The sequence below is a fragment of the Cnephaeus nilssonii genome, assembly GCF_951640355.1.
Source record: "Cnephaeus nilssonii genome assembly, chromosome: 5".
Taxonomy (NCBI): domain Eukaryota; kingdom Metazoa; phylum Chordata; class Mammalia; order Chiroptera; family Vespertilionidae; genus Cnephaeus; species Cnephaeus nilssonii.
Window position 1 is genome coordinate 24,298,264 of NC_137076.1, and position 127,661 is coordinate 24,425,924.

At 43.3% G+C, this 127,661-nt stretch overlaps 3 protein-coding genes and 1 pseudogene across 4 annotated transcripts; 1 reads left to right on the forward strand and 3 right to left on the reverse strand.

Annotated features, from left to right (window-relative positions):
- Positions 1 to 18,842: 18,842 nt before the first annotated feature.
- Positions 18,843 to 21,596, forward strand: LOC307100549 (heterogeneous nuclear ribonucleoprotein K-like; annotated as a pseudogene). Its single transcript has 3 exons — positions 18,843 to 18,986; positions 19,032 to 19,385; positions 20,695 to 21,596. The product of its transcript is annotated as a heterogeneous nuclear ribonucleoprotein K-like (transcript).
- An 8,898-nt stretch (positions 21,597 to 30,494) lies between these two features.
- LOC307099603 (uncharacterized protein) lies at positions 30,495 to 47,078 on the reverse strand. Its single transcript, XM_079771365.1, has 4 exons — positions 46,956 to 47,078; positions 39,195 to 39,321; positions 38,706 to 38,778; positions 30,495 to 37,867 (listed from the first exon to the last, which is right to left on the reverse strand). Exons 1-4 carry the CDS (start codon positions 46,956 to 46,958, stop codon positions 35,701 to 35,703), a joined length of 2,370 nt encoding a protein of 789 aa, XP_079627491.1. The 5' UTR covers positions 46,959 to 47,078; the 3' UTR covers positions 30,495 to 35,700.
- Positions 47,079 to 54,930: 7,852 nt separating this feature from the next.
- On the reverse strand, positions 54,931 to 78,515 carry LOC307099623 (uncharacterized protein). The gene is made up of 4 exons (XM_079771403.1): positions 78,408 to 78,515; positions 67,381 to 67,507; positions 66,902 to 66,974; positions 54,931 to 63,874 (listed from the first exon to the last, which is right to left on the reverse strand). Exons 1-4 carry the CDS (start codon positions 78,408 to 78,410, stop codon positions 61,645 to 61,647), a joined length of 2,433 nt encoding a protein of 810 aa, XP_079627529.1. The 5' UTR covers positions 78,411 to 78,515; the 3' UTR covers positions 54,931 to 61,644.
- Positions 78,516 to 91,957: 13,442 nt separating this feature from the next.
- On the reverse strand, positions 91,958 to 111,344 carry LOC307099626 (uncharacterized protein). Its single transcript, XM_079771406.1, has 4 exons — positions 111,243 to 111,344; positions 96,980 to 97,106; positions 96,035 to 96,107; positions 91,958 to 95,202 (listed from the first exon to the last, which is right to left on the reverse strand). Exons 1-4 carry the CDS (start codon positions 111,243 to 111,245, stop codon positions 93,564 to 93,566), a joined length of 1,842 nt encoding a protein of 613 aa, XP_079627532.1. The 5' UTR covers positions 111,246 to 111,344; the 3' UTR covers positions 91,958 to 93,563.
- Between the last annotated feature and the right edge of the window lie 16,317 nt (positions 111,345 to 127,661).

The window sequence follows — 127,661 nt, forward strand, 5'->3', positions numbered from 1 at the left end:
CAGAAGAGAAGATCCAAGTGGGTTACATGAAATCCATTGGTGATACATTCGGTGGTAAGAGCAGGTGGTTCCTGTAGTCTCCATCATGGCAAACACACGGGCCAGAATAGACTTAGTGTTGCTGCATCCACCTGCACCATGGAAACCATGAGGTCTCAAGACTCACCCTACGAGATGATCTTTTCATCAAAGAGCTCCACTGAGAAGGCACAAGGAGTTCCTTGTATGTATAGAGAGATTTTCCCTGTAGCCTTGGCATATGGCCCTAATGGAACGAGTCACACATGGTTCAAGCAGCTGCTCTGTGGGAGGGTCACTGAGAAGATGCCACAGCTGGTCAACCAATGAGCTATAACTGGGCAATCCTGGCTCATGGGTCAACGCTCAACCCCTAAGCCATGCTGGTTGGGCACATTTTTCTATTTTATTTTATTTTAATTGCTTTAAATTAAAATGTAACATGCCGCATGCAGTTAATAGCTACTGTATTGGATAATACAATGCTAGAGTCTTATCACATTTACTCTTATCACATCTATTTTTCTTCTGAGAGAAGGCTATGTATGAACAGTCAGTACCTGGGACTGAGGGCAAAGAGAAGGATGAACTGAAATGAGGAACTAAATTGCAGAAAAGATAGAGATTATGCTGGAGGCAAAGGAGAAAATTTCAGTTTTACCTTAGGATGGTTCTTCCTGTATATATCCTTTTCTAGCCACATTGTAGCCTCTTAATTCTCCACCGTTGCAGGAGATCCTGTTTAGGGCTACTGTTAAATCAGTGCATTAGTTGAGCAAACAATCTACCCTTTGCAAAGGACAGTGTGTAGTGACCCACCGTGAAGAACATGCTGCTAAACTGCTTCCTCTTGTGATTCAGGTCACCTATTTTTTCCCTAGGAGTTCATTCCTGTTTGTTTGATTGTAGCTTGTTACTGCTTTTGTCATTGTTACCCTTGATAAAGAACTTCATTAAACTTTTCAGTTTTTCTCAGTGTTTTTCCTGCCTCAGCACACCTGAGTGAAATACAAACACCCCTCATCCGAGTGGCTGACTAGGACATGGATTCTCAGGAATGCACAGTGGGAAGGGATGTGGGAGGAGAGAGAGAGAAAGAGAAGCAAGTGCAGGCTAAAAGGCCTTACAGGTGTGTCTGCTCATGTGCAGGTAAAGGCGGTACACACCCTCCAAGTTCTTTCTCATTTTGAAACCCTCTTAGTGGATTTTCTATACATTTGTTCCAGAGTCTTCCACTACAATTTTGTTCAAAGAAACTCAATTTGCAAGTAAATGATGGACCAGGAGGTAGAGTGCACTGTAGTAGGATATTATTATAACGTTTTTAGATTCTGCTTTGATGTTGTCACAGTCTTTTGTTGAAATTGCATCTATTTTGTTCAGGAGGGGAATGAGACAAGCCCCTTGTGCAGAATGAGCTGAAATTGTTTCTCAAGTTGTTCTGGAGATCATGTTCGAAATGAAGGTTTGGAGCTCTGTGTGCTCATTGTAACTGCTATGGGTATCTTGATAGAGTGACGAATGTCTTCTTCCATTTTGCTGTCCTTCCAAGATTATTGTGGAACCATGATTATTGAAGGAGAGGAAGCTCCAGTTGCCTACACGTTGGATGATACCAAACCCGATGGTAGCTATGCTGCCATAATGGGATAAGGCACAGTTATGGTGGTATGAATGCTATTTGATGCTGACAATGTATTCCCATACTACTGATAATATGTCCCAAACTTTTAAAAATAAATTTTTTACCCAATAGCACTATTCTCCCAATCCAGCAGCAGAAAAATTCTTTCAAAATAGGTTCTAAAAATATATAAAAGATCAATGAAACCAAAAGCTAGTTCCTTGAAAAAAAAGCACAGAATTAATAAAACTGTAACTAGAGTCATAAAAAAGGATAGTACCCAAATACATAAAATCAGAAATGAAAGAAGATAAATGACAATGACACCACAGAAATACAAAAAATATATATATAGAAAATACTATGAATAACGATATGCCAACAAATTTGCAAATCTAGAAAAAAAGGATAGCCCTGGTTGGTTTGGCTCAATGGATAGTAGGGGGCATGCAGAAATCCGCCGATCAGTGATTCCCTCTCATCATTGATGTTTCTACCTCTCTCTCCCTCTCCCTTCCTCTCTGAAATCAATAAAAATATATTACCAATAAATAAATAAATTTTTAAAAAAAGAAAAAAAAAGGATGAATTCCCAGAAACATACAATTTTCCAAGACTGAGTAAAAAGAAACAGCAAATCTGAATAGACATATAATTGCTAATAAAATTGAATCCAGCCGAAACCAGTTTGGCTCAGTGGATAGAGTGTCGGTAGGGGGTGTGCAGGAGGCAGCTGGTCGATGTTTCTCTCTCATCGATGTTTCTAGCTCTCTATCCCTCTCCCTTCCTCTCTGTAAAAAATCAATAAAATATATTTTTAAAAATTGAATCTGTAATCAAAACCTCCCAACAAACAAAAGCCCTGGACTGAATAGCTTCACAGGTAAATCTCACCAAGTTTGAAAAAAGAATTAACACCTATCCTTCTCAAACTATTCCATAAAATTCAAGAGAAGGAATGGCTGTCAGACTCTATTTATGAGGCCGGCATTACCCTGATTGCAAAATAGACAGGCCAATATCTTTGATGAACATACATGCAAAAATCCTCAACAAAATATTAGCAAACCAATCCAGCAATAAATTAACAAGATCATATGCCATGATCAAGTGGGATTTATTCCCCAGATGCAAGGTAGCTTCAACATTCTCAAACCTGATACACCACATGAACAGCAATAACAAATCATATAATCATACAAATGAATACAAAAAAGGCATTTCACAAAATTCAGCATTCATTTATGAATGAAATTAACAGCAAAGTGGGGTTAGAAGGAATGTACCGGAACCTAATAGGAGCCATATATACTAATAACAAACCCACAAACACAAAAATAAATTAATTAATAAAATTATTTTTTTTTTTTAAAAAAAGGGCCAGTTTCTGGCTGTGCCTTCATCTCATGGAGCCTGGAACCTGGGCTTCCTGGGTGCAGCTGGGGATGAAGGGCGGTGGGGGTTTGGGGTTGGGGATTTGGCAGGTGAGGCCATAGGGTGGGACAGGCTCCAGGAGCAGGTCTGGAACATCTAAGTGCCTCTTACCTTTGCCCCCGAGGCCAGAAACTGCCCCACCCCTGCTGGAGCCAGTGGTTAAGGGACCTGGTGGGGGAGGTCTAGGGCCCCTGAAAACTCTGACCAAAGAGGGGCGGCAAGAAAGGCCTTGGTCCCCACAAACTGCCCAAAGTCAAGCAGTTGTTTTCTTCTTCTTTGAAAAGTTGGATGATGGTTTCAAAGCTTCTTGGACCTAGCCTGTGCCTGTCGTAGCCAGAAAAGCACTCAGTCACTGCAGTGTGTTTACTGAACACTACTTGCTGGAGAAGGAAGAGCCCGCTCCTTAGAGGAGCCTGATGGCTCTTACCAGTCTGGCCAACCTCCATATCCATCGCCCACATGAGAGAGGAGCACTTGCTGCAACCTCTGCAGCCCTGAGAGATGCCTTCTTAGTGCAGTGGTTGTGCTCTAGCCTCTGGAACCAAAGGACCTGTCTGAATTCCAGCTCTGCCCCTGGCTGGGTGATGAGGTGGCTCTGAGACTGCACCTCACGACCCGCACAACAAGGAGCTTAATTGACCCAGGAGCCCAGCTGCGTGCTCTGAAGTGCAGCCCTGCACCTGTGCCAAGGCCTTGCTGCTTTCACAGCTCAGCGGCCAAACATGACCGAGATGCTAAGGTAGGCCTGTTTCTGGGGACACCATGTTAGGGTTGCCGCAGGAGGACACACGAGGCCAAAGTGGTAAGGGATTATACATTTATAAGGTCATCTGGAGACCAGATGGGCTGAGCCCCCAAATGACGCCAGCCCCCTTGGACAGGGAGTCAGAGGTTTTTAAAGGACTCTAGGCGGGCTTTTTCTGGGTGGAGAATTCTCTGTGCAGGTTCGGATTCTGGGAAACTCCAGACGGGAGAGATAATGGTCTTAGCAAGTGGAATGTGGTCTAAGTGAGTGGAATGTCCATTGTGAAGTGGCCTAAAGGAGTCTAAGTTGCCTAACTAGGGGAGAGGATATCAATTCAATTATTTGATCAGACCTAACATTCCAGCCTTCTTTGTTTTATGGAATAGGGAGAAAGGTCCTATCTTTCATATTGACTTCCTGCTAAGGGGGGACGTGGAGATCACAGGAGAATGGACTTTGATAGTCCTGGACATGGAGCAACATGATTTCCCTGAGAGACTGGTTGGTGTAGGCTCTAAAACAGTCCTGTTAAATGACTTGGGAGGTAAAAGCTGGTCCTGGGGTTGCCACAGCCTCACTTGTCTGGTTTTGCTGCTTTTCTGGGCCTGGAGCTGAAATACAACTGAGGCCTAAATGTTATCTTTAGGGAGGGAGAGCTCAGGGGTCTAAGTTGCCTGACCAGTAATATGAAAGGAGAGGATAGGTTAGCCTGGGGGCAAGGTTCTTGTTTTCCCAGTTTTGCCCCTTGCTGTGCATCCACAGCTTTCTGGTAGCTCCTGAGACAGGATTTCAAAATAGGTAGAGCAGTGGTTAAGTTCCCTATGGCAGTTCCAGCCCCTGCTGTGATGCCAAGGGTTAGGAGGAGAGGGATTAACTGGGATGCCCTTTTGTGTAGGATATGATGGGCTACAGACTGATTATTGGGAGCCACATCCACATTGGGTGAGAGATAGAGGAGAGTACAGGTTCCTGTCCAGTTGATCAGGAGGCAGATGTGTGTGTGTGTTTTCCCCACAGAGGAAGAAAAATCCCTGATCATGGAGACAAGCTGAAAGGTATAGAGAGAGGATATGAGGTTCCTTTTCTGGGTTCCGCACTCCAAGCTGAGAGGGTAGTCACCATGGCATTACTAATAAGGGGTGACAGGTGAGTGGTTGAGAGTCTATTGGAAAGTGTCAGGAATGCTAGAATGGGCTGTTATCCAAGGGAACAGGGAAAGGGAAGGAAAGGAGCAGTTAGAAGCCTGGGCCTGGATGGTTGGATAAGAAGTAAAACAGTCCGGGTGTAGGAAATAACCATTGGCTTCCGGGGAGACCTGGTAGTCAACCCACTGGGACCAATGGCCATTTGGTAGTTCTAGGTTAGCTGTCGTGTTGCAAGCTGATGATGGGAGATGGCCTATTGTTATACTGCCCTGTGACCTTGTAAAGCATATAGGGGCTTGGGCGATTAGTGGGGTATGTGGTATGATAGGACCTGTGACTGAGAGGGAGGAAGGAGCTACCTTAGTAAGAGATAGAATATAAGTACGGGAAAGAAGGGAGGCCTGATTTGCCTGGGCTGTAGGATAATTACCTAGAAGGATGCCTGCCTTTTTGAGAAATATAGTTTCCTTTTCCTTCTTAGAAGCTAGAGTGATTTTTGGCTGATTCCATCTCTTGATTGGGATAGGGGTGGTGGTATACACTGAAGAGGAGAGGGAAAGGCAGAACCAGTAATCCCTGGCAAAGGTTGGATTGGTCTGGTTTAGGAGGGAATGGGTAAGTGTTCGTTCGAGATGAGTAGAGGTGAGAAATTTCCTTATGGGAGTAGGAGAGGAGAGTTGGAATAGGATGAGAAGGAGAGCTTAGTCATTAAAACTGAGCCTCTGTCTGGCACCCCAAAATGCCTTCCAAATTCATATTTCTTCTCTAGTCTTATCCATATATGCACAGCCGCTTCTCCAGATTCCTGAACCCTAGTAGATGCAAGAAAGACCCCAGCAACAAATTGACTGGAACCTGTAAGACTAGGGGCTGCATGTAGCCATTTTGCCCACCTGGCCCTTTACAGCATATGCGCCAAGAACTTTGTAATGTCTGGGAAACTTCTCCTATTCCCATTGTCCTCTGACCTTGCTTCCCCGTGGTCCATGACGAGGGCCAATCGAGATGACTAAGTATAGTGCATCGGCCTAAGGAGCTATGAATCCGGTGAATCTTTTCCCTTGGATTTCTATCTTGAGGAGGGGCCGTTCTCTTGGGACTGATTCCAATAAACCCCTAGCTCTCCAATACTGCCAACTCCTCCCTGCCCCGCCCCCCCGCCCCCCCGCCCCCCCCCACCCCCCCCACCCCCCCCCCCCCCCCCCCCGCCGCCCCGCACCAGATTTCTCTCCTTCCCTAGAGCATTTTGGACCCAACAGGGTAGTAACAACAGTTGCACAATCTTAGTTTGCAAGGGGAAAATATGCAACCCCTTGCATGTCATGAGCACCTGGATTTCTCCCTGGTAATCACTATCAACAACTCTGGTATTACAGTGACTCCTTTTGAGTTAAGGCTGGGTAACCCCAAAATAATGCCTACTATGCCCAGTGGCAGTGGCCCCCAAGTCCTCATAGGGACCCTTTTAAGGTCGTCCCTTTCTTTAGAATCAATTCTGTTGGAGTAAGTCCAGTCCTGTGTTCCCAGTGGTAGCTGCTCAGAGGGAGTAGACAGTGGATTTCCCATCTGCCCTAGGAAGGCCATCTGTGCCCCGGTTTGTTGTGGGGCCTGGCACTGGCCCCTCTGGGCGTTCCCCTGCAGTGGTGGTAGAGAATTGCCATATTTGCCAAATTTTGATTTGCATTGGTTGGCCCAATGACGCCCCTTATGGCAAAGGAGACAAGTAGATGGGGCTGAGAATTCTCAGAACAGGGGGTTGCTATTTTAGCTTGGCAATCCTTTTTAAAATGTCCCACTTTTCCACATTGATTGCATTTGGAATCTGTTTTGCTCTTATCCCCTGTCTGGAGAGCCATGGCCAACATTTGAGTCCGGTGGCTTTCCGTTCCTACTAGCTGACAAGCCCTGGTAAATCCCCCCACCGTGGTGGCCTTTCCCCTGATGGGCTGCATAGCCTTTTGACAATCAACGTGGGCGTTCTCATATGCCAGTTGTCACAAGAGAATATCTGCAGCCCGACTATGACTGATCAGCCGGTGAATGGATTGGGTAAGGTGATTTACAAAAGCAACATAAGATTCCTGGGGCCCCTGGTGTACATTAACAAAAGAGTCTTGCTGAATTCCGCCTTCCGGAATACACTCCAGGCCCGCTGTGCACAAAGAAAGGCTTAGGTAAACACTTGAGGGTGCAGATTCAATTGCTGTTGTACATTAACATGTGGTCCCCACTCCTGCAGCATTGGGGCCATAACGTGACCAGCACCTGCCAGATTGCTTTGGTTAGACTGCTGTTCACAGATCTCATTATATTCTGCTCTCCATAATAAATATTTTCTGGTATCTAAAGTCGTTTTAGCCAAAATCTGTCAGTCCCAAGGTGTCATATGGTAATTTTCAGACAAGGCATTAAGGAGTCCTTTTGTAAACGGACTGTTAGCCCCATATTCTCTAATACTTTTCCTTATTTCTTTAAAGGTATTAAAGGGGAGTGGCTCATGAATCCTATTACCTTGCTGATCTTGTATAACTGGGCAAGTCAAAAGCTCTCCTAACATAGCTTGCCTGACACAGGATCCCATAACTGAGGATCTAGTTGATGAGCCTTCCCAGGCCTGAGGCAGAGGATCAGGAAAGGGCCCTAGGTATTTATTACAGGCTCTGCAGGCTCTACTTCAGGAGAAGCGGGGGTGGGGGGCTGTAAATCCTCCTGGCGTTCTGTAGGCTTTTGATCCTCAATATGAAGTGGGCATAGTGCAGCTCGAACAAGATCCCACATAGGTAATGATGACAAGGGCACTCCTTTTCCTGGGGCCTGATTTTTCTTTAAATTCCTACCTATTTGGTCCTAGAGATCAAGGTCTACTGTGCCAGCATCTGGAAACCAAGGCTTATAATTATAACAGTCTGCAAAAGGCCCTTTCACTGCTCTTCTGTAACCGAGGCACCATTTGCTTTTAATAACTGATTAAATAACAAAGAAATCTGTTACTCGGTGGACAGCTGCTGTCCTATTGTGAAACCTTAGCTGGAAAACATACCCTGGAACTTGGAAATCCCAAGTGGACTCCAAGTGACTTATGCGCAGTTACTCTTCGTTTTCTTCCTCTTCCTTTTCGAGGTTTCCACCGGGACTCCTTACATTCCTTGGTCCTCACATGGGGCACCACATTGCCGGGGCTCAGCAGCAGACCCTGAATTACAGATGAATGATTACTCTGGCTCAGGATTGCTGTGAAAGAGAGGGCTCAGGGCCTGCCAGGCTAAAGGAACCAGACACCTGCCTCTTCAGGCTTTTATCATAACAGCAGTTTGAGATAAAGTTTATCTGTTAGTTACAGTCAGTAGGGTAAGTAATCTTGGGAGGACACATGGCTCCAGTGACCTTTAAGCAAGGGCACCTAAAGATTAAGCATAGAGATTCCAGTAAAACACCCAGAGGCTCAGACTTGTTTGGAAAAGTCCAGGCAGGCTCTGCCTTTTTGGCATGATCCCCCCCACCTTTCAGAGATTCCTTCTTACAGACTTGCCAACCAAGTCCCATGATTCCCCACAGGAATCTACTGCAGGTGACGGAGGAGATGTGTAAGGGGGTGAAGGGTGGTGATCTGCTGGGTAAAAAGCAGATTCAGAAATAGAAGTGTTAGGGGTATGATGTTTTGTGTGAGGGTGAAGAATCTGATGGGTAGAGCAGGACTGACAGAGAGGGTGGAGACTGGAGGTGAAAAGGCCTGGATGTAGGGAATCTCTGACCATTTTCAATTGCGGTGACAGCAATTATATGAATTGTGCAATGTGTTAAAATTGAAAGGGATGTCCCACTGTTTTGATTTCTATTTCCTTGACTAATGATGTCCAGCATTTTTTCATATGCTCTTGACCATTTGCATATCTTCTTTGGCAAAATGTGTACACAGATACTTTACCATATTTAGATTGATTTATTTCACTTTTAAGAATTAGGTTGTCCCCTAGCTGGTTTGGCTTAGTGGAGAGTGTCAGCCTGAGGAGTGAAGCATCCTGGGTTTGATTCCAATGAGGGAACATGCCCAAGTTGCAGGCTAGAGCCCCAGTATGGGGCATGCATAATGATTCTCTCATCATTGATGTTTCTATCTCTCTCTCCCTCTCCCTTCCTCTCTGAAATCAATTATATATATATATATATATATATATATATATATATATATATATATATATATTTATATTTATATACAATCTCTTGAGCAAAATATGTTAAAAAATTAGGTTGTAAGAGGTCTTTAGATATTTCAGATACAAGTTCTTTATCAGATATAGGATTTGCAAAACTTTCTTTCACTCTGTGGATTGTGTTTTCACTCTATTTCCCTAAGAATTTTACTTTAATTGTGGTAAAATACACAGAGTAAAATGTACACTTTCACCATTTTAAGTGTGTAATCAGGAGTGTAAAATGCATGGACATTGTGAAACTAATCTTCTGAACTGTTTTCATCTTGCAAAATGTAACTCTTTACTTCTTAGATGACAATACTTTCTTCTCCCTTTACTCCAGCCCCTGGCAACAAGCATTCTACTTTTGGTGAATTCCACTACTCTAGGTACCTCAGACAAGTGTAATCACAGTGTGTGATCTTTTGAGACAGGCTGAATTCACTTAGCCATGCCCTCAGGGATCATCTGTGTTGAAGCATGTCAGATTTGCTTTCTTTTCAAGCTGAATAATACTCCTGGTGTGTGTATCCATTTTTTAATGCATTCAACTGTTGATGAGAGGTTATTTACTTCTACCTTTTGGCTGTTGTGAATAATGCTAATATGAACATGAGTGAACATGTATCTGTTTAAGTCCCTGCTTTCTATTCTACTTCTAGTCTGAGTAGAACAGCTCATCAGTTTGTAATTTTTAAGTAATTACTATGTTGTTTTCATACCATGACAAAATACCACATCCCCAGGAGTAGCACACCAGGTTCCGAAGAGTGTGATGGTGTCCTTCCAACCATAACTCATTAATTTGATGAATTTCATAACCTGTTTCCCCCTCACTAAATGATCCTTGAAAAGGGGGGCAGCCTAGGGTGACTTTGGAGAACCAATAAAACAGGAGAAGCTGTTGCAAGACCATGGGAGGAGGTATAGCTCATTTCTGACTCCTCAAGTACAGGGGGCGTGGCTCCAACAAGGGCACAGGGCATCACCTCCTGCACCTGTGCACTCCAGGGAAGGGGGAAATCACTAGCATTTTGAGCCCCTTAGTGAGGTGTGGTGCTGCACTGCATTCTGGGAGACAAGTGAGGTGAGACTGACCCCAGGGGTGCTGAGATGTCATTTGCCACAGGCCATGGAGATGAAATTGTGGAGCGTTATTCCACAGGAGTAGGCTCCAGCTTTGGTGGGTGGGCTGCACACTGTGGAGGCAGATCTGAGGTGAGGAGGCCGGGTGAGGCAGCACATGCACTTCTGAGAACACAGGGGAGTGTGCACAGGGACGCAGAGAAGGCTCTTTAGTGACCCGTAGGCTGCTGGGGGACTCCTAGAGGCTAGGAAAAGGCAGGGCATCCCCTTTGACATTGTTGGTGGATTGGAGACTGTTGTGAAATGTGCTTCCTGGCATAAGGGGGTGTTCATGGCAGAGGGGCGTGTTCTTCATGACATGGGCTCTGGGTTCTGTCCCTGCTTCACCTCAGAGTCACCTGGGGCTACATTTTGCCAATGCTGGTTATCTTCCCAAACACTTAGGAAGAAGGAATATGAACATTAAACTACAGGGACCACTTGTGATTATTTTGACGTTAGATTTGGCTATTTCCACCTAACTGATCCCATAGCAGGAAATTGACAAAGTGGGACAGGTGTTGCAGTTAAACATGTTTCCCAGAGAGCAGGCACAGAGTCGGCTTGAGATGGGAAATGTAAGGATTGGAAGTCTTGAGGCCTGTGGAGACCTGCCCTGGGAAGACATGAGGCTGATGCCCAAGGATTAGGTTAGGACATTCCCAGGCTACCTCCCTTGTGCAGACCAGTTAGATTCCCCATTTCAAATCATAGTATTTCCTGAATAGGACTGGAGAACCCTGGCGTCACCTCAAAGGTGGGGGCCAGGAGCCCTATCCCTGTCTCAGCAGGTGTGTGAATGAGGGCAGAGGCTGCCTGAAAGGGTGTTTCCTAAAGTCAAACTCAGTATCAAGAACGTCCTGTTGTGGCCTGTGTTCTTCTCCAGACCTCTCAGTTCTTTACCAGAAGGACGCCAAGGTGGTGGAAGGAGGTGTTACACATGCAGAACAAGTTTACCATTTTTGTTGTTTCATATTGTTTTTAATATTCACACATACTGTTTCAAGAGCAGTTATGAGTTTTCATGAATGCAGTTACACCACCATCAAGATGGATAACACTCCATCTACCCAAAGGAACACAGTCCTCCAACTCTGGACAGAACTTTGGGCTGTTTATCTATTGTTTAAATCCACACTCTAGCAGATCCACAGTCTTTAAATATTACATGGGAGGAAAGATGATCAATGATGACACCCCATTTACTGAGGCTCCTACCCTCCATAATGAAGATATATAATCTACCCCCATTCCCAATTATCTCACCTGTCAGTGTTTGTGTACTTTCAACTTTTTTCCTTTTCTTTTTAAAGTATATTTTTTTTGTTTCTTGAGATGGACAATAAGACAGAAACATCAATGAGAATGAACATACATCAGGTGCCTCCAGCACACGCCTCACTGGGGATCGAGCCCCCAACCTGGGCATGTGCCCTGACCATCAATCAAACCATGTCCTCCTGGTTCTTGGGCTGGTGCTCAACTACAGAGCCACACTCACCTGGCAACAACTTCATGTTCTAAGACAGTAAAGCTTTTTTATTTAACCATTATCTCCTTTCCCACAAAAACATAAGCACCAGAAAAGCAAGAAATTTTCCTTTTATGCCTGTATATCATGACTTGGACAGGTGTGCTAAATTGGGCATGTTTTCCATATAAATTGCCTGGCACATGCAGCAAGTTGACATTATCATCATGATCATACTTCCACCGTGGCCAGGAAATTCAGTTGATTAGAGCGTTGTCTCAATATGCCAAGCTTGTGGGTTCATTCATAGGTCACACACAAGAATCAACCAATGATTGCATAAATAACTGGAACAACAGATTGATGTTTCTCTTTCTCTCTCTCAATTCAACTTTTTTTAAAAAAGATGGGGGACAAAAAAAAAAAGTCAAATTCTGTCATCAAGAACACCTTCTTGGAAGAGAGATCCTAATTTTGTTTTCTTGCTACGTTTGTGTTCTTTGACAATATTCCTAAATTTATAAACCTCAGTTGAGTCATAAAGGAGTTAAGTTATAGATCTTATTAAGAAGTATGTGCTTTTATATTAATACTAGGGGCCTGTTGCAGGAAGATTCCTGCAAGAACAGGGCTTCTGCAGGGCGGGCGGGATGGGCGGGGCAGGCGGCGGCCCCGCCTGCCCCGCCCCGCCCCACCCACCACTGCTGCTGCTACCACCACTGCTGAGGCCGCCATGGCCGCATGCGCCGCAGCCACTGCTGTGTGCCCTGCCCGCTGCTGCTGCTGCCACCGCCACCACCACTACCGCCGCGCACACTGCCCGCCCTGCCCCGCCGGTGCAGCTCACGCAGCCGCCTTGCTTTCCGCTTTCTTCAGTCTTCACTCCTCCCTCCCTTAGCATATGCAAATTAACTGCCATCTTTGTTGGGTTAATTTGCATACTCGCTCTGATTGGTTGTGGGCGTAGTGAAGGTATGGTCAATTAGCATTTTTCTCTTTTATTAGTGTAGATTAGTGTAGATACTAAAGGCCCGGTGCATGAAATTCATGCATGGGGGGGGGATCCCCTCAGCCCAGCCTGCACCCTCTCCAATCCGGGACCCCTCGGGGGATGTCTGGCTGCCAGTTTAGGCCTGATCCCCAGGAGTCGGATATTCCTCTCACAATCCGGGATCACTGGCTCCTTACTACTCACCTGCTTGCCTGCCTAATTGCCCCTAACTGCCCCCTTGCCAGCCTGGTCGCCACTTACTGCCCCCTCACCAGCCTGGTCGCCCCACAGAGCCTGCTGCTCAGTTGTTTAGTCGCCCCTCACTTACCCCCCTGCCAGCCTGGTCACCCCATGCAGTCTGATGCTTGGTCATTTGGTTGCCCCTCACTAACCCTCCTGCTGGTCTGGTCACCCCACACAGCCTGTTCAGTTGTCCATTTGGTTGCGATGGTTGCTTAGGCTTTTATATTATATAGATAGATATGTAATATATATACTTATCTGAGCTATCAGTAGGACATCTCCTAGGGACTCCAGGTCTGTGAGAGGGCACAGGCTGGACTGAGGGACCCCTCCCACCAGTGCATGAATTTTCATTCACTGTCCCTCTAGTCCTATATAATAAAGAGGTGATATGCAAATTGACCATCACTCCAACACACAAGATTGCTGCCTCCATGTGATCAAAGATGGCCACCCCCATGTGGACACAAGATGGCCGCCACAGATGGCCTGCAGGGGAGGGCAGTTAGGGACAATCGGGCCAGCAGGGGATCAGTTAGGCGTCGATCAGGCTGGCAAGGGAGTGGGTAGGGGGTGATCAGGCTGGCAGGCAGAAGCGGTTAGGGGTAATTAGGCAGGCAGGCAGGCGAGCGGTTGGGAGCCAGCAGTCCTGGATTGTGAGAGGGATCCCAGCTTGGAGAGGGTGCAGGGGCTGGTAAAGTGTTACAGGAATGTATAGCCATTATGTTATACACCTGATATTAATATGAGATAAATATGATATTAAATTTCAGCTACAATTTAATAAAAAGAAAGAAAATGTAATGCTTTATTCCTAAAAATGATTACCACCATACCCTTTGCTAGTGGAAAGCCTGGGCTTGATGTTGATAAAAATGCCATTTCTGTGAAGTGCAATAAAGAGAAGTAAAATAAAATGAGGTGTGCCTGTACTTCTAATGGCCTGGAGGACTTTTGGATGATATGGCCCCATAGACTTTTCATTTTTGGTGATGGAATCAGAAGGAAAAACTTCCAGTTCTTCACCATGTTTTTATGCACTGAAACCTCATGCAGATGTGACCCTCCGTCCAAGGCAGTGCTGTAAATGGGAGGTAAAAGAAAGGAAATGAAAGATACTTTTTTTCTCATGAGCAATTGATGATTTTAAACTAACATATATGTTTTATATTATATATATTTTTATTGATAGAGAAAGGGAGAGGGAGAGAGAGAAACATCAGTATACATACAGAGTGAGACAGAGAAACATCAATGTTAGAGAGAAACATTTATCAGCTGCTTCCTGTACATGCCCCAACCAGGGATCAAATCCACAACTTGGGTGGGTATGTGCTGTGACCAGGAATTGAACCCATTGTATTTCGTGTACGGGAGGATGCTCCAACCACCTGAGCCACACCAGCCAGGGCTAAACTAATATATATTTTTTTATTTGTATAGCATTTTTGTTCTTTCCCAACAACCCTGTACCCTGCCATTAAAGAAAAATAAGATATAATGTGATCACTGTAAAAGTGTGTGAATGATTTCCATGTGCTTATGATGCATTTAACTTATGAGAAAGTAGGAAGAGAGTATATTTCTGATTATCTATTATAGAATAAATGTTTGGAAATGACAGAGTCATACATAAACTTTCTATACATGAAGTATAGATGTCCAGGGCTGTCTGTCTCACGCATCCTGCTATACACACATGTTGGATGCTTTAGGACTCAGTGGCCTTTGAAGATGTGGCTGTGACTTACACCCTGGAGGAATGGGCTTTACTGAAACCTTCACAGAAGGAACTCTACAGAGATGTGATTTAGGAAACATTTAGGAACCAGATCTTAGTAGATAAGGATGATAACCAACCTTCAACTTGTCGATTAGGGGACAGGTGTTGCTAGCTTGTCAACATTGTTCTAACATGAATAATTTGGAAGGGAGGCCATTGTTAAATAAACTGGGCATTGTGACAACCACTCATGACCCTATAATCTGATGATTTTTTAATACTTTTTACAACTTTGGATTAGTTTTTGTTGGTCTGCATTTTAGGGGAAAAATGGGGAAATCCTGACATTGGAGATCAGTATAAAAGCCAAGGGAGAAAACTCAGGTGAGTCACTCTCACAATGGAAAGCACAGGCTTACGTGGGACTCTTGGGATGCAACAAAAATTTAAAAAGCAGCAACAGCCCTCGCCGGTGTTGCTCAGTGGATAGAATGTCGGTCTGCGGACTAAAGGGTCCCAGGTTCGATTCTGGCCAAGGGCACATGCCCGGGTTGCAGGCTCGATTCTCCCCAGTGTGGGGTGTGCAGGAGGCAGCCAACCAATGATTCTCTATCATCATTGATGTTTTCATCTCTCTCCCCCTCTCCCTTCCTCTTTGAAATCAATAAAAAAAAAATTAAAAAAATAAAAATAAAAAGCAGCAACAAAACATACCCCTTCTTTAAATGTATTACTTCTCAAAACATTTTTACCAAATTACTTCTATATAAAATATAGACGTTCAGTGTTTGCAAACAGGAGAAATAAACCTTATATGTAAATGTTGCCGTACTGATAAAAACAAGGTTGAAGTTATTTACAGAACATTCAATATGTTCAATTTCAAACAATTTAGACACCACAAAAAAACTTATTTTTGGTATAAACCATAAAAATGTAGTTTGACTATTTTACTAATAAATGCAAAATGGTTAATAAATCATTCATGTGCATCTTGATTTTTGCAGATGTCATACGATGGACAAAATCTGTGGAAGGAGAGAGGGTAGTCAATGTGGAGAAAACTTCAGCCTTATACCAAATCTCAGTCTGAACAAGAAGACTCATTTTGGAATACAACCATGGGAACCGGGTGTGTGGGAAAGTCTTCATGCAGCACTCATCTCGTAACTGGCACATCAGATGTCATAGTGGACACAAGTCATCTGGGTATCTGACCAATGAAGACAGGCCATATAAATGTAAGATCTGTGGGAAAGCCTTCAGATATTCAACTTCACTTCACATACATGAAAGAACTCACATTGGACAGAAACCCTATCATTGTAAACAATGTGGAAAAGCCTATAGATACCATGAAACTCTGAAAACACAAGAGCGAACTCACACCTGTGAGAAACCCTATGAATGTCAACAATGTGGTAAAGCATTCAGTTCGCACAGTCATCTTCGAAGACATAAGAGACATCACACAGGAGAGAAACTCCCACCAAAAACTGAAATAAATGTAAGTCACATGAGAAAGCTTAATGAAAATTAAGTATGTATAAAGTTCCTGAAAACTTTTTTTAAGTATATTTTATTGATCTTTTAAATATATTTTATTGATTTTTAAAATATATTTTATATATTTTATTGAGAGGAAGGGAGAGGGATAGAGGGTTAGAAACATTGATGAGAGAGAAACATTGATCAGCTGCCTCCTGCACACTCCCCACTGGGGATGTGCCCGCAACCAAGGTACATGCCCTTGACCGGAATTGAACCTGGGACCCTTGAGTCCACAGGCCGACGCTCCATCCACTGAGCTAAACAGGCCAGGGCTCCTGAAAACTTTTGATATGAGAGTGTTGTTACTAAAGTTTATCAAGGCCATTTCTGAAAGTATATTATCAAAAATGTCTATTTCTACCAATTACTTTCAAAAAGGAAGATTGAGGTAAGATCAGTTTGAGTCATCCTTCAACAATAATACAAACGTTTAATAGGCAGTGATATTTGTAACATGGTTAAATTTTCCTTTCTATTTTGAAGCCTGTTGGATCCAGGGGTGAATTAAAGTATATTTATAATATGCAAATAGGTTTAACTTTTTGATAATGCTTTCTTTGTGTTATGGAGCCATTGAAAAATACAGTGTGGTGTTAGTTAGAATTTTCCTACAGGTCTTGTGACAGTTCCAGAATATCTTATTGTATATGTTTTGTTTTTCTCTCTAATGAAGCTCTTTTTTAGAGTGAGAGGTATAAGAGACTTTTCCAATTTTCCATTACTATTAAACACCTGGAATAAATTTTCATGTATGGCAAGTTTATAAAAATGGTGCTAAAGAATATAGTTTTATGTACATTTTTATATTTGTGCCTTCCCATTTTGTCTTTTCTTATAACTGTATTTGGTGAATAGACTTTGACTTAGGAAGAGAGACCTGTCATAGAATAAAACTAGAGTTGGAGCTGTCCACCTTATGGGTCATGTTAGGAACCAGGTTTCCCAGCCCTCACCCCCTTTATGGTTCCATGGTAGAGGTCACAAATAGCCTGACTTGAAAGGTGGAAGAAAAGAAGGCATCAGGCAGATTTTGGAGCCAACATACAGGGCGAGAGAGAGATAAATACAAGATTTGCACTAACTCCCAGCCTGGCCGATGTGGCTCAGTGGTTGAGCGTCGACCTATGAACCAGGAGGTCATGCTTCTATTCCTGGCCAGAGCACATGCCTGGATTGTGGGCTCAATTGCCAATGGGGGCCTGCAGGAGGGGACCGCCCAATGATGTTTCTATATCTTCCCCTACTCTCCTCTCTGAAATAAAAAATATATTTTTTAAAAGACCCATTGGTTTGTATTTTTCTGTAAGCCCCCATGTATCCACTAGGAAACTGATTCACACTTTCCTGTGTGGGAATATTCTCTGATTCCCCTCTTCTCTAGATTGTAAGTCTAAAAGGTCTAATATGTGTAAGAAACAGCTTAGTGTGTTAGTATGTATTCCTGATTCTCTATGACATCTGCATTGCTGCATTCTAAATTAATGATATGGTTGTTTTCTTCTTACCTGCATTGTATACTGGCCTCCTTGACCTGGTCCTTTCATGTGAGAATCAGCACCTTCCTCATGTCAGAAAAACTGAGAGTCCCCTGCGACTTGTAGCTGGATGTAATCCCTCAGCATGTTTGCAGTGATGTCTGATTGTATGATTAAATGTATGTGCATTTGTCTATCAAAGGATCGCTTCTACCATTTTATAAAAATATTTTATTAACTTTTACTAAGTCATCTAATACTAATTTTTTTCACATACTGACAATTGTGGATTTTCAGATAAACATTGTTTTCTATATTTCATCATACATTATGAATCAATATTATGTACATATAAGTTTAGATCTTTTTCCTGCAGCCAATTTATATATTTTTATTTGTTTATAGTTACTTTTTGGGGGGTCATGAAACTCATTTATTTATTTTTAATACCAGAAACCCCAATCATGGTTTTTGTCAGTGTCCTGCTGCTGGTGACCTGCAGGATGGCACCTGTAGTCCCAATAGAGAGGTATAATGAATTCTAATAAGAATGACCACAGCCCTGGCCGGGTAGCTCAGTTGGTTAGAGCATTGTCCTGATATACCAGGTTTGCGGGTGTGATTCTCAGTCAGAGCACATACGAGATTCGACCAATGAGTGCATAAATAAGTGGAACAACAAATGTTTTCTCTCCCTCTCTCTAAAAGCTATATATAAAAGCTTAAGTCACCATTATGACAGAACGACCAGAATGACTGGTCGGCCAGTCGCTAAGATTTGCACTGACCACCAAAGGGCAGACGCTCAACGCAGAAGCTGCCTCCTGGTGGTCAGTGCGCTCCCACAGCCAACCTCCTGCGGCCGGCCAATCTCCTACAGTCCAGGCCGGCAACCTCCCGCGGGCCCTCCCCCTGGCTGGCCAGCAACCTCCTGCGGTCCTTCTCTCCCCCCCCCCCCCCCCGCTCCCCCACGAGCCCTGATAGCCGGCCAGGCCCCAGAAACCTACCCCTGCACGAATTCGTGTACCAGGCCTCTAGTAAAAAAATAATAAAAACCAATGACCACAAAACTTAATGTATTATGAGTATAACAATAATGGAAAAATGATTGGAAAAGGAGGCAAGAATATCACAGCTCTCTGAACAGACTACAATGCCAGTGTTTCAGTCCCAGAAAGCAGTGACCCCAAACACATACTAAAACAATTGGAGAAATTCTAAAGAAAATCATCCCGGCCTTGGAAAAGGGCCTGCAGTTGCTATGACCCACTGCAACCAGATAGCTCCCACTAGAATCTGATGCTGTGGAATTCTTAAACTACCAGCACTATCAAGGAAGCAACTCTGACTGTGACTTGAGACTGTTGATTCATCAGAGTCTGGCAAGAGGACTTATTGGGGTTAAAGGGGCTAAAATCAAAGAACTTTGGGAGAACACTCAGAGAACAATGAAGCTTTTTCAGGAATGCTGAAATAATTCCATTAACAGAGTCATTCTTATTGAAGGAAAAACTGATAGATAATCCTTGATCTTGTATCAGAATCTCCCATCAAAAGACATGCACAGCCTTATGATGCCAATTTTTATAATGAAACCTATGATTATGGTGGCTCTACAATGGTGTTTGATGATCGCTTGTTCATCCTGTGGGATTTCCATGCAGGGAAGAGGCGTTTTTGTTGTTGTTGTTTTGACTCCATCTTCTTTTATTTATTTACTAGAGATCCGGTGCATGAAAATTCATGCACTCAGGGGGTTCCTCAGCCTGGCCTGAACCCTCTCACAGTCTGGGACCCCTCAGGGGATGTCCACCTGCCAGCTTAGGCCCACTCCCCGGGGGATAGGGCCTAAGCTGGCAGTCAGGATTCCTTGGGGGATGTCCGACTGCGGGCCTAAGCCACAGTCAGATATCCTAAGCCACAGTCAGATATCTTTAGCACTGCCATGGAGGTGGGAGAGGCTCCTGCCACTGCCACTGAGCTCGCAGCAATCAGCCCAGCTTGAGCATCTGCCCCTGGTGGTCAGTGAGTTGTCTGCCCCCTGGTGGTCAGTGAGCATCATAGCGACTGGCCGTTCCTAGTTGTTCCACCTTTGGGGCCAATTTGCATATTACCCTTTTATTATATAGGATTTTTTGAATAATTCTTTATTGTTGAAAGTATCACATATGTCCCCTTTTCTCCCCCTTTGGTCCTCTCCAGCCTGTCCTCACCCCAGGCCCTCACTGCCCCATTGTCTATGTCCATGGATCATGCACATATGCAAACAAGGTCTTTGGTTGATTACCACCCTCCCCCTACCTTCTCTCTGATATTCTATACTCTATTCCATGCTTCCAAGTTCTGGATCCACTCCATCAGTTTGTTAACTTAGATTCCACATATGAGTGAGATCATGTGATACTTATCTATCACTGACTGACTTATTTCACTTAGCAAGATACTCTCCAGGCCCCTCCATGCTGTCTCAAAGGATAAGATATTCTCCTTTTTTACGGCTGCATAGTGTTCTATGATATAAATGTACCACAGCTTTCTTATCCACTCATCTACTGATGGGTACTTGGGCTGTTTCCAGATCTTAGCTATTATAAATTGTGCTGCTATGAACATAGGGGTGCATTCATTTTTTCTGATTGATGTTATGGGTGTCTTAGGATATATTCCTAGAAGCGGGATTACTGGGTTGAATGGCAGGTCCATATTTAATTTTTGAGGAAATTCCATACTGTTTTCCATAATGGTTGCACCAGCCTGCATTCCCACCAGCAGTGTACTAGGGTTCCCTTTTCTCCACATCCTCGCCAGCACTTGTCATTTGTTGATTTGTTGATGGTACCCATTATGACAGGTGTAGCTAAATGACCTCATTGTCATTTTAATTTGCATCTCTGATGATCAGTGACTTTGAGCATTTTTTTCCTGTCTCTTGGCCATCTGTATGTCAACTTCGGAGAAGTAAAAGAGGTGGTTTTGACAGAATGCCTCCCGGTTCAGATAGGCATCCAATGCCTCCATCTAGAAGAGATTATGATATGAGCCCTCGTGACAACTTCCTCCCCCTCCTCCTGGCCAAGGTGGTGGGCCTCGGAGCAGAGCATGGAACCTTCCTCTTCCTCCGTCACCTCCTAGAGGAGGAGGTCTAATGGCCTCTGACAGAAGAGGGAGACCTGGACACTGTGATGGCATGGTTGGTTTCGGTGCCAATGAAACTTGGGACTCTGCAGTAGATACATGGAGCCCTTCAGAATGGCAGATGGCAGGAACCACAGGGTGGCTCTGGATATGATTAGTCCTATGCAGGGGGTCGTGGCTCCTTTGGTGATCTTGGTGGGCCTATTATTACTACACAGCCACTATTCCCAAAGATTTGGGTGGATCCTTGGGAAAGGTGGTCAGAGGGTTAAACAAATTCATCATGAGTCAGAAGCTTTGATCAAAATCTGCGGGGGCCTGATGCGGCGGGGGCCAGACATGGCGGGGATCTCCCTTTTCCGCGTCCTGCGCGGAAAGAGAGATGAACGAACCGGTTCTAAATGGAGGCGGCCAGGGATTGAGAAAATAATAGAAATAAAGAAAACAAGACGCAGAAATAGATTCATGAAGCTGGGAGCCTGGGTGGACCTTTCTGTGCCTGGCTGAGGCCACAGAACCGACCCAGACTGCAAAGCTGAGGCTTTATTTATAATCAGGGACAAACAAGGCAATTGACAATGTTCTTGTAAGTTTCACTTTTTTGGCAGCACTTGCTGCCCCTCCCACAGCCCACTAGCTACCCAGGAAAGATCTAGGGATCAGTTACAGGATCAAGCTTAATTATGCTTAGAGGACTGTGCCCTTCCAAGCTTGGGACTTGTTTGTGACTTTGCCAGCAGGTCAGTCCGAGGCTTAACCCTATAACCGCTTCCTACAAAAATCGATGAACCTTGGCCCTGGCAGTTAGCGTAGTTGGTTAGAGCACCATCCCAATACATCAAGGTTGTGGGTTCAAACCCTGGTCAGGGCACATACAAGAATCAACCAATGAATGCATAAATAAGTGGAACAACAAATCAATTTTTATTTCTATAAATCAATAAAATTCTTCAAAATTGATGAGCCTTTAGAAGGGTTTGGAAATTAGATTATTTCCATTACAGAAACACAAGATACAGAACGCACAGTGTTTGCTGGAAAAAAAATCCAAAAAACATGTAAAGCAGTGTACTGGAAAATTTTTCTAAGACTAGTGAAAAACTGAAGGAGATTTGCTTTTTTAAAATCTGCTTCTTTTAAAAATGCCAACAATCCTCTGCTTCGTAGGTGTTCTGCATTTGAGGTCTAGTGAAATCTTTGCTGTTCATCACATGTCATGTTTTATTTCCTTACAAACAGGGTGAGGGGCATGCGAAAACTAATGCTGAAATATTAAAACAGCAGCAGAATGAGTGAATTTTATTTTTTGTCCATTGTTTGTGGTTAAAAAGGAACCCCCCCCAACCCCAACCCTGTAGTTGTTGTGAACACTTTTCTTTATGATCACTGTGTCATTTGGGGGTGGGGGTAAAAGCAGCTGTCGTCAATATGTCCCTGAAATCTATTCCAGAGCCCTATGCAGAATATAATGCTCTTTGGAAAGAAAAATTTTATGATTTAAAAAATAAATTTAGCGATCCTAGAAAAAAAACAACAAGGCACTTCTTACAGGTATAGAGAAGGTGTTTGAAGAAATAATGGTAGAAAACTTCCCTAATCTGGTAAAGGAAAAAGTCACATAAGTTCAGGAGGCACAGAGAACCCAAAACAAGAAGAGCCCAAACAGACCCATGCCCAGACACATGATAATAAAATGCCAAAAATTAAAGACAAAGAAAGAATCTTAAAGGCAGCAAGAGAAAAGTAAACTGTTACCTATAAAGGAGTTCCCATAAGACTGACACCTGATTTCTCATCAGAAACTCACAGGCCAGAAGGGAATGGCATGAAGTACTCAAGGTAATGGAAAGCCAGGATCTGAGACCAAGATTACTATATCCAACAAAGCTATCATTCAAAATAGACGGTCAAATAAAGAGCTTCCCAGACCAAAATAAAAAGGCTAAAGGTGTGAATCACCACCAAGCCAGCATTACAAGAAATGCTAAAGGGATTGCTGAGAAGAAAAACCTAGGCAAACAGAATTAAAATGGCTATAAATAAGTACCTAATAATAACTCTAAATGTAAATGGATTAAATGTTCCAATCAAAAGGTGTAGGGTAGCTGAATGGATACAAAAACATGACCCAACTATATGCTGTCTACAAGAGACCCACCTCAGAACAAAAGACACATACAGGATGAGAGGGAAGGGGTGGAAAAAAGTTTTCATGCAAATGAAAAAGAAAAAAAAAAGCTGGGGTAGCAATACTCATATCTGACAAAATAGACTTTAAAATGAAGGCCATCACAGGAGACAACAAAGGTCACTATATATCCTAAAGGTATCGATCCAACAAGAGGATATAACCCTGGTAAACATTTATGCACCCAATATAGCTGCACCTAAATATATAAAAGAAACTTGTAGAGGACTTTAACGGAGAGATTGACAAAAACACAGCCATACTAGGGGACTTTAATACCCCTCTGACCTTCCTGTACAGATCTCCATACAAAATCTTAACAAGGGAACAGAGACTCTAAAGGACACACTGGATCGGATGGATTTGGTAGACATTTATGGAACATTTCAGCCCAATGCAGCAGAATATACATTCTTCTCAAGTGCACATGGATCATTTACAAAAGTATGGAGTTTCCTAAAAAAATTAAAAATGGAACTCTCATTTGACCCAATAATCTCACTTCTAGGAATACTAGTATATTCCAAGAAATCAGAAACACCAATCAGAAAGGATATATGCACCCCTATGTTCATAGCAGCACAATTTACAATAGCTAAAGTTGGAAACAGCCTAAGTGCCCATCAGCAGATGAGTGGATTAGAAAACTGTGGTACATCTACACAACACAATGGAATACTACACTGCAGTAAAAAAAGAAGGAACTCTTTATCATTTGCAACAGCATAGATGGACCTGAAGAGCATCATGCTAAGCGAAATAAGCCAGTCAGAGGAAGATAAATATCACATCTCACTCATTTGTGGAATATAATGAACATCATAAACTGATGAACAAAAATAGAGCCAGAGGAAAATAATATTTTAGAATATAATAGAAGTAATCTTGTTATTTGCAGATTTTTAATATTTCCTACAACTCTTATGATATCATACTATGTTAGTACAGTTTTGGTAATATTATTATACTTAAAATCCTTCTATTCTTGAAATATTAATGTTTGTTGCATGTAATATTATTATATGTAAGATCATTTTTCTTGAATATTTGGTGTTTGTTTCATGTAACATTATCATATTTAAAATAGTTTTTCTTGAGATATTAATGTTTATTGCATGTAACAGTATTTTATTTAAGATAGTTTTTCTTGAGATATTAAGGTTTGTTGCATGTAACATTATTATATTTAAAATCGTTTTTCTTAAAATAGAAAAAAATTGAAAAAATAAAAGAGGAAAAAAAACTAACATCACAGACTGGCATTGCTCAGTGGTTAGAGCTTTGTCCCATGACCCGAAGGGGCTCAGGTTTGATTTTCAGTCAAGGGAGTATACATGGATTGCAGGTTGCATACCTGTGCAGGAGGAAACCAATCAATGTGTCTCTCTCATTCACATTGATGTTTCTCTCTCTCCTTCCCTCTCTTCCACTCTGTAAAAAACAATGGAAAAAAACTGGATTAATAAAACAAAAAAAATCAATAAACTTATTCTCAGGTGATAATTAAAATAACAATGATATTTTTAGAAGAAAAGAAAAAAAATTTATTTGAGACAAATTGAAGACATGCCTGAAAATAAGTTCCCAATGGATTGAGAAAATGGTCCAGAGATGGGCAGTTTTGCAGTTGTTTCTTTTTATGCATTTTGAATAAAAGGGAACATAAAGATTATATGAAATCCATTGCTGGTAGGAGGTTAAGAAGGTTGGAAAAAGCAATATAGGGATATCTCTGATTGATTCAAATGTTAACATTTATAGATAATAGGGATGGTATACAGGCAACAAAATCACGTGCTCATTCTGAGGGGTCTGGAATCTCAAAGGTGTATTAAAGCTCTTTCATGCCCTAGCTTGTCTGGCACTGGCCTGTGAACTGAAGTGTCCTCAGTTTGATTCCAATCAAGGATCACATGCCAGGGTGAGGGCTCAATCCCCAGTGCAGGAGGCAGCCAATCTACCTCATCATTGATGTTTCTGTCTCTCCCTCTCTGAAATCAATGAATATCTATCTATCTATCTATCTATCTATCTATCTATCTATCTATCTATCTATACACATATCACATATATACATATATATTTTAATGTGTTAACCTAGATGCATTAGAATATGGGACAGGGCATACTTTAGGCAAAGATAAACCTTTTATTAAGGAAGATATAGGCCTGAGGTGTGACCATGCACTATGACATGCCCAGTTAGGAATTTATGATCAGATCACGTGAGCTTACATCCAGTCACTGAGCTTCTCAGATTTACTACATAGCCCTTTTGAATTTACACACATCACCTGTTAATTTAACTGGGGGGGGGGGGGGGGGGTCCTAATGAGAGCTTAGTCCCTTTTCAATTACTGGTTTCCCCTCAGAATATGGTTCCTACTTTCCTGTATTGTTTCATGGCTTATATTTTTGTTGCAAAGTAGACATTTAAGGTAATATAAAATGTAGTGATTCTAAGTACTGGTCACCTATCTTCTGGAGATTTTTATTATTTGCTTAATCATTTGTTCGGTGGCTGCCTGGATTACCTTAGTAAGTCTATTTCCTCCACACACACCAAAACTTCAAGGGACAGTGGTATTTGCAGGGCTCTCTTCCTCTTTCTTGGACCATACCTAGTAGTTAAACTCCACTAATGGAACCTGGGACCCTTCAGTCTCCAGGCAAACACTCTATCCACTGAGCTACACCGGCCAGGGAATGTTGTTTTATATTGTTTTTAGTATTTATACATACTGTTTCAAGAGTGGTTATGAGTTTCCACAAATGCAGTTACACCACCATCAAGACAGAAGACATTCCATCAACCCAAAGGAATAGAATCATGGTGCCTATTTATACTGAATCTACCTTTAAAGACAGGTCTGTTCTTCTACCTTTACCTTTCTCAGAATGTCATCAAGGTGGATTACCATTTTGAATTTTTAGTCCTGTTTAGAAATTGTGACACCACATTTGTAATAGTACATAATTATATAAGCCTAGCAGGTTCTTCTGTGGTTAAAGTTTTTAACATTCCACAGTAGAGGAATGACTTTAAAATGGAGAGATTCCTTTATTATAAGTTATGTAAATTTGGGTAAGATTGCTGCTTAATGTTCTTCATTTACAAGATGAGAGCAATGAGGGGGCAAGAGATCACACCAGATAACAGGAATTATAAAATCACATCAGCTCTACACACTAAGAAAACATAAATTAGCATTGAAAAAGCAAAGGGGCCAAGTCTGGATGTCCATGGGTCTTCAATGAAATAGAAGCCATCACTTTGCACCCCATGTTTCATCTCCTGGGGGTGGAAACATGGAAATGGTCCCTGCAAACAGCAAAAAAATAGCATGGAAGGCTTGGTGCCTTCCCCGGATACAAAAAACTTCCAGCTACTCCTCTTATCAAAGGCACAGAAAAGGTCCCAGTTTCATGATATCAAATCTACCTGCTTTGCTGATACTGTCGTTTTGCAGTTCACCTCAATTTTTTCTTAGATAATCATCCTCTAAACGGCAATAACTTTCTGCCATCTTAACCAGGAACCCACCTTGGACTTGCACAGGAATCACTCTACTCACAGAAAACCCATGATGGGCTACAACCGTGCAGATGACCAGAACTTTCTTCAACATAAAGTAACTCAAAGGTTTCGTAAGGTACACAAATTGCTCACTCAGTTTGAATACAGCAAAATGATATGCCATTTCAAGTGAATTTCAAATTATTTCCATTGCTATTAAATAGAAAATCAGTACCAAAAAGTATTATGTCCTAAAGCAGTGAGAAGTCCCTCATGTCACATACCCATGTCCACATTCTTAATCAAAGAGCACATGCTCAGAAACTTACAACCATATCCTTACCTTTATGGAAAACCATTGCTGTCAATCCCAGGAAGACAGAACTTTGGGTAATGTTATCCATTGTTTAAATCCACATTCAAGCAGATCCATGACTATTTAAGACTAGAGGCCTGTTGCACGATATTCATGCAAGAATAGGCCTTCCTTCCCCTGGCTTAACTCCCAGCCACCCGGGAGCCAGCAAGTCCTCGCTCCCAGCTGAAGCACTGCTCCTATAGCTCCCTCCACTGCTCCCTCCCCTTCATAGCAGGTGTCCCGCCCCTCCCAGCTGCTTCATGCCTGCATTTGCAGATTAACCATCTTTGTCAGGTTAATTTGCATACTCACTCCTGATTGGCTTTCAGTGTCGCAGAGGTACGGTCAATTTACACGTTTGTCTATTATTAGGTAAGATGTTTTAGGTGGAGGAAAAATGACCTAAGATGATTTCCCCATTCACTGAGGCCCATACCCCCTGTAATGAATATATATAATCCACCCAGTTCCCGATTATCTTGCCTGTCCATGTTTCCTTACCTTCAACACTTTTATTTTGTTAGAATCGAAAGCTTTCTCATTGAACCATCACTCTTTTCCCACAAAAACATAATCACCAGGAGTGCAAGGACTTTTTTATTTCATGCCTATATATCACAGCCTAGAGTGTCTTGGATAGGGACCAAGTCTGGATTTCTTTGGATCTTCAATGAAATAAAAGACAGCACCTTTTATCCCATATTTCATAACATCTCTTGTGCTAAATTGGGTATGTTTTCCATTTAAACTACCTGGCCTGAGTAGGACGTTGTAAATTAACATTAAGATCATACTATTGCCCTGGTCAGGTAGGTCAGTTGGTTAGAGTGCCATCCCCAAAAGCCAAGGTTGCAGGTTCAGTCCTGGCCCAGGGCACACACAAGAATCAACCAATGAATGCATAAATAAGTGGAATAACTCACTGGTTTTTCTCTCTTCCTCTCTCATTTTTTTTTATTTTGTTTTCCCTCACCTGAGGATATTTTTATCTCTAATTTTCAGACAAATTGGAAGGAACGGAGGTTAAAGTGTGTGAGAGAAACATCAATGTGAGAGAAATATCAATTAGTAGCCTCTTGCACTTGCCCCACCAGGGGTCAGGGATGTAACCTGCAACCAAGATATGTGCCCTTGACCAGGAATTTACTGCAAACATTCACTCCTCAGGCCAACACTCTAAACATTGACGCAAACCAGCCAGGGTTCTCTCTAAATAAATACTTTTAAAAAATATTTTTATTGACTTCAGAGAGGAAGGGAGAGAGAGATAGAAACATCAGTGATAAGAGAGAATCATGGATCGGCTGCCTCCCACACACTCCCTACTGAGGATTGAGCCCGCAACCCGGATATGTACCATTGACCAGAATTGAACCTGGGACCCTTCAGTCTGCAGGCGACGCTCTATCCATGAGCCAAACCGGCTAGGGCAATAAATATTTTTTTTTAAAGAAAAAAACAAAAATGATCATACTCTCTCAGCAGGAATGACTTTACAAGAGAGATGCTAACTTTTTTTTCTTGGTAGGTTTGTGTTCTTGGACAATACTCCTAAATTGATAAACCTCAGGTAACTCATAAAGGAGATAACAAGTGTGATATATCTTGTTAAGGAGTACGTGATTTTATATATATTTCACTGAGGTACTTTTTGGAAATGCGTGTAATACAATAAGGAAATATTTCAGTATTTAGATAATAAGAAAGGCAAAAGCTGTTTCAGACACCTTGTTGCTAGCCTTGCACTCCCTGCCAGCCCTAAATATACGTGGTTGAAAAGAAAAGGTCACACATGTCCACCATCACACAAAGCCACGCCATGATCACAATGAATCAAGACAAAAGCAAAGGCATTCATGTCTGTATATCTGATGAAAGAGCACAGGTTTCCAAAAAATAAAAACAACAAAAACTCCCCCTTTATCACTAGTATGATTTGTGCTTCTTACAATTTAGGTTCGGCAAACCATATATTCTGTGCTCTATATAAAAAATGGTAATCAACCCTAACCGGTTTTGCTCAGTGGATAGAGAGTCGGCCTGCAGACTCAAGGGTCCCAGGTTCGATTCCAGTCAAGGGCATGTACCTTGGTTGCAGGCACATACGCAGTAGGGAGCATGCAGGAGGCAGCTGATCGATGTTTCTCTCTCATCGATGTTTCTAGCTCTCTATCCCTCTCCCTTCTTTCCTGTAAAAAATCAATAATATATATATATATATATATATATATATATATATATATATATATATATTAAAATGGTAATCATTACCCAAGGTAGAATTAAGTTCATTTCCTCACAGAATACAAGAAAATGTCTTGTTTTCCTAAATGGCAATCAAATTGTCTATCACAAAGGAAATAAAAGAAATCCTTTTAAGTGTGCTGTTACTGTTACATCCCAGTCATTTATGGTTTGTGGTTATTCTTTTATAAAAAATTCTCACAGAAGATATGTTTATTGATTTTATTTTTCACTAGAGGCCTGGTGCATGAAAATTTGTGCACTCAGGGGGGACCCTCAGCCCAGCCTGCGCCTTCTGGCAGTCCAGGACTCCTCAGGAAATGTCCACCTGCTGGCTTAGGCCTGCTCCCTGGGAGACCGGGCCTAAACTAGCAGTCAGACATCCCTCTGGCAGCCCGGGAGCCCAGGAAGCGAGCTTAAGATGTCAGCCAGGTATCCTTAGCGCTGCCGAGGCGGGAGGCTCCAGCAACTGCCGCTGCACTTAGAGCCGTCAGCCCGGCTTGTGGCTGAGCAGAGCTCTCCCTATGGGAGTGCCCTGACCACCAGGGGGCAGCTCCTGCATTGAGCATCTGCCTCCTAGTGGTGAGTGCACATCATAGCAACCAGTCGTTCTGGTGTTTCCGTAGTTAGGGGCAATTTGCACATTACCTTTTATTATACTAGAGGCCCAGTGCACAAAATTCGTGCACTGGAGGGGGATCCCTCAGCCCAGCCTGCACCCTCTTGCAGTCCAGGACTCCTCAGGGGATGTCTGCAAGTCCACAGGGAATGGGCCTAAGCTGATAGTTGGAAATCCGTCTCGTAGTCTGGGACCCCTTGCTCCTTACCACCAACCTGCTCACTGCTCCTTACCACTTGGCTTGCTGCTCCTTAGCGCTGCCAAGGAGGCAGGAGAGGCTCCTGCCACCACCACTGTGCTTGCCAGCCATAAGCCCTATCTTTCTGTGTAGTTGTCTGTGTGCCAACTGCTCTCTTCCTTGTCATTTAGGGCAAGCAGCATGTGAGGGCAGAGCAGGCTGTCGTGGAACACAGAGGGCTGCCTGGAGCTTAAGGGAGTAGCTGTGCCCATTGGGTGAAAGGTGAACACAGAGGATACTATCTCACCTAACTGTGGGGTGGGCTGGTCGGCCAACTCTCCATTCTCCATCTGTGACACCTATCACCCTTGCCAGGCCTCCCACAAAGTGAGTTCAGCTCAATCCCTGAATGTAAAAAGGCATGGGGGAGGGGAGGGGCCTCCACTCCAGTAACCTCTGATTCCCAGCGACAGGACCTGGTCAACAGGACCTGATCTCAGGATGGTGGCCGCAGCTGCAGAACATAGATCTGTTTCAAGAAAACTTGGGAATGCAGACTTTTGTATGAGCCCCCATTCCAAAAGGTGGCAGTTTATTCACATTGTGGCAAAGACACCTTCAAGAGTAACATAAGTGAGTAAAGTCAGGGCCAAGCCGGGCCATTTCTTCATCCAATCTCTCTGAAGCGCATGGAAAGAACAGCTCTTTACAGGACACTTCCAGGTATTTTTTAAGCCTAAAGGACAGTAGTCTGTCTCCATTCTTGTTCTTTGGGATTTTTTTCACCATCGGATAAAAGGATACATGCATTGGGGCAATCCTCTTGAGATACAATAGTCCAGGTGCACCCATGTGATGACGACAGCACCCCTCAGAGGGAGGGAGCTGACAGATGGGGAGCAGGGAATTCTGAAAACCAAAGCGATGACAGAGATGCTAAGTCTTTCCTTCATGTGTCTGACACCCCTCTTACAGCGGTGTGAAGGCCAGGTGTCTGCTGGAACTTTACCACTTGATGTCCTGCCCTGTGTGCTTCACCCCAGCCCCAGAGTGCAAGGGGTGTCCGGGCGCACCCCTCTCTGGGCTGGGAGGGTCCCCATTGTGCTTCCACCTCCTGGGAAACTTTGCTTTTCCAGCTCTGTCCACGCGGGAGAGCCATAGGGGCACCGGATCCCATTGCTTCCTTCAAAAGTGCCCTGAAAAGCGCGCATACAGCTATGTCTGGAAGAGGTCGCTCAAGTTCAGCATGATTTGCTAAAGGCATGATTAACAGTTTTCTCTTACCCCATTTGTGGGAGTGTAATTTGATTGAAAATCAATGGACTAAACAAAGAGAAGCACTTTCTAGAAAGTCAATTTGGAAATGTGGGTCAAAATTCAAGTGAATTAGCTTTGGGCCAGGAGTTCCATGTCTGAGAATGTGTCCTAAGTAAACAGTCAAATAAGCAATTATGTTTACAGTAGTTGTTAATGCCAGGGGAAACCGGAAACAGCCTGCCCCACAATAAAGGGTTAGTGAAGTAAACCAGAGTAATGTCAGACAGTCAGGGATAACACTGTAGCCATTAAAAATTATGCCTGTACATCCAATTTGTTGACATGAGAAGAAGGCCATAGCCAAATATTAAGTGGAGGGCAGGGAAAGCTCAGAAGATGCATGCATATTTATATGTATGTATATTTTATATGTACAAGGAGCTCTGGGCCCTGGGTTTGAAGGCCAGCCACACCCCCAATTGTGGGAGACCCAGAGTTACTGGCCGGGGCCCAGAACTCCCTTCTGCTGCCACACCCCAGCCAGGGCCCAGGGCCCAGTCATTTGGTTGTCCATCACTGCCCCCACTGCCGGCCTGGTTGCCCCACGCAGCCTCAGGTTCGGTGTTTAGGTCATGACAGCCCCCTGGCTTTTTATATATTAGGATAGGATACAGTAGAACCTAGGTTCTCAAACAAAATTTGTTCAGGAAGGATGTTCGAGAAACGAATTCTGGGAAAACCGAATCATTTCCCCCCCTTTAAAAGTCATGTAAATTGAATCTGTTCCAGACGCCAAAATAATTCTGTTAAAACTTTTCTTATATACTGCACATGTCTAATGTACTGTTTAATCTATAAATAAACACCTCTTTCCTTCAATTTATTGAACCACCATCTACTACCTGTAAAGGAATCACTTTTATCATTCAGGTGGGGGTGTCTTTCAGGTCACTATCTTTACTTGTTCCATTGCCTCCAAAATGGCTGTCACTGGCTAACTGCTTCCTCTTTATCCAAATGAACAAATGTTATACCTCTTCAGTGGCCTGAGATCCTTGTTTCACTCACACCTTTACCAAATTTAGCACTCCTCTCCAATTCATTGATTTCACTCCCAAAAAAAGCAATCTCTCCTTTGTTGCCTGAAAGAAGCTTTTAGGCATGCTAAGGTGTCAGCTTGAAAAGATCATCAGTTACAAAACTGAGATTTGGTTCCACCATGGACACATATTTTCTGTGTACAACTTGGTCAAGAACAGAACTTTTTGAGATGAGAGATATTTGAGAAATGAGGTTTGACTGTACATATTTTAAATTTTCTTTTTATTGTTGAAAATATTACTAATGTCCCACCACTGTTTATTGACTTTTTTCTGAGAGAGAAACATTGATTGGTTGTCTTTCCTATGTACTCAAACCAGGGACCAAACCAAACACCTGGGGATATGCCCTGACCACGAATAGAAAGCATGACATTTCAGTGTATGGGAGGATGCTCAACAGAACAATACTGACCAGGGTAGTTTGCAGTTATTCATATTATTTGAATACATTTCATTACATCACTTTTACAAATACAGATGTGATTTGGTTGATGTTTGGCTGAAGTGAACTTTGTAAAAAATGCATGATTGAGCCGAAACGGGTTTGGCTCAGTGGATAGAGTGTCGGCCTGCGAACTGAAAGGTCCCAGGTTCAATTCCGGTCAAGGGCACGTACCTTGGTTGCGGGCACATCCCCAGTGGGGGGTGTGCGGAGGCAGCTGATAGATATTTCTCTCTCATCAATGTTTCTAACTCTCTATCCCTCTCCCTTCCTCTCTGTAAAATCAATAAAATATATTTTTTTAAAATGCATGATTGAAATTTTTAATATTATGCATAACAAAGAAGTCTAATGCCAAAAGTGATAAATATAAAGAAATTAAAAATGTAGCTTGAGGAAAACATCTGAATTTGTACACATATAATTTTGATTCAGAATGTATTAAAAAGAAAAAAAATGACCTGAAATTACATAATTCCAATGGAATACTTAAATATATCCTCAGAAAATAAAAACCAGAATAGTTCTTCACAGAAGAGTGTTTAGGAAACAGTTAATACTTCCTTAAAAAGTACAGATGCAATTATTACAGAAAAATGTACATAACTTTAATCAATACAAACAAAGATAACTGACAACATTGAGAGATTAGGCTCAGCTCTGAGTGACAGCACACATCCAGAGTCTGCCTGAAATGAGGAAAGTGCCGATTCTCACATGGAAAGACTGGCTCAGAGCCCTCACTGCAGAGGGTGGTACAATTCAAACTGTCACGTGCCTCCTTGGCACTGCACCATTGCAGCTGGCGCAGTGGGATCTGAATCACAGTCAGTAATAGTGTCAACAGGACAAGGTGATTACTAGTCAAATTAGACCTCATGCAAAAGCAATATAGAGAAGAGAGCGTACCCTTCAGAAAACAGCCTCAAAGATGACAGTCTACGTTTGTTGCCTGCTGGACACCTATGGGCTTGCAGGAAAAGCCAACCTATGCTGGAGCTTTAATGTTGAATTCTGAACATCTGTAAAGCTTATACCCGACATCAATGGAAGTAAAGCACTGGTTTGCAGTTTTGACGATCTTCTTGGCTGTCAAGGCCAAGATTGAGAAAAACAAACTAAAATATTTTCTTAATGTAAACTTTATAGCACAGTTCCCAGCTAAAAGAAACACAGAAACCAAACATGAAAATAATTCACATGGGACTCTACAGTGAGTACATACAAATATATAACAAATACTTATTAACTAAAATAATAGTGCATTTCAAGTGCTGTTAAAAATTAAAAAAGAATTAATATCTGTGTAGGGCCTATTCATTCAATACCTGTCAGGGCACATTACTGGGTATAACAGGGTCAATCCCTGGACAGGCACATGAGAAGACAACTATCTATGTTTCTCACATCGATATTTCTCTCCACTACTATCTCTCCCTTCCTCACTCCAAAAAATCAATTTAAAAAACTAACAAAGAATGAGTACTGATAATGAGCAAATATGTAAAAAGTTTATAGAACTTTAATGCTGTGAGTTTTGGGAAGTATATGACTTAATTTGCAACAGGCTTATATGTACCAGTTAGTTACACTAACAGGATTTCTTTTCAGTGCAGTTTTCAAACTACTTTGGAAGTATTTGTTAAAATTTTAAAGTTTATTTTCATTGTTAAGTTATACAGTGTACATTCTCACATGGTATTGTGGGGATATGAGGCAACTGGAAGGTTTCCTACATTTTTACGTTCAATACAATTCTTCACTTTGAGTTTTTTTCATGACCTTTCTGAAGAAAAGGGACAGCTGGAGGCTTTCCCTCCTTCTCTATATGTTTACACTATTTCTCCAGGTGCATTTTCACACGTCCAAGAAAGGCTCTCCCACATTCCTTATGTTCATACACTTATTCTTGGGTGTGAGTCTCTTCATGATTTTGTGAAGAACCAGGATGGCCAAAGGCTCTTCTACCGTCTTTACATGACAGGGCTTCTCTTCAGTGAGTTCTTTCATCCTTTACAATAAACTGGAAGAAATGAATGCTTTCTAACCCTCTTACATTTCTAGGGTCTATCCCCAATATGGATAATCGTTCATGATGGCACAGCTGAGTGATTAATGAAGGCACTTCCCTATTCTCTACATTAACAGTTTATCAATAGGATTTGTTTTCACACGTCTATTAAAATTAGTTCAGCCGAAACCGGTTTGGCTCAGTGGATAGAGCGTCAGACTGCGGACTGAAAGGTCCCAGGTTCGATTCTGGTCAAGGGCATGTACGTTGGTTGCGGGCACATCCCCAATAGGGGGCGTGCAGGAGGCGGCTGATCGATGTTTCTCTCTCATGGATGTTTCTGACTCTCTATCTCTCTCCCTTCCTCTCTGTAAAAAATCAATAAAATATATAAAAACAAACAAACAAAGAAAAACTAGTTAAAAAGCTGAAGGTTTTACCATATTCCTTGCATTGCTATGGTTTCTCTCCACTATGAGAGCTTTTGAGAATTTGAAAAGATCTGGGATGACTATAGGTTTTCTCACATTGCTTGCATCCATAGGGTTTCTCCCCAGTATACATTTCATGATATCTATAAGAGAAAAGGGAATAAAAAAGAGGTTTACCTCATTCCTTATTCGAGGCTTCTTTCCATCATTTGTTCTTTTATATCTTCGAAGATGTGAGGTACAACAGAAGGTTTTCCCACATTGCTTACATTCATAAGGTTTAACCCCATCATGAGTTTTTTCATGTCTTTGAAGATGTGTGAGCAAACTGAAGTTTTTATTCACACTGCTTACATTTATACGGTTTTTCCTTATTATGAGTTCTTTCTTGACTTGACAGGGAATGTGTATAAGAGAAAAGCTTTACCACATTGCTTACATTCATAGGGTTTTTCCCTGGTAGGAGTTCTTTTATGATGTTAGAGAGAAAACAGATAATAGAAACCTTTATCACAATGCTTATATTCATAGCATTTTATCCCAGTATGAGTTCTTTCATGACGACGGAGGTAAGTTCGTTGAGAGAAATCTTTTCCACAATGCTTACATTCATAGGGTTTTTCCCCAGTATGCATTCTTTCATGACTTCTAAGCAAAGAAGGATAAAGGAAAGTTTTACCACATTCCTTACATTCATGAGGCTTCTTTCCATCATGATTTCTTTTATGTGTTGCAAGAGAATTGGGAGAACAGAAGGCTTTCCCACATTGCTTACATTCATAGGGTTTCTCCCCAGTATGCATCCTTTCATGATTTCTAAGAAGAATGGGATGTCTGAAAGCTTTCCCACATTGCTTACATTCATAGGGTTTTTCCTTATTATGAGTTCTTTCATGACATTGGAGGGAAGATAGATAAGAGAAAGCTTTACCACAATGGTTACATTTATAGGGTTTTTCCCCAGTATGCATTCTTTCATGAATTCTAAGGAAAGAGGGGTAAAGGAAAGTTTTACCACATTCCTTACATTCATGAGGCTTCTTTCCGTCATGATTTCTTTCAGGTGTTGCAAGGGAACTGGGAGAACTGAAGGCTTCCCCACATTGCTTATATTCATAGGATTTCTCCCCATTATGCATTCTTTCATGATTACTAAGAAAAGTGGAATGTCTGAAAACTTTCCCACATTGTTTACATTCATAGGATTTCTCCCTAGTATGCATTCTTTCATGATTTCTAAGATATGTAGAATATCTAAAAGCTTTCCCACACTGCTTACATTCATAAGGTTTCCGCACAGTATGAATTTTTTCATGATTTCTAAGAGATATGGAATATCTGAAAGCTTTCCCACATTGCTTACACTCATACAGTTTCTCCACAATATGTGTTCTTTCATGATTGCTAAGAGATTTGGAACAACTAAAAGTCTTACCACATTGCTTACATTCATAGGGTTTTTCCTTATTATGAGTTCTTTCATGACTTTGGAGGGAACGTGTATAAAAGAAAGCTTTCCCACATTGCTTACATTCATAGGGTTTTTCCCCAGTATGAATTCTTTCATGACGACGGAGGGAAGTTCGATGAAAGAAATCTTTACCACAATGCTTACATTCATAGGGTTTTTCTCCAGTATGAGTTTTTTCATGAATTCTAAGTGAATAGTGATAAAGGAAAGTTTTACCACATTCCTTACATTCATAAGGCTTCTTTCCAGCATGATTTCTTTTATGTTTTCCAAGAGAGCTGAGAGAACTGAAGGTTTTGCCACATTGCTTACATTCATAGAATTTTTCCTTATTATGAGCTTTTACATGACATCGGAAGGAAGTTGGATGAAAGAAAGCTTTCCCACATTGCTTACATTCATAGGGTTTTTCCCCAGTATGTCTTCTTTCATGAATTCTAAGTAAAGAGGGATAACGGAAAGTTTTATCACATTCCTTACATTCATGAGGCTGCTTTCTAGCCTGACTTCTTTTATGTTTTCGAAGAGAGGTGAGCCAACTGAAGATGTTCCCACATTCATAAGGTTTCTCACCAGTGTGTGTTCTTTCCTGATTTCTAAGAGAAGTGGAGCTGAAAGCTTTTCCAGATTTCTGACATTGATAGGGTTTTTCTGCAGTGAGCGCTCTTTCATTTTCTCCAGAGTACGTGGGAGATCTGAAAGCTTTGCCATGTTGCTTACTTTGATATGGTTTCTCTCCACTATGAGTATTTTTGTGAAGTTTAAGGAAAATGAGATGACTAAAGCATTTCCCACATTGCTTACACTCATATGGTTTCCCAGGAATATGCATTTTTTCATGATTTTTAAGGAAAGCTGAATAGTGGAAAGCTTTCCCACTGGGACTGCCTTCATGACTTTGAATATGTTGGTGAGTCTTGAAAGCTTTCTCAGGTTCCTTATATTTATAAAGGTTTTCTTCATATCCCTGACACAGGTAAAGTTTGGGTCTAATGTGAGAGCTCAGATGGTTATTCAAGGATAAATAACGCATGAAGATTTGCCTACACAACCTGGATTTAGGTTGTTTTATTTCAGGAATTTCTTTCTTTTCATTATTATTTGGAATCTGGATGAAGTTTTCTCTGCATTGTCTACTATCCTTCCTTGTATAAAGTCTCTCTACCATATGAGTGCTGTAAAAATCAGAAGCATATTATTAATACTCTGTTAAGGATTTAATATCTATTAGTAGCATGACAATGACATTTTTACCATTTTCAAAGAAAGGGTGGAGTTCCTGAACATTCCATTTTTTCAAAGTGGATATCTTAAAACTTCTGAAATAGGCTGGATCATAAATATTATGAAAACACTTATATTCATTAATGGTACTTCTGTATATTGTTTCCAAGTGGAATTATTTTTTATACACTAAACATCTAGGTCATATTTCAGAAAAACCATTTTGATGAGATGATTCTAAGAACCAATGTATTTAAAACAGGGCTGGTACAATTGGATTATCTGTTTTTAAGATTCTTTTGTGGACTGGGCCGATATGGCTCAGTGGTTCAGGATGAACCCACAAACCAGGGGCTTACCGGTTCAATTCTCTGAAAGGGAACATGGCCAGACTGCAGACATTAAATCCAGTACAGGGCATGCAGGAAGCAGTCTATTGATTTTTCTATCTCTCCCTCTCACCTCCAGATATGAAAATCAAGAAAAACATATTTTGCACTACCAGTGAAGCTCAGTGGTTGAGCACTGACCTCTGAACCAGGTGGTCATATTCAGTTTCTGGTCAGGGCACATTGCTAAGTTCTGGACATGATTCCGAATGTGGGGCATGCAGGAGGCAGCCATCCATAATTCTCTCTCATCATTGATGTTTCTCTTTCTCCTTCTTTCTATCTCTTTGAAATAAATTTAAAAAATATTAAATATATAAATAAATAAAAACCTATTTAAAAAAACACACACACACACACAAAAATGCTCTTAATGCTTTGTCATGTCAATGAGACTCACCTAAGATTCATCCCATAATTTTCATACTGATCTTCACTGTCATGGTTGTCACATTGTTCTTCTAAAATACATGCTAGAAAAAGCATTATAAACTATTAAAGAATATAAACAATGGTTAGATTTTAGGTACAAAATGAACTATGATCATTCCTGGTTTAATTAACAATGTATTCCCTTTCCATATTTCAGTTCTTGAAACAGCATTAATGAGCAAGCAACACTAGTTTTCTAATTGCCTAAGTAACAAGTAATTGCAGGCAAGAATTGCTCTGCCTTTTACTGTCAACCTATGAACTGGTATAAACCAGGAGGTCACAGGTCAATTTCCAGTAGGACCGGTTTGCAGGCTAGATCCCCAGTGTGAGGCTCACAGGAGGTACCCAATCAGTGATTCTCTCTCATCATTGATTTTTCTCTCATTCTCTCCCTCTCCTTCCTCTCTAAATCAATAAAAATATATTTTTTTAAAAAAGAATTTGTGTTACCTACCTATTGATGCCAGGTTCCAGAAGGTTTCCAGCATCACATCTGCATAGAGTTTCTTCCGGGTGGGATCCAGGAAAGCCCACTCCTCCATGGTGAACTCCACATTAACATCCTCAAAGGCCACTGAGTCCTAAAACATCCCACATATGCATATAGGAGAATGGGTGAGATAGACAGCACTGGGAACTTATAATTCATAAGAACGTCCCAGCAGCTGCCAAGAATTCTTATCTTTGGGGACCCTTCCTGCTCTCCCTCACAAGTCATCAGCCATTACCTAGTGACAGTCATTATCTAGTGAAAGTTCTTATCTGTCTGTAATGTAACTTGGTTATTGATATTCTTTGTTTGCTTTCTTATCTTTGGGGGACTTTACTTTGCTGTTTTATGAACACAGGGAATCCTCTGTCTCTGCTCTTTGGGCTTTGTGCCACTCAGAACCCATTTGCTGTGATGGGTCGGTGCGAGATAAGATTCTAAGGCTAATGTCCCAGTGCACTCTTTTATGATCACCCATTTATTGACTCTAGGATCTTTTCTGTTTCTGTTTTTAACAACTCTATTATTATTATTATTATTTTGTAAATACCTTTTTGTTTATTTAAAAGAGGAAAGGAGAGGAAGAGAGATAGGAACATCAGTGACAAGGGAGAATCATTCATTGGCTGCCTCCGGCATATTGGACTGAGCCCGCAACCCAGGCCTGGGCCTTTGACTGGAATCAATACTGGGACTCTTTGGTCCACAGGCCGATGCTCCATCCACTGAGCCAAACTGGCTAAGACAATATCTCTTCTTATAGGTAAGATTTCATGTTGTTAGACTACTCAGAGAGATAAAATATGGGAAATAATTATGTAAGCCCCTCAAGTCTTTCTCCTAGGAGGATTAGACCTGTATTAGTGCCTTCCAGCAAGGTGCAGAAATAGCAGTAGGGGGCCACTCCCATTTTTGTAAAAAAACAAAAACAAACATTAAAGCCACTAAAGGCCAGTGAGTTACCCCTGTTACAAAATTTGCCAAGAAAATGCCTTGGATAATAATAATTGGCTTTAAAATATCAAAAGTAGTTATGGCAAAGTAAATAAAATGAAGGGTATATGATAAAGGTTTATCAGGGGTAATTATATATGCCTGAACAGTTTTCCAAAGTCTTTGGTAACTTGAAACATTGGATTTTGCTGGATTAAATAGTAAAAATTATGAAATATTTAGGTATTTTGAAATAACAGGATACTGAAATATTAATCTGAATTTGCCTCTTATGGAAAATTTAGAGGATAAATTTGAAGCTGTTAATGAATAAGTCTTGTATTTTATTTGAAGCAGTTCTTAAAACGAGAATGTATTGCTCATCTGAGGAATGTTAATTACTAATATGATACAGTAAAAACACCAAAAAACATTCAAACACATAGAGGCTAAAGAGCATAATATTAAACAATGACTGGGTTACCAACGAGATCAAGAAAGAAATCAAAAACTTCCTGAAACAAATGAAAATGAACACACAACAACCCAAAATCTCTGGGACACAGCAAAAGAAGGCCTAAGAGAGAAGTTCATAGCACTATAGGCATATGTCAAAAAACAAGAAAAATGAACAATTAACTATTGAACATTACCACTTTTAGAACTAGAAAGAGTACAATAAGAAAAGTCCAGAGTAAGTAGAAGGAAGGAAATAAGAAAGATTACAGCAGAACAAACTACATAGAGACCAAAAAACAAACAAACAAAGAAAAACAATACAAAAAAAATCTCATGAAACCAAGAGCGTGTTCTTTGAAAGGATAAACAAAATTGATAAACTGTTAGTCAAACTAATCAAGAAACAAAGAGAGAGGACCTAAATAACTAAAACCAAAAACGAAAGTGGAGAAGTAACCAACGACATCATAGAAATACAAAGGATTATAAGAAAATACTATGAACAACTATGTGACAACAAGCTGGACAATGTCAATGAAATGGACAAATTCCTAAAGAAATACAATCTCCTAAAACTGAATCAGAAGGAATCAGAAAACCTGAATAGGCCAATAACAACTGATAAAATAGAAGTAGTAATTAAAAAACTCCCAGCTAACAAAAGCCCAGGTCTGGATGGCTTCACAGGGGAGTTCTTCTTCAATCAAAGAAGAACTAACACCTTTACTCCTCAAACTATTTCAGAAAATCCAAGAGGAAGGAACATTTCCAAACTCTTTTTATGAGACCAGCATTATCCTAATTCCAAAAGTAGATAAAAACACTACAAAGATAGAGAATTACAGGCCAATATTCCTGATGAACATAGATGATAAATCCTCAACAAAGTATCAGCAAATTGCACCCAGCAATATCTTAAAAAGATCATACACCATGACCAAGTGGGATTTATTCCAGGCTGGGACAATATTCACAAATCAATAAACATGATACATTACATAAACAAATTGAAAGACAAAACTCACATGATCATATCAATAGATGCAGAAAAAGCATTTGACAAAATCCAACACCCAGTTTTGATAAAAACTCTCAACAAAGTGGGAATAGAGAGAGCATAACTCAATATGATAAAGGCCATATAGGACAAACGTACAGCCAACATCATACTCAATGGGCAAAAACTAAAACCATTTCTCCTAAGAACAGGAACAAGACAGGATGCACACTCTCACCACTCCTGTTCGACATAGTACTGGAATTACTAGCCATTGTGATCAGAAAAGAAGAAGAAATAAAAGGCATCCAAATTGGAAAAGAAGAAGTAAAACGGTCCTTATTCGCAGATGACATGATACTGTACATAGATAACCCTAAAGATTCTATCAAAAAATTATTAAACTTAATAAATGAATTTGGCAATGTAGCAGGACACAAAATTAACTCCAAGAAATCTATGGCATTTCTATACACCAATAGTGAACTTACAGAAAGAGAGACTAAAAAAGCAATCCCATTTAGCATCACACCAAAAAAATTAAGATACCTAGGAATAAACTTAACTAAGGAGGTAAAAGACCTATATGCGGAAAACTACAGGACACTGAAAAAAGAGATAGAGGAAGACATAAACAGATGGAAGAACATATCATGTTCATGGATTGGTAGAATCAACAACATTAAAATGTCCATACTACCCAAAGCAATCTATAGATCCAATGCACTCCCCATTAAAATACCAATGGCATACTTCACAGACCTAGAACGAACTTTCCAAAAATTCATATGGAATAAAAAAAGACCCCAAAGAGCTGCAGCAATCCCGAGAAAGAAGAAAAAAGTAGGTGGGATCTCAATACCAGATTTCAAGCTGTATTACAAAGCAGCCTGGTATTGGCACAAGAACAGACATATAGATCAATGGAATAGAATAGAGAACTCAGAAATCAACCCAAACCACTATGCTCAATTAATATTTGACAAAAGAGGCATGAACATACAATGGAGTCAAGACAGTCTCTTCATAAATGGTGTTGGGAAAATTGGACAGATACATGCAAAAAAAATGAAATGAGACCACCAACTTATACCACATACAAAAATAAACTCAAAATGGATAAAGGGCTTAAACATAAGATAGAAAACTATAAAAATACTAGAGGAATCCACAGACAGAAAAATCTTAGACATATGCTGAAGTAATTTCTTCACCAATACCACTCCGAGGTCATGGAAAATAAAAGAGAAAATAAACAAATGGGACTACATCAAAATAAAAAGCGTTTGCACAGCAAAAGAAACCATCCACGAAACAAGAAAGCCCACTGCATGGGAGAATATATTTGCCAATGTTATCATCGATAAGGGCTTAATCCCCAACATTTACAGGGAACTCATGCAACTTAACCAAAGGAAGATAATCCAATCAAAAAGGCAAAGGACCTAAATAGACACTTTTTGAAATAGGACATTCAGAAAGCCAAGAGACATATGAAAATATGCTCAAAGTCACTTATCGTCTGAGAGATGCAAATCAAAACAAACAGGTACCATCTCACACCTGTCAGAATGGCTATCATCAACAAATCAACCAACAAGTGCCAGAGAGGATGTAGAGAAAAAGGAGCCCTCATTCATTGCTGGTGGGAATGCAGACTGGTGCAGCCACTGTGGAGAACAGTATAGAGTTTCCTCAAAAAACTAAAAATGGAACTTCCATTTGACCCAGTGATCCCACTTCTAGGAATATATCCCAAAAAACTAGAAACACCAATCAGAAAGAATATATGCACCCCGATGTTCATAGCGGCACAATTCATCATAGCTAAGATTTGGAAACAGCCTAAGTGCCCATCAGCAGATGAGTGGATTAGAAAACTGTGGTACATCTATACAAGGAATACTACACTGCTATTAAAAAGAAGGAACTTTGCCCTAGGCCAGTGGTCGGCAAACTCATTAGTCAACAGAGACAAATATTAACAGTACAAAGATTGAAATTTCTTTTTTAAAAAAATATATTTTATTGATTTTTTACAGAGAGGAAGGGAGAGGGATAGAGAGTTAGAAACATCGATGAGAGAGAATCATCGATCAGCTGCCTCCTGCACACCCGCCACTGGGGATGTGCCCACAACCAGGGTACATGCCCTTGACCGGAATCGAACCTGGGACCTTTCAGTCCGCAGGCCGACAATCTATCCACTGAGCCAAACCAGTTAGGGCTGAAATTTCTTTTGAGAGTCAAATTTTTTAAACTTAAACTTCTTCTAACGCCACTTCTTCAAAATAGACTCGCCCAGGCCATAGTATTTTGTGGAAGAGCCACACTCAAGGGGCCAAAGAGCCCCATGTGGCTCGCGAGCCAGTTTGCCAACCATGGCCCTAGCCAGTTTAGCTCAGTGGATGGAGCGTTGCCCTGTGAACTGAGAGGTCCCGGGTTCGATTCAGGTCAAGGGCACATGACCGGGTTGTGGGCTCGATCCCCAGTGGGGCACTTGCAAGAGGCATCCAATCTATGATTCTCTTTCATCATGGATGTTTCTATCTCTCTCCCTCTTCCTTCCTCTCTGAAATTAAAAAAAAATACACACACACACACACACACATATGGAACTTTTACCATTTGCAACAGCATGGATGGACCTGGAGAGCATTATTCTAAGCGAAATAAACCACTCAGAGAAAGATAAACATCACATGATCACACTCATATGTGGGATATAATGAACATAAACTGATGAACAAAAATAGATCCAGAGACTAAGAAACACTGAACAGAGTCCAACCTCAGAAAGAAGGGAGGGGAGGGGAGAGGGGTAAGAGATCAACCAAAGAACTTGTATGCATGCGTATTAGCATAGCCAATGGACATGGATACTGGGGCGATGGGGGCTTCTCCTGGGGGCAGCGGGGGTGCAGGTGGGGGGTCAATAGGGGAAAAAGAGATATATATAGTACTTTAAACAATAAAAAGAAAATAAAATGGTGCACACACACACAGAGGACTATTACTGTATTATTCAGCCATTAGAAAAAGAAATTCTGCCACTTGTAACAACACATTCATGGACCTTGAAGGCAGGATGGTTTCGGCTATAAGTCAGAAAAAGAGAAATGCCATGTGTTCTCACTTATCTGTGGAACCTTTAAAAAACAACTCCATAGATACAGAGCACAGACTGATGGTTGCTAGAGGTTGCAGGAGTGGTGTACGGGGGTGTGGTGGGGGTCAAATGGACGAAAGGTGTCAAAAGGTACAAACTTCCAGTTATAAGTTGCTAAGAGTAAATCTTAAAAGTTCTCTTTTCAAGAAAAAAATATTCTGTAAGTATGTATGATGAAAGATGCTAACTAGACTTATTGTGATGGTCACTTCACAATACATACACATATCAAATCATTATGCTGTACACCTGAAACTAATATAATGTATGTCAATTGTAACTTAATGAAGAATAAAATCCCTTCTAAAAAAAAAGATTATAGCCGAAACCGGTTTTGCTCAGTGGATAGAGCGTCGGACTGTGGACTGAAAGGTCCCAGGTTCGATTCTGGTCAAGGGCAAGTACCTTGGTTGCAGGCACATCCCCAGTAGGGGGTGTGCAGGAGGCAGCTGATCGATGTTTCTCTCTCATTGATGTTTCTAACTCTCTAATCCCTCTCCCTTTCTCTATGTAAAAAAATCAATAAAATATATATTAAAAAAAAAGATTACAGTGGATTTGAAAAACTGCAATCACCTAGTGACGTCATACCCATCACAATGTCATAGGGAAATGCATTGCTCAGATGTTTATGATGATGCTGGTGTAAACAAGCTTCCTGTGCGGCCAGTCCTGTGAAAGTCCAGCACATACAGTTACGGTCACTACATAGAAACCTGATGATGAGAAACTGGTTCCTGTATTTGCTATACTATCCTCTTTATCTTTGTGAGCTTTCTACTTAGTGAAAGAAAACTTTGCTGTGAAGCAGTATGCTGTTTGATGTGGGCAGCAGCCTCAGAGGTCTTGGGCTGACTGAGCCTTTTGATTGCATCATTGCCTCCTGGGCTTGATTGAACCTGTTTTTTTGTAAATTTCCTGGCCTAAGTGTACAGTGTGATAAAGTCTACAGTCGTGCACAGTAACGTCCTAGGCCTTCATATTCACTCACCAACCACTGACTCCTGCAGAGCAGCCTCCAGTCCTGTAGCCCATTCAGGGTCAGTGCCCACACGGATGTACCATTTTCTACCTTGCCACCACATTTTTACTGCACCTTTTCATAAATGCTTACTACCACTGCATTACAATTGCCTACAGTATTCAGTACAGTTGTATGTTGTATAGGTTTGTTGCCTAGGACCCACATATTACACCATATGGCCAGGTGTGTAGTAGGAAACACCATGCAGGTGTGTGTAAGAGAACTGAAAACAACAAACTGCATCAAGATGGACTCCCCAGGTTCAGGGGTGCATGCCTGTATGTACCTGTACTTTCACCTCTCCCAGGAGTAAAATTCTAACCCAGTCACTCTGCAACTTGCTGTTCAACACTAATCTGTCTAAAAGCCTCCTGCTGTTCCTTCCCCTAAGGAAGGTGACCCTGCCTGAGCAACTTTCTTTTTTTTTTACTAATAATCTCTCAAAGCCACTTCGCTTCTGCCTGTTGTAAATGCCTATTTGAACAGCTCCTCTGAGATTATGTTTATCAGATGGGATGCTGCTCAATTCGTGGATGGGAATCAAGCCAATTAGACCTTCCACTTACTCAGCTGAATTTTGTTTTTAACCGTTTGAAAATCACCACAAAACAAACAGCTGATAAAGATGCTGTGACTCAGAGAAGGGGAGATGGCGTTTAGGATCCGGGGGAGAGACTGGGAATGCAGGCATTGGCTGCAGAGCTAGGCCTGGGGGAGAGGGGGTGGACTTGAGAGCCTGCTCCACAAACATCAAAACCCAGGAGAAAACGGGATCCTTCTGGGGAGAAAGGAGGGACAGGGGACCCCACAGACCACAGCTCCTCCCAGGCACGAACCGCGGAGACCGAGTCACCACTGTCCCCACTGACCCTCCACGCGGTCACCGCACCAACTGCGGAGCCGCGGGATGTGGGTGCAGAGCTGCCCAGACTCGCTCCGCAGCCGAAGGCCCTGCCGCGGGGACAAACCGGACCCCGGGTCCCGGCTGGGCCCCCCACTGCGAGCCCGAGGGGCCTGCGGTTTCAGCGGAGCCCCCGGGCGCCTGGGGTCCGCAGGCCCCGGACCTGACCGAGGAGAGACGGTCCCGCCCCGGCGGCTCCACCCGCCCCTCCTCCCCGTCTCCGCGCCCGGCCGCACACTCACCATTTCTGGTTTCCTGGGCCCCCTGAGTCCCGCCTGCGGCTCCCTCCACCTGGACAGAACGCGGACCAACGAAAGAAATTCCAGGGGTATTCGAACTGAATGAACTTCCGCGTAGTAGCAGAGCTTAGCCCCACCCACCTGCTCCCCAAATAGCCCACCCACCCGCCCGTCCCCACAGCAGCTCCACCCACCTGGCGGCTAGCTCCATTGACAGACACTTCGCGGACATCGCCCCCTAGCGTCTGAGGTGCACAGGCCTGAGCCAAAAGCAGCCAGATCTCCTGTCCAGGACATTTGCACTGAGAGGAAGCGCTGAGAGTCCCCAGGGAACAGTGTTCCTTCCTTGCAAACACACACACTGAAAAGGCACCTAATGAATCTGGCTCCATTTTGATCTTTGTTGACACCTGGAGTCTGACGTGTGCATTTGCCAAAAAGGTGCCCAGGCTCAGGGACCAGGGATGCCTTAGGGTGGTGTCCTTCCAGAACTACAGCCAGATTCCCAAAAGAGAATTGAAACCACAAACAAGCCATTGTGTCCAGCGGGAAAAGTGACTTCTGCGTATTTAGAATGGTTACCTTCAGAAAATGTTTTTCACATGAAAAGATGTGTTCCCGCTGGTGATTCAGTCACGGTCCTCCGAGGTCATGAGCCACCCCTGACTTGTGGTTATCTTGTGGGCAGTTCCACAGACCCACGCAGAGCAAGGAGATGGGCCAGGGACAGAGGTCACCAGGGTGGAAGGCCCAGGTGTCCAGCAATGGGCAGTCAATTGTAGGGTGGGACCTTGTCCCCAGGGTGACTTTTCCTCCTCTAGCTCCAGGCCCAGATAAGCAACAAAATGCCAGAGCTGACATCAGGACCAGCTGCATAGAATAATGACCCCTGCTCTGGTGCCAGCCAGCCGATCAGTGGCGGCCACATCCCTGAATGGACACACCTGGAAAGCTACAGAATATTCCATTCAGCTCTTCCCCTGGGACCTCCCCTGATATCTCCACCCTAAAACCTTCAGGAAGGAGGACCCAGTGCCCTCTCCCTCCCTGGAGCACACCTGTACCTTTCCCTTCCCTTCCATCTCCTCCTCCCCAGGCAGGTTACCATTAGCTTGCACTCCCAATCTCCAAGGGTCCTTCCATTACCTCCTTAACTCCTTTCCTAAGCCCATTTCTTCTAAGAATTACTTCTCACACCTCTGTAATTTACCCAGTAAATGTTCTCTTACACTTTGGGTCTTGCTCTGATTTCTTTCCTAGCCAGAACCCAAGTCCCCAGGCTGCTGAACCCATGTTTGGTCTGAGCCCAGTCAGACACCTGGTGCCATTCCTGTTGCCTACCACAGTTACACTGTTTAATCCAGCAATAATGAGATGCATCAGAAAACTGGGTTCCATCTGTCAATGTAAGAATCATTCAAACCTCACGAGAATTTTTGTGTTTATTGTCAGGGAAGCAGAAGGTCAATGGATTGAGATATTGTTCCAGGGAATGGCAGTTTTGTACCTTATCTATAATAATAAAAGCATAATATGCTAATTATACCAGATGTCCTTCCAGATGAAGCCAGGGCTTCGAGGGAAGCTAAGGTCCTGAGTGCCAGGGGGAAGCCGGTGCCAGTAGCCAGGGGAAGGAAGGCCTACTCTTGCATGAATTTCATGCATTGGGCCTCTAGTTTTATATATTACAATCAGAAGAGAAGATCCAAGTGGGTTACATGAAATGTAACAGAAGTAAAATAAACATTAGGGCATAAGAGCAGGTGGTTCCTGTAGTCTCCATCATTTCAAATTCAAGGGCCATAGACTTAGTGTTGCTGCATCCACCTGCACCATGGAAACCATGAGGTCTCAAGCCTCACCCTACAAGATGATCTTTTCATCAAAGAGCTCCACTGAGAAGGCACAAGGAGATTTTCCCCGTAGCCTTGGCATATGGCCCTAATGGAAAGAGTTACACACGGTTCAAGCAGCTGCTCTGTGGGAGGGTCACTGAGAAGATGCCACAGCTGGTCAACCAATGAGCTATGACTGGGCAATCAGATTCCTTCCTCCCACCCCTGTCCTTGGGATATACGTTCTGCCCACTGATGGAGAACTAAGGGCCATTCCAAGGACGGAGGTTTGAGAGAACAATGTGTTGCTGACCCCATCTGACGGGGTGACCCAGTGAAGGCTTCTAGGTAAACTTTGAAGATTCTGGGGGGCAGTGTGGAGGTCTACTGCTCTCATGGCCACCCAAGACCTCCCTGGTATGCAAGTTCCTTTGCTTAGGAGAACGGCCACTTAAAAGTCTGGAGTGGTCTGTCTCTTCCTTTGGTCTTTCCTTTTCCTTCACGTGTGGGGGCCAGTCTCAGTGCTCACTGGAGAACTCCCAAGTTGCACTCCAGCATCTCTTATATCTGAGTGAAAATAAGGAAGCAATGGATCCTTTTTGTGGTAGAAAGCATGAAGTAACTTTAAATGGCAGAAGAACAGATATTTCTTTGTACTTAATATTTTTCCTTGTGGTCTGACTGAAATATAGACATGGTGTTTGAAGCAGTAGTGGAAGAATCAATGACATTTTTCTATCTAGTTAAGAAGGCAATACATCCTAATCACAGCATCTATTTTGAAGATTTCAGAGGAGGAAAAATAACCACCCATAGATGAAATCAAAACAGTCATCACAGAATTATACTAAAAGCATTACTTCATAGTTATCTTACAGGCCAGTTTCAAAAATGATATATATGTATGTTTATATGTATATATCCTAGTATATACATATTTTTTTCTAGAATAAAAAGGAGAGGGAGAGAGAGATATAAACATCAATGAAAAAGAAACATGGTAGGCTGCCTCCTTTATTGGGGACCTAGTCTATAACCCAGGCATGTGCCCTGACAGAAATCAAACCAGCAGTCTCTTGGTGCAAGGGTTAATGTTCAACCACTGAGCCACACTGTTTGGGCAACTGTTTTAGTATATATAAGATAACTAGTGGCCTGGTGCACGAAATTCATCCACATTAAAAGGGGATTCATTGGAGGAAATATTTTAATATTGCTATTTGCCCTTTTTCTATAATAGAAGTGTCAGAGATGAAAGAAAATTAGTAAAATGTATATGAAAAATTTCCTCCTGTCAGAATCTGGGGCACACCACGGGACCCAGAGTCAAGTCCCTGCCCACCCACATGTGCCTTGAAATCCAGGGAGACCCAGACCTGCCGGCCTCACCCCCATTGGGCTAGATCCAGACCCAGCTGGTCCCACACTTGTCAAGCCTGGCCGAGCGGGGTTGCAGCCTCAGGTCCCCTGGCCAGGCGCCTGGTGGGGGCGTGCAGCCTGAGGTCTCCCATCAAGCCCCACCAGGTGGGGGCATGACCTGAGGTCCCCTGGGCTGGTGCCCGGGGGGTCACAGTCTGAGGTCCCCCAGTTCGAGCCGGGTTGAGGGGTGCACCTTGAGGTCCCCCGTCAAGCCCCACTGGGTGGAGGATGCAGCCTGAGATCCCCCATTAAGCCCTGCAGGGCCAGGGGAGTGGTCTGAGATCCCCAGTCAGGTCCTACAGGGTTGGGGGTGCAGCTTCAGGTCCTCCCTCAAGCCTCACTGGACAGGGGGGTGCGACCTGAGGTCCCCACGTCCAGCACTGGGACAGAGGGTGAACTTTGAAGTCCCCCGTCAATCCCCGCCAGGCGTGGGGCATGTGCTGAGATCCCCTGTCAAGTCCCAGCAGGTGGTAGGCACAGCCTCAGGTCCCCCAACCTGGCACCAGAGTGGGGGGCATGGCCTGACGTCCCCCAACAAGCCCTGCCAGGTGCAGGGTGTGGCCTGAGGTGCCCCAGCCTGGCACCAGGGTGGGGGGAGTGGCCTGAGGTGCCCTGTGAAGCCCCATGGGGATGGTGTTTGGAGGGGGGGGCGCAGCCTCAGGTACCTGCTGATTGCTTGTTAAGGCTTGTTACAGGAACTCAGCCTCCGCTGTGGGCGCAGCCATCTTGTGTTATGGAACCCCCGCCCTCCAATGTGTGTGCCACCAGCTTTGTGGCGGAGTGATGGTCCATTTGCATATTCCCTCTTTATTATATAGGATGATGACAATGACAATGAGAATAGGAACAGGAATGCTAACACTAATAATTAAGACACTTTACAATCTCATCGCATGGTAATGGAAGTCCCCTTGTAGAGGGGTGTCCCATAGAAAGGCGAGAATCCTGATGCAAAGGGAGAGGGGCAGTAGCTAGGACCTGTAGGATTTGTATTGGGGGAGGAGGTGGGCTTCCCGGGAAGTCAGGGTTGGTAGGGTCAGTACAGAGGGGGCACGTGCAGGGGTGCTCACTCTATTCGTTCTCTTCCTCTGGGATGTGGGTAAGACGGAGTCTGGTGGGCCCAATCTGGTGCCTATGATACTTAGGGGATGGAGGTGATCTGGGAAAGGAGGAACCAGCTAAACCCTGATAGTTTAGCTGCAACTGGGGCAGTTAAGCGTACCTGATAACGGCCTTGCCATCAGGGCTGTAAATTACTGATGGATGGATTTCCTTTAGGAGGTCCCGGTGCCCTGGCTGTAGAGGGGCAGGGGGACTGTCTCCTGTAAAAGGTCGAGGGAGGACCTGATCAGCACGCTCTCTCAGTAATTGTCAGATGAGATTTAAAATGGGGACCCAGCCCTAGCTGGTTTGGCTCAGTGGCTAGAGCTTTAGCCTGTGGACTGAACAGTCCCAGGTTCAATTCCAGTCAAGGGCACATGCCCGGGGTTGCCAGTTCAATCCCCAGTCGGGGGCCTGCAGGAGGCAGCTGATCCATGATTCTCTTTCATCATTGATGTTTCTACCTCTCTCTCCCCTCTCCCTTCCTCTCTGAAATCAATAAAAAAAAATATTTTTTTTAAAAAATGGGGACACAGTCTCCTAGGGGTCCCTGTGGAAGGGAAGTTTCCTAATGAGAAGGGTCTTCCATACATGAGTTCAAAGGGACTAAGAAAGGAGGGTGCATGAGGGGGAGGGCGGGGATTGCCCTGATGGGCATAAAGGCTAGACGTAGAAGAGTAGTTTAAGGTTCTTTAGTTTGGAGAGTTAATTTAGTTAGTTGTGATTTAATTAAGGAATTTGCCTGTTGTACCTTGCCTGAAGATTCGGGCTGGGTGGGAGGGGGGCGGGTGTGTAAGTTCCACTAGATGTTTAGAGTGGAGGAGTCCTGTTGAGTCATTGGAGATAGGAAAGCCGGCCCATTATCTGATTGTAATGAGGTGGGTAGGCCGAATCTGGGAATGATATGCTGAATGAGAGTTTGAGTGACCTCGGAGGACTTTTCAGACCTAGTGAGGGGAATGCTTCAACCCAGCCTGAGATGTATCTACTAAAGTTAAGAGATATTTGGGTTTTTTTTAATAGGGGGCCTGTGAGTGAAGTCAATCTGCCAGTCTGGTCCAGGGATTTGGCCCCTTGACTAATGAGTGGGGAAAGTAGTTCTAATCTAACCTGTCCTTGGGGAGATACTGAGAAATAAGTAGAACAGGTTTTGGTGATACGTTGCAGTAGGAAGGCTGGGCTAGGTAGGACATGTGGTGTAGGGTATTAGATTGTAAATGGGCCCCTGGTGTACATTAACAAATGAGTCTTGCTGAATTCCGCCTTCCGGAATACACTCCAGACCCGCTGTGCACAAAGAGAGGCTTGGGTAAACACTTGAGGGTGCAGATTCAAATTGCTGTTGTACATTAACATGTGGTCCCCGCCCCTGCAGCATTGGAGCCATAATGTGACCAGCACCTGCCAGATTGCTTTGGTTAGACTGCTGTTCACAGATCTCATCATATTCTGCTCTCCATAATAAATATTGACTGGTGTCTAAAGTCGTTTTAGCCAAAATCTGCCAGTCCCAAGGTGTCATGGTAATTTTCAGACAAGGCATAAAGGAGTCCTTTTGTAAATGGACTGTTAGCCCCTTTTTCTCTAATACTTTTCCTTACTTCTTTAAAGGTATTAAAGGGGAGTGGCTCATGAATCCTATTACCTTGCTGATCTTGTATAACTGGGCAAGTCAAAAGCTCTCCTTCTAACATAGCTTGCCTGACATAGGATCCCATAACTGAGGATCTAGTTGATGAGCCTTCCCATGCCTGAGGCAGAGGATCAGGAAAGGGTTCCTCTGAAGGCAGGGTCTTAGGTATTACAGGCTCTGCAGGCTCTCCTATGGGAGGGGGGGGGCGCACGGTAAATCCTCCTGGTGTTCTGAAGGCTTTTGATCCTCAATATGAAGTGGGCATAGTGCAGCTCGAACAAGAGCCCACATAGGTAATGATGACAAGGGAACTCATTTTCCTTGGGCCTGATTTCTCTTTAAATTCCTACCTATTTCCCTAGCCAGTTTGGCTCAGTGGCTAGAGCATTGGCCTGCGGAGTGAAGGGTCCCAGGTTCAATTCTGGCCAAGGGCACATGCCTGGGTTTCGGGCTCAATCCCCAGTGGGGGGTGTGCAGGCGGCAGCCAATCAATAATTCTCTCTCATCGTTGATGTTTCTATATTTCTCTCCCTCTCCCTTCCTCTCTGAAATCAATAAAAAAATATATTTAAAAAATAAAATAAAATGAATTTGTACCTATTTCCCTATCTGATTTGGCTTGGTGGGTAGATCGTTGGCCTGTGGAATGAAGGGTCCCAGATTTGATTCCAGTCTAGGGCACATGCCCAGATTGTGGGCTCAATCCCCAGTAGGGATGCATGCAGGAAGTATCCTTGATTCTCATCATTGATGTTTCTATCTCTCCCTCTCCCTTTCTCTCTGAAATCAATAAAAAAATATTAAAATAAATAAATAGATTATTACTTATTTGTTCCCAGAGATCAAGGTCTAGTGTTCCAGAATCAGGAAACCAAGGATTATAAATTATAACAGTCTCCAACAGGCCCTTTCATTGTTCTTCTGTAACCGAGGCACCATTTGCTTTTAATAACTGTTTAAGTGAGAAAGAAATCTCTTACTCCATGGACAGCTGCTGTCCTGTTGTGAAACCTTGGCTGAAAAACATACCCTCGAACTTGGCAATCCCAAGATTTGCTTTCTTTTCAAGCTAATGCTCCTGATATGTGTATCCATTTTTTTTAATGCATTCAACTGTTGGTGAGTGGTTATTTACTTCTACCTTTTAGCTGTTGTGACTAATGCTAATATGAACATGAGTGAACATGTATCTGTTTAAGTCTCCGCTTTTTATTCTACTTCTAGTCTGAGAAGTGGAACTGTTCATCAGTTTATAATTTTTAAAGTAATTACTATGTTGTTTTTCATACCATGACAAAATACCATATCCCCAGGAGTAGCACATCGGGTTCCAAAGAGTGTTGATGGTGCCCCTCAAGCATAAGTCATTAATTTGATGAATTTGATTACCTGTTTCCCCTTCACTAAATGTTCCTTAAAAGGGGGGCAGCCTAGGGACCTTGAACCACAGACAGGTGACCTTGGAGACCCAACAAAACAGTGGAAGCTGTTGCAAGACCATGGGTGTGGCTCATTTCTGACTCTTCCTGCAAGTACGGGGGCGTGGCTCCAACAAGGGGACAGGACACCACCTCCTGCACCTGTGCACTTCAGGGAAGGGGAAATCACTAGCACTTTGAGCCCCTTAGTGAGGTGTGGTGCTGCACTGCATTCTGGGAGACAAGTGAGGTGAGACTGACCCCAGGGGTGCTGAGATGTCATTTGCCACAGGCCATGGAGATGAAATTGTGGAGCGTTATTCCACAGGAGTAGGCACCAGCTTTGGTGGGTGGGCTGCACACTGTGGAGGCAGATCTGAGGTGAGGAGGCCAGGTGTGGCAGCACATGCACTTCTGAGAACACAGAGGAGTGTGCACAGGACTCAGGGAAGGCTCTTTAGGGACCGTAGGCTCCTAGAGGCTAGGAAAAGGCAGGGCATCCCCTTTGACGCTGGTGGATTGGAGACATGTGCTTCCTGGCATAAGGGGGTGTTCATGGCAGAGGGGCGTGTTCTTCATGACATGGGCTCTGGGTTCTGTCCCTGCTTCCCCTCAGAGTCACCTGGGGCTACATTTTGCCAATTATGGTTGTCTTCCCAAACACTTAGGAAGAAGGAATATGAACATTAAACTAAAGGGACCACTTGTGCTTATTTTTACATTAGATTCGGCTATTTCCACCTAACTGATCCCATAGCAGGAAATTGACAAAGTGGGACAGGTGTTGCAGTTAAACATGTTTCCCAGAGAGCAGGCACAGATCTGGTTTCAGATGGCAAATGTAAGGACTGGAAAAGGCCTCAAGACCTGCCCTGGGAAGACATGAGGCTGATGTCCAAGGATTAGGTTAGGACATTCCCAGGCTGACCTCCCTTGTGCAGACCAGTTAGATTCCCCATTTCAAATCATATCATTTCCTGAATAGGACTGGAGAACCCTGGTGTCACCTCAAAGGTGGGGGCCAGGAGCCCTATCCCTGTCTCAGCAGGTGTGTGAATGAGGGCAGCGGTTGCCCGAGAGGGTGTTTCACAAAGTCAAATTCAGTATCAAGAACATCTTGTTGTGGCCTGTGTTCTTCTCCAGACCTCTTAGTTCTTTATCAAAAGGATGCCCAGATGGTGGAAGGAGGTGTTACACATGTAGAACAAGCTTACCACTTTTGTTGTTTCACATTGTTTTTAATATTTGCACATGTTGTTTCAAGAGCAGTTATGAGTTTTCATGAATACAGTTACACCACCATCAAGATGGAAAGCACTCCATCAACCCAAAGGAACACAGTCATTGTGGCTGTTTATACTGTATCTGCTTTTGAACACGGATTTGTTAGAGGGTCCTCCAACCCTGGAGCTTTTCCGGAATGTCATGCAGTGGATCACCATGTTGTCTTTTAAGTCCTGTTTAGAAACTTTGACACTGCATTTGCAGTGTCATGAGACTCTAGCAACATTCTTCTGAATTAAAGTTTTTTATATTGGACAATACGGCACACATTAGGACTTCAAAATGGAGATTCTACTATTAAGACTTATGTAAATCGGGACAAGATTTCTGCTTGCCTTTCTTCATTTGCATGGTGGGAGGAATGCTGGGGGCAGGCGATCATAGGAGATACCAATGATCATAAAATCATAAAATATCTATACCGCTAAGAAAACAAATTAGCACTGAAAAAAAAAAAGAAAAAAAAAAGAGGGACCAAGTCTGGATGTCCTTTGCTCTCAAAAGAAAAGCAACACCTTTCCCCCCATGTTTCATAACATCTCTTGGAAGTGTAAACATGGAAATGATCCCTGAAAATGGCATAAATGAGCACAAACGGCTTGGTGCCTTTTGCTGAAACAAAAAATTTTCAGCCATTTTTATCAGAGGCACAGAAAAGGCCCCAGATTGAGGATATCAAATATACCTGCTTTGCTGATACTCTGCCTGCAGGTCACCTTAAACTTTCCTTAGATCATTGTCCTCTGAACAGCAATGGCTTCCTGGTGTTTAAACCAGAAAATCACCTTAGACATGCACAGGAATCACTGTACTTACAGAAAACCTATGATGGGTACAACCTCGCAGATGACCAGAACTATCAACTGGGAGGAACTCAAAAGTTTCAAAGGGTACACAAATTCTGTCACTCCGTTTGAATAATGGCAAAATGATATGCCATTTCATAAGTAACTTTCAAATTATTTCCATTGGTTTTAAATAGAAACACCATGGCCTAAAGCAATTAGAAGTCCCTCATGTCACATACCAATGCCCATATTTAAAAAAATTTTTTAAAATATATTTTATTGATTTTTTTTAGAGAGGAAGGGAAAGGGAGAGTTAGAAACATCGATGAGAGAGAAACATCGAGTCAGCTGCCTCCTGCACACTCCCTACTGGGGATGTGCCCGCAATCGAGGTACATGCCCTTGACCGGAATTGAACTTGGAACCCTTCAGTCTGCAGGCCGAGGCTCTATCCACTAAGCCAAACCGGTGAGGGCCCATGCCCCTATTTTTCATCAAGTAGCACATGCTCTGAAACTTGGAACCATGTCTAGAGCTTTCTGGAAACCCATTGCTATGAAACCAGGAAGGCAGAACTTTGGGGTTGTTTGTCCATTGTTTAAATCCACTCTAGCAGATCCACAAGACTTTAAGAAGCATTACATGGGAGGAAAGATGATCAATGATGACACCCCATTTACTGAGGCCCCTACCCTCCATAATGAAGATATATAATCCACCTCAGTTCACAATGATCTCACCTGTCAGTGTTTGCGCTTACTTTCAACTTTTTTTCTTTTCTTTTTAAAGTATCTCCTTTTGTGTGTTTTGAGATGGACAGTGAGACAGAAACATCAATGCGAATGAACATACATCAGCTGCCTCCTGCACACACCATACTGGGGATTGAGCCCCCAACCTGGGCATGTGCCCTGAACATCAATCAAACCATGACCTCGTGGTTCATGAGCTGATGCTCAACTACAGAGCCACACTCACCTGGCAGCAACTTCATGTTCTAAGACAGGAAAGCTTTTTTATTTAACCATTATCTCCTTTCCCACAAAAACATAAGCACCAGCAATGCTAAAAATTTTTTCTTTCATGACTGGGGCAGGTGTGCTAAATTGGGCATGTTTTCCATGTAAATTGCCTGGAACATGCAGGATGTTGACATTATCATCATGATCATACTTCCACCTGGGCCAGGCAACTCAGTTGATTAGAGCGTTTTCTCCATATGCCAAGCTTGTGGGTTCATTCACAGGTCACACACAGGAATCAACCAATAATTACATAAACAGATTGATGCTTCTCACTTTCTGTCTCTCAAATCAACTTTTTTTAAAAGGTGGGGGGAAAAGTAAATTTCCATCAGCAAGAACGGCTTCTTGGAAGAGAGATCCTAACTTTATTTTCTTTTCTTTTTCTTTTTCTTTTTTTAAAAAATATATTTTATTGATTTTCCACAGAGAGGAAGGGAGAAGGACAGAGAGTTAGAAACATCGATGACAGAGAAACATTGATCAGCTGCCTCCTGCACACCCCCTACCGGGGATGTGCCCGCAACCAATGTATATGCCCTTGACCGGAATCGAACCTGGGACCTTTTAGTCCACAGACCGACGCTCTATCCACTGAGCCAAACCGGTTTCGGCCTAACTTTGTTTTCTTGCTAGGTTTGTTTTCTTTGACAATATTCCCAAATTTATAAACCTCAGATGACCCATAAAGGAGTTGACAAGTCACAGATCTTGTTAAGAAGTATGTGCTTTTATATTAAAATTTATGTAATATAAATACTGAACTGAGGTACTTTTTGGAAAAGTGCCCAATACATCAGAGTAAATATTTCAGTATTTGGATAACAACTGGTTGCTGGCCTGTTGAAAGGAAATACATCTTGTTGAAAAGAAAATGTCACACATCCATCATCACACAGAGCTACTCCATGACCACAATGAATCAAGACAAAAGCAAAGGCATTCATGTCTACACATGTGATCAAGGAGAACAGGTTTTAAATGAATAAAAATAACGAATATTGCTTTTCTCACTAATATGATTTGTGCTTCTTACAATTTTGGTTTAGCATTTTTTCAGCCTTCTAAAAAAATGATTATCATTATGCAAGATAGAATTAAGTTCATTTCCTCCCAGAATTCAATACAGAAAAATGTATTGCTTCCTTGAATGGAAATCATATTGTCTATTACAGTGGTCGGCAAACTCATTAGTCAACAGAGCCAAATATCAACAGTACAACGACTGAAATTTCTTTTGAGAGCCAAATTTTTTTAACTTAAACTATATAAATAGGTACATTGCTATTAACTTAATTAGGGTACTCCTAAGCTGGCCTTTGCTAAAAACTCAAGGGGCCAAAGAGCCACATGTGGCTCAAGAGCTGCAGTTTGCCCACCACTGGTCTATTACAAAGCAAAATATAACCAGAAATCCTTTTAAGGCTGCTGTTACTGTTACATCCTCAGGAAGTTAACAAAACACCATAACATGTCTTAGCATAGGAGTGGTTGGGAAACAGTTAATATTTCATTAAAAATTACAGCCCTGACTGGTTTGGCTCAGTGGATAGAGCACCAGCCTGCGGACTGAAAGGTCCCAGGTTCGATTCCGGTCAAGGGCATGTACATTGGTTGCGGGCACATCCCCTGTAGGGGGTGTGCAGGAGGCAGCTGATTGATGTTCCTCTCTCATCGATGTTTCTAACTCTCTATCCCTCTCTCTTCCTCTCTCTGTAAAAAAATCAATAAAATATATATTTTTTAAAAAAATTACAGAAGCACTGCCCTAGATGGTTTGTCTCAGTGGATAGAGTATAAGCCTGGAAACTGAAGGATCACAGGTTGATTCTGGTCAAGGGCACATGCCTGGGTTCCAGGCTCAATCCACAGCAGGGGGCGTTCAGGAGGCAGCTCATAAATGATTCCAATCATTGATGTTTCTCTCCTTATCTCTTGCTCGCTGAAATCAATAAAAAATTTTAAATTACAGAAGCATATATTAGAAAAAAATGCTCATAATTTGAATCACATACAACCAAAGATACATGAAAACATTGAGACTAAGCTCAGCTCTGAGTGACAGCACACATCCAGAGTCTGCCTGAAATGAGGAAAGTGCGGATTCTCACATGGAAGGACTGGCTCAGAGCCCTCACTGCAGAGGGTGGCACAAGAGCAAACTGTCACGGGGCTCCTTGGCACTGCACCATTGCAGCTGTCACAGTGGGATCTGAATCAGTCAGTAATAGTGTCAACAGGACAAGGTGATTACTAGTCAAATTAGACCTCATGCAAATGCAATCTAGAGAACAGTACGTACCTTTCAGAAAATAGCCCCAACCATGACTGTCTACATTTGTTGCCTGGTGGACACCTATGGGCTTGCAGGAAAAGCCAACCTATGCTGGAACTTTAATGTTGAATTGTGAACATCTGTAAAGCGTCCACCCAACATCAAGGGAAATGAAGCGGTAGCTGGCTATTTTGAGGATATTCTTGGCTGGCAGAGCAAAGATTGAGAAAAACAAACTAAAATATTCTGCTCTTAATGTGAATTCCATACACAATTCCCAGCCAAAAGCAAAACACACACACACACGAAACTAAAACACAGGAGGACTCTACAGTGAACAGTAAGTATGTACAAATATATGGTAAACACTTATTGACTCAAATAATAGTGAATATCAAGTGCAATTGAAAAATTAAAAAAGAACATACAGGCCTATTCATTCAATACCTGTCAGGGCACAGGAAAGAAAACCCATCAATGTCTCTCTCTCTCAAAATGATTTTTCCCTCTACTTCTCTGTCTTCCTCACTCTAAAGCATCAATTTAAAGAAACTAACAAAAAAAGAATGAGTACTGATAATAAAATCTGTCAAAAGTTTATAGGACTTTTTTAATGCTGTGAGTTTTGGGGAGTATATGACTTAATTCGAAACAGGCTTACATGTACCAGTTAGTTACCCTAATAGGATTTCCTTCCAGTGCAGTTTTCAAACCACTCTGAAAGTATTTGTTAAAATTTTTAAGTTTTTTCTTTTTAGTTGTCGATTATACAGCGTACATTCTCACATGATATTGTAGAGATATGAGGCAACATGAAGGTTTTCTTACATTTTTACACTCAATACAATTCTACACTTTGCTTTTTCATGACCTGAGGAAAAGGGACAGCTGAAGGCTTTCCCACCTTCTCTATATGTTTACATTATTTCTCCAGGTGCATTCTTACATGTCCAAGAAAGGCTCTCCCACATTCCTTGTGTTCATACACTTAGACTTGGATGGGAGTCTCTTCATGATTTTGTAAAGAACTAGGATGGCTGAAGACTCTTCTGCAATCTTTACATGACAGGGCTTCTGTTCAGTGAGTTCTTTCATCCTTTCAACAAACTAGAAGAAATGAATGTTTTCTAACACTAACATTTCTAGGGTCCATCCCCAATATGGATAATCATACATGATGGCACAGCTGAGAGATAAATGAAGGCTCTTTGCTACTCTTTACATTAACAGTGTTTATCATTACTTTTTCCCCCCACATGTCTGAAAAAAAAAAAACTAGTTGGGAACCTAAAGGCTTTACCACATTCCTTACATTGATAAGGCTTCTCTTCTTTGAGAATTTTTGTGAATTTGAAAGGATCTGGGATGACGATGGGTTATTCCACATTACTTGTATTCATAGGGTTTCTTCCCAGTATACATTTCATGTATCTAAGAGAAAAGGCATGGCAGAGGTTTACTTCATTCCTTATCCATGAGGATTATTTCTATCATGACTTCTTTTGTCTTCCAAATGTGTGATGCAACTGAAGGCTTTCCCCTAGTGTGTTCTTCCTTGCTTTCTAAGAGACTTGGAGAAACTGCAAATTTTACCAAACCCCTTACATTGATAGAGCTTTTCTCTACTGTGTGTGTTTTCATGTCTGGGCACATGACTGAGGCAACCAATTGATGTTTCTCTTACATCAATACTGCTCTTTATCTTTCTCTTTGATTTTCACTCTAATGGAAAAATATCCACAAGTGAACATTAAGAAAAAAAAAAGAACGAAGGATGGTCAAAGGCTTTTCTACAATCTTTACATGACATGGCTTATTTTCAGTGTGCATTCTTTCATTCATTATGCTTTCTCCACTATGAGAATTTACGTAAATTTGAAGGGAACTGGGATGAATAAAGGCTTTCCCACATTGCTATCATTCATAGGGTTTTTTCTTACTATGAGTTTTTTCATGAAATCGCAGTAAAGTTGGATGAGAGAAAGCTTTACCACAATGGTTACATTCATAAGGTTTTTGCCCAGTATGAATACTTTCATGAACTCGGAGGGCACAGAGATCACGAAATGTTTTACCACATTCTTTACATTCATGAGGCTTCTTTCCATCATGACTTCTTTTATGTCGTCGAAGAGAGGTGCCAAAACTGAAGGCTTTGCCACATTGGTTACATTCATAGGGTTTTTCCCCAGTATGAATCCTCTCATGAAGTCGGAGATAATATGGATCATGGAAAGTTTTACCACATTCCTTACATTCATGAGGCTTTTTTCTGTGATGACTGCTTTTATGATTTGCAACAGAGCTGAGACAACTGAAGGCTTTCTCACATTGCTTACATTCACAGGGTTTTTCCTTATTATGAGATCTTTCATGACGTCGGAGGTAAGTTGGATGAGAGAAAGCTTTACCACAATGGTTACATTCATAAGGTTTTTGCCCAGTATGAATACTCTCATGAAGTCGGAGGCAATATTGATCACTGAAAGTTTTACCACATTCCTTACATTCATGAGGCTTCTTTCCATCATGACTTCTTTTATGTCTTTCAAGAGAGCTGAGATAACTGAAGGCTTTCCCACATTGCTTACATTCATGGGGTTTTTCCACATTATGAGATCTCTCATGACGTCGGAGGTAAGTTGGATGAGAGAAAGCTTTACCACAATGGTTACATTCATAAGGTTTTTGCCCAGTATGAATACTCTCATGAAGTCGGAGGCAATATGGATTACTGAAAGTTTTACCACATTCCTTACATTCATGAGGCTTCTTTCCATCATGACTTCTTTTATGTTTTTCAAGATCGCCTCGATAACTGAAGGCTTTCCCACATTGATGACATTTATGGGGTTTTTCCTTATTATGAGACCTTTCATGACATCGAAGGTAACTTGGATGGGAAAAAGCTTTACCACAATGGTTACATTTATAAGGCTTTTGCCCAGTATGAATACTCTCATGACGTCGGAGGCAATATGGATCACTGAAAGTTTTACCACATTCCTTGCATTCATGAGGAATGGTTCGCTTTTTTCCATCATGACTTCTTTTATGTATTCCAAGATGTTTCAGACAACGGAAGGTTTTCCCACATTGCTTACATTCATAGGGCTTCTGCCCAGTATGCATTCTTTCATGATATCGAAGGGAACTAGAATACCTGAAAGCTTTCCCACATTGCTTACATTCATAGGGGTTCTCCCCAGAATGCATTATTTTATGATTTTTAAGAGATGTGGAAAAAGTAAAATGCTTACCGCATTGCTGACATTCATAAGGTTTTTCACCAGTATGAATTCTTTTATGTTTTCGAAGGGAAGTTGAATGCGAGAAAACTTTACCACAAAGCTTACATTCATAGGGTTTTTCCCGAGTATGAATTATTTCATGACTTCTAAGGTAAGAAGGATAAGGAAATGTTTTACCACATTCCTTACATTCATGAGGCTTCTTTCTGGCATGACTTCTTTTATGACTTCCAAGAAAGGTGAGAGAACGGAAGGCTTTCCCACATTGTTTACATTCATAAAATTTCTCACCAGTATGAGTTCTTTCAGGATTTCTAAGAAAAGTGGAACTGAAAGCTTTACCAGATTTCTGACATTGATAGGGCTTTTCTGAAGTGTGTGTTCTTTCATTTTCTTGAGAGTACTTGGGAGAACTGAAAACTTTTCCACATTGCTTACTTTGATATGGTTTCTCTCCACTATGAGTGTTTTTGTGAAGTTTAAAGTAAATGAGACGACTAAAGTCTTTCCCACATTGCTTACACTCATATGGTTTCCTAGCGATATGTGTTCCTTCATGATTTCTAAGGGAAGCTGAATAGTGGAAAGCTTTCCCACTGGGGCTGCCTGCATGTCTTTCACTATGTTGGTGATGCCTGAAAGCTTTCTCAGGTTCCATACATTTATAAGGGTTTTCTTCATATTCCTGACACAGGTACAGTTTTGGTCCAATGTGAGAGCTCAGGTGGTTATTTAAGGATAAATAATGCATGAAGATTTGCCTACACAACCTGGACTTAGGTTGTTTTATTTCAGTAGGAGTTTCCTTCTTTTCAGTATGATTTGGAGTCTGGCTGAACATTTCTCTGCAGTGACTACCATCCTTTCTTGTACAGAGTCTCTCTACCATATGATTGCTGTAAAAATCAGAAGTATATTATTAATACTCTGTTAACGATTTAATATTTATTACTAGTATGATAAGGACATTTTTACCATTTTCAAGGAAAGTGGGGGGTTTCTGTCCATTCTGATTTTTGAAAGTGGATATCCTAAAACTTCTGAAATAGGTTGGATCATAAATATTATGAAAACACTCATACAGTAGGTCCTCAGGTTACGTCGGAGATCCATTCCTACAGCACGATGGGACGCAATTTTCACCGAGAGTCAGAACCCACCTACATAAGCACTTACGTCAGTCACATGGAGCATGTACACAGCAGTAATAAAGTGAAACAGAGTAAAAAATTTTTTTAAAGAAAGATAACAATTCCTTACCTTTACTTGCGGTAAATACAGTTCTATATAATAAAGAGTAATTTGCAAATTAACCATCACACCCTCACAATATGGCTGCCTACAACCAGGCGAGTTAGTGTGGGATGACCAAATGACTGAACAAGCAGGCTGGGTGGTGCGACCAGGCTAACAGGGGTGTTAGTGAGGGACAACCAAATGACTGAACAAGCTGGCTGTGTAGGGTGACCAGGCCAGCTAGGGGGGCTGTGAGGGGTGACCAGGCCTGCATGGGGGGCAGTTGGCAGCCACCAAGCCAGCAGGGGGGGCATTTGGGGGTGACCAGGCCATTTGGGGGACCATTTAGGGGCAATAAGGATGGCAGAGGGAGGCAGTTGGGGTCAACCAGACCAGCGGGGGGGGGGGGGGGGTTGTTGGGGTTATTAGGCTGGCAGGGGAGGCAGTGAGGGGCGACTGGGCCAGCGGGGGGGGGGGGGGGGGGGCGGGGAGAAGGGGAGGTTTAAGACAGTTAGGAGTGACCAAGCCAGTAGGAAGGGGGCAGTTGGGGACAACCTGACCGGCAGGGGCACAGTTAGGGTTGATCAGGCCGGCACATAGAGGCAGTGAGGGGTGATCGGGCCAGTGGGGGGATGGTAGGGTTAGTTAGGGGCCACCAGGCAGGCAGACAGGTGAGCAATTAGGAGCCAGTAGTCCAGGATCATGAGAGAGATATCCAATCAGTAGTCAGAGGGGTCCTGGATTGGAGAAGGTACGGGATGGGCTGAGGGGACCCTGCCCCCATGCACAAATGTTGTGCACTGGGCCTCTAGTAAATAATAAAACACATATAGCACATATGTACATATGTCAAAATGACAATTTTTCTAATAAATAAACTAGATGCCTGGTACACGAAATTCGTGCGGGGTGGGGGTGTCCTTTAGCTCAGCCTGAACCCTCTTCAATCTGGGACCCTTTGAGGGATGCCCAACTGCCCGTTTAGGCCCGATCCTGGTAGGATTAGGCCTAAATGGGCAGTCAGACATCCCTCTCACAATCCAGGACTGCTGGCTCCAAACTGCTCACCTGCCTGCCTTCCTGATTGCCCCTAACCGCTTCTGCCTGCCAGCCTGATCACCCCCTAACCACTCCCCTGCCAGCCTGAATGATGCCTAACTGCTCCCATGCCAGTCTGTTTGCCCCTAATTAACCTCCCCTGCAGGCCTGGTCACGCCTAACTGCCCTCCCCTGCAGGCCTGGTCACCCCTAACTGCCCACCCCTCCAGGTCTGGTGCCCCCGTACTACTCTCCCCTGCAGGCCTGGGTCCCCCCAACTGCCATTCCCTGCAGGCCCAGTAGCCCCTAACTGCCCTCCCCTGGAGGCTTGATCGCCTCCAACTGCCCTCCCTTGCAGGCCTGGTCCTTCCCAACTGCCCTCCCCTGCTGGCCTGATAGCCCACAAGTGCCCTCCCTTGCAGGCTTGGTCCCTTCCAACTGCTCTCCCCTGCTGGCCATCTTGTGCCGGCCATCTGGTGTCCACATGGGGGCAGCCATCTTGTGTGTTGGAGTGATGGTCAACCTGCATACTACTCTTCTATTAGATAGGATTGAGGCCTGGTGCACGGGTGGGGGCCAGTTGGTTTGCCCTGAAGGGTTTCCCGGATCAGGGTGGGGGTTCCCTTGGGCAGTGGGGTGGCCTGAGCAAGGGGCCGGTGGTGGTTTGCGGGCCTGCCACGCCCTCCAGCAACCGAAGCAAAGGCCCTGGTATCTGGGATTTATTTATCTTGTATAATTGAAACTTTGTAACCTTGAGCAGAGCCAAACCTTCTGCTTGCTCTGTGGCTGCAGCCATTTTTGTTGGGATTTATTTATCTTCTATAACTGAAACTTTGTAACCTTGAGTGGAGGCCTGGGCCTACCGGGTGTGTGAAAAGCTTAGCTTCCTCCATTGCCGGGGAAACCCAAGCCTCCTGCTCACTCCGTGGCCGCAGCCATCTTGGTTGGGTTAATTTGCATAATCGCTCCTGATTGGCTGATGGGCGTGGCTTGTAAGTGTAGCGGAGTGATGTTTAATTTGCATAATACTCTTTTATTAGATAGTATGGGAGATGGAGACGTAATCACAAAATGATGTACATCGAGTCCAACTTAACCCAAGGACTGCCTGTTTTCATTACCGGTACTTCTGTATATTGATTTTGATGAGATTATTCTATGAATCAATAAATTGAAAACTGGGCTGATACAATTGGATTACCTGTTTTTAAGATTGTTTTATGGACCGGGCCCATGTGGCTCAGTGGTTCAGCATGGACCCACCCACCAGGGGGTTGTCAGTTCAACTCTCTGAAAGAGAACATGGCCAGGTTCCAGACTTATTAATCCCTGTGCAGGGTATGCAGGAGGCAGCCAATTAATGTTTCTATGTCTTCCTCTCACCTCCACTCTAAAACCAATAAATACATATTTTCACACCACCGGCATTGCTCAGTGGTTGAGCACCAACCTCTTAACCAGTAGTTCACAGTTCGATTCTCTCTCATCATTGATGTTTGCCTCTCTTTCCCTTTCTCCCTAAGTCTCTGAAATAAATACATATTAAATAAATAAATAAGTAAATGAAATAAATATATAAAAAAACATATTAACAACAACAAAAAAGATGCTCTTACAGGGTAATGCTTTCTCATGTCAATGCAACTCACCTAAGATTCATCCCATGATTTTCATACTGATCTTCACAGTCATGGTCTTCCCATTTTTCTTCTAAAATACATGCTAGAATAAGCATTATAAACTATTAAAGGATATTAGAATGGTTAGATTTTAAGTACACAATGAGCTGTGATCATTCATAGTTTAATTAGCAATGTATTCCGTTTCCACATTAAATTCTTGAAATAGCATTGATGAGCAAGCAACACTAGTTTTACAATTGACTAAATAAGTAACAAACTGTTGCAGGTCAGAGTTGCTATGTAGTCAACCTATTGACCAGGAGGTCAGGGGTCAAATTCCCAGTAGGCCCACTTTGCAGGCTAGATCCCCAGTATGAGGCATACAGGAGGTAGCAAATCAGTGATTCTCTCTCATCATTGATTTTTCTATCTCTCTGTCCCGCTCCCTTCCTCTCTGAAATCAATAAAAATATATTAAAAGAAAAAAAAGAATTTGTGATAACTACCTACTGATGCGAGGTTCCAGAAGATTTCCAGCATCACATCTGTGTAGAGTTTCTTCTGGGTTGGATCCAGGAAAGCCCACTCCTTCTTGGTGAACTCCACATTAACATCCTCAAAGGCCACTGAGTCCTAAAACATACCACATATGTGTGGATGAGACAGACAGCACTGGGGAGCTATACATACTTCATAAGAAGTTTGCATAGGACACATGGTCCCCAACATTCAATCTATGACTTGATTGTAAGACTATCAAGACTTTATTTGGCCCTAACCAGTTTGGTTCAGTGGATAGAGCATCAGCCTGCGGACTGAAGGGTCCCAGGTTCGATTCCGGTCAAGGGCATGTACCTTGGTTGTGGGCACATCCCTACCAGAGGGTGTGCAGGAGGCAGCTAATCAATGTTTCTCTCTCATCGATGTTTCTAACTCTCTATCCCTCTTCCTTCCTCTCTGTAAAAAAAAAAAAAAAAAATCAATAAAATATATATATATTTTAAAAGACTAGTTATTTGCCACATTCACTTCCTGATGAACACATGGAATTTATTGATATGATTTTAGTGTGATCACATCAAGTGTTCATTGCTCTCTAATGTTAGGGTAAAAAGCACCTTGAACAACTTCTATATTAATAGATTAAAATACTTCCATTAAGCCCATGGATTCCTTGTTAGAAAACTCCTCTTCATTATAACCACCATCTGATACAGCAGACCATGAAACATACTGTCATATTTGCATAAATTTTTAATGACTATGAATACAATAAAGGCCTGGTAGCTTTCTCTTCTATTCTTATCACCAATCAGGAGAGGCCAGGAGGTGTGTGGAAAGTCAATTTAGAACAAAATGTACTTGGCCATATTGTCCTGAAGTACTTCAGAGTACAGTAGGTCCTCGGGTTACATCGGAAATCCGTTCCTACAGTGTGACGTAATGTGGTTTTCACTGTTAAGTCAGAACCCACCTACTTAAGCACCTACGTCACTCACATGGAGTACATACACAGCAGTAATGAAGTGAAACAGTAAAAAAAATGTAAAAGATAACAATTCCTGACCTTTGTTTGAGGTAAATACAGTAAATAATATAAAAAACAGCCCTAACCAGTTTGGCTCAATGGATAGAGTGTTGGTCTGCAGACTCAAGGGTCCCAGGTTCGATTCCGGTCAAGGGCATGTACCTTGGTTGCAGGCATATCCCCAGTGGGGAATGTGCAGGAGGCAGCTGATTGATGTTTCCCTCTCATTGATGTTCTAACTCTATATCCCTCAGCCTTCCTCTCTGTAAAAAATTAATAAAATATATGAAAAATAATTATAATAAAAAATAAAGCATATGTACATACATCGAAATGACAGAACTTTTTAAAAATGTATATATTTTATTGATTTTGGAGAGTAAGGAAGAGGGAGAGAGAGACAGAAACATCAATGATGAGAGAGAATCAGTGATTGGCTGCCTCCTGCATGCCCTCTACTGGGGATCGAGCCTGCAATCAAAGGCATGTGCCCTTGGCTAGAATTGAACCTGGAATCCTTCAGTCTGCAGGCTGACGCATTGAGCCAAATCAGGTAGGGCACTTTTTGTGTTTTTTTTTAATAAATAAATTGGAGATGGAGACATAACCATGAAATGACATACGTCGAGTCTGACGTAACCCAAGGACTGTCTGTGTTAGAAGTAGTCAGATACACCTGAATAAATGAAAATATTCTTGAGGATTATGAATGATCATTTCTTGTAGTAATATTTGTTAGTTTGACCTCCTTTTGCCTCTCTCATTTCATGGAAATAGGACATTAGAGTTAGAGCTCAGGCATGAGAAAGACAACAACTTCACCCTCTACTAAATTCCTCTACTGATGATTTTTAGGACATATAGACACATAAAATCTATCTATATATATAAAAGGGTAATATGCTAAGTGTCCCTCAACCCATGGCTATGACACACACTGACCACCTGGGGGTAGACGCTTGACACAGCTGTGACGCACACTGGCTATTAAAAAAGAACTGCACCACAGACCTGGCGCCGACAAAGCAACACTCGGCTTCCTCCAAGTGGGACACAGACTCCGCCACCACGCTGGAGCAACAGCCCACCGAATCATAGCTAACACTGCCCATGGTACATAATTCAGCCACAGCCCAGCCCATCCTGGAAACGGTGGGTGGGGGTGCCAGGTAATGACCTCATGTAACAACGATTGGCTTCCTCTCCCTAACGACAGGGCATTTAACAATAAACGGCAATACGGACCTGGCGCCCAGAAAGCAACACGCGGCTTCCCCCAAGTGGAACACAGTTCCTGGCACCACTCCAGTGTGAAACCCCACCAAATCGCAGCAAACGCTGTCGAGATCCAATGGTGCAAAATGTGGCCCACAGCCCAGCCGAGCCCAGAAGCAGTGGCTGTGGTCAACAGGTAATTTTGTCACGAAGCAACGCCTGGCTTCTTCTCCCTAGAGAGGAGTATCCTTGGAATTTCTTCAGCCCAGGAACATGACTTGTTTATAGCCAGGTGCAAAGATTTTACACTTTAACCAAATATCTGTGAAACATTTTCAGGTGCCTCATCTCATTTGATCCTCAGAGAAGTCCTGGACAAGGTAGATAGGAGACTCGGTAGAATCCTATTTTCTTTTCATTAGCTGGAAAATGAAGATTTATAAAGGTTAAAAACTTAACCCGACTGAAAAGAAGTAAGAAATGGTGGACTAGAAAATGACTTCAGGTTTTCTCACTGTGCAGAAAACAGTTTAACACTGCTAGAAGGAAATATTTCACCCTTTGTTCTCCCTGCGTGATCTACAATAATATTGTGCTTCATGTTGATATTTACTGCTGTGTTACTGACAATTACCTGAAAGAGAAGCTGGGGTGCTTCACTGGGCTGGAAAAACTTTAGTTAAATCAGAAAGCAGGTCTAATTAAGCAAGTTTATTTATATACATAAAGCTCTTGCTGGCATCAATCACACGTGTGTGTTTCTATCTGTCATCGTTGTTCGTGAATTTCGTTGACACTTCTATTATGGAGAGCGGGCAAATAATGATATTAAAATATTTCTTCTAATTAATTTCCCTACAATGTGCACAAATTCGTACACTGGGCCTCTAGTATATATAAAAGCCTAAGAGACCATCTGACTGCTAGCTATGAAGCACAATGACCACCAGGGGGCAGTTGCTCAACACAGGAGCTTCCGAGCTGCAGTAACTTGGTAGCTGTGGTTCTCGGGTGACATACCCAGAACCAGAGAGGAGGGAGCCCGAGTCCGGGGTGTGTCACCTAAGAACGGCCCTCTCGCAATCCGGGTCCCCTTGGAGGGTGTTGTAGAGCTGGTTTCGGTCCAATCCCCGAAAGCCAGGCTGAAGGACCCTACCAGTGCACATTGGGCCAATAGTGAAATCATAAGATCACATGCAAAAAAGTCTTTCTGACAGATTTAACAATGTAACCAGGGCCTGGACCTGAGGAACAATTTAAAACTTGGCATGTATAAGGCCCTTTATTAAAATATGCTACTAGTATATTTTCATGTTGAAACAGCACATGATGACAAAATATATAAGGAGCCAGGGGATACTGAAAATATCAGGTGTGAAACTCTGTAAAATTTACCTAAACAGTATGTTCTACATCTGAAATATACAAAATAAAATTAAATGTCAACTGTAATTGGAATGTACACTGTATGTTTTTTATGGTTGGGAAAAATTAATATCACTAACATGTTCATACTACCCAACGCAATCTATAGATTCATTGCAATTCCTATCAAGATACCAAGGGTGTATTTCACATAACTAGAACAAATATTCAAAAATTTTATATGGAACCACAAAACAATATTACTGAATGCCAACAGTAATATTGAGAAAGAAGAACAAATGTGGATGAATCACCTTACATAATATCCAACTGTACGACAAGGCCATAGTAATCAAAACAGCATGGTCCTGGCATAAAAACAGCATATAAATCAGTCGAATGGAACAGAGAACCCAGAAATAAACCCATGCCTTTAAGGTGAAGGAATACTAGACAAAGGAGGCAAGAACATACAATAAAAATAGTATCTATATAATAAAAATGCTCAGTGACCGTTACGGCGGAATGACCAGAACGGCCAGTTGCTATGATGCACACTGACCACCAGGGGGTAGACACTCAACACAGGAGCTGCCCCCTGGTAGTCAGTGCGCCAGAAGCCAGGCTCACAGCTGGGGAGCGCAGGTGAGGTGTGCGAGCATCTCGCGCCTCCAGCAGGCCAACAGACTGCAGTCCTGACACTCAGGTGGTGGGGGTGCAGCCACAATGACCACGGATTCCCTGCTGCCGGCCCCTGGAACTCTCCTTTCAGACCCTGCAGCTGCTCTGTGCACCTTACCTATTGCTCTCTGGGTCTGCAATTTGGGCTCAGGAAAATCCCAGAGGTGCTTCACGCACATACTGCCTAGACCGGCTCCCATCTCGAGAGTGAGCCCCGGTGTAGTCCAGCCCAATGACCAACACCCACACATGTCCAAGGGCCAGCCCTTCGCAACTTCCACCTACCACCCAGTCTCGGTCCCATCTCCAGGAAAGGTGGGAGAAATGGATAGAGAACATGTTTGAAGAAATAATGGCAGAAAACTTCCCTAACCTGATAAAGGAAAGTCACACAAGTTCAAGAGGCACAGAGAACCCCAAGCAAGAAGAACCCTAACAGGCCCAGGCCGAGACACATAATCAAAATGCCAAAAATTAAAGACAAAGAGAGAATCTGAAAGGCAGCAAGAGAAAAGCAAACTGTTACCTACAAAGAAGTTCCCATAAGGATGACACCTGATTTCTCATCAGAAACTCTACAGGCCAGAAAGGAAAGGCATGAAGTACTCAAGGTAATGGAAAGCAAGGATCTGAAACCAAGATTACTATATCCAGCAAGGCTATCATTCAAAATTGATGGTCAAATAAAGAGCTTCCCAGGCAAAAAAAAAAAAAAAAGGCTAAAGGTGTAAATCCCCACCAAGCCAGCTTACAAGAAATGCTAAAGGGGGCAAAGGACCTAAATATACACTTTTCAAAAGCGGACATACAGAAGAACAAGAGACATATGAAAACATGCTCGCCAAAACCGGTTTGGCTCAGTGGATAGAGCATCGGCCTGCGGACTGAAAGGTCCCAGGTTTGATTCCGGTCAAGGGCATGTACATTGGTTGCGGGCACATCCCCGGTGGGGGGTGTGCAGGAGGCAGCTGGTCGATGTTTCTCTCTCATCGATGTTTCTAGCTCTCTATCCGTCTCCCTTCCTCTCTGTAAAAAAATCAATAAAATATATTAAAAAAAACACACACAAACATGCTCAAAGTCACTAATTATACCAGAGATGACAATCAGGTACCATCTCACACCTGAAAGAATGGCTACCATCAAAAAGTCAACAAATGACAAGTGCTGGCGAGGATGTGGATAAAAAGGTACCCTGGTGCACTGCTGGTGGAAATGCAGATTGGTGCAACCACTGTGGAAAAGAGTACAGAGTTTCCTCAAAAAATTAAAAATGGAACTCCCATTTGACCTAGTAACCCCACTTCTAGGAATATTTCCTAAGAAATCAGAAACACCAATCAGAAAGAATATATGCACCCCTATGTTCATAGCAGCATAATTTACAATACCAAAGAGTTGGAAACAGCATAAGTGCCCATCAGCAGATGAGTGGATTAAAAACCTGTGGTATCCCTACCTGGTTTGGCTCAGTGGATAGAGCGTCCACCTGCTGACTGAAAGGTCTCAGGTTCAATTCTGGTCAAAGGCATGTGCAGGGGGCATGCAGGAAGCAGCCAATCAGAGATTGCCTATTATCACTGACTTCTTTTCTCTCTCTCCCTTCCTCTCTGAAATTAATAAAAAATATATTAAAAAAATAATAATAATAAATAGTAAGTAAAAAACTGTAGTACATCTACACAATGGAATACTACGCTGCTGTAAAAAAGAACTTCTACCATTTGCATCAGCATGGATGAACCTGGAGAGCATTATGCTAAGCAAAATAAGCCAGTAAGAGGAAGATAAATATCACATGATCTCACTCATTTGTGGAATATAATGAACAACATAAACTCATGAAAAAAAAATAGATCTATAAATAAAAAAGCATCGAACAGACCGTCAAACCTCACAGAGATGGCAGGGGAGGGAGGTGGATAAGACATCAACCAAAGGACTTGTATGTATACATATCAGCATAACCAATGGACACAGACAGGAGGGGATGAGGGCATGTGCTAGGGGAAGGAGCAGCTGGGAGAGGTCAATGGGGGAAAAAGGAGATATATGTAATAACTTAAACACTAAAGAATTTAAATTAAGGGAAAAAAGAAATGCTAAAGGAATTATTGTAATGAGTAGAATAAATAAAGAAACCTAGGTATACAGAATTAAAATGGCAATAAATAACTACCTAGCAATAATAACCCAAAATGTAAATGGATTAAATGCTCCAATCAAAGGGCATAGGGCAGCTGAATGGATACAAAACCTTGATCCAACTATATGCTGTCTACAAGAGTCCCTCCTCAAAAAATACCCAAAAAAAACCCCAGCATGGTACTGACACAAGAACAGGCATATAGATCAAAGGAACAGAACAGACACACCAGAAATCGAACCAAGCCATTACACTCAATTAATATTTGACAAAGGAGGCAAGAGCATACAATGGATTCAAGAGAGTCTCTTCAATAAATGGTGTTGGGAAAATTGAACGGACACATGGAATCAATGAAACTACACCACCAACTTACACCATAAACAAGAATAAACTCAAAATGGAGAAAAGACTTAAATGTAAGTCATGAAACCATAAAAATCCTAGAAGAAACCACAGGCATCAAAATCTCAGACATCTCTCCTAGCAATATGTTAATAGATACATCTCCTAGGGCAAAGGAAATAAGGAGAAAATAAACAAATGGGACTACATAAAAATAAAAAGCTTCTGAACAGCAAAAGTAAACATCAACAAAACACAAAGGAGCCCACTGTATAGGAGAACGTATTTGCAATGATACATCTGATAAAGGGTTAATATCCAAAATATATAAGGAACTCATACAACTTAACAGAAAAAATACAAACAATCCAATTAAAAAATGGGCAAAGGACCTAAAAGACACTTCTCCAAAGAGGACAAGCAGATGACCAGGAGACATATGAAAAAATGCTCAAAGTCATTAATCATCCGAGAAATGCAAATCAACACGGCAAGGAGGTATCATCTCACACCTGCCAGAATGGCAACCATTAACAAAGTGCTGGCGAGGATGTGGAGAAAAGGGAACCCTAGTACACTGCTGGTGGGAATGCAGATTGGTACAGCCATTATGGAAAACAGTATGGAGTTTCCTCAAAAAATTAAATATGGATCTGCCATTTGACCCAGTGATCCCACTTTTAGGAATATATCCTAAGAAAACATGAAATACCAATCAGAAACAATGTATGCACCCCTATGTTCATAGTAGCTAAAATCTGGAAACAGCCCAAGTGCTCATCAGTAGATGAGTGGATAAAAAAGCTGTGGTACATTTATACCATGGAATACTTTGCAGCAGTAAAAAAGAAGAATCTCTTACCCTTTGAGACAGTATGGAGGACCTGGTGAGTATCATGCTAAGTGAAATAACTCACTCAGAGAAAGACAAGTATCACATGATCTCACTCATATGTGGAATCTAAGTAACAAAAAAGTAAACTGATAAAAGGAGTGGATCCAGACACATGGAAGCATGGAACAGAGTGCGGAGTCTCAGAGGGAAGATGGGGGAGGATAGTAATAAACCAAAGGCCTTGAATGCATATATGCCTAACCAATGGGCACAGACGATAGAGATCTAAAGACCTGAAGTGGGGGGATGGGGGTGCGGGCGTGCGGGGACAGGAGAGGGATGGAGAGGTTCAATGGGGGGGTGGGGGGGGGGAAGGTGACATATGTAATACTTTTAACAATAAAAAATTATTTTTTTTAAAAAGGAAGTACAAATGGGTAATTATAAAATAGTGAGTGGCATGTAAAGTATAGCACAGGAAATATAGTCAATAATATTCTATTAACTATGTGTGGTATCTCATGGGTATTAGACTTAGTAACTTATGTACATGTCTACCAGTAATCACTATGTTGACACCTAAAACTAATATATTTTGTCAACTGACTGAAAAATATAAAAATTAAGCCCTAGCCAGTTATCGCTTAGTGAATAGAGCATCGGCCCGTGGACTGAAAGGTCCTAGGTTTGATTCTGGTCAAGGGCACACACCTTGGATGCAAGCAGTCCTCCCCGGCCTGGGTCCTGGTAAGGGCACGTGCAGGAGGCAATCATTCGATGTGGTTCTCTTGCATCAATATTTCGTTCTGTCTTTCCCTTTCTCTTCCCCACTCTCCAAAAATCAATGGAAAAATATCCTTGGGTGAGAATTTTAAAAAAGGAAATGGTGCAGGATTTGGAAACAGCCTAAGTGTCCATCAGCAGATGAGTGTATTCGAAAACTATGGTACATCTACACAATGGAATACTTCGCTGCTATGAAAAAGAAGGAACTTTTACCACTTGAAACAGCATGGATGGACCTGGAGAGCATTGTGCTAAGCGAAATAAGCCAGTCGGAGAAAGATATATATCACATGATCTCACTCATATGTGGGATTATAATGAACATAAACTGATGAACCAAAATAGATCCAGAGACTAAGAAACACTGAACAGACAGTCCAATCTCAGAAAGAAGGGAGGAGAGGGGAGAGGGGTAAGAGGTCAACCAAAGGACTTATACGCATGAATATTAGCATAGCCAATGGACATGGACAAGGGGGCAGTAGGGGCTTGTCTTGGGGACAGTGGATGGAGGGGAGGTGTCAATGGGGAAAAAGGAAATATATGTACTACTTCAAACAATAAAAATAAAGAAAATGGTGCACACACACACAGGAATATTATTGTATTATTCAGCCATTAGAAAAGGAAATTCTGCCACTTATAACAACACATTCATGGACGTGGAGGGCAGGATGCTTTGTGAAAGAAGTCAGAAAAAGAGAAATGCCATGTGTTCTCACTTATCTGTGGAATCTTTAAAAAACAACTCCATAGATGCAGAGCACAGACTGATGATTGCTAGAGGTTGCAGGAGTGGTGTACGGGGATGTGGTGGGGTCAAATGGATGAAAGGTGTCAAAAGGTACAAACTTCCAGTTATTAAATAAGTCATGGAAATGCAGCTTACAGCACGGTGACTGCAGGGAGTAATACCATATTTCAGATGTGAAAGTTGCTAAGAGTAAAACTTAAAAGTTCTCTTTTCAAGAAAAAAATATTCTGTAAGTATATATGATGACAGCTGATAACTAGACTTATTCTGATGATCACTTCGAAATGCAATACATATAAACATCAAATCATTATGCTGTACACCTTAAACTAATATAATGTTGTATGTCAATTGTAACTTAATAAAAAATAAAATCCCTTCTATAAAACAGAAAGATTACAGTGGATTTGAAAAACTGCAATCACCTAGTGATGCCATACCCATCACAATGTCATAGGGAAATGCATTGCTCAGATGTTTATGATGATGCTGGTGTAAACCAACTTCCTGTGCGGCCAGTCCTGTGAAAGTCCAGCACATACAGTTACGCTCACTACATAGAAACCTGATGATGAGAAACTGGTTCCTGTATTTGCTGTACTATCCTCTTTATCTTTGTGAGCTTTCTACTTAGTGAAAGAAAACTTTGCTGTGAAGCAGTATGCTGTTTGATGCGGGCAGCAGCCTCAGAGGTCTTGTGCTGACTGAGCCTTTTGATTGCATCATTGCTCCTGGACTTGATTGAATCTGTTTTTTTGTAAATTTCCTGGCCTAAGTGTACAGTGTGATAAAGTCTACAGACGTGCACAGTAACGTCCTAACCAGTGGTCGGCAAACTAGTCAACAGAGCGGCAAACCGCGGCTCGTGAGCCGCATGTGGCTCGCGAGCTGCAGTTTGCTGACCACTACAATCCTAAACCCCATCTTCCCTTCTCTGAGTCACAGCATCTTTATCAGCTGTTTGTTTGTGGTGCTTTTCAAACGGTTAAAAACAAAATTCAGCTGAATAAATTGGAAGGTCTAATTAGCTTGATTCCCATTCAAGAATCCGGCCGCATCCCATCTAGTAAATAGAATCTCAAAAGAGCTGTTCAAAATGGAAGGCCTTTACTATTATAGGTAAAACGAAGTGGCTTTGACAGTTTATTAGTAAAAGAAAAGAGGGATTGCTTCAGGCAGGGTCACCCTTCCTTAGGGGAAGGAACAGCAGGAGGCTTTTAGACAGATTAGTGTTGAACAGCAAGTTGCAGAGTGACTGGGTTAGAATTTTACTCCTGGGAGAGGTGAAATGCAGTTACAAACAGGCATGCACCCCTGAACCTGGGGAGTCCCTCTTGAGGCTGTTTTGTTGTTTTCAGTTCTCTTACACACACCTGCATGGTGTTTCCTACTACACCCCTAGGGGGAATGAATAGAAATGCAGGCATTTGCTGCAGAGCTAGGCCTGGGGGACAGGGGGTGGACTTGAGAGCCTGCTCCACAAACATCAAAACCCAGGAGAAAACGGGATCCTTCTGGAGAGAAAGGAGGAACAGGGGACCCCACAGACCACAGCTCCTCCCAGGAACGAACCGCGGAGACCGGGTCACCATTGTCCCCACTGACCCTCCACGCGGTCACCGCACCAACTGCGGAGCCGGGGATGTGGGTGCAGAGCTGCCCAGACTCGCTCCGCAGCCGAAGGCCCTGCCGCGGGGACAAACCGGACCCCGGGTCCCGGCTGGGCCCCCCACTGCGAGCCCGAGGGGCCTGCGGTTTCAGCGGAGCCCCCGGGCGCCTGGGGTCCGCAGGCCCCGGACCTGACCGAGGAGAGACGGTCCCGCCCCGGCGGCTCCACCCGCCCCTCCTCCCCGTCTCCGCGCCCGGCCGCACACTCACCATTTCTGGTTTCCTGGGCCCCCTGAGTCCCGCCTGCGGCTCCCTCCACCTTACAGACCGCAGATGGAGGAATGACGGAAGAGCAAGGGAGACATTATCTGAGTGAACTTCCGCGGAACAGCAGAGCCTAGCCCCACCCATCTGCCCCCCAATAGCTCCACCCTCCACCCGCCCCCACCGCAGCAGCTTCACCCACCTGGCGCCCAGCTCAGGTGACAGACACTTCACAGACGTCGCCCTCTGGCGCCTGAGGTGCACAGGCCTGAGCCCAAAGCAGCCAAACCCCTCTCCAGGGACATTTGCACTGAGAGGCAGCGCTGAGAGTCCCCAGGGAACAGTGGTCCTTCCTTGCAAACACACACACTGAAAAGGCACCTAATGAGGAGAGAGAGAGAGAGAAAAAAAAGGAGATATATGTACAACTATATGTAATACTTTAAACAATAAAAAATAAATTAAATTTAAAAAATAAAAGGCACTTAATGAATCTGACTCAATTTTGATCTTTGTTGACAATTGGAGTTTTACGTGTGGATTAGCAAAAAGGTGCACAGGCTCAAGGACCAGGGATGCCTTAGGGTGGTGTCCTTCCAGAACTACAGCCAGATTCCCAGAAAGAGCATTGAAACCAGAAACAAGCCATCACGTCCAGCGGGAAAAGTGACTTCTGCGTATTTAGAATCGTTACCTTTAGAAAATGTTTTTCACATGAAAAGCTGTGTTCCCACTGGTGATTCAGTCACGGTCCTCCGAGGTCATGAGCCACCCCTTACTTGTGGTTATCTTGTGGGCAGTTCCACAGACCCACGCAGAGCAAGGAGATGGGCCAGGTACAGAGGTCACCAGGGTGGAAGGCCCAGGTGTCCAGCAATGGGCAGTCAATTGTAGGGTGGGACCTTGTCCCCAGGGAGACTTTTCCTCCTCTAGCTCCAGGTCCAGATAAGCAACAAAATGCCAGAGCTGACATCAGGACCAGCTGCATTGAATAATGACCCCTGTTCTGGTGCCGGCCAATCCATCAGTGGCGGCCACATCCCTGAATGGACACACCTGGAAAGCTACAGAATATTCCATTCAGCTCTTCCCCTGGGACCTCCCCTGAAATCTCCACCCTAAAACCTTTAGGAAGGAGGACCTAGCACTCTCCCTCCCTGGAGCACACCTGTACTTTTCCCTTCCCTTCCATCTCCTCCCCAGGCAGGTTACCATTAGCTTGCACTCCCAAGCTCCAAGGGCCCTTCCGTTACCTCCTTAACTCCTTTCCTAAGCCCATTTCTTCTAAGACTTACTTCTCACACCTCTGTAACTTACCCAGTAAATGTTCTCTTACACTTTGTGTCTTGCTCTGTATTCTTTCCTAGCCAGAACCAAGTACCCAGGCTGCTGAACCCATGTTTGGTCTGAGCCCAGTCAGACACCTGGTGCCATTCCTGTTGCCTACCACAGTTACACTGTTTAATCCAGTAATAATGAGATTCATCAGAAATCTGGATTTCATCTGTCAATGTAAGAAACATTCAAACCTAAAGAGAATTTTTCTGAGTATATTGTCAGGAAGCAAAAGTCAATGGATTGAGATATCGTTCCAAGGAATGGCAGTTTTGTACCTTCTCTATAAAAATAAAGTGTAATATGCTAATTAGATGAGATATCCTTTTGGAAGAAGCCAGGGATGCGAGGGAAGCTAAGGTCCCAGGTGCCTGTCCACAGCCAGAGGGAAGCCTGGGTCCCAGTTGCCAGGGGGAAGCCGGTGCCAGTAGCACGAATTCATGCTTGCACGAATTTCATGCATTAGGCCTCTAGTTTTATATATTATAATCAGAAGAGAAGATCCAAGGGGGTTACATGAAATCCATTGGTGATACATTAGGGGGTAAGAGCAGGTGGCTCCTGTAGTCTCCATCATGGCAAACGCAAGGGCCAGAATAGACTTAGTGTTGTTGCATCCACCTGCACCATGGAATCCATGAGGTCTCAAGACTCATCCTACAAGATGATCTTTTCATCAAAGAGCTCCACTGAGAAGGCACAAGGAGTTCCTTGTATGTAAAGAGAGATTTTCCCCGTAGCCTTGGCATATGGCCCTAATGGAAAGAGTTACACACGGTTCAAGCAACTGCTCTGTGGGAGGGTCATTGAGAAGATGCCACTGCTGGTCAATCAATGAGCTATAACTGGGCAATCAGATTCCTTCCTCCCACCCCTGTCCTTGGGATATATGTTCTGCCCACTGATGGAGAACTAAGGGGCATTTCAAGACAGAGGTTTGAGAGAACAATGTGTTGCTGACCCCATCTGACGGGGTGACCCAGTGAAGGCTTCTAGGTAAACTTTGAAGATTCTGGGGGGCAGTGGAGGTCTACTGCTCTCATGGCCACCCAAGACCTCCCTGGTATGCAAGTTCCTTTGCTTAGTAGAACGGCCACTTAAAAGTCTGGAGTGGTCTGTCTCTTTCTTTGGTCTTTCCTTTTCCTTCATGTGTGGGGGCCAGTTTCAGTGTTCACTGGAGGACTCCCAAGTTGCACTCCAGCATCTCTTATATCTGAGTGAAAATAAGGAAGCAATGGATCCTTTTTGTGGTAGAAAGCATGAAGTACCTTTAAATGGTGGAAGAACAGATATTTGTTTGTACTTAATAACATTTTTCCTTGTGGTCTGACTGAAATATATACATGGTGTTTGAAGCAGTAGTGGAAGAATCAATGACATTTTTCTATCTAGTTAAGAAGGCAATACATCCTAATCACAGCATGTATTTTGAAGATTTCAGAGGAGGAAAAATAACCACCCATAGATGAAATCAAAACAGTCATCACAGAATTATACTAAAAGCATTACTTCGTAGTTATTTTATCATCCAGTTTAGATTTACATTTTTAAAATGATATGTATGTATGTCTATATCTACACTAATAAAAGAGTAAGATGCAAATTGACTGTATCTTCACGACGCCCACCAGCCAATCAGGAGTGAGTATGTAAATTAACCCAATAAAGATGATGGGTTAATTTGCATATGCAGGCGTCTAGTGGCCTGGGGAGGGGCAGGACACTTGTGTTGTCACCATGACAACAACACAGGCATTCCCCACCGCCCCAGCTGCTCTGGGCCTCTGGGCAGTGTGGGAAGGGGAAAAATCAAGGTAGGGGCTGTCACCTTCAGCAAGTTCCCCTCAAAAGCCCGGACCTTTGGAGAATCCTCCTTACAGACATTCCAACCAAGTCCTGTGCTTCCCCACATCTCCCCACTTTTTGTTTTGCTGGCTGTAGAAGACAGAGCGAAGCAGTGAACTTTCTGCTTTGAAGGTCAGGGTCTGCGAAGTGTGTTCACAGCTCAATTTCTGATTTTGTAGATTATAAGAAAAACAAAGAGCATTACAATGACAGTAATGGTTAGTGTAATTAAGAATTTAGTGTGCTTACAAGCATTAAATCTTGCCTTCTAGCAAGATAGGATTATAAAGGGGAAAGAGGTAGAGTGAGGAATGTAGCTACCTGCAGGCCTGGGGTCTGCAAACATCAGCTATTGTTAGGCGATGAGATGATGTTGATGAGATGATATTGACTCCTGGTGGGTCAGTCTGACCAAGTTTATGGGTTCTGCTTGCTGGATTCACAGCTGAATTACTTCCCTAATTACTTCTAACAGGCCTTGAAAAGAAAACTTTAAGAAAAACTTAATCCCTTACTCACATATAAGTATATGTTTTCTAAGATTTAAAAGAATAGGATTACTTTTCAGATTAATTCAGGAGCTCTATTTATTAGATTTATTATTCAGTATATTTCTAATACCTTTTCAGATTTCTTTTTATAAACATTCTATGACCTTTATAAACATTCTTATAACTTTCATAATAAACATTCTTATAACTTTCACAAAGTATTCCTACTCTAATTTCCTTTTTTCCTGTTATATTTCTTTCTTTATATCCCTTCCCACAATTTTTACTTCGTCAATTTTAGTTATTTTTTACTTGTACAGACCCTTTGTAACTTATACATACCTTTTAAAATTTATATACTTAGAGGCACCTGCATGAAATTCATGAAAGGATGGGGCGGGGTCCCCTCAGCCCAGCCTGCACCCTCTCCGATCCAGGACCCCCTGTCAGACATCTTTCTCATAATCCAGGACCGCTGGCTTCTAACTGCTCACCTGCCTGCCTGCCTGATCACCCCTAACTGGCCCCATTGCCAGCCTGATCACCCCTATCCACTCTGCCTGCCAATATGATGGCCCCTAACTTCCCCCCCCCTCGGCAGCCTGGTCACTCCTCTCTGGCCCCCTGCCGACCTAGTCACCCCCAACTGCCCCCATTCCGGCCTGGGCGCTCCAACTGCCTCCCCCCACTGGCATGGTCACCTCCAATTTCCCCCCTTGTCAGCCTGGTCTGCCCCTCACTGCCCCCACTGCCAGCCCGATCACCCCCAACTGCTCCCCCTCTGCCAGCCTGCTCGCCCCTCACTGGCCCCTTGTGGCCTGGTCACCCCTCACTGCCCCCCTTGCTGGCCTGATCGCCCCACACAGTCTGCTGTTCGGTCATTTGGTCACCGACCCCTAACTGCCCACCCTGCCGGCATGGTCACCTCACACAGCCTGCTGTTCAGCCGTTTGGTCATCTCTCACTAACCCCCCTGCCAGCCTGGTCGTCCCATGTAGCCTGCTGTTCATCCATTTGTTCGTCCCTCACTAACCCCCTGCCGACCTGGTCGCCCCAGGCAGCCTGTTCAGTTGTTTCGGATCTGATGGCCCCTGGCTCGTTATATATATAGATATTTTCTGTAACTTACACTTACTTCCTGTAACTTACACATACCCTTTCATTTTGTCTACTTCACATTCTTTTTCCTTTATCTTATGCCTTTTATTACACAAAAATTATAAATTCCTTCTAATTAGTTATGATTAAAGGTTAGTTCTACACAGGTTCCTCTATTACTAGCTTCAGAGCAGTTGGAGTGGTGAGAAGTATGTCTCAGAGTCTACCTCTTCTCTAATTGGCCTATCGTCCTTGCTCTGCTCATATCTGTCTAACTGCCTGCTATATCCCCCTCAAGGATCTTGGCTCAGAATTCTTTTAGGAAAAGGGGAAGCGGGATTTCTTCTGTAATTACTTCCTGCTGAGGCGGGTTGAAGGTCTTTCTCAGAGCCAAGAGATCCTTGCTCTCTGTCAGAGGGATGATGAGGCCTGAATACAGAAGGAGGTGGCAATGGTACCTAGAGGTGGTATTCCTTAGGTCAGTGGTCAGCAAACTCATTAGTCAACAGAGCGGCAAACCATGGCTCGTGAGCCACAGTTTGCTGACCACTGCCCTAGGTGTAAGTAGAGCTTGTAATCTGGTAAAGACACACTGTGTTACAAAATTTAGGATTATTGGGGAAAAATTAGAATAGTTTCTAATAATTTCCTGTTGAAATAATTTTTCTCCCTAAAATTACTCTGTTTTATTAAAGACTCATTTCTTTACTGTATTAAGTCTCGTTATAATTTGGCCTGATTGTTTGCTTGAACACAATTAACAGTTGATTACATAGACGATTAAAAAATTACGTTTTGCTGAAATTTCATGAGCGAGTTTACTCCTAGGGCCAAGAAGCCAAGCCACACAGTTGCCATCAGGCTTCGCCGGCAATACCTACAGAATTGGGGTACATTCCTCAAGTTGAGGTCCCTACAGGTATTTTGAGGTTTCTTTCATGACATCTCTCAGGAAAGCAACCTTCGTTCCTTACCTGGAAAGACTGCCATGAAGTATGTGACCAAGCAAGGTACCAGGCTACTTATCCAAGGGGCTTATTGGCTTCCAAGTCATTCTTCATTCCTTAGAGCTTTCTGGTGACATCCAGAGTCCTGGCATGTCTCTCTTTCAGACATGATATTCCTGTAAAGTTTTGGTTAATGAAACTTCAATTGGAAACTGACCTATGTCCTGTTATTAAGAAATTCAATTCTTATGGAATCATGCAAACAAACAGATTGCTAGGAGAACAATACTTACTAAAACTATAATTATTTTTAGTTCATTTAGTCCTTTAATTCAATTCTTTTTCTCCAGATTTTTCTTGCCAGCATTTCTATAAACCTAGATATTTTATAGAGTAATATAAATGATATGGAATCCTGTCATTTTTGTAAAACACAATATTCCACAATATTATAACTTATAACTTATAACAATTAGTTATAAATGAAAGTATATTATAATCTTAAAGTGCATATATAAATAGAATATAATTATTATTTCCTTATTTGACATAACTTCCCATATACCTTAAATACAAAACTTTCCTTTATGGAGAGAAAGCAATTCTTAAAATTCAAACCCTGGGAAGGTAGTCAAATACATTATACACTGTGTGGTCAGATTATTATGACCACCTGACGTTTGTAGGCAAATTAGCCGTACACTGCATCATATGGGATATGGAAGCCGAAGGCCTGTTCGAACACCTTTGCTGTCTGCAGTTACCAAGATAAAATGTCTCCAATTCGCACAGTCGAGCATTGGAAAAAAGTCATGTGGTCCGATGAATCACGTTTCAAGTTACATCATGCAGATGGCAGAGTGAGAATTTCACGGAAACAGCATAAAAGCATGCACCCCACATGCATGAGTACAACCCTTTAAGCTAGTGGGGACAGTGCTATGGTTTGGGGCATGTTTTCCTGGCATAATTTGGGCCCTTTAATTCTTGTGCAACAACGTCTGAATAGCACAACATACCTAAGTATCATTGCTGATCAAGTTCATCATATCACGTTGATGGCACATCCCAATGGAGATGGCTTCTTCCAACAAGACAATGCGCCATGCCACGGTGCTCGTATTGTGCAGGAGTGGATTCAAGAACATGAGGGAGACTTTACCTTGCTTATGTGGCCCTAAGATCACCAGATCTCAATCCATTTGAGCATTTGTGGGACAAAGTTAAAAGAGCCATCAGGCAGCTGGTTCCACAACCATCAAATCTCACGGAACTGGACAGTGCTATTCATCAGGCATGGTGTCAGATTCCTCAAATCAACATGCAACATCTCGTGGAGTCAATGCCAAGAAGAATTGCCGCAGTATTGAAGGCAAAAGATGGCCCAACAAAGTACTGATGGGGTGGTCATAATAATCTGGCCACTCAGTGTATAGAACTAGTGTCCCAGAGCACGAAATTCATGCACATTAAAAGAAAATTAATTGGAGGAAATATTTTAATATTGCTATTTCCCCTTTCTATATAATAGAAGTGTCTGGCTGGCCCCAATCCCAGTGGGCCACATCAAGACCCATCCAGCCCAACTCCCATCAAGGTCTGCTGGGGTGGGGAGCACGACCTCAGGGAGACCTTGGGCATCACATCGCAGAGCCGTAACCGCCAGGACCCTCCGTGGCTCTACACGCACGAAGCCCCGCCCACCCGAGCGCACCCACTCCACGGGCATCCTCTTGGTGGTGGATTGTGACGACGTGAGGGCGTGATAACCATTTGCATATTAGCTCTTTGTTATATAGGAGTATTATTATTATTATTAAGCAGTATTAAAGTAATCAAGTTTCTGATTACCATAACATAACTTTTTAATAATATCTATAAAACCTTCCCTTCCTATGCAAATACAGAAAAAAACCTTTTTTTCCTTACTTTTTTAGAAATAGTTTTATTTTTCTAATAGAAAACATATTGACATTCCTAAAAAGCATAACAGAGAAAATGAATTCCTTAGGTGAAAAACAATTCCTTCAAACTTGGAAATCCCAAGTGGGCTTCAATGACTTACTGCGCAGTCACGTTCATTTTCTTACGCTTAGTTTTCGAGGGTTCCGTCACATTTCGTTGCATTCCTGGCTCCTCATGGGAGCACCACTTTGGTGTGGCTGACCAGCAGCCCCTGAGCAACCAATGAATGATGCTCTAACATACGTTTCTGTGAAAGAGAGGGCTAAGGCGCTACGTGGCTATCGCCGCCAAGTAGCCCCGTTCGCCTGCCTCCTTTGGCGCTTATTGTCATAACAGCTTGAACTAAAATTAACCTCTAGATACAATCAGCAAGGTGAGCATCCTTGGGAAAGCATATGCTTCTACAAGGTCGGGTCTAAATGACTAAACATAGAGATTCTAGCAAAACAGCCCGGGGAATCGGCCTTGTTTGGAAAAGTCCAGGTAGGGCTGCCGCCTTCAGCAAGGTCCCCTCAGAGGCCCCCCAACATTTCGGAGAATCCTCCTTACAGACATTCCAACCAAGTCCTTACTTCCCCACATCTAACCACTGAGCGGTACACCCAAAACCAATATATAAAAATGAATACTTAAAATAAATGCACTGATAGAGGCTTACTAAGGGTAAGGCACTCAGCACCACGGGAGGATTGGCTCAGTACTTTTCACCTTCACAGACTCCTAAACATGGAAGCACTAATCTGAGCACCTTTGGTTAGAGAGGCAACTGAGACTTGGGGAGCTAAATGACTTGTCTCACTTACATAGGCAGTCAGTAGGGCAGCTCACATTCATCACCACAAAAACAAACCATGTTTCTTCTGTGAATATAGATTATAAAAAAGAAAACACCTTAACCAATAGTAGGAACTAACCCACAATATCTGAAAAGAAGTATGCAGCATGACCAGGTAGATGTGTGGGGGTGGGTTATGTCTCAAAATCAATTAATGCAATACATCAGATTAATAGAGTAAAAAGCAAAAATATCATGGTCATCTTAAGAGATTCAGAGGAAATTTTTGACAAAACCCAACGTCCTTTCATGATAGAGATACTCAGCATATCAGGACTTGAGATTTTCCTGACCCTGAAAATGACTGAATATGAGACATCCACAGGTAATTCTACGTTTAATGGTACAAGTTTTCTCCTGAAAATGAGGAATAAAACCAGAATGCCAACCCTTTCCACTTCTATTTGCAATTTACTGGTGATTTTAGTCAGAACAATCTTCTATCTTACTAATAAAAGCCCAGATGGTCCTCACACCATCACGCGTGATGCCCTCACACCATCACAAGATGGCTGCCCCGCACAGCGGGCTAGCGTAGGTGGGTGGGGCGGGGCTTGACACTGTGGGCGCAAAGGCACTGGAGGGAAGTTGACCAGGAGGTGCATTGGGGGAGTCCCACGTGATACCACGGGGCAGGACTCATGAGAGTCCTACAGCAACTTGGGGCCAGTCCCACCATCTAAACAGCAGGGCAAAGGGCACCACCCCGACTCCACCTCCACCAGAGGGAAATGAGATTCAGCTCCAGTGTTGGGTTAAACATGGGGAAGCGGGAGCTGCCCACACTCCAGGTCCACCCCCCCGTCTTGATCTGGGGTATGAACATGACACAAAACCTCCCTGGTCGCTGCCTCGTCCCCTATCCTGAGCTTCTCCCCACACAAAAGCAGTGATTTCATTTCCTTACAAGAGCAGTGAACTCACTTCCGAATGATGGAGCCCAACAGAACGTGGAACCCTGGTAGCCAGGCAGCCACATTCTAAAACAGCCCCTTCCCAGCTCATTTGATACATTCCCACCAAGGCATGTTCTGCTGTTTGCCGCAGTCCTGCAGCTGTGATAGGCACAGAACCAGCCGATAGCTTCTTCCACTGCTGCCGCTGCTGGCTCCGCAGTCAGCCCGGATGCCTCTGGCCTTTTTCACAGGGGAACTCAGAGGAAACACAGGGAGGCTCAGGGCGGTTTTCTTAGAGCCAGGCCACCACTCTCATCCTCTCATCAGCCCCGTGTCTGCTGCGGTGCCGGTCCCACGGGGCTGTGAGACTCCAGGACTCTGGGCAGTCCTGTAGCCCCACGGGGTGCCGGATTTGACGCAGTGTCCCCGCAGGCACCATCACAGACTCTGAAAGCCGGACATCCACACCCAAAACTTGGCAAATAGTGATATTAAAATATTTCTTTTAATTCATTCCCTTTCAATGTGCACAATTTCGTGCACCGGACCACTAGTCTATATAATAAAAGCCCAGCGACCATTATGGCGGAAAGACCAGAACGACTGGTCAACCATTCGCTATCATGCACACTGACCACCAGAGGAGGAGCAGGAAAGGGGTGCAGTGAGGCCTGGAGGCCCACGTTATGGCCCAGGGATCCCAGGAACTGCAAGCCCAGAGCTTGCTTTCCAATAAAAAAATAAACTGAAAAAAAAGGGGCCCCGTGTCGACACCCTGGGAAGAACAACTCCAGGAGGGAAAGTCCTCCCCAGATCGCACCCTGCCCAGCACCCATGCCATGGGCTTCCTCACACTCACTGGAGACGTGCAGGAAGCGCAGCCCCTCAACTCCAAAGCCAGTAGCACCAACATCTGCTCCCGTCCAGCTCCATAATGGATGCAGCACTGCCAGGCTGCCTCAGCTCCAACATCCAGCTTCTGGCTTCCTGCCCGCCCCTGCCTATGCTATGTGCGCTTGGGGGTGTGACTTCAGCCTCCCCGGCCAGTAGCGCTGCAGCACAGCCAGAGAGTGGCAGGACATGGCCACCAGGGCTGTCTGGGCATTGATTTGGCTGCTGACTGCCGTCCATGTGCAGTGACACTGTGTGTTTACGTTTGTAGGGAAGCAGGGCAGCCCATTCCTGCCACCAGCCACACCTTCTAGGCTAAGAAAGGCCCACTGATTTCCGTGTTTCTCCTCCCCTCCGGAATAAAAACCTCTTGGGGATGAATGATCCCAGGGATGGCCCCAACACAGGCTCGGGGTCACTGTCACAGACATTCCCAGTCATTACAATCCCTTCCTCAGCCACAGTGCCCTGTTCCACCCACTGCCACTCCTCACCTGTCACCCCCTGAGGACCAGCTTATCTGAAATGTGAGCAGATCTCAAATGTCCCCCTGTCAATAGCTCCCTTGCCCTACCTTTCTTCCTCTAAAACCATTACATTTGAAAAATATATATTTGATTGATTTCGGAGAAGGAAATAGAAATAGAAACATCAATAGAGAATCATTGATTGGCTGCCTTCTGCATGTTCCAAACGGTGGATTGAAACCTCCCCCAGCCCTTTCCCCTGTCCCTCCCCCGGCCAGCGGCTCTGAGCGAAGGAGGGGGGCGGGAATGGGGAACTGCAGTGTGGCGGGGCACCCGGGGCAGTGTCAGTGTCTGCCTTATGTTCCTTCCCTGCCCGGCCCAGCGACAGTCACCTCCTCTCCTCACCCCACCAGAGCCTTTGGGCCCCCAATGGCCTGGCCCTGATCAGCTCTGATCACCCATTAGACCTAGGGACCCCACCCATGCGTGTATTTGCATGGGTGTCTCTGATAATAGTCCTCTTCCAGGTACAAAGGTCCCTTTTCTAATGTACATTTCCTTTATAATTGCTGATTATCTCACAAATGAGGAATGTTATATTTCTTGGGGGGGGGAGGACAATGAGGAAAGAGCTAAGGGCTTTTCATGAATCTATTGGGTTTTTATTGCTCTCAACTCAAAATAAGCCACATCCAAAATGGTGAAAGGAAGTTTTAAGGGTAAAATAGGCAGATTTAGGAAATTTTTAAAAATGAAGGGGTCCATGGGAAAGCACAGGGCTGCAAAGAGTATACAGTCACCGAATAAGGGAGCTGCCAGAAGGTACACATTCCATAGAATAAGGGAGCCCAGAGCTGCAGGAGGTCTGCATTTATAAAATAAAGGGAAGGGAGGCCCTCCTTTATGGTTTATAAAGGCTGTAGTTTTTTGTTCCTTGATATCCCCTCCGATTGGTCACTATCCTCTCTGAGTTGTCACTATAGCAACTCCAGAGCTCGAACCACAGTTGAGGTACCTGAGGTTCTCCTCCACTTCTCCCTTATTGTCTTCCTATTCCCTTGTGGGACAAGCACAACAAGGTCCTGACCGTCTTCTGTGAGGAGGACCTACAGCTGTTCTGTCCCCTGTACACTCAGCCCCCTGACCACTAGGGCCACCAGGTGAGGCCCCTGGAGGAGGCTGCCTGTCATCACAGGCAAAGGCTCAGCAGTTACATTGAGCCCCTGAAGAAGCAGGTGTCAGATGTTCAGAAAATAATAATCATTCAAAGCAAAAAAACTCTTAGAACGTAGAGAAGGTGGAAAACTTTTGGAAAACCAAAGGCTGGAATTACTCTCTGAATCTGAGCACCTGAGGCGGATATTAGAACATGATCAAGAAGCAGATCTTTCAAGATTAGCTGATGAAGAAAAGGCTATTGAAAAGAAACTCGGCGTTAGTATAACTGCATTTTCAAAGTACAATTCCACATCTAAAGACCAACTAAGTAAGGTAGTAGAGTGCACTGCACTGAGGGAAGTGGAATGGCGATTTACCTATCTTCCATGACTTCCATTTCATGCTCCTTCTCCTCTAGCCTGAATGAGCTATCTGGAATGCCCCACAAATACACTCTTCTTCCTTTTCAAAATCCAACTAATCTTTCAAGATCCCAAACAAAACTTGTTCTCTGTAAAACTTGTCCAGACAAGTCTTTTCTAGCCACTTGAAAACTCCTATGAAACATACTACCCTTAATATTTAGTTGCAATATTTCTCATGCTGCCTTGTATTATTTTGCAAGACTACATCGAAGGTGTTGGGTCCTACAAGTTTCTTCTGTCTCCCATCTGGTGTTCAATAAATACATAATGTCTATATCATATACACTGTCCAATTGATCTGACAGGAAATATAATAAATCCATACAAACAGCACCCACCATTCTCTAACATCTGCAAGTCAATGGGAAAATGCCTCCTGAAGACAAATAATTTCATTTTCACCATTAATAAGTACATTCCTACCTGTAGAACATATCTCTTGTTTTGCCCACACCATATCTCTTCTCTCTTCTTTTGTGATAATGACTCTATTTTCGTTCGGGACCCACCATCTACCTCTGCATTAAGTCTCAATGGGAACATCTTTCAATACTCTTCCCCCTCCTCTGGCCTAGGGGTGGTCATAGGACTAAAGAGATCTGGGCAATTCAACTCTGTGGGCAGTAAAGCCAAGGGAGACCCTGGTTAACATGGATCCATTCCAGGGCAGACCCTGATAGGACTTGAGCTGCCCTTGTTGGGTCCTTTCATAGGCCTGTGTTCACCTGCCCTATTTCAAAGAAATGCCTGCCTTCCTTCAGTTAGACAGAGTTCCTTTTACTGCTTGCAAACAATTAACTTCAACTAAAAAGCCTTCACCTTTTTGAAGTCGCTGAAGTGTCTAGGCCTATGACATGGAAGATCATTTTTAGCTTTTTACTGAATGGTAGGATTCATATCCACAAAACACCAAAGCAGGCAACTTGCTCAGATTGAAAGTGATTTAGCTATGTAATTATTGGTGAAACAGATTTCTAGAATTGTATTCATTGTAAAGCTAAAAGCTACAGATCTAAGAACGCTGGGTTAGCTTAGCATCAACCAAGAAGCAGAACCATTTACTGCATTAATTTTTCTAAGTCTCCCAATTTACTTATTCATTTTATTTTCATACATTGTCAGTTCACGAATCCCACCCATAAAAACTTAGAAACAATCAAATTGTCTTTAAAGTTTATTTTATTCTCTAGAAGATATACTGTTTAAAAATATATTTTTATTGATTTCAGAGAGGAAGGGAGAGGTAGAGAGATAGAAACATCAATGATGAGAATCATTGATCAGCTGTCTCCTGCAAGCCCTCTACTTGAGCCTGCAATCTGGGCATGTGCCCATGAACGGAATTAAACCTTGTACCCTCCGTCCCCAGGCCAACACTCTATCCTCTGAACCAAAAAACTGGCTAGGGCCAAATTGTCTTTAAATATAAGTCTCAAATCTACTTCCAGGTAAAAATTAGTAATTTTTAGTCTCACTAGGAATTGCTTGGTCATTAGTTACTCGATTAATTTAACAATGGTAACTGTTTACCATCAAAGCTCTTGTAGGGCTGGAACTGTGTTTCATGTCTTGCCTGATGGAGCTCATTCAGTGATAAGATCACAGTAGTATTTCTATTTATTAATCCAAATTAGTGCTTTAATGTCTCTCAACTTGGCATTTTTCAAGGTCACTAATTTTATTTTGTGCCAGTAGGGTAACTCAGTTAATTCTAGGTACAAATATGTTTCCCCTAAATATGTTGTAATATACTTAAGGTTTTTTGCAATTATGCTATCACTCCGTACATTGTAAAATAAGGCACTATATTCCAGTAATCTGCTTTGAATCCATCTAAGAAAGGAGACTCAAAAATCCTTGCATTCCTAACATGTGTGCCTAAATTCAAAACATCCCTTTGTTTTTCTTCAGTCAGTTTCCTTGTGATGATAGCCATAGGTCTGCCCGTGGGATTCTGGTGGCTGGCCTGATTGTTGCAGCCGCTCCAAGTCCCACAGGCCTTCCGAGCCAAGGCAGAGGACCTTCAAAGAAAGCAGATTCGCCCCAGGTGCCCCAGTGGGATAGAGCAGAGCCCAGCGGATGGGCGCCCAGGATGCACACAGAGCCAGGACTGTGAGGCCAGGTGCACGGCAGGTGAAGCGCTCAGTTACCAGAGCAGATGCGCACTGCATTTGGGCTGGGTACCTCCCTGGGATCTGGCACCTGCTCAGCCACCACCCAGCAGCCCATCTCAGTGGGGACCCAGGAAAATAAGGCTGAAGCCAGTGTGTCAGGGACCCCACCCCACCCTGATGCCTCCTAGTACAACCCCACACCCGGGACCGGCCCCTCTCATGAGGCTTCTTTCTATTACTTCTTTTATGTCTTCCAAGATGTGTGAGACAATTGAAAGTTTTCTCACATTGCTTACATTCATAAGGTTTTTCCCCCTCTATGTGTTCTTTCTTCCATGCTTTCTAAGAGACTTGGAAAAACTGAAAGCTTTACTGCATTCCTTATATTCATAGAGCTTGTCTCCACTATGTGTGCTTGAATGTCTGGGCATGTGCAAGAAGCAACTAATTGATGTTTCTCTTACAGCAATATTGCTGTCTTTCTGACTTCCACTATCTCAATGGAAAAATATCCTCAAGTGAGGATAAAAAAAAAAAGAAAAGAAATAGAATACTCAAAGGCTTTTCTACAATCTTTACAACAATAGGGCTTATTTTCAGTATGAGTTCTTTCATTATGATTTGTCTACACTATAAATGTTTCTGTGAATTCGAAGGGAACTGGGATGAATAAAGGATTTCCCCCATTGCTTACATTAATAGGGTTTTTCCTTATTATGAGTTCTTTTATGACGTTTGAAGGAACTTGGATCAGAGAAAGCTTTACCACAATGGTTACATTCATAGGGTTTTTCCCCAGTATGAATTCTTTCATGAATTTTAAGATACATGGAAAGACTGAAAGCCTTACCACATTGCTGGCATACATAGGGTTTTACCCCACTATTTCCAGTGTGTTCTTCCATGTGTGTTCTTTCATGCCTTCGACAGGACTGTGGATAACTGAAGGCTTTTCCACAATGCTTACATTCATAGGGTTTTACCCCACTATGAATTATTTCATGATCTTGGAGAGAAGATGGATAATCAAAACTTTTACCACAATGCTTGCATGCATAGGGTCTTACCCCAGTATGAGTTCTTTCATGACGATGGAGGGCACCTCGATCACAGAAAGCTTTGCCACAATGCTGACATTTATAGGGTTTTTCCCCAGTATGAATGCTTTCATGACGTCGGAGGGAAGTTCGATTAGATAGAACTTTATCACAATGCTCACATTTATAGAGTTTTCGCCCAGTATGAATGCTTTTATGATGTCGGAGGGCATCTAGATCACAGAAAGCTCTGCCACAATGCTCACATTTATAGGGTTTTTCCCCAGTATGAATGTTTTTATGAAGATGGAGGGAAGTTCGATCAGATAAAACTTTATCACAATGCTGACATTTATGGGGTTTTCGCCCAGTGTGAATGCTTTTATGACGTTGCAGGGCACCTACATCACAGAAAGCTCTGCCACAATGCTGACATTTATAGGGCTTTTCCTTAGTATGAATGCTTTCATGACGTTGGAGGGAAGCTCGACAAGATAAATCTTTACCACATTGCTTACATTCATAGAGTTTTTCACCAGTATGAATTCTTTTATGCATTCTAAGTAAAGAGGGATAAAGAAATGTTTTACCACATTCCTTACATTCATGAGGCTGCTTTCCGAAATGTCTTATTTTATGTTTTCTAAGAGAGCTGCGCCAATTGAAGACTTTGCCACATTGCTTACATTCATAAGGTTTCTTGCCAGTATGTGTACGTTCATGATTTCTAAGAGAAGTGGAACTGAAAGCTTTTCCAGATTTCTGACATTGATAGGGTTTTTTTCCACTGTGTCTTCTTTCATTTTCTCCAGAGTACTTGGGAGACCTGAAAGCACTGCTACATTGCTTACTTTGATACGGTTCCTCTCCACTATGAGTATTTTTGTGAACTTTAGAGTAAATGAGACGACTAAAGCCTTTCCCACACCCATATAGTTTCCCAGCAATATGCGTCCTTTCATGATTTCTAAGGGAAGTTGAATAGTGAAAAGCTTTCGCACTAGGGCTGCCTTCATGTCTTCGAATATGTTGGTGATGCTTGAAAGCTTCCTCAGGTTCCTTACATTTATAAGGGTTTTCTTCATATTCTTGACACAGGTGTAGTTTGGGTCCAATGTGAGATCTCAGGTAGTTATTCAAGGATAAATAACCCATGAAGATTTGCCTACACAACCTGGATTTAGGTTGTTTTATTTCAGTAGGAGTTTCCTTCTTTTCATTATGATTTGGAATCTGGCTGAAGTTTTCTCTGGATTCACTACCATCCTTCCTTGTACAGAATGTCTCTACTGTATGACTGTTGTAAAAATCAGAAGCATATTATTAATACTCGGTTAATTATTTAATATTTATTAATAATATGACACTGACATTTTTACTGTTTTCAAGAAAAGTGTGGTGTTTCTGTACATTCTGATTTTTGAAAGTGGATATCCTAAAACCTCTGAAATAGTCTGGATCATAGATATTATGAAAACACTTATATTCATTAATGGTACTTCTGTATATTGCTTCCAAGTGTAATTATTTTTTTTTACACTAAACATTAGGTCATATTTTAGAAAAAAACATTTAGAGATAATTCTAAGAACCAATATATTTAAAACTGGGCTGATGCAATTGGATTACCTGTTTTTAAGATTGTTTTGTGGACCGGGCCCATGTGGCTCAGTGGTTCAGCATGGACCCACGCACCAGGGATTGATGGTTCAATTCCCCGTAAGGGAACATGGCCCGACTATAGACTTATTAACCCCAGAATAGGGCATGCAGGAGGCAGCTAATCGATGTTTCTATCTCTCCCTCTCACGTCCACAATCTAAAATTAATAAAATTTTAGTACCACTGGCATAGGTCAGTGGTTGAGTGCCAACCTCTGAACCAGGAGGTCAAAGTTCGATTCCCAGTCAGGGCACATGCCCAGGTTCTGGGCTTGATTCCAAGTGAGGGGCATGCAGGAGGCAGGTGTCAATAATTCCGTCTCATCACTGATGTTTGTCTCTCTTTCGCCCTCTCCCTACCTATCTGAAATAAATTTAAAAATATTAAATAAAAAAATAAGTATATAAAAACATTTAAAAACAACAACAAAGATGCTCTTAATGCTTTCTCATGTCAATGTGACTCACCTATGATTCATTCCATGATTTTCATACTGATCTTCACTATCATGGTCTTCACATTTTTCTTCTAAAATACACACTAGAAAGAACATTATAAACTATTAAAGAATATTAAAAATGGTTAGATTTTAGGAACACAATGAGCTGTGATCATTGCTAGTTTAATTACCAATGTACTCCCTTTCCATATTTCAGTTCTTTAAATGGCATTGATGAGCAAGCAACACTAGTTTTCCAATTGACTAAATAAGTAACAAATTGTTGCAGGCCAGAGTAGCTCGGTGGTTGACGGTCAACCAATGAGCCAGGAGGTCACAGGTCAATTCCCAGTAGGACCAGTTTGCAGTCTAGATCCCTAGTGTCAGTGAGGAGGCTAAAAGGCTAATTCCAATGTAACCCTGATATTTGGAGGGGGTTGGGGGGACTAGCAATATGAATCCATGCCAGCAAGCTCAGTGTACATTCTTGATAATCTATAATTAAGTCACTACCTCTCACAGAAACTGGTTTTGAGGAACCTGTTACAGAGGCCATAAAACTGTGAACAGTGCACTGCCCCAGAGGGAGGGTTATTAACACTGGGGCCAGGCCAGATCATCAGATATGGCCTGGAGACCCCCAACACCTGGGGGCCTTCTTGCAAAGTCTGCGAAAAAGATCAGAAGCATAATCCATATTTGTGGGACAGAGACCCCAGAAAGATATAAAAGAGAAGCCCCCTGCATATTACTTTAGTCAGATTTGGAAAGGTATTCTCTTAGTCCGCAGGCGTAAATAAACAGTGTCACTCCTTTTCTCTAAAGCGTTGCTTAGTTTTTCTCTGGTCTTTTGCAACATGAGGCTCACAGGAGGTAGCCAATTAGTGACTCTCACATCATTGATTTTTCTCTCTCTCCTTCCTCTCTAAAATCAATAAAAATATATTTTAAAAAAAGAATTTGTCATAACTACCTATTGATGCCAGGTTCCAGAAGGTTTCCAACATCACATCTGTGTATAACTTCTTCTGGGTCGGATCCAGGAAAGCCCACTCCTCCATGGTGAACTCCACATTAACATCCTCAAAGGCCACTGAGTCCTAAAACATCCCACATATGCATATAGGAGAATGGGTCAGACAGACAGCACTGAGGATCTATACATAATTCATGGGAAGTTCACATAGGACACGTGGTCCCTAACATTCAGTCTATGGCATGATTTTAAGACTATTATGAATTTGCCACAATCACTTCCAGAAGAACACATGGAATTTATTTATTTATTCTTAAAAATATATTTTTATTGATTTCAGAGAGAAAGGGAGAGGAAGAGAGAGGTAGAAACATCAATGATGAGAATCACTGATCCATTGCCTCCTACACACCCCGCACTGGGGATCAAGCCCACAACCTGGGCATGTGCCCTTGACTGGAATCAAACCTGGGACCCTTCAGTCTGCAGGCCGACACTCTATCCACTGAGCCAAACCAGCTAGGGCACACATGGAATTTATTAATATGATTTTACTGTGATCACTTCAAGTCTTCATTGCTCTCTAATGTCAGGTTAAAGAGTACCTTGAACAACTTCTATACTAATACATTAAAATACTTCTATTTTAAGCCCATCAATTCCTTGTGAGAAAACTCATCTCCATTATAACCACCATTTGATGCAGCAATCCATGAAGCATACTGTCATATCTGCATAAAGTTTTAATGACTATGAATACAATAAGGGCCTTGTAGCTTTCTCTTCTATACTTATCATCAAACAGGAGAGACTAGGAGGTGTGTGAAAATTCAACTTGGAACAAAATGTACCTGGCCATATTGTCCTGAAGTACTCCAGATTCTTAGAAATAGTCAGATACACCCGAATGAATGAAAATATTCTTGTGGAGGAGTATGAATGATCATTTGTTTTTATAATATTTGTTAGTAACTCAGTTTGACCTTCTTTTCTCTCTCTCATTTCATGGAGATAGGACGTTAGAGTTAGAGCTCAGGCATGAGCAAGACAGGACAACTTAGCCCTCTACAGAAGTCCTCTACTCATGATCCTGAGGGTTACTTCATACTGATTTTTAGCACACATAGACACGTATATTGAAATAATAAGATCACACTCAAAAGAAGTCTTTCCAGTAGAATTGAACACTGTAACTGGGGCCTGGACATTGAGGAATAATTTAAGACTTGGCATGTACAAAGCCCTTTATTTAAATCTGCAATATTTTCATATTGAAGTGGCACATGATTCCAAAATACATAAGGGTGTTAGGGGTACTGAAAATATCAGGCAGAAAACTGTAAAATGTGTCTAAACACTATGTTCTACACCTGAAATTAATACAAAATAAAATTAAATGTAAACTATAATTGGAATGTAAACTATAAATGGAAGCATATATGGTGTTTATGGAGAGGAAAAACTAAGATCATTAAAATGTTCATATTATCCAAAGCAATCTATAGATTCAATGCAATTCCTTTCAAGATACCAATTGTGTATTTCACATAACTAGAACAAATATACAAAAATTTTATATGGGACCACAAATCACCCTGAATAGCAACAGCAATCTTAAAAAAAAAGAACAAATGTGGATGAATCACACTCCCTAATACCCAATTCTACTACAAAACAGCATGGTCCTGGCGTAGAAACAGCGGAATGGAACAGAGATTTCAGAAATTAATCATCTGTCTCTGCTGTTTGGGTTTGTGCCACTCAGAACCCATTTGCTGTGCTGGGTTAGTGTGAGATAAGATTCTAAGGCTGATGTCCCAGTCCACTCTTTTAGGAGTACTCATTTATTTACTGTAGGATTTTTTATTTTTCTGTTTTTAAGATCTCTTCTTATATGTAAGATTTCATGTTGTTAGACTACTCAGAAAAAGAGAGAGAGAGAGAGAGAGAGAGAGAGAGAGAGAGAGAGAGAGAGAGAGAGAAATAATCATTTAAACCTCCCCAAGTCTTTTTCCTAGGAGGATTCCAGCAGGCTGCAGAAATAGCACAGGGTGGGTGGGGGGGAGGCCACTCCCATTTATGTAAAAACAAAACAAAGCTTTAAAGCCACTGAAGGCCAACGAGTTATCCCTGTTACAAAATTTACCAAGAAATGCCTTCAATAATATTAATTGGCTTAAAAATCTCAAAAGTTGATAAGGCAAAATAAATATAACTAAAATGAAGGGTATATGATAGAGCTTTTTCAGTGGTAATTATATATGCCTAAACATAGTTTTCCAAAGTCTTTGGTAACTTAAAACTTTGGAGTTTGCTGGATTAAATAATAAAAATTATTAAATATTTATTTTGAAATAACCGGATACTGAAATATTAATCTGAATTTTCCTCATATGGAGAATCTAGAGGATGGATTTGAATTTGTTAATGAATAAGTCTTGTATTTTATTTGAAACAGATCTTAAAATGTGAATGTATTGCTAATCTGAGGAATGTTAATTACATGCTACCTAAAAATTAAGATTTTTAAGGGTGAAGCATTCTAACTAATTGGAAAGAAAGTATGGCTTTGGTGTAATAGAAGGCATGAGGCATGGAGATGCATTTCGAAGGGGAAAGAAAGTGGAATCTAAAGCTGGTTATTCTGAGTTATAAGGTGTCTGAAGAAAGATTTGTGAAAGTTGTAGAAAGTTTGTGGAACTTGTGGAATTTTGTGATGAGAAATGTGGAAAACAAATTGTATAAATGACACAGGCCAGTAAGCAGGAAAGGTGGAATAGGAAACTGAGATGGTTAAATAGCAATTTGGAGCCATCTAATAAATTCTATCTTCCCCAAACCAAGGACATTTAAGAGTAAATGATTTGCATTTTTACTCCCTAACCAGGGGGTATAACCAGATGGTAAACAGCTTATATCAATGTACTCAGGGAGACAGATAGCAGAAAGCCAATTAGTGTCATTTGCTGACCACACCCAAGGACAAATGAAGTTAGAGAATAAACCTTATTTTGGTTAGTCCTTTTCTAGTCTGTTCAAGGGGAAAAGATCTTTCCTGTTTTTTACCCAGGAAGCAAAAGTTCTATAAATTATTAAAATGGTTATATGTTGTATTAACCAGAAAGTTTCTTAAAAGCCATCTTTTAATCATGGAAACTGAAGTTTGCTAGCCTATGTTTGTGCCTAATACACTTTGATATATGAACTTTTGGTAAAATAAATTTCACAATCCTTCCAGAGTTTGAATTTTAAGAAACTTTTTCTTTAACTAGAATTGGCTTTAGATCACTACAATTGGCTCTGGAATGCCTCAAGTATTTGTTTTCTCTCTCTCATAAAGGAAAATTTTCTCCTTAAAGAAAATGGGACGCTTTGTCAAATAATAACTATATTATGCTTTCATTTGCAGCTGTGTTATTCAAGAATATTGTGTTTTGTAGAAAGGAGAAGATTCCATGTCATTTGCAAGTATTACTGATTCTTAAACTTTTTGTGTTTCAGATATAAGAAAGCATTTTTTAAAAATATATTTTATTGATTTTTCACAGAGAGGAAGAGAGAGGGATAGAGAGTTAGAAACATCAATGAGAGAGAAACATCGATCAGCTGCCTCTTGCACACCCCCTACTGGGGATATGCCGCAACCAAGGTACATGCCCTTGACCGGAATCGAACCCGGGACCCTTGAGTCCGCAAGGCCGATGCTCTATCCACTGAGCCAAACCGGTTTCGGCTAAGAAAGCATTTTTAAAGCAATTTGGTAAATTATATATTTCTCTCCTTACCCGTCCCTAGAGTATTTGGCAATTCTTAATAAATAGCAATACAGTTCTTTGCATGAATCCAATAAGACCTGTTCCAATTGTAGCTATATCAAGATAAACTGATAATGGGCCTGCTTATAGCAGCCTTGGCTTCACCACCTTTTGCAGAACTTTGTCCATCCAGCATTCCATGGGAATCCCTTACATCCAAAAGGGCAGGCCACCATTGAATGTGCCCATGGTACCCTGAAGGGTATGCTGGTAAAACAAAAAGGGGAATATGGGACTCAAAGACCCTGCTGTAATTCTATCTAAAGCATTCTTTACCCTTAATTTTTGGAATCTGAATAATACTTTTCAATCCTCTGTAGAACAGCACTTTACCTCAATAACCCCATCTCAGATCCACAAGTCTTGTGGCGAAATGTGGACACTAATAACTGGATGGGACCCAATGAATTATTAACATGGAGGAGAGGATATGCATGTGTTTCAATCCCCCAGGGCTGCTGTGGATTCCAGCTCGCCAGATTAAAACCTGCCATGGCGTGGCATGGGACCAATCCTCTTCCAGAAATGAAGAATTTGGACCTGCAGACTCTGCAGCCCTGAACTATGCACCTTCCCCGGACCCAGGTGGCCCCCAGAATAACCTGGGAAATTATGACGAAGCTGATGGCAGAGGCTGAGCAATTATTGGATCATATTCACACTCCACCCATTCCAGATAACTGAGCATTACTCTTTTTCTTATAACCTGTAAAATTGGAACTGGAGCAGTAAATGCACTTCACGGGCCCTGACATTCTGAAGCAGAAAGAGTTCACCACCTCCCTCTGTCTTCTATGTTCAGCAAAACAAAAAAGGTGGAGATGTTGGGAGGCACACAAGACTTGGTTGGAAAGTTTATAAAGAGGACACACTGAAAAACGGGAAGTTGTGCAGAAGGCCGCCTGCCCTGTTTTTTGGAATTCTGACTTAAGGGAGTGCCAAAGGCAATACTTCTCATTATTTCTTGACCTTTCAAAAACAAAACTGTGCATGTGCTGACACCCAGGTGTTTACAGGAATCCTTATACTTAATATTTGGATGTTCTTACTTAAAGGACATTACAAATATATGTGTCCTCCCAAAATTACTTAGCCTACTAATTGTATCTAAAAGATAAACTTTATCTCAAACTGCTGTTACAATAAAAGCCTAATGAGGCAGGCAATCAAGGCTATCTGGATCCTTTAACAGGGCAGTCCCTTAACCTCTCTTTCACAGCAAATGTTGTGTCAAAGTAATCCATAAATCCGTCGTTCAGGGTCTGCTGGTCAGCCCCGGTAATGAACCAGCAATTTCACTTTTGGTAATATATATTTTTTACAAACCTCAAAACACCAATGCAAAAGAAAATATGCACCCCTGCGTTCATTGTAGCAGTATTTACAATAGCTCAGATTTGAAGGCAGTTCAAGTGCCCATCAGTAAGTGAGTGGATAAAAAAGCTATGGTACAATACAACTGAATATTACTCAGCCATAAAAATGAAGGAAATCTTACCCTCTGTGACAACATGGATGGATACGGAGAGCATTATGCTAACTGAAGTAAACCAGTAAGAAAAAACACAAACATGATTTCATTTATATTTGGAATGTAAAGAAGAGAAATTAACAAAGTCTACAGGGACTCATAGATATAGAGAACAGACTGACAACTGTCGGAGGAGAAGGGGGTTGGGAGACTAGATGAAAAAAGGGGGAGAGATTAGGCAAAACAAACTCTTAGACTTAGACAACAGCGTGGGGTACCAGAGGGAAAGGGGAGTGTGAGGAGGTAGAAGAGGGTAAAGGGGAGTATTAAATGGTGATGGAAGGAGACTTTGGGTGGTGAACACATAATACAATGTACACATGATGTATTATAGAACTGTACATTTGAAACATATAATTTTCCTAGCCAATGTCATCCCAATAGGTTTGAAAACATAAAACACACAAAAGTGATTTTCTCCAAAAAGTTGATGCTAAATTGGATCCAGCATTACATTAGAAAGATCATACACCATGACCAAGTGAGAATTATCACAGGGACGAAAGGCTGGTACAATACCCGCAAACCAATAAACATAATACATCACATTTACAAATTGAAAGACAAAAATCACATAATTATATCAATTGATACAGAAAAGGCATTTGACAGAATCCAACAACCTTTCCTGATAAAAACTCTCAGTAAAGTGGGAATAGAGGGATCATACCTCAACATAATAAAATCCTTATATGACAAGCCTACAGCCAACATCATACTCAATGGGCAAAAATTAAAACCATTTGCCCTAAGAACAGGAATGAGACAGGGATGCCCACTTTCACCACTCTTGTCTGACACAGTACTGGAAGTGCTAGCCATAGCAATCAGACAAGAAGAAGAAATAAAAGGCATCCAAATTAGAAAAGAAAAAGTAAAATTGTTATTATTCACAGAAGACATGATATTGTACTCAGAACACCCAAAAGACTCCATCATAAAACTACCACACTTAATAAATGAATTTGGCAATGTAGCAGGATACAAAATTAACACCCAGAAATCTATGGTTTTTTTATTCACCAGTAATGAACTCACAGAAAGAAAACTAAAAAAACAATCCCATCTACCATTGCAACATAAAAATTACGGTATTTAGGAATAAAGTTAGCCAAGGAAGTAAAGGACCTGTATTCAGAAAATTACAGGACACTAAAAAAAGAGATAGAGGAAAACATAAACAAATGGGAGAATATTCAGTGTTCATGGATAGGTAGAATCAGCCTCATTAAAATGTTCATCCTACCAAAAAACATTCTATTGATTCAATGCAATCCCTGTTAAAATACCAAAGGTATACTTCAAAGATATACCTATTCAAAAATTCATCTGGAATAAAAAAAGACCCCAAATAGCTGTAGCAATCTTGAGAAAGAAGAACAAAAATGGAGGGATCACAATACCAGATATCAAGCTATATTACAAAGCCACTGTTCTCAAAACTGCCTGGTACTGACACAAGAACAGACATATAGACCAATAGAACAGAACAGAGAACCCAGAAATTGACCCAGGCCAATATGCTCAATTAATATTTTACAAAGGAGGCAAAAGCATGCAATGGAGTCAAGACAGTCTCTTCAATAAATGGTGTTGGAAAACTTGGACAGATACATGCAAAAAAACTGAAACTATACCACCAACTTACACCATACAGAGAAATAAAGTCAAAATGGATAAAGGACTTAAACGTAAGACGGGAAATCATAAAAATCTTAGAAGAAGCCATAGGCAGAAAAATAGCAGACATTTGTTGTAGAAATATCTTTACTGATACAGCTCCTAGGGCAATGGAAACTACAGAGAAAATAAACAAATGGGACTCATTCAAAATTAAAAGCTTCTGCACAGCAAAAGAAACCATCAACAAAACAACAAGAAAGCACACTGCATGGGAGAACATATTTGCAATAATAACCCTAAAGGTAAATGGATTAAATGCTCCAATCAAAAGGCATAGGGCAGCTGAAGGGACACAAAACCATGATCCAACTATATGCTATCTACAAGAGTCCCACCTCAGAACAAAAACAGCCTGGTACTGACACAAGAACGGGTATATAGATCAAAGGAACAGAACAGAGACCCCAGAAATCGAACCAAGCCATTACGCTCAATTAATATTTGACAAAGGAGGCAAGAACATACAATGGAATCAAGAGAATCTCTTCAATAAATGGTGAGTGGAAAATTGAACAGACATATGGAAACAATGAAACTACACCACCACTAACAACATAGACAAGAATAAACTCAAAATGGATAAAAAACTTAAAAATGTAAGTCATGAAACCATAAAAATCCTAGAAGAAACCACAGACATCAAAATCTCAGACATCTCTCCTAACCATATGTTTATAGATACATCTCCTAGGGCAGTGGACGGCAAACTCATTAGTCAACAGAGCCAAATATCAACAGTACAACGATTGAAATTTCTTATGAGAGCCCAATTTTCTAAACTTAAACTTCTTCTAATGCCACTTCTTTAAAATAGACTCGCGCAGGCCATGGTATTTTGTGGAAGAGCCACATTCAAAGGGCCAAAGAGCCACATGTGGCTCGCAAGCTGCAGTTTGCCGACCATAGTCCTAGGGCAAAGGAAACAAGGAGAAAATAAACAAATGGGACTACATAAAAATAAAAAGCTCTGCACAGCAAAGAAACCATCAATAAAATGAAAAGAAAGCCCACTGTATGGGAGAACATATTTGCAATGATACATCTTATAAAGGGTTAATATCAAAAATATATAAGGAACTCATACAACTTAACAGAAGACAAACAATCCAATTAAAAATGGGCAAAGGACTTAAATAGACATTTTTCCAAAGAGGACAAACAGATGACCAGGAGACATATGAAAAAATGCTCAAAGTCATTAATCATCCGAGAAATGCAAATCAACACGGCCAGGAGGTACCATCTCACACCTGCCAGAATGGCAACCATCAACAAAGTGCTGAGAGGATGTGGAGAAAAGAGGACTTTAGTACACTGCTGGTGGGAATGCAGACTGGTACAGCCATTATGGAAAACAGTATGGAGTTTCCTCAAAAAATTAAATATAGATCTGCCATTTGACCCAGTGATCCCACTTATAGGAATACTAGTGGCCCAGTGCACAAAATTTGCATACATTAACCCTTTGCACTCGCTTGCTTTTTTCTTGATTCCTTTATTCTACTCGGGATTTAATTTTTTAAATACCCCAGATTTTACAAAGCGCGGCAGTAGAATAAAAAACTAGAGTTTCTTTTCATACAAACTTATTTATTTGGATTTTTTTATATTTCAAATTATTGATACATTCAATACAATTCAACATAAGAGCTGCTACCAATGCTAACCGTGTCAAGTCACACTCGACATCCGAGTGCAAAAGGTTAAAAGGGGATTAATTAGAGGAAATAATTTAATATTGCTATTTGCCCTTTCTCTATAATAGAAGTGTCAGAGGTAAAAGAAAATTAGTAAAATGTATATGAAAACCTTCCTCCTGTCAGAGTCTGGGGTGCATCATGGGACCCAGAGTCAAGTCCCCGCCCACACACGGGCCTCAAAATCACGTGAGACCCAGACCCAGCAGGCCCCGCCCCCAATGGGCTAGATCAGGCCTCCTCAAACTATGGCCTGCGGGCCACATGTGGGTGTTTTTGCCATTTTGTTTTTTTACTTCAAAATAAGATATGTGCAGTGTGCATAGGAATTTGTTCATAGTTTTTTTTAAACTATAGTCCGGCCCTCCAACGGTCTGAGGGACAGTGGACTGGCCCCGTTTAAAAAGTTTGAGGACCCCTGGGCTAGATCCAGACCTGGCCAGTCCCACCCTTGTCAAGCCCCGCTGGGCAGGGGACGTAGCCTCAGGTCCCCTGGCCTGGTGCCAGGACGGGGGGCGTGGCCTAAGGTCCCCCAGCCCAGACCTGGGCAGGGGGCATGCCTTGAGGTCCCCCATCAAGCCTCGCCAGGCGGGGGAGGCGCAGCCTCAGGTCCCCCGGCCTGGTAACGGGTGGGGGGCGCAGCCTCATGTCCCCTGGCCCGGTGCTGGGGCTGGGGTTGCGGTCTGAGGTCCCCCGGCCTGGTGCTGGGGTGGGGGGCATGGCCTGAGTTCACCCTAGCACCGGACCAGGGAATCTGAGGCTGCGCCCCCCACCCGTTACCAGGCCGGGGGACCTGAGGCTGCGCCTCCCCCGCCTGGCGAGGCTTGACGGGGACCTCAGGCCATGCCCCCCAACCAGCACTGGGGGTGCAGCTTGAGGTCCCCTGTCAAGCCCCACTCAGTGGGGGGCACAGCCTGGGGTCCCCTGTCAAGTCCAGCCTGGCAGAGGGACACAGCCTCATGTCCCCTGGCCCGGTGCTGGGGCTGGGGGTGCGGTCTGAGGTCCCCCGGCCTGGTGCCCTGCCTAGCCCCACCTGGTGGGGGGAACGGCCTGAGGTCCCCCAGCTTGGCACTGGGGTGGGGGTAGCAGCCTGAGGTCCCCTGTCAAGCCCCACGGGGGTGGGGGAGGGCATGGCCTCAGGTCCCTGCTGATTGCTCATGGAGGCTCCTTATGGGAACTTGGCCTCAGCTGTGGGTGCAGCCATCTTTGTGACAGAGTGACAGTCAATTAGCATATTCCCTCTTTATTAGATAGGATATCCCAAGAATACATGAAACTCCAATCAGAAACAATGTATGCACCCCTATATTCACAGTAACACAATTTACAATAGCTAACATCTGGAAACAGCCCAAGTGCCCATCAGTAGATGAGTGGATAAAAAAGCTGTGGTACATTTATATCACGGAATACTTTGCAGCAGTAAAAAAGAAGAATCTCTTACCCTTTGAGACAGCATGGAGGGACCTGGGGAGTATCATGCTAAGGGAAATAAGTCAGTCAGAGAAACACAAGTATCACATGATTTCATTCATATGTAGAATCTAAGTAACAAAACAAAAAAATGATGAAAGGAGTGGATCTAGCCCTAACCGGTTGGCTCAGTGGATAGAGTGTCGGCCTGCAGACTCAAGGGTCCCAGGTTCGATTCCGGTCAAGGGCATGTACCTTGGTTGTGGGCACATCCCCAGTAGGGGTTGTGCAGGAGGCAGCTGATTGATGTTTCTCTCTCATTGATGTTTCTAACTCTCTCTCTCTCCCTTCCTGTCTGTAAAAAATCAATAAAAATATATTAAAATTAAAAAAAAGAAGTGGATCCAGATACATGGAAGCATAGAACAGAGTGCGGAATCTCAGAGGGAAGAAGGGGGAGGATAGTAATAAACCAAAGGATTGAATGAATATATGCCTAACCAATGGACACAGACAACAGAGAGTTGAAGACCTGGAGTGGGGGAGTAGAGGCGGGGCGGGGGGGGGGGCAGGGAGGGGGGAAGGGGGAGAATGGAGAATGGGAGAGGGATGGAGATGGTCAATGGGGGGGGAGATGACATACGTAATTATTTCAACAATAAAACATTATTTTTTTAGAAAATGAAGTACAAATTGGTAATTATAAAATAGTGAGTGGCATGTATAGCACAGGAAATATAGTCAATAATATTCTATTAACTATGTGTGGTATCTCATGGGTATTAGACTTTGTAACTTATGTACATGTCTACCAGTAATCACTATGTTGACACCTAAAACTAATATATTTTGTCAACTTACTGAAAAAAATAAAAATTAAGCCCTAGCCAGTATCGCTCAGTGAATAGAGCATCGGCCCGTGGACTGAAAGGTCCTAGGTTTGATTCTGGTCAAGGGCACACACCTTGGATGCAAGCAGTCCTCCCCGGCCTGGGTCCTGGTAAGGGCACGTGCAGGAGGCAACCATTCGATGTGGCTCTCTCACATCAATATTTCGTTCTGTCTTTCCCTTTCTCTTCCCCGCTCTCCAAAAATCAATGGAAAAATATCCTTGGGTGAGAATTTTAAAAAAGGAAATGGTGCAGGATTTGGAAACAGCCTAAGTGTCCATCAGCAGATGAGTGCATTCGAAAACTGTGGTACATCTACACAATGGAATACTTCGCTGCTATGAAAAAGAAGGAACTTTTACCATTTGCTACAGCATGGATGGACCTGGAGAGCATTGTGCTAAGCGAAATAAGCCAGTCGGAGAAAGATAAATATCACATGATCTCACTCATATATGGGATTATAATGAACATAAACTGATGAACCAAAATAGATCCAGAAACACTGAACAGACAGTCCAACCTCAGAAAGAAGGGAGGAGAGGGGAGAGGGGTAAGAGGTCAACCAAAGGACTTATATGCATGAATATTAGCATAGCCAATGGACATGGACAAGGGGGCATTAGGGGCTTGTCTTGGGGACAGCGGATGGGGGGGAGGTGTCAATGGGGAAAAAGGAGATATATGTACTACTTTAAACAATAAAAATAAAGAAAATGGTGCATACACACACACAGGAATATTATTGTATTATTCAGCCATTAGAAAAAGAAATTCTGCCACTTGTAACAACACATTCATGGACGTGGAGGGCAGGATGCTTTGTGAAAAAAAGAAATGCCATGTGTTCTCACTTATCTGTGGAACCTTTAAAAAAACAACTCCATAGATACAGAGCACAGACTGATGATTGCTAGAGGTTGCAGGAGTGGTGTACGGGGGTGCAGTGGGGGTCAAATGGATGAAAGGTGTCAAAAGGTACAAACTTCCAGTTATTAAATAAGTCATGGAAATGCAGCTTACAGCACGGTGACTGCAGGTAGTAATAACATATTTCAGATGTGAAAGTTGCTAAGAGTAAATTTTAAAAGTTCTCTTTTAAAGAAAAAAATATTCTGTAAGTATATATGATGATGATGATAACTAGACTTATTCTGATGATCACTTCACAATGCAATACATATAAACATCAAATCATTATGCTGTACACCTTAAGCTAATATAATGTTGTATGTCAATTGTAACCTAATGAAAAATATAATCCCTTCTATAAAACAAAAATATTACAGTGAATTTGAAAAACTGCATTCACCTAGTGACGTCATACCCATCACAGTGTCATCGGGAAATGCATTGCTCAGATGTTTCTGATGATGCTGGTGTAAACAAGCTTCCTGTGCGGCCAGTCCTATGAAAGTCCAGCACATACAGTTACGGTCACTACATAGAAACCTGATGATGAGAAACTGGTTCCTGTATTTGCTGTACTATCCTCTTTATCTTTGTGAGCTTTCTACTTAGTGAAAGAAAACTTTGCTGTGAAGCAGTATGCTGTTTTATGTGGGCAGCAGCCTCAGAGGTCTTGTGCTGACTGTGCCTTATGATTGTATCATTGCCTCCTGGGTTTGATTGAATCTGTGTTTTGTACATTTCCTGGCATAAGTGTACAGTGTGATAAAGTCTACAGTCATGCACAGTAAGGTCCTCGCCTATAGTCAGGAAACTCATTAGTCAACAGAGCGGCAAACCGCGGCTCGCGAGCTGCAGTTTGCCGACCACTACAATCCTAAACCCCATCTTCCTTCTCTGAGTCACAGCATCTTTATCAGCTGTTTGTTTTGTGGTGCTTTTCAAACGCTTAAAAACAAAATTCAGCTGAATAAATTGGAAGGTCTAATTAGCTTGATTCCCATTCACAAATCAGGCCGCATCCCATCTAGTAAATAGAATCTGAGCGGCTGTTCAAAATGTAAGGCTTTTACTATTATAGGCAGAAACGAAGTGGCTTTGACAGTTTATTAGTAAAAGAAAAGAGGGGATTGCTTCAGGCAGGGTCACCTTCCTTAGGGGAAGGAACAGCAGGAGGCTTTTAGAGGGATTAGTGCTGAACAGCAAGTTGCAGAGCGACTGGGTTAGAATTTTACTCCTGGGAGAGGTGAAATGCAGTTACGTAAGGCATGCACCCCTGAACCTGGGGAGTCCATCTTGAGGCAGTTTTGTTGTTTTCAGTTCTCTTACACACACCTGCATGGTGTAGCCTACTACCCACCTAGTGGGAGAGACTAGAAATGCAGCCACTTGTTGCAGAGCTAGATCTGGGAGAAAGTGGGTGGACTTGAGAGCCTGCTCCACAAACATCAAAACTCAGGAGAAAACGGGATCCTTCTGGGGAGAAGGGAGGGTGTGGGGAGCGGTCTTGGCTTGACAAGGTCCCGAGAGGACAGCATTTCACGAGGTGGGCTGTCTGGCACCCCCTCTCACGGCCCCCTGAGGCTTGCCAGTTTGCAGACAAAGCAAGATATTATACAATAGTCAGCATAGCGTGCAAAGAGCAAGGAAGTAAGCAGGATATTTTGGAACAAGGAAGCTAGCTACAGCCACAAGGCAGGGTGAAGGGACGATTATGGGGAAGTTGGCTAAGTCTGGGGTCCTGTGTAAAGGTTAATAGGAAAAAAGCTGTGCAAAAGTTATGAAAAAATTGCTTATGCTTGCCATAATGCTTATGTAAGCAGTGCTGTATAAATATGCTGTGTAAAATAAACTCTGAGCTGCAGTATTGAACTGTGAGCCCTCCTGATCCCATCTTTTGTCTGTCTTTCTTTTCTCAATCCTCACCCCCCTTTCAGGTACTGTTCAACTGAAGCCTGCGGGTACCGGCAGGAGGGACAGGGGCCCCACAGACCACAGCTCCTCCCAGGCACGAACCGCGGAGACCGAGTCACCACTGTCCCCACTGACCCTCCCCGCGGTCACCGCACCAACTGCGGAGCCGCGGGATGTGGGTGCAGAGCTGCCCAGACTCGCTCCGCAGCCGAAGGCCCTGCCGCGGGGACAAACTGGACCCCGGGTCCCGGCTGGGCCCACACTGCGAGCCCGAGGGGCCTGCGGTTTCAGCGGAGCCCCCGGGCGCCTGGGGTCCGCAGGCCCCGGACCTGACCGAGGAGAGACGGTCCCGCCCCGGCGGCTCCACCCGCCCCTCCTCCCCGTCTCCGCGCCCGGCCGCACACTCACCATTTCTGGTTTCCTGGGCCCCCTGAGTCCCGCCTGCGGCTCCCACCACCTTACAGACCGCAGCTCCACAGATGAGGACAGAGCAAGGGAGAGAGATCCCAGGGAACTTCAGGGCGGTAGCAGAGCGTAGCCTCACCCACCTGCTCCTCAAATAGCCCCAACCTCCCACCCCCACCGCAGCCCCACCCACCGGCCCCACAGCTGCTCCACCCACCAGGCGCCCAGCTCCAATGACAGACACTCCGCACCACATGCCCCCTAGCGCCTGAGGTGCACAGGCCTGAGCCCAAAGCAGCCAGGTCTCCTGTCCAGGGACATTTGCACTGAGAGGCAGGGCTGAGAGTCCCCAGGAAACAGTGGTCCTTCCTTGCAAACACACACACTGAAAAGGCACCTAATGAATCTGGCTCCATTTTGATCTTTGTTGACACCTGGAGTCTGACATGTGCATTTGCCAAAAAGGTGCACAGGCTCAGGGACCAGGAATGTCTTAGGGTGGTGTCCTTCCAGAACTACAGCCAGATTCCCAAAAGAGCATTGAGACCAGAAACAAGCCATCATGTCCAGCGGGAAAAGTGACTTCTGCGTATTTAGAATGGTTACCTTTAGAAAATGTTTTTCACATGAAAAGATGTGTTCCCGCTGGTGATTCAGTCACGGTCCTCTGAGGTCATGAGCCACCCCTGACTTGTGGTTATCTTGTGGGCAGTTCCACAAACCCACGCAGAGCAAGGAGATGGGCCAGGTACAGAGGTCACCAGGGTGGAAGGCCCAGGTGTCCAGCAATGATCAGTCAATTGTAGGGTGGGACCTTGTCCCCCGGGTGACTTTTCCTCCTGTAGCTCCAGGCCCAGATAAGCAACAAAATGCCAGGGCTGACATCAGGACCAGCTGCATTGAATAATGACCCCTGCTCTGGTGCCGGCCAATCAACCAGTGGCGGCCACATCCCTGAATGGACACACCTGGAAAGCTACAGAATATTCCATTCAGATCTTTCCCTGGCACCTCCCCTGAAATCTCCACCCTAAAACCTTTAGGAAGGAGGACCCAGAGCACTCTCCATCCCTGGAGCACACTGTACCTTTCCCTTCCCTTCCATCTCCTCCCTCAGGCAGGTTACCATTAGGTTGTACTCTCAAACTACAAGGGCGCTTCCTTTACCTCCTTAACTCCTTTCCTAAGCCCATTTCCTCTAAGAATTACTTCTCACACCTCTGTAATTTACCCAGTAAAGGTTCTCTTACACATTGGGTCTTGCTCTGAATTCTTTCCTAGCCAAAACCCAAGTACCCAGGTTGCGGAACCCATGTTTGGTCTGAGCCCAGTCAGACACCTGGTGCCATTCCTGTTGCCTACCACGGTTACACTGTTTAATCCAGTAATAATGAGATTCATCAGAAATCTGGGTTTCATCTGTCAATGTAAGAATCATTCAAATCTAAAGAGAATGTTTGTGAGTTTATTGTCAGGAAGCAAAATGTAAATGGATTGAGATATTGTTCCACCAAGGGCAGTTTTGTACCTTATCTATAATAATAAAAGCATAATATGCTAATTAGACCAGACGTCCTTCTGGACAAAGCCAGGGCTGTGAGGGAAGCTAAGGTACCGGGTGCCTGTCCGCAGCCAGGGAGAAGCCAGGGTCCCAGGTGCCAGAGGGAAGCCGGTACAGGCAGCTGGGGAAGAAAGGCCTACTCTTCCACTAATATTGTGTGTTGGGCCTCTAGTTTTATATATCACAATCAAAAGAGAAGATCCAAGTGGGTTACATGAAATGCATTGGTGATACATTCGGTGGTAAGAGCAGGTGGTTCCTGTAATCTCCATCATGACAAACACAACGGCCAGAATAGACTTAGTGTTGCTGCATCCACCTGCACCATGGAATCCATGAGGTCTCAAGACTCACCCTACAAGATGATCTTTTCATCAAACAGCTCCACTGAGAAGGCACAAGGAGTTCCTTGTATGTAAAGAGAGATTTTCCCCGTAGCCTTGGCATATGGCCCTAATGGAAAGAGTTACACACGGTTCAAGCAGCTGCTCTGTGGGAAGGTCACTGAGAAGATGCCACTGCTGGTCAACCAATGAGCTATAACTGGGCAATCAGATTCCTTCCTCCCACCCCTGTCCTTGGGATATATGTTCTGCCCACCGATGGAGAACTAAGGGCCATTCCAAGGACGGAGGTTTGAGAGAACAATGTGTTGCTGACCCCATCTGACGGGGTGACCCAGTGAAGGCTTCTAGGTAAACTTTGAAGATTCTGGGGGGCAGTGTGGAGGTCTACTGCTCTCATGGCCACCCAAGAACACCCTGGTATGCAAGTTCCTTTGCTTATTAGAACGGCCACTTAAAAATCTGGAGTGGTCTGTCTCTTTCTTTGGTCTTTCCTTTTCCTTCATGTGTGGGGGCCAGTCTCAGTGTTCACTGGAGAACTCCCAAGTTGCACTCCAGCATCTCTTATATCTGAGTGATAATAAGGAAGCAATGTATCCTTTTTGTGGTAGAAAGCATGAAGTACCTTTAAATGGAAGAAGAACAGATATTTGTTTGTACCTATTTTTCCTTGCGGTCTAACTGAAATGTAGACATGGTGTTTGAAGCAGTAGTGGAAGAATCAATGACATTTTTCTATCTGGTTAATAAGGCAATACATCCTAATCACAGCATGTATTTTGAAGATTTCAGAGGAGGAAAAATAACCACCCATACATGAAATCAAAACAGTCATCACAGAATTATATTAAAAGGGAGTGTGCAGGAGGGAGCTGATCGATGTTTCTCTCTCATTGCTGTTTCTAACTCTCTATCCCTCTCCCTTTCTCTCTGTAAAAAATTAGTAAAATATATTTTTTTAAAAAAAGCATTACTTCATAGTTATTTTACAGGACAGTTTAGATCTTATGTTTTAAAAATGATATACATGTATGTATATACAAGTATAAGTCTATATACATATTTTATTTATTCTATAGAAGAAAGGAGAGGGAGAGAGAGAGAGAAATATCAATGAGAAAGAAACATAGGTAGGCTGCCTCCTGCATGTCCCTTATTGATGACCAAGTCTGCAACCCGGGCATGTGCCCTGACCAGGAATCAAACCAGCAGTCTCTTGGTACAAGGGTTATTGTTCAAACACTGAGCTTCACTTGGAGATTGAAAGAAACACACACTACCTACAAGTAAAGAGATGGAAAAGGATATTTTATACAACTGGAGGTGAAAGAAAAGCTGGTCCAGTAATACTTATATCAGACAAAATCGACTTTACAATAAAGGTTATAACAAGAGACAAAGAATGGCATTTCATAATGGTAAAGTAATCAATCCAACAAGAAAATATAACCCTTGGAAACTTTTATGCATCTAACATAGAAGCCCCTCAATACTATAGAAAGCGGGGGGAGGAGCATAAATTGAGATATTGACAGTAAGACAGTATTAGTAAGGTACTTTAACATTCCATTGAAATCAATGCATAAGTCACCCAGAGAGAAAACCAACAGGGAAACAAAGGTCTCTAATGACACATTACATCCCATAATTTTAATTTATTTCCATACAACATTTTACCCCAAAGCAACAGAATATACATTCTTTTCACGGGCATATGGAATATTTTCTAGGACACACCACCTGTTGGGGCACAAAAGAAGTCTCAATAAATTTACAAAATTTGAAATCATATCAAAAATGTTCACAAATGACAATGGGATAAAAGTAGAAATCAACTACAAGAAAAAAACAAAACCTAAAAACCACAAACACATGAAGGCTAAATAGTACTCTACTAAACAAAAAAGTGTTAACGAAGAGAACAAGGGGAAAAAATTAAAAGGTACCTTAAGGCAAATGAAAATGAAAAGACAAGGACCCCATATCTAGAGGACATAGCCAAAGCAGTTCTAATAGAAAAATTTATAGCACTTTAGGCAAAGCTAATACACAAGTAAATCTCAGTTTAAAAATATAACCTTACACCTAAAGAAACTAGAAAAATAACAACAAATAAAGGACATAGTAAAGAAATGAGTAGCCCAGCCACTATGACTCAATGTTTGAGCATCGACCCATATACCAAGAGGTCCCTGGTTCGATTTCCAATCAGGGCACATGCCAGGGTGTCCAGGTTGCTGGGGCTTGAATCCCAACAGGGGGCATGGGGCATGCAGGAGGCATGACTCTCTCTCTCTCTCTCTCTCTCTCTCTCTCTCTCTCTCTCTCTCTCTCTCTCTCCTCGCCTCCCATCTCTTCCTCACTCTCTAAAATCAATAAATCTTACTTTAAAAAATAAATGTGCGTCTTAACTGGTTTGGCTCAGTGGATAGAGTGTTGGCCTGGGTACTGAAGAGTCCCAGATTTGATTCTGGTCAAGGGCACATACCTGGGTTATGGGCTCGATCTCCAGTGGGGTGCAGGAGGCAGCTGGTGAATGATTCTCACTCATCATTGATGTTTCTATCTCTCCCTCTCCCTTCCTCTCTCTAAAATCAAAAAAAATATTTTTAAATAAATAAGCAACCACATAATAGGCTATAAAAGTATGTAAAAGATCAATGAGCCCTAGCCAGTTTTGCTCAGTGGATAGTGCGTTGGCCTGTGGACTGAAGGGTCACAGGTTCAATTCCGGCCAAGGGCATATGCCAGGGTTTCGGGCTCGATCCCCAGTGGGGGGCGTGCAGGAGGCAGCCGATCAATGATTCTCTCTCATCATTGATGTTTCTATCTCTCTCTCCCTCTCCCTTCCTCTCTGAAATCAATAAAGAAATGTATTTAAAAATAATAATAAATAAATAAATTCCTACCTATTGCCCTAGCTGATTTGGCTCCGTGGATAAAGTGTGGGCCTGTGGACTGAAGGATCCCAGGTTTGATTCTGGTTAAGAGCACATGCCCGGGTTGTGGGCTTAATCCCCAGTAGGGAGGCTTGCAGGAAGCATCCAATTCTCTCTCATTGTTGATGTTTCCCTCCCCTCTTCTCTGAAATCAATAAAAATATTAAAATAAATAAGTTCCTACTTATTTGTTCTCAGAGATCAAGGTCTAGTATTCCAGCATAGGAAACCAAGGATTATAAATTATGACACTCTGCAACAGGACCTCTAATTGTTCTTCTGTAACCGAGGCACCATTTGCTTTTAATAACTGTTTAAGTGAGAAAGAAATCTGTTCCTCCGTGGACAGCTGCTGTCCTGTTGTGAAACCTTGGCTGAAAAACATACCCTCGAACTTGGCAATCCCAAGTGGACTCCAATGACGTATGCACAGTTACTCTTCGTTTTAGAGTTTTCCACCGCATCTCAATGGGTTCCTTGGTCCTCACATGGGGCACCACTATGCCAGGGCTCACCAGCAGACCCTGAGTGACGGATGAATGATTCCTCTGACACAGGATTGCTGTGAAAGGGAGGACGAAGGGACTGCCTGGCTATTCAGGCTTCTATTGTAACAGCAGTTTGAGATGAAGTTTACCTGTTAGAGACAGTCAGTAGGGTAAGTAATCTTGGGAGGACACACATGTCTCCAGTGACCTTTAAGCAAGGGCACCTAAAGATTAAGCATAGAGATTCCAGTAAAACACCCAGGGGTCAGGCTTGTTTGGAAAAGTCAAGGAGGGTCTGCCGCCATTGGCAAGGTCCCCCTGACTTTCGAGATTCCTCCTTAGAGACTTTCCAACCAAGTCCCGTGATTCCCCACAGGAATCCACTGCAGGTGAGGGAGGGGGTGTGTAAGGGGGTGAAGGTCAGTGGTCTGCTGGGTCCAAAGTAGATTCAGAATCAGAAGTGTTAGGGTATGATGTTTTGTGTGAGGGTGAAGGATCTGATGGGTAGAGCAGGAATGACAGAGAGAGAGTGTTGACTGGAGGGTGAAAAGGCCTGGACTTAGGGAATCTCTCGCCGTTTTCCATAGGAGATACCAATGATCATAATATTATAAAATATCTACACTGCTAAGAAAACAAATTAGCACTGAAAAAAAAAGAAGAGGGACCAAGTCTGGACATCCTTTGCTCTAAAAAGAAAAGCAACACCTTTCCCCCCATGTTTCATAACATCTCCTGGAAGTGTAAACATGGGAATGATTCTGGAAACAGCAAAAATGAGCACAGACGGCTTGGTGCCTTCTGCTGAAACAAAAAACTTTAAGCTACTCCTCTTATCAGAGGCACAGAAAATGTCCCAGATTGAGGATATCAAATATACCTGCTTTGCTGATACTCTGCCTGCAGGTCACCTTAAACTTTCCTTAGATCATTATCCTCTGAACAGCAATGGCTTCCTGGTGTTTTAACCAGAAAACCACCTTAGACATGCACAGGAATCACTCTACTTACAGAAAACCCATGATGGGTACAACTGTGCAAATGACCAGACCTATCAACTTGGAGGAACTCAAAAGTTTCAAAAGGACAACCTAGGTGCCCGTCAGCAGATGACTGGATCAGAAAACTATGGTATATCTACACAATGGAATACTATGCTGCCATAAAAAGAAGGAATTCTTACCATTTGCAGCAATCTGGATGAAATTGGAGAACATTATGCTAAGTGAAATAAACCAGTCAATGAAAGAAAAATACCACATGATCTCACTCATTTGTGGATAATAAAGAACATTATAAACCTATGAACAAAAAGATAGATACAGAGACAGTAAAGCATCAAACAGACTGTCAAATTACCGCGGGAAGGTTAGGGAGAGGTGGAGGAGATAAGAGATCAACTGAAGGACTTGTATGCATGCATATAAGCATAACCAATGGACGTAAAACGCTGGGGGGTGAGGGCATGTATGGGAGTGGGATGGAGGGGGGGGGCAATGGTAAGATATGTACACATATAATACCTTAATAAAAAAATGGAAAAAAAAGTTTTAAAAGGTACACAAATTGTGTCACTCCGTTTGAATAGCGACAAAATGATATGTCATTTTATTTTATTTTTTAATATATTTTATTGATTTTTTACAGAGAGGAAGGGAGAGGGATAGAGAGCTAGAAACATCGACCAGTTGCCTCCTGTACACCCCCCACTGGGGACATGCCTGCAACCAAGGCACATGCCCTTGACCGGAATCGAACCTGGGACCCCTCAGTCCGCAGACCGACCCTCTATCCACTGAGCCAAACCGGTTTCGGCATGATATGTCATTTTAAAAGTGACTTTCAAATTATTTCCATTGGTTTTAAATAGAAACACCATGGCCTAAAGCAGTGAGAAGTCCCTCATGTCACACACCCATGTCCATATTCTTAATCAAGTAGCACATGCTCTGAAACTTGGAACCATATCTAGAGCTTTCTGGAAACCCATTGCTGTGAAACCAGGAAGGCAGAACTTTGGGGATGTTTGTCCATTGTTTAAATCCACACTCTAGCAGATCCACAAGTCTTTTTAAAAATAAATATATATTTTGTTGATTTCAGAGAGGAAAGGAGAGGGCGAGAGAGATAGAAACATCAGTGATGACAGAGAATCATCCATCGGCTGCCTCCTGCACGGCCCCTACTGGGAATAGAGCCTGCAACCCTGGCGTAGACCCTGACCTGATGGGGAATCTAACCGTGATTTCCTGCTTCATATGTCAAAGCTCAACCACTGAGCTACACTGCCCAGGCTTATTGGTTGATTCTTTACTTTTTTTTTATTGATTTCAGAGATGAAGGTGTTAGTAGGAATTTTTGAGCACTCTGGAGAGGCCGTGGACTATGTATGCCCCAGATAGGGTTGTCCGTGCTGACACCAGGCCAGGCCTTGAGATATGGTCTCATGGCCCCTTCCCCTTGCACCTCACAAAAATAGCCTTGCAAGATAGAACACTGTCAGCTTTCTAAAGAACAGGATAACCCTGTAAATAACATGGTCGTCAATAGCATGGCCCTGACATTATTTGGGAAAAACTGTTTTGTCTTGGGTTGCTTACTCTGCAAAAACAGAATGTGGTTAAATGTGCTTAAAAGGTGGTCTTGCACAAAAAGGCGGGGCTGCTCTCTGACCTCCCTATCTAGAAGGCAGAACAGCCGCAGGCTGGCAATAAAGGCTCCCTAAATTCTAAATTGGAGTGGACTCCAGTGGTCTCTACTCGCATTCGCACCACAACATTTGGAGCCCCCCGCGAGATCACCAGCCTTTGTCTGGTCCTGTGACCGGAGCCCACCGGGGTCCCCAGACTCTCTGACCCAGGGGGAGATCTCTGAGAGACGTTCCTCAGCCCTGGGACTGGAAGAGGTCGGAGACCCCGCCTGCTAAATTTCCTGATTGACTCTGATAGGAGCCGCCTGGATCTGGTTCTTACCGGTAAGAAACTTATTTCTGGTTCTGTTCTGTGGGCGCCCATCTGGGGTCTCTGGAAGGCTGGACACAGCGCTACTTCTGAGACCAGATCCCGGCGCACAACGGTGCCCGGCGATCCTCAGTTGGTTGTCTTTGTCTTTTGTTATTCTGCGTTATTGTGGTCTAACTGTCTCTATCATTAGAATGGGTCAGTCTGCTTCTGTCTGTACTCCCTTGCAATGTTTTTTGAAAATTTTTCAGGAATTCAAGCCGCGAGTGGATGACTACAGAGCTCCCGTTAATGCTTTTGATTTACAGAAATTTTGTGAGCGGGAATGGCCGACTTTCCCATATCCCAGTGAGTGGCCCCCGGAGGGGTCCACTGATCTAGGGCTGGCATATAACATCCAACGAGCCGTTCTCGACAATCCCGGCCACCGGACCAAATTCCTTATATACAAATTTGGATAGACATTTTGACTGATAATCCCAAGTGGCTCCGGGACTGCCAAAGACCTCCCCAGAATAAGGAAAAATTGGGACAGAGACGGAGAAGGACTCTCCTCCTCACTAAACCTCCTCCCAGAGAGACCCAGGGGAAGCCAGCTGTGCCAGCGCTGCTGGGAGGGTGGGAAAGAGAGAGTGAGGGGGCAGAGGGGCGGGACGGGAACAGGGAAGTGCTAACACAGGAATGCTGCTGCGAGCTGGAAATCCGAGCCGCCACCCCGCCCCGAGACTGACAAACAGCCTCCTGTCCTTCCATCACCCCCGGAGGACACCCTCCTGATGGGGAACCTCCCCCGTATCCATCTGCCCCAATTGCGGGTCCCCCTGAAGACCCAATGAGTCCGCCCCACACCCGCAGCAGGACTGAGTATAGACCCCATCATTCGGACCCTTCCCCTGATTCCTCAGGGGTCCCGAGGCTGCCCCTGCGTCCGGTAACTCCGGTAGCAGAGGATGGCAGGCCATTTATGGTTTATGTCCCTTTCACGACTAGTGGCCTGTATAACTGGAAGAATCAGAACCCCTCGTTCTCTCAGAATCCCCAGGGACTCATCTCTCTTTTGGAGTCTGTATTTTTTACCCATCAGCCCACTTGGGACGACTGTCAGCAACTCCTCCAGACTCTGTTCACTTCGGAAGAGAGAGAAAGAGTGAAAGCGGAGGGGAGAAAACTGGTCCTCGGACCAGATGGTCAGTCAGTGTTGGCCCCGGCACGGCTGGAGGCCGTTTTTCCACTCTCCTGACCCCCGTGGGACCCCAACTCAGATCAAGGTAAGGAGGCTCTCGATCAGTATCGCCAGACTCTGCTGAGGGGAGTCCGAGCAGCTGCGCGAAAGCCCACCAATCTGTCTAAGGTAACTGAAACTGTGCAGGGACCGAATGAATCCCCGGCCGCTTTTCTAGAGAGCTTGTGTGAAGCCAACCGGAAGATCCAGAAGTGCCAGAAAACAGGCGGGCAGTTAACACCCCCATAGATCCAGAAGCGCCAGAAAACAGGCAGGCAGTTAACATTGCTTTCATGTCCCAGTCGGCCCCAGACATAAGAAAAAAGTTACAAAAGTTAGAAGGCTTTGAGGGAAAGATGCTGTCGGAATTGGTAGAGGTAGCACAGAAGACGTTCAACAATAGAGAAGACCCCCGGTGAGCTAACCAAAAAGATGGCACAGGTTTTATTAACCATGAACAGGGAAAAAGGAGATGGGAGGAAAGGAAACCAGAAAGGAAGAGGAGCAAGGCCCGGGGATAAGCGCCCTCGGCGATCGGGGCTGGGGAAGAACCGGTGTGCCTCGTGTAAAGGAGAAGGCCACTGGAAAAATGAATGCCCCCAGCGCCCTCAGGGGCGCCCGGCCCCGGTGTTAGTCGAAGAAGTGGACTGAAGGGGCCGGGGCTCCGTCTTTACTAGCCCCCAGGAGCCCAGGGTCACTTTGCAAGTTGGGGGCAAACCAGTCGATTTCCTTATTGATACCAGAGCCACATTCTCAGTCCTACAACAAGCGGAAGGTCCGGTGTCTAAGGAACGAACCCCTATTCAAGGAGCTACCGGGAAGACAAAATCATATCCGTGGACTCAGGCCCGAATAACCAATTTAGGGGCTGGGACAGTGACCCACTCATTCCTAGTGATGCCAGAATGTCCTTACCCCTTACTAGGACGGGACCTCCTCAGCAAATTACAAGCCACCATCTCATTCCAGGGGGAGGGAGCAAAAGTAGTCCTTAATGCCAGACCTGACACCGTGCTCCTGATGTGTCCGTTAAGCGAGGAATACATCCTCACTGAGGATCCCGGGGAAACTATGTCAGCCCAAAGCGCCTCACTGCTCCAAGAACTACAGCAAAAGGTACCAGGAGTATGGGCTGAAAGCAATCCCCCTGGGTTGGCGACTCACAGGCCCCCGATTGTAGTACAGCTCACTAGTACTGCTGTTCCCATACGGGTTAAGCAATACCCAATAAGCCAGAAGGCCAGGAAGGGCATCGCAGTACATATAAAAAGACTGAAGGAGGCCAGGATCTTGGTGCCCTGTCACTCCCCGTGGAATACACCTTTGCTCCCTGTACAAAAACCTGGGACGGAGGATTTCAGGCCAGTACAGGATTTAAGAGAAGTCAACAAGAGGGTAGAGACTATACACCCAACAGTACCCAACCCTTATACCCTCCTGAGCCTGTTACCGCAGAATCATCAAATATATACAGTCCTGGACTTAAAGGATGCCTTTTTCTCCTTGCCGCTGGCCCCGTCCAGCCAGCCCATTTTTGCATTTGAGTGGACGGACCCTGAAGAAGGGGAAACGGGACAGCTGACCTGGACCCGGTTGCCCCAGGGATTTAAAAACTCTCCTACTCTGTTTGATGAGGCTCTCAGCCAAGATTTCGGCATGTTCCGGAAAGAACATCCAGAGGTCACCCTACTGCAATATGTGGACGACCTCCTCCTTGCTGCTGTGACTCCGAATAAGTGCCGGGAAGCCACTGAGACCCTGTTGAGGACTCTAGACAAATTGGGATACCGGGTGTCCGCTAAGAAAGCCCAACTTTGCACCCGAAAGCCACTTACCTGGTGTATGAACTCAGCGAAGGAAAGAGAACTTTATCTGCTAGCCGAATACAGGCTGTTTTGAAAATCCCAGTCCCCAAAACAATGAAGCAGGTGCGGGGATTCCTAGGGGCAGTAGGATATTGCCACCTTTGGATATTAGGTTTTGCAGAGACGGCAAAACCCCTTTATACCTGCACCGGGGGAAAGACTGAAGAACTAAACTGGACTGAGAATGACACTAAGGCTTTTCAGGACCTTAAACAAGCCTTAGTCAGTGCCCCAGCATTGGCGCTGCCAGACCTCACTAAGCCATTGCAGTTGCATGTGGCAGAGGCCCGGGGAATCGCGAAGCAGGCGCTAACCCAGCTCTTAGGGCCATGGAAAAGGCCTGTGGCATATTTATCCAAGAGACTAGATCCTGTAGCTGCAGGATGGCCAGGCTGCCTGAGGGCGGTAGCGGACACAGCCATACTGGTCAAAGAAGCCTCAAAGCTTACCCTTGGGCAGGACTTACAGGTGGTGGCCCCCCATGCTATGGAAAGCCTTCTGCGAAGCCCGCCGGAGCGTTGGCTTTCAAATGCCCATATTACCCAGTACCAAGTGCTCCTGCTCGACCCTCCGCGGATGAGTTTTCTTAAGACAGCAGCTCTAAACCCTGCACCCTTGCTGCCGGATGATGATCCTGAACAGCCCCTCCACAACTGCGTTGAAACCCTGTCCTCGTTGAAAAATTTTCGAGAGGACCTGACTGACCAACCCCTCCGAGACCCAGATGAGACTTTGTACACAGATGGGAGCAGCTTCGTGGATGGAGGGACCAGGTGTGCGGGAGCAGCGGTCCTAACAGCTGACAAGGTAATCTGGGTGCAGGCGTTGGGGCACGGGACATCAGCTCAGAAGGCAGCATTAATTGCCCTCACCCAAGCTTTGTGGTGAGCAAAAGGAAAAACAGTAAACATATATACTGACAGCCGATACGCTTTTTTTTTTTTTTTTTTTTTTAGTATATTTCTTTATTGACTTCAGAGAGGAAGGGAGAAGGAGAGAGATAGAAACATCAATGATGAGAGAAAATCATTGATCGGATGCCTCCTGCACACCTCCTACTGGGGATCAGGCCTCAACACAGGCATGTGCCCTTGGCAGGAATCGAACCTGGGACCCTTCAGTCTGCAGGCTGATGCTCTATCCACTGAGCCAAGCCGGCTAGGGCAGCCGATACGCTTTTGCTACAGTTCATGACCATGGGGCCCTAAATCAGGAAAGAGGACTCCTGACATGGGTGGGGGTGGGGGGGAGGAAATAAAAAAATGTCTGGAGATCCTCACCCTCCTAGTAGCCCTCTGGCTGCCAAAGGCAGTAGCAGTCATACACTGCAAGGGACACCAATCAGCTGACACTCCAGCGGCGCTAGGAAACACATTTGCAGATAAAACAGCGACAGAGGCAGCCCCAAAACCAGTGGGGCCTCTACATATCCTGCCAGCTCTCCCGACAAAGGTCTTTGAAGAGACCCCTGTCTATTCGGAGACTGATAACGAACTGAGGAAGAGACTTGAGGTTAAGGAGGTATCTGGAGGATGGAGAGAATTGCCCGACACCAGACTGTTCATTCCGGAGGCCCTGGGAAGGGAACTCATTTCTCAGGTCCATCAGAGCACCCATCTAGGGGGAACCAAGCTGGTAGAATTGCTTAAATGAGACTATTATATCCCTAAGCTCTTCAAGGTCTCGAAGGACATTGCAAGGAGATGCCACCTCTGTGCACAGGTAAACCCTGGAAAACACTTCCCCTTGACTCTAGGGACCAGACACAGAGGAAGGAGTCCCAGAGAACATTGGGAAGTAGACTTTACAGAATTGCCCCCGGGGCAGGGAGGATATCGATACCTGCTGGTTTTTATTGACACGTTCTTCGGCTGGCCAGAAGCTTACCCTACCAAGTCTGAAACAGCACAGATAGTAGTTAAGAAATTAGTCTCAGAAATTATCCCCAGGTTTGGCCTACCTGTTGCGATGGGGTCCGACAATGGCCAGGCATTCATTGCCCACATCACTCAACTATTGGCAAAAATGTTAGGCATAAGTTGGAAATTACACTGTATCTATAAACCTCAGAGTTCAGGGCAGGTAGAGAGGATGAATCGGACCCTAAAGGAAACCTTAACAAAATTAAAACTGGAGACTGTCGAAAACTGGGTAAGCCTCCTTCCTTTTGCCCTTCTCCGGGCCCGTTGTACCCCTTACGTAAAGGGCCTTACCCCCTTTGAGATTCTGTTTGGCTGACCCCCACCGCTGCTTCCCAAGCTAGTTGGCATCCCTTTCTAATCACAACCTCCTGAAGTCCCTACAGGCCTTACAGTTGAGTTCCAGACTTAACCACCAGCTGGTCCGAGAGGCTCACCGAGACCCATCCCCTGGGACTACACCTGCACCACCTGCATTTCAACCAGGAGACCTAGTGTGGGTGCAGAAGCACGAGCCATCATCCTTAGAGGCCAGGTGGACTGGACCCTTCACTGTTGTCCTCAGCACCCCATCAGCCGTGAAGGTTTCAGGAAAAAAGCACTGGATACATCAAACTCAAATCAAGAAGGTGGAATCAGAGGACCAGCCGGAGAGATGGACCATCCAGCACCCCAAGGACCCCCTGAAAATCCGACTTCGAAGGCAGTCCTCCTAATCCTGATGTGCCTGTTGCCCGTCACAGCGAGTATTCCCCACCTGAGGGCTAATTACACATGGGAACTGACCCAGACTGTGGATGGGACTGTTATAGGTCATTCCACACCCCAGGGCCCCCCTCCATAGAGACTGACTTATGCCAATTATTTGGGGAAACTTGGAGAAAGCCGCCAGAAAGCAATACACACTACATTTCCCCAGAAGCCCAAGGGGCATATCATGTAGGGACTAGTTATGGGTGTGGCACCCTCATCTTAGAACGAGGACTTTGGTGAACTCAACATTATGTCTGTCCAGCCGAAGGTAGCCCTGAATGTGGAACTGACGGGGACTATTATTGTGCCCAATGGGGTTGTGAGACTATGGCACTGTGGACTAACAGAGATCCCGCCATCCAGTTCAAGAGAATAGCCTGCCTGGGGGCCCCTTCCAATAACTGTATGGTAGGAGACTGCAATTCCGTTGTTATCACGCCCCAAAACTGGTGGGAGAAATACTGGGATGCAGGAAAAACTTGGGGACTGAGACTGTATGTAGCTGGAAGAAATCCCGGGGTCCTCTTCACCCTCCAGAGAACCCAGAGGACCCAAAGGAAAAACCCCATCGGGCCTTTAAGACCCTTAGACCAGGGGCTGCCTCCAGTACAGCCACTTAGGCCCCGTCCCACACCACCACCTCCTACCCGGAATAATACTGAATTAACTCCTCTGACCAAGGTGACGGTGACCCTTGTTCCTAAGGCTCATACTACCAAACCAGGCCGGAGACCTATCCTGGACACTCTGGATGCAGTCTTTAACTTTCTAAACCAGACCTCTCCAAATGCCACCAGAGACCGCTGGTTGTGTTTAAACCCAGAACCTCCCTACTATGTTGGAATAGGGGCAATTGCAACTGTTGGTTCAGATTCATCAGACATTAGAAATGTTTCAATTACAACCCCCCCGCCACAAGGGGTGTGCAGATGGGGGCAAACCCCAAAATTAACCCTTGGGGATTTCGAGGGATGAGATACTTGTGTTATGTCCTCGGAGTTTGATTTATCAAAATCCCCCTACGGTGAATCCTGTTCTTCAGTACTGAGGTTTGGTCAGGACAATGAACAGGAGACAGACCAGTACCTACTGGCCCCTGAAGGCACCTGGTTCGTGTGCACCACAGGAATCACCCCTTGTGTCTCTCCTCTGACAATGATGCACCCATGCAAGCCTTCCTTATGCATCTTAGCTCATATCCTACCCCAGGTATATTACTATTCTGGGGAGGGGAGGGCGCGAGCACCTAGGTCTAGCCCCTGGGCGAGTTCGTAGAGCCCCAGTCATTATCCCGCTGCTTGTCGGTCTGGGAGTAGCTGGATCAGCTGCAATAGGCACTGCAGCACTGGTCAAAGGGGACAAAAACTTTAAGGAACTTAGCAGCCAAGTAGATTTAGACTTAAGCACCCTAGAGGAGAATGTAAACCGCCTAGAGGATTCTCTCAGTTCGTTAGCAGAAGTAGTCTTACAAAATAGAAGGGGTTTAGACTTATTATTCATGAAGTAAGGAGGACTCTGTATGGCCTTAGGAGAAACTTGCTGTTTTTATACCAACCATTCCGGGGTCATCAGAGAAAGCCTAAGTCAACTCAGAAAAAGACTCCAAGACAGAGAGGAAAGGCAAAGAACTGAGGGAAACTGGTATGAAAATCTATTCTCTTGGTCCCCATGGCTAACAACACTCCTAACATCTCTAGCAGGACCTTTGATCTTATTGCTAATAGCAGCAACATTTGGACCCTGTCTTATAAACAGTCTCACCAACTATGTACAAAGGCGAATACAGGCAGTAAAGCTGATGGTCCTGCGTACTCACTATCATCATGTCTGCACTGATGATGGAGAAACAATGATTTGATTCTCCCATAAAACCAGTGGGGAATGTTAGAGAGTAGGAATTTTTGAGCACTCCGGAGAGGCCGTGGACTATGCCCCAGATAGGGTTGTCAGTGCTGACACCAGGCCAGGCCTTGAGATATGGTCTCATGGCCCCTTCCCCTTGCACCTCACAAAATAGCCTTGCAAGATAGAACACTGTCAGCTTTCTAAAGAACAGGATAACCCTGTAAATAACATGGTCATCAATAGCATGGCCCTGACATTATTTGGGAAAAACTGTTTTGTCTTGGGTTGCTTACTCTGCAAAAACAGGATGTGGTTAATGTGCTTAAAAGGTGGTCTTGCACAAAGGGTCGGGGCTGCTCTCTGACCTCCCTGTCTGGAAGGCAGAACAGCCACTGGCCGGCAATAAAGGCTCCCTAAATTCTAATTTGGTCTGGACTCCAGTGGTCTCTACTCGCATTCGCGCCACAACAAAGGGAGAGGGAGAGAGAGACAGAAACATCAGTGGTTTGCATCAGTGGATAGAGCA

What these genes read in the sequence shown, in the direction of transcription:
- LOC307099603 (XM_079771365.1), bottom strand. An exon ending in CTGGAACCTGGCATCAATAG is followed by an intron (nt 38,779 to 39,194) that starts GTAGGTAACACA and finishes TGCTTTTTCTAG; the next exon opens with CATGTATTTTAGAAGAACAA. An exon ending in AATTATGGGATGAATCTTAG is followed by an intron (nt 37,868 to 38,705) that starts GTGAGTCTCATT and finishes TGATTTTTACAG; the next exon opens with CACTCATATGGTAGAGAGAC.
- LOC307099623 (XM_079771403.1), bottom strand. An exon ending in CTGGAACCTCGCATCAGTAG is followed by an intron (nt 66,975 to 67,380) that starts GTAGTTATCACA and finishes TGCTTATTCTAG; the next exon opens with CATGTATTTTAGAAGAAAAA. An exon ending in AATCATGGGATGAATCTTAG is followed by an intron (nt 63,875 to 66,901) that starts GTGAGTTGCATT and finishes TGATTTTTACAG; the next exon opens with CAATCATATGGTAGAGAGAC.
- LOC307099626 (XM_079771406.1), bottom strand. An exon ending in CTGGAACCTGGCATCAATAG is followed by an intron (nt 96,108 to 96,979) that starts GTAGTTATGACA and finishes TGTTCTTTCTAG; the next exon opens with TGTGTATTTTAGAAGAAAAA. An exon ending in AATCATGGAATGAATCATAG is followed by an intron (nt 95,203 to 96,034) that starts GTGAGTCACATT and finishes TTTTTACAACAG; the next exon opens with TCATACAGTAGAGACATTCT.